At 41.5% G+C, this 121,896-nt stretch overlaps 3 protein-coding genes and 1 long non-coding RNA gene across 10 annotated transcripts in view; 2 read left to right on the plus strand and 2 right to left on the minus strand.

Annotated features, from left to right (window-relative positions):
• The window catches only part of LOC116371216 (uncharacterized), a 5,693-nt gene extending 4,816 nt beyond the window's left edge, over nt 1-877 (minus strand). Inside the window, exon 1 of the long non-coding RNA XR_004208903.1 lies at nt 726-877. This is a non-coding gene — a long non-coding RNA (uncharacterized LOC116371216). The remainder of the gene's footprint in view (nt 1-725) is intronic.
• A 44,163-nt stretch (nt 878-45,040) lies between these two features.
• On the plus strand, nt 45,041-74,323 carry LOC109879537 (beta-1 adrenergic receptor-like). 4 transcript variants are annotated; one of them, XM_020471752.2, is made up of 3 exons: nt 45,041-45,500; nt 45,599-46,947; nt 58,792-60,167. In XM_020471752.2, the coding sequence occupies exon 2, from the start codon at nt 45,599-45,601 to the stop codon at nt 46,943-46,945; it is 1,347 nt and encodes a 448-aa protein (XP_020327341.1). In that variant the 5' UTR covers nt 45,041-45,500; the 3' UTR covers nt 46,946-46,947; nt 58,792-60,167. The 4 variants fall into 4 exon arrangements, with proteins under 4 accessions (XP_020327341.1, XP_020327316.1, XP_020327326.1 ...); XM_020471727.2 differs by lacking the exon at nt 58,792-60,167 and adding an exon at nt 74,219-74,323 and having other exon boundaries at nt 45,041-46,947; XM_020471737.2 differs by lacking the exon at nt 58,792-60,167 and adding an exon at nt 62,050-62,601 and having other exon boundaries at nt 45,041-46,947.
• Nucleotides 74,324-74,645: 322 nt separating this feature from the next.
• LOC109872025 (prolactin-releasing peptide receptor) lies at nt 74,646-100,087 on the plus strand. Its single transcript, XM_020463106.2, has 3 exons — nt 74,646-74,749; nt 98,213-98,724; nt 99,209-100,087. The coding sequence occupies exons 2-3, from the start codon at nt 98,258-98,260 to the stop codon at nt 99,843-99,845; spliced, it is 1,104 nt and encodes a 367-aa protein (XP_020318695.1). The 5' UTR covers nt 74,646-74,749; nt 98,213-98,257; the 3' UTR covers nt 99,846-100,087.
• Nucleotides 100,088-104,846: 4,759 nt separating this feature from the next.
• LOC109879590 (rab11 family-interacting protein 1-like) lies at nt 104,847-121,117 on the minus strand. Of its 4 annotated transcripts, none has more exons than XM_031820130.1 (7): nt 120,624-121,085; nt 120,183-120,409; nt 113,266-113,705; nt 112,216-113,164; nt 107,612-110,566; nt 107,023-107,128; nt 105,204-106,934 (listed from the first exon to the last, which is right to left on the minus strand). In XM_031820130.1, the coding sequence occupies exons 2-7, from the start codon at nt 120,275-120,277 to the stop codon at nt 106,728-106,730; spliced, it is 4,752 nt and encodes a 1,583-aa protein (XP_031675990.1). In that variant the 5' UTR covers nt 120,278-120,409; nt 120,624-121,085; the 3' UTR covers nt 105,204-106,727. The 4 variants fall into 4 exon arrangements, with proteins under 4 accessions (XP_031675977.1, XP_020327363.1, XP_031675990.1 ...); XM_031820126.1 differs by having other exon boundaries at nt 120,183-120,512; XM_031820117.1 differs by having other exon boundaries at nt 104,847-106,934; nt 120,183-121,085.
• Between the last annotated feature and the right edge of the window lie 779 nt (nt 121,118-121,896).

A 121,896-nucleotide genomic window follows, 5' to 3' on the forward strand; every position in this document is an offset into this window, starting at 1 on the left:
CTGGGCCTGCAGCCTTGTGAATGTTAACCTGTTTAACCCAATGAGTCCCACCGCCACACTGGCGTGAATTAGGATTGTTGAACATGGCGTGTTTGAGCTACAGACTTCTTGGTTTTACCATTGGATTCATCTATTTAGTCTGTGTGATTAAGAGGGGCTGAGCTAGAGCAGTGTTTGTGAGACGAGGGCGGATCCCAAAGGGGCCCAGGGCCGGGGTTTTGTTTTACAAAATGTCTGTAGTGCTACAAACGATTCAAATCTATCTATGAAAAGCTGAGACTCTCACACACAGTAACATGTTTTTGCTTTGTTAGAAGGTAAGGGGGTTCTTCTACATACTGTAGAAGGCCATAGGAAATCCCAGGACATAGTGTCTACTGTAATAAGATCACATAGTAACTATCACAAACTCAACACAGTTGTTACTGACTAGTTAGATATTAATTTCCCACTGAGCAAACAATTTATACAGCATTCATATGAATTCATTTTTTTTATCAGTCTTTAAAAACATGTACATTTGTCAATATAACTCATAAATGCAATTGTTTATGTCAAATAGTTTTGTGTTCTACTTGTAGCCCTGGTTATCCTGAAAAGAAAATGGTAAAACACTTCATTGTGAGGCAAAATATAAGGGCTGGACATGCTGATCAATGAGTCCGGATTAGTGTCCTGCTCCTTGAAAGAAGCAGCTCTAGTCTTTAGATCAGTGCAGATGTTACCTGTAATCCATGGCTTTTGGTTGGGATATGTCCTTAAGGTCACTGTGGGGACCACTTCGTCGATGCACTTATTAATGAAGCCTGTGACTGATGTGATGAACTACTCAATGTTATCGGATGAATCCCGGTACATATTCCAGTCTGTGCTTGCGAAGCACTCTTGTAGCTTAGCATCCGCTTTATCGGACCACTTCCGTATTGAGCGCGTCAATTTTACTTCCTGTTTGAGTTTTTGCTTGTAAGCAGGAATCTGGAGGATCGAGTTATGGTCAGATTTGCCAAAGGGAGGGTGAGACAGAGCCTTGTATACATTTCTGTGCATGGAGTAAAGGTGATCTAGAGTTTTGTTGCCTCTAGTTGCACAGGTGACCTGCTTGGTAAAAATGAGGTAAAACGGATTTAAATTTCCCTATATTAAAATCACTGGCCACGAGAAGCACCACCTCTGGGTGTGCATTTTCTTGTTTGCTTATGGCTCTATACAGCTCGTTGAGTGGGGTCTAAGTACCAGCATCGGTTTGTGATGGTAAATAGATGGCTACGAAAAATATAGTTGAAAACTCTTGGTAAATAGTATGGTCTGCAGCTTATAATGAGATATTCTAACTCAGGTTCCTTAACATTAGAGATGGCTCACTGCCTGTTAACAAAGATACACACCCCTCCCCCTCTCAGATTAACCTGAGGCTGCAGTCCAATGATGACGATGCATGGAAAAACCAGCGAGGTGTATATTATCCATGTCCTTGTTCAGCCACGACTCCGAAAAACATAGGGTCCTTTTGATAGGATAGTCTCGACTGGAGCTTGTCCAGTTTGTTCTCTAGTGATTGTATGTTTGCCAACAAAACAGAGGCAGTGGCGGTCTAGATGCTCGCCGACGTAGTCTATTCATGTTGCTGCCTCACTTGCCTCTCTTTCGCCGCTGCTTCCTCTTTCGGATCCTGGGGATCAGGGCCTGATCCTGGGTAAGTATAACATACAGAGCTCCCGACTCGTTGAAATATACATTTTCACCCAAATCGACATCAGTGATTGCTGTCCTGATGTCCAGAAGCTGTTTTACGTCATAGGAAATTATGGCTGTGTTAAAAAACACACACACACACACACAAAATAGCAGAATTGGTCAGGAACCTGTAGTGGTGTGGGGGCTGTGCTTTGGCAAAGTGGGTGGGGTTATATCCTTCCTGTTTGGCCCTGTCCGGGGGTGTCCTCGGATGGGGCCACAGTGTCTCCTGACCCCTCCTGTCTCAGCCTCCAGTATTTATGCTGCAGTAGTTTATGTGTCGGGGGGCTGGGGTCAGTTTGTTATATCTGGAGTACTTCTCCTGTCCTATTCGGTGTCCTGTGTGAATCTAAGTGTGCGTTCTCTAATTCTCTCCTTCTCTCTTTCTTTCTCTCTCTCGGAGGACCTGAGCCCTAGGACCATGCCCCAGGACTACCTGACATGATGACTCCTTGCTGTCCCCAGTCCACCTGGCCATGCTGCTGCTCCAGTTTCAACTTCCACCTGACTGTGCTGCTGCTCCAGTTTCAACTCTTCTGCCTTATTATTATTCGACCATGCTGGTCATTTATGAACATTTGAACATCTTGGCCATGTTCTGTTATAATCTCCACCCGGCACAGCCAGAAGAGGACTGGCCACCCCACATAGCCTGGTTCCTCTCTAGGTTTCTTCCTAGGTTTTGGCCTTTCTAGGGAGTTTTTCCTAGCCACCGTGCTTCTACACCTGCATTGCTTGCTGTTTGGGGTTTTAGGCTGGGTTTCTGTACAGCACTTTGAGATATCAGCTGATGTACGAAGGGCTATATAAATACATTTGATTTGATTTCAGCTCTCCCCTGCAGCTATCCACTACATGGAGTGAATAGAGGAGGACATTATGTAACTGTCTGGTACAGAGACCAATACTCCCCATCTAACATACATCTAGGTCACAGTGTTTGCTTAAAGTGAACTGACAGCATTTTAGCAACATGACATCTTATTCAAATCTGTTCATATACACCCCAGGAAGAATATTACACCTTTAAAAAAATCAGACAAGAAAGCACTTAGAAATGGTCCTTTTCACATTTTCATAAATTCATAGAATGTTTGGGAATGATGTATAGTAAGGCATTTGTGAAAATTCTATAGCAATATAGTGGGAAAGCAGCCGTGCATTTGGACAATTAATAGACACTGCAGTAAATAAAACCAAAAAAAAACATCTGACTTGTCCAGGACTGGAGTCTATGCAGACAGGAATGCCATAGCCTATCAGAGTTACAGTGGGCCTATATGCAAATAAGACATTTGTCACACGGGCTTGCCATCATTCACTTTGAACTGGAATGTGTGTTTATAAGCAGTAGCAAAAGCACAACTTTAGATCATTAGAACCCTTTCAAAAGCCACAAAATACACCTGAATAGATTTCTGCAAATATGTAAATACAATTGGAGTCCTCTTGCATTTGGGAACTTTACAGTCCTATTGATCAAACAACCTTGAAAAGCTACTCTTGTTCTCCCTCAGTTGCCTATGCACATCAACAACAACAAGATCAACAACTAATGATAGCCAGAGCGAGATAAGCTACATCTAATGAGGGAAAATTAGATAAACCCTCTCAAGCTTTTTAAGCTATTTGGCAGTCAAAATTCCACTGAAACAAGGGGCAGGCTACAATAGTAGCCTGCTCATCCTTCTGCAGCTTGCCTGACAATGGATGCTTGTCACAACCTACGTTTTGACAACAGATTGGGAACTTACCTGCCTGCCCTGCCCATTTGATCGATGTTAAATACATTTGATTGACAACTAAGAGATATGCTAACTATGGATAACTGTCATCGCTAGCTAGCAAAGCGATTCACATTTCTTGGTAGTTAATCAAATGACACCTGCATCTCTAGCTGTAGTCACCAAAAAACGATATGAGGGTAAAAAGTTGGTCACTCATCCACTCCTCCAATGACATTACATCCTCCCAGCAGAGAGCTAATGTTAGGCTCTGTGTTCTTAGTTTGCTAAATAAAAAGCTAGCTACATAAATAGAAACGCTAGCCCAGGGGTGTCAAACCCAATCAGATCAATATTGAAAAAACACAAGAAATTCACAGTCCAGACATAGCCTATTTTGTTTTATAAAAAAAAGTGCAACTGCTACCCAAACTGGCAATGGTTGTATTAGAAAATATATGGCTCTTTATAATGTCCACACATACACACACACACACATATACAGTGCCTTGCGAAAGTATTCGGCCCCCTTGAACTTTGCGACCTTTTGCCACATTTCAGGCTTCAAACATAAAGATATAAAACTGTATTTTTTTGTGAAGAATCAACAACAAGTGGGACACAATCATGAAGTGGAACGACATTTATTGGATATTTCAAACTTTTTTAACAAATCAAAAACTGAAAAATTGGGCGTGCAAAATTATTCAGACCCCTTAAGTTAATACTTTGTAGCGCCACCTTTTGCTGCGATTACAGCTGTAAGTCGCTTGGGGTATGTCTCTATCAGTTTTGCACATCGAGAGACTGACATTTTTTCCCATTCCTCCTTGCAAAACAGCTCGAGCTCAGTGAGGTTGGATGGAGAGCATTTGTGAACAGCAGTTTTCAGTTCTTTCCACAGATTCTCGATTGGATTCAGGTCTGGACTTTGACTTGGCCATTCTAACACCTGGATATGTTTATTTTTGAACCATTCCATTGTAGATTTTGCTTTATGTTTTGGATCATTGTCTTGTTGGAAGACAAATCTCCGTCCCAGTCTCAGGTCTTTTGCAGACTCCATCAGGTTTTCTTCCAGAATGGTCCTGTATTTGGCTCCATCCATCTTCCCATCAATTTTAACCATCTTCCCTGTCCCTGCTGAAGAAAAGCAGGCCCAAACCATGATGCTGCCACCACCATGTTTGACAGTGGGGATGGTGTGTTCAGGGTGATGAGCTGTGTTGCTTTTACACCAAACATAACGTTTTGCATTGTTGCCAAAAAGTTCAATTTTGGTTTCATCTGACCAGAGCACCTTCTTCCACATGTTTGGTGTGTCTCCCAGGTGGCTTGTGGCAAACCTTAAACAACACTTTTTATGGATATCTTAAAGAAATGGCTTTCTTCTTGCCACTCTTCCATAAAGGCCAGATTTGTGCAATATACGACTGATTGTTGTCCTATGGACAGAGTCTCCCACCTCAGCTGTAGATCTCTGCAGTTCATCCAGAGTGATCATGGGCCTCTTGGCTGCATCTCTGATCAGTCTTCTCCTTGTATGAGCTGAAAGATTAGAGGGACGGCCAGGTCTTGGTAGATTTGCAGTGGTCTGATACTCCTTCCATTTCAATATTATCACTTGCACAGTGCTCCTTGGGATGTCTTTTTGTATACAAATCCGGCTTTCAACTTCTTCACAACAGTATCTCCGACCTGCCTGGTGTGTTCCTTGTTCTTCATGATGCTCTCTGCGCTTTTAACGGACCTCTGAGACTATCACACTGCAGGTGCATTTATACGGAGACTTGATTACACACAGGTGGATTGTATTTATCATCATTAGTCATTTAGGTCAACATTGGATCATTCAGAGATCCTCACTGAACTTCTGGAGAGAGTTTGCTGCACTGAAAGTAAAGGGTCTGAATAATTTTGCACGGCCAATTTTTCAGTTTTTGATATGTTAAAAAAGTTTGAAATATCCAATAAATGTCATTCCACTTCATGATTGTGTCCCACTTGTTGTTGATTCTTCACAAAAAAATACAGTTTTATATCTTTATGTTTGAAGCCTGAAATGTGGCAAAAGGTCGCAAAGTTCAAGGGGGCCGAATACTTTTGCAAGGCACTGTATATATATACAGTGGGGCAAAAAAGTTTTTAGTCAGCCACCAATTGTGCAAGTTCTCCCACTTAAAAATATAAGAGAGGACTGTAATTTTCATCATAGGTACACTTCAACTATGACAGACAAAATGAGAAAAAAAATCCAGAAAATCACAATGTAGGATTTTTAATGAATTTATTTGCATATTATGGTGGAAAATAAGTATTTGGTCACCTACAAACAAGCAAGATTTCTGGCTCTCACAGACGTGTAACTTCTTCTTTAAGAGGCTCCTCTGTCCTCCACTCATTACCTGTATTAATGGCACCTGTTTGAACTTGTTATCAGTATAAAAGACACCTGTCCACAACCTCAAACAGTCACACTCCAAACTCCACTATGGCCAAGACCAAAGAGCTGTCAAAGGACACCAGAAACAAAATTGTAGACCTGCACCAGGCTGGGAAGACTGAATCTGCAATAGGTAAGCAGCTTGGTTTGAAGAAATCAACTGTGGGAGCAATTATTAGGAAATGGAAGACATACAAGACCACTGATAATCTCCCTCGATTTGGGGCTCCACGCAAGATCTCACCCCGTGGGGTCAAAATGATCACAAGAACCACCTAGTGAATGACCTGCAGAGAGCTGGGACCAAAGTAACAAAGCCTACCATCAGTAACACACTACGCCACCAGGGACGTCTGGCACTGCAGGATTTGAGTCCCTGGCGGCGTAGTGTGTGTCCCCCTGCTTAAGCCAGTACATGTCCAGGCCCGTCTGAAGTTTGCTAGAGAGCATTTGGATGATCCAGAAGAAGATTGGGAGAATGTCATATGGTCAGATGAAACCAAAATATAACTTTTTGGTAAAAACTCAACTCGTCGTGTTTGGAGGACAAAGAATGCTGAGTTGCTTTCATAGAGTGTTAGATGTCGAGTATCTCCCCAGATTGCTTAGTGACCATTCTCCTCTGGTATTATCAATCTCCATTCCTACAAAGGTAAATGGAGCATATAGATGGAAACTAAATTCTACACTCCTAAAGCAACCTGAATTTTGTGCATTCATCAAAGAGCAGATCAATATTTTTACTTTGACAAACAAACCCTCTGCTCCTGACAGCTTCATTCTTTGGGACACATTGAAGGCCTATCTGAGGGGACAGATTATTTCCTATACTAAAGGGCTGAAGAAAAAACACGGTGCGGAACTGAGTGCCCTTGAATCTGAAATCTCAGAGCTAGAGAGAACCTACCAAAGAGTCCCGACTAAAGATCTATACAGGCTTTTGGTAAATAAAATGGATGGACTTACCTCTCACTCTACTGGGTAGAATCAATGTAATTAAAATGAATGTCCTGCCCAGATTTCTATATCTGTTTCAATCTCTCCCTATCCCTGTTCCCGCAGCATTTTTCTCCTCTCTCGACAAGCTGACCAGACGGTTTATCTGGCACGGCAAAACCCCTAGGGTTGGCCTGGATAAACTGACCCTTGATTACAGTCAAGGGGGCTTAAACCTCCCCAATTTTAGAATGTACTACTGGGCTGCACAGTCTAGGTTACTGGCTCAGAGGTTTGACAATGGTCCCTCTCCCTCATGGTTGAACATTGAAAAGCTTGAGGTAAATGATGACACTGGGGCAGATTTGTTTTACAAATGGGACAGAAAATCTATAAAAACCATCACAGACAACCCTTTAATCATATATTCTGTCCTGGCATGGTGCAAACTGCCTGAGCTGTTCGGACGAGGGAGATTCCTTTCCCCTAAAACCCCTTTATGGAACAATAGATTGATCCCTATGTTTTTCCAGAATAGTAACTTTAGACCATGGTCTGATAAGGGGATCACTCTTCTGGAACATTGTTATGAGGAGGGAGTTCTTATGTCTTTTGATCAGCTGAAACAGAAATACCACTTGCCTAACAGGGACTTCATTAGCTACCTACAACTACAAAACTTTATTAGGGTGACTCTCAAGGGACAATGGAACCTACCTAAGATGTCACCTATTGAACAACTCTGCCACGCAGACCAACCACTGTTCAAGACCATTTCCCGTGTATACGATGCTCTTATGTCAGGACTAACACTGCCTGGGCTAGATAAACCCCGACTTAGATGGGAAAAAGATCTGGGTATTGATCTTGATGAGGATCTATGGAGTGACCTATGCAGGGATGGTGTTACATCCACATTGAACTCCAGATACAGACTGATCCAGTTTAATTTCCTCCATCAGCTCTATATCACCCCATCTAGACTGCACAAGTTCAACCCAGATATCTCCTCCCCATGTTTTATATGTGGCTCAGATGAAGGAACATTCCTCCATTCCACTTGGCAGTGTTCAAAACTACACGGTTTCTGGCAGGGGGTATGCGATACCATATCCTCAATTCACGGGGTTGCATTCCCTTTAGACCCGGAGGTCTGTCTACTGGGTAACTTTACTAACACCAATCTTAGGCAAAGCCATACTATAAAGGTAAACAGAAATATTGCTAGCGATTGCCAAGAAATGTATTGCCTTGAAATGGAATTTGGATTCCTCCCTGCCCGTTGCAATGTGGCTATCGGAAGTTAATAGTTGTATCCCTTTGGAGAAAATCACTTACTGCTTGAGGAATAAGTTAAAGACATTTTACAGAATTTGGCAACCTTTTATTGACTATATGGAGAATCTCCCCCCACATCTCATTGATTGAATCTATATAGAATCCTCACATAATGTTTCACACGTAATGTATAATATGTAGCCTACGGCAGGTGATCCAATGTCTCGTTATTTTTTTATTATTTTATTATTGTATGTTTGTTTATATAATAATAATAATAATAATAATTTTTGTTACGCTCGTCTGTTACTGTCACTTTGTCCTATCGTTGTCTAATATCTTTTCACTTTTGTTTTGAATGTTCTTAATTGGAAAATGCAAAAATAAAATATTCAAAAAAAAGAATGCTGAGTTGCATCCAAAGAACACCATACCTACTGTGAAGCATGGGGGTGGAAACATCATGCTTTGGGGCTGTTTTTCTGCAAAGGGACCAGGACGACTGATCCGTGTAAAGGAGAGAATGAATGGGGCCATGTATCGTGAGAATCTGAGTGGAAACCTCCTTCCACCAGCAAGGGCATTGAAGATGAAACGTGGCTGGGTCTTTCAGCATGACAATGATCCCAAGCACACCGCCCGGGCAACGAAGGAGTGGCTTCGTAAGAAGCATTTCAAGGTCCTGGAGTGGCCTAGCCAGTCTCCAGATCTCAACCCCATAGAAAATCCTTGGAGGGAGTTGAAAGTCCGTGTTGCCCAGATACAGTTCCAAAACATCACTGCTCTAGAGGAGATCTGCATGGAGGAATGGGCCAAAATACCAGCAACAGTTTGTGAAAACCTTGTGAAGACTTACAGAAAACGTTTGACCTCTGTCATTGCCAACAAAGGGTATATAACAAAGTATTGAGAAGCTTTTGTTATTGACCAAATACTTATTTTCCACCATAATTTGCAAATAAATTCATTAAAAATCCTACAATGTGATATTCTGGATTTTTTTCGCATTTTGTCTGTCATAGTTGAAGTGTACCTATGATGAAAATTACAGGACTCTCATATTTTTAAGTGGGAAAACTTGCACAATTGGTGGCTGACTAAATACTTTTTTGCCCCACTGTAGATACTGTATATATATATATATATATATATATATATATATATATATATATATATATATATATATATATATAGGATGCTGTCTATAGCATTTTAACATGGGTCAGACTGATAAAGAGCTGTGTGTAACAACATGTTAACCTGCAAGCACGGAAGAATCTGGCCTGGCCAGTTAATGCTTGAGTTGAACCGAGGAGACAGAGAGAGTAAAATGGAGACAGAGGAGGGTGTCATAAGGTTGGGTTGTCTGGGGGTGGGGAGTTTTCAGGCATGGCAGAGGAGGAAGAGACAGCCAGGTTTATAGCCTACTGTGTGTTGAGACAGGAGGGGTGAGAGAGAGGGGAGCGAAAACATGAGATCTTGGCCTGTGATAGCATCTCTGCAGCCCGCTTCCCTTTGCTTTGGAACATTACTCACATTGCTAATGGTATATAAAGGCTGGCGGCGAGCTCAGACCTGTTCTTCTGACTTCTAAAATAGAACAGCTAGTCTCTGCGCCTGTGGTTGACCCAGCCCTTATAGAGGCTAGCAAAGCAGAGCAGACAGCATGCCAGCCCAAAAATACAAACAGGACATCTCAGTGCAGCACAGGGGAAAGGTCCTCATTATCTGGAAACAACAACAGCACTACAGAAACATGCCACTCCATTCATCAGTCATTACTACATACAGTACATAGAGGTCCACTGAACCAGAAAGAATAGAAAGTGACCATTTCTAAAAAGAAACCGTAATAAATAGAGAGTATTTCTTTCAGAATACAGAGTGACACAGAAGCAGTGAGCTGGTCCTCTATGCAGATCAAGTCCAAATTCCAGCCGGGAGAGAATGGGGTTGGAATCACAAGGTTGAATTGCCAGTAATCACATTTCAGGATGAGTTGATTTGATCGATTCCCTGACATTGTTCTGTCATTCAGACCTTCATATGCAGATTGAGCAAACAATATGTAATTTGTCCAGCTAAACAATTTTCCTTCCTATCCAATTGGGGTGACGCAAGTGATGACATTGGAGCCCGGCACAAATTGGTGCACTGGGATTTGGAACTGGCTTCATGGAACAATCTAGGATTTCCCAATGTTCATTAGGGGTAAGAACACCAATGGTTGCAAAGTAGTAATTCAATTATATGTCACTAAAACCTTTATCGCTTTGTCTAATCAAGGTCTTATCAGCAGCAGACTAATGGCAATGCAGACAGGTGGGCTTAATACAGGTCAGCTGGTAGCCTAGGGTATTGAATGAACCAGAGATGGAAATGTGAGTGCTCATAATATGCACCAAGGCTGTTAAGATAAGGGTCTTACCATTATGTCCTCTCATTACTAAGTGAGAAGAAACATTCGTACACAGCTCATTTTTGTAATGCTGTCGACCTACATTATCCTTACTCTTTGTCATACTAGCTGTGGCATAAAATCAGACAGAGAGAGTGTCAGAAATCTTTAGCAGACTGTTTTTTCTCAAGGCTCCATCCTCTGTGGGCTTGATGCCCAATCAGTCCTTCTGTCTGTACGCTGCAGCCATTTCCCATTGCTGCACCGGTTGTGTGATGATAGATTACACAGAGGGTCACCAGGAAGCTGGTCCCTTTAAATGCATATCGTAATGATGCCAAATAGCACAGAAAAATTGAATGGGTTCATTGGAGCCAAGGGGAAGTTGTTCATTGAGATACGAGAGCAATTGATTTTACTTTTGCCAGTCTGACAACTCCCGCTGTGTTCTTTACGCTTATCAGTCTGCAGTAGAAGTTTTACTGTAAAAAGGGTCTCCCGCTTTGACGCCACAAAAATAGAAGTGTTGTAAGAATTTGATAGTCTAAGTGATACAGTATGTTTATGATGTTGGCAATTTCCCATTCCTGTGATGTGGGCCCTGTTTTGCCTGATTTACAGTTATTGTTATTGTTTTTGTTGCATGCCATCAGAAAAAATGTTTTGGTTCCATGGTTGGCCGTTGAAAATAGACACAACAGGCTGCTCAATACATCCACTCGATTAGATCTATTCAGGCAATCTGAAAGAGCTGGAATGACTCACCAGAGTTACCTGAAACTTTAGATTGAGTTTGGTGCTTTCCCATGTCCATCTCACTCACCTTGTTCTGGCCTGTTTACGCGCTACCAGGGAAGAGTGGTAGGAAATTCAACATGTGGAATTTAACTGTGGGGTTTCTGCTTCTGGCCAGTTGAGATTGGACATTTGCACAGTTTCCTTTCACACTTGACATAGGGGCTTGAACAGCTCATTTAGGGTAATATATAATTCTGCATTCTGGTCAAGGCTTAAGCTCACCTTCTTGGCCTCAGCCAGACATAAGAGTGCAACCATGCACGTGGGTCTGTATGTGTGTGTACATGTGTGGGTATGCATAGGTGTGTGTGCTAAAAGCCACATCTGCAGAATTGGTTTTGTAGTGAGGACTTATGCAGTGTGATTTCATGTGTGTGGATGTGGACAAAGTGTGGGATACAAGCAGAGAAAGTGAAAAACAATATTTGTCCACTGGCCACTTTTCCATCTTCAGTTACAATTGGAAAACTTGAGATGTGCATGGAGATGAGGAGGAAGAGGGAGTGGGGGAGCGATGGGGAGGTATGTCTCGGGGTCTAATCTCCAGGTTTAGTATGCCATTGTGCGAGTTTCCAAGTCAATACCTCCCACCCAGGAACAGAGGCACTGCAGATTAAATTAAAATGATTCTATTATGCTGCACTTTTGTTGTAGACCACTTAGCCACAATGAGGTGATGAGACCAGTGCACCAACCATTACAGTGTACTGAAGGAGCCCAGCTAGCACATTTGGTTCCTTAGAAGTTGTGGGAATGTATGTTTTCGGTTTCCCATTAGTTCTGAGAACGTTTTACTTTGGTTCCCTGAAAGTTTTCCTGGGAGGTTTTATTAACAGAAATTCTAGGTTATTTGAAGTTAATTAAATAATGTTCTGAGAACTTTTAATAACACTGCTGGTAGCTTAGGTTAACTTTTTTTAAACTCCAACCACAGATAGGACACATGGAAATGAATTTGCTTAGTCATTAATCACATTAAACTATTTTTATGTGTGTGTGACACGTCATCAGTTAGATTTAAACCTATAATCTTCTGATCCTGTTCTCTATCCATCGAATTAGTCCAATGCGCCACCAGGATGGAGCTAGCATGCCATATATTTTTTTACTCGTAAAAAGATGTTCATTTTAGTCTTTTCAAACAAACCCAATTTCAAAGGAAACAAGCACTCATTAAGATGAGGTGTAGCCATTTACTCGGCGCGACCAACACACTTGAACACACTTAACTAGATAGAGGATAGAAAGCGTTTTGATACTGAGAACGGAATGTATATATTTTTAAATAACATTAATGTTTTCTTGTGTTTTTTATGGAAAGTTTTCTGAATGTTCTCAGACCAATTTGAGAACATGACTTTAAATAGAACTATTAAGAAACCTGTAGGAAACATTATGCTGAAGTACTGAAGTTCCCACTGAAGAACTTAGTTTCTTAACGTTCTCTGAACTATTTGAGAACATTCCCAATGTCAAACTAGTTGGAGAACGTTCCTAGAATATTACAGAAATGTTAATTAAATGTAACCATGTTTGAACTTTAATTTTCTTGGTATTTCATTACTTTATGTTTTTTTGTCATGTCCGTAAATGTCCTGAGAATGTTCCAAAGTCAAGCAACTGTCCTGCACCATTCCCAGAACTTTGTGGGAAGGTTGTATGCAAAAACAAAACATAGGACAACCACGATCTCACCAGGCTCTAAAAAACACAACGTTCTCAGAACGTTATGTGTTAGCTGGGAGGACTATATATTGTCTTGGGAGTTTGGCTGCAGGAGACTGGCATCATGATGGCTCAGGAGACAAACTGTTGTTGTTCAAATAAGTCAAAATCAGAACTAAAATACCTACCAGACAAACAGAAAAATAACTATGTGAAAAATTGAGGAGAGCTAATTGATCAAATATCAATATCACAACATCTAGCAATTGAATGTCAATCTTTTCATGTTTTAAGTTTGTATAGTTTTGTGGACTGTAATGTTAAAGTTGAACTGACAGGGTTTTAACTACTCTGCGGATATGAAACAGACAATATCAGTCAAAATATAAAATTCCCAGTTTATGCTTCAAAACCAACTTTATAAAGAGGTTTTAAAAATAGGTTATATTTTACTCAAAATTCCATGAATGGTAGTCCCAAAACTATTGCTATCAGGTTGTATGTAAATCACAGCTTGCCTGGAAAATTGTTTGCTGCCTCCACCCATTCTGGATGCATTGTTTCAGTTTCTATGACTCAATATTTTGAAAGCAACAGATGACTATAACTAAGGCTGGGAATGTCAATACAATCAAACTAGCAAGGGCAATGATCACAAGTCAGTCATAACGTGGCTAATAGGCTAGCCCACATGTGTCAAACACAAGGCCCGCGGGCTGAATAGGATACACAAGCGAGTATAAATGAGTCACCAGTTGAGTCAGCTACTTTATAATATTACAGCTTGATGCGTTCACATTGGTGAATTCAACTTCAATTGCGCTGCTTTCGTGTGTCCCGTTTACAGCACTCAGTGGAGGGAAAGTGTACTGACACAGTCCTAGCTAGGCTACTACAATGTTGCAGTCTGGCTTCAGTTTGTAAAGCTTGACAATGAATAACCAAAACAACTAAACCTGCAACAAAACACTGTGCAGAGGAGAAACATGTAGGCCTATTACAGCAGAGTGGGTACTCAACTACAATACATCTTGAGTGCACCATACAGCAATGCTGCATTCAACCGCAACGGTGATCCATGTAGTGCAAAAAAAAACATGTTTTAAGTTTGTTACAACAAACCTATAGCTACGTTTTTGTTATTTGGAGTTATTAAATAATTTTTGATTAGGGTCCCAGCATATTATGCACATCTGCAAGCATAGCAGCAAAGGCTGGACAAATATTATTTAGCTCTTTTTTTTGTTTTAATATGTTAAGAAGGTGAGTATGTTCAGGGACTTGCGTGTAGTGAAAGCATTCAGCAACAAAAGAAGGCAGATGTCTGGAACTCTTCCAGCCCTTCTCCTCTCCCGTTATCTCTAAGCCCTCCTTGGATCACCATGAGTACCACCAGAGGCATTGTTGCTGTGAGAGGAGAGGCCTGACAGTGTCTCAGACGGCCTGATAATCCGAGTGCACATAGTGTGGAGAGATAAGGCCCCCTCCGAGCCCCTTCCTAGCCACATGGCCTCAAGTTCTATTACAGCAGAAACATACAGCATCAGTAAAGGACATTTTGAACAACAACCCAAGTGTTACCTGTAGTAATAATATGCAAACATTTGTTGCATTCTTATGAAGACAGCCTGTAAAAGGGATTTCACTATAGTATATACAAAGGACACATATCAATCAAATGTATTTATAAAGCCCTTTTTTACATTGGCAGATGTCACAAAGTGGTTATACACTGTAAAAAATATTGTGCTCGTTCCACTTCAAAAAATTGAGGCAACTATTAGTTTTTGGGGTATTTCCAACATGATGTATTTTTACTTATACTTGACATGTAGTGTTTCACAAACACTAATATATTAAGTCCAGCTTAAAAACATTTCTATACATGGCTTTATATATTTCATCGCTTGACATTTTGATCCACTTTAGCAGGAATTGTTGAGCGCGGTGGTCATTTCACTAGCACGAACTGGAGATAAAGCTGCAAGCATTGTAGCTTGATGTATTTGTCTCTGTCAAGAGTGCGCACATGATCTTACTAATGGTGAAAATGGCTGGTCCCATTGAACGTCAACTTGCCTGACAGTTTTGCTATTTGTATTTATTATGGATCCCCATTAGCTGCTGGCGAGGCAGCAAAATTAAGGCAGTTATACATTTTAAAAACATTACAATACATTCATAATGGATTTCACAACATATTAAGTGCGTGCCCTCAGGCCACTACTCTACTGCCACTTAATCTATAACACAACATCCATGTGTATAGTGCGTATGTTATCGTGTGTTTGTATGCATGTGCCCATGTTTGTGTTGCTTCACAGTCCCCGCTGTTCCATAAGGTGTATTTTTATCTGATTTTTAAATCTAATTTTACTTGGTGTGGAAAAGAGTTCCATATGTAGTATTGTGCACTTCCCATAGTCTGTTCTGGACTTGGGGACTGTGAAGAGACCTCTGGTGGCATGTCTTGTGGGGTATGCGTGGGTGTCCCAGCTGTGTGCCGGTAGTTCAAACAGACAGCTCGGTGTATTCAACATGTCAATGTTGAAGTAGTCAATCTCTCCTCCACTTTGAGCCAGGAGAGATTGACATGCATATCATTAATGTTAGCTCTCTGTGTACATCCAAGGGCCAGCTGTGCTGCCCTGTTCTGACACACTGGCTTTACTCAGAGCCAGTGGCATGTTCTTTTATTTATTTATTTCACCTTTATTTAAGTTCTCATTTACAACTGCGACCTGACCAAAATAAAGCAAAGCAGTGCAACAAAAACAAGAACACACAGTTACACATGGGATAAACAAATGTACAGTCAATAACACAATAGAAATATCTGTATACAGTGTGTGCAAATGAAGTAAGGAGGAAAGGCAATGAATAGGCCATAGTGGCGAAGTAATTACAATTTAGCAATTAACACTGGAGTGTGCAGATGAGGATATTCAAGAAGAAATACTGGTGTGCAAAAGAGCTGAAATACAAAAACAAATATGGGAATGAGGTGGTAGTTGGTTGGATGGGCTATGTACAGATGGGCTGTGTACAGCTACAACGATCGGTAAACTGCTCTGACAGCTGATGATTAAAGTTAGTGAGGGAGATATAGGTCTCCAACTTCATTGATTTTTGCGATTTGTTCCAGTCATTGGCAGCAGAGAACTGGAAGGAAAGGCGGCCAAAGGAGGCGTTGGCTTTGGGGATGACCAGTGAAATATACCTGCTGGAGCGCGTGCTACGGGTGGGTGTTGCGATGGTGAACAGTGAGCTGAGATAAGGCAGAGCTTTACCTAGCAAAGACTTATAGATGACCTGGAGCCAGTGGGTTTGGCGACGAATATGTAGCGAGGACCAGCCAACGAGAGCATACAGGTCGCAGTGGTGGGTAGTATATGGGGCTTTGGTGACAAAACGGATGGCACTGTGATGGACTGCATCCAATTTGCTGATTAGAGTGTTGGAGGCTATTTTGTAAATGACATTGTCAAAGTCAAGGATCGGTAGGATAGTCAGTTTTACGAGGGTATGTTTGGCAGAATGAGTGAAGGAGGCTTTGTTGTGAAATAGGAAGCCGATTCTAGATTTAATTTGGGATTGGATATGTTTAATATGAGTCTGGAAGGAGAGTTTACAGTCTAGCAACACACCTAGGTATTTATAGTTGTCCACATATTCTAAGTCAGAACCGTCCAGAGTAGTGATGTTAGTCGGGCTGGCGGGTGCGGGCAGCGATCTGTTGAAGAGCATGCATTTCGTTTTACTAGCATTGAAGAGCAGTTGGAGGCCACGGAAGGAGTGTTGTATGGCACTGAAGCTCGTTTGGAGGTTTGTTAACACAGTGTCCAAAGACGGGCCAGATGTATACAGAATGGTGTTGTCTGCGTAGAGGTAGATCAAAGAATCTCCCACAGCAAGAGCAACATTGAGCGACATACATCATTGATATATACAGAAAAAATGGTCGGCCCGAGAATTGGTCGGACCCTGTGGCACCCCCATAGAGACTGCCAGATGTCCAGACAACAGGCCCTCCGATTTGACAAACTGAACTCTATCTGAGAAGTAGTTGGTGAACCAGGCGAGGCAGTCATCAGAGAAGCCAAGGCTGTTGAGTCTGCCCATAAGAATACGGTGATTGACAGAGTCGAAAGCCTTGGCCAGGTCGATAAAGATGGCTGCACAGTACTGTCTTTTGTCGATGGCAGTTATGATATTGTTTAGGACCTTGAGCATGGCTGAGGTGCACCCGTGACCAGCCGGATTGCATAGCGGAGAGGGTACAGTGGGATTCGTAATGGTCTGTGATTTGTTTGTTCACTTGGCTTTTGAAGACTTTAGAAAGGCAGGGCAGGATGAATATAGGTCTGTAACAGTCTGGGGGCATGTCTCCCCCTTTGAAGAGGGGGATGACCGCTGCCGCTTTCCATTCTTTGGGAATCTCAGACGATACGAAAGAGACGTTGAACAGACTAGTAATAGGGGTTGCAACAATGGCGGTGGATAATTTTAGGAAGAAATGGTCCAGATTGTCTATCCCAGCTGATTTGTAGAGATCCAGATTTTGCAGTTCAATCAGAACATCAGCTGTCTGGATTTGGGTGAAGGACAAGCGGGGGCTTGGGCCAGGGGGGCTTGGGCCAGTTACTGCGGGGGTGCAGAGCTGTTGGCCGGGGTTGGGGTAGCCAGATGGAAAGCATGGCCAGCCGTAGAGAAATGCTTCTTGAAATTCTCGATTATCGTGGATTTATTGGTGGTGACAGTGTCTCCTAGCCTCAAGTGCAGTGGGCAGCTGGGAGGTGGTGCTATTTTTCTCCATGCACTTTACAGAGTCCCAAAACTTTTTGGAATTAGTGCTGCAGGATGCAAATGTCTGTTTGAAAAAGTTAGCCTTTGCTTTCCTAACTGACTGTGTATACTGGTTCCTGACTTCCCTGAAAAGTTGCAAATGGCGGGGACTATTCGAAGCTAGTGTAGTACGCCACAGGATGTTTTTGTGCTGGCCAAGGGCAGTCAAGTCTAGAGTGAACCAAGGGCTATATCTGTTTTTAGTTCTACATTTTTTGAAAGGGGCATGCTTATTTAAGATGGTGAGGAAAGCACTTTTAAAGAACAACCAGACATCCTCTACTGATGGGATGAGGTCAATATCCTTCCAAGATACCCGGGCCAGGTCAATTAGAAAGGCCTGCTCGCAGAAGTGTTTTAGGGAGCATTTGACAGTGATGAGGGGTGGTCGTTTGACCGCGGAACCATAACGAACACAGGCAATGAGGCAGAGGGCAAGATGGTCAGGATGATATCTAAGAGTGTGCCCATGTTTACAGATTTGGGGTTGTACCTGGTCGGTTCCTTGATAATTTGTGTGAGATTGAGTTTATCTCGTTTAGATTGTAGGACAGCCAAGGTGTTAAGCATATGCCAGTTTAGGTCACCTAACAATACGAACTCTGAAGATAGATGGAGGGCGATCAAATCACATATAGTGTCCAGGGCACAGCTGGGAGCTGAGGGGGGTCTATAACAAGTGGCAACAGTGAGGGACTTATTTATGGAGAGATGGATTTTTTAAAGTAGAAGCTCAAACTGTTTGGGCATAGACCTGAATACTATGACAGAACTCTGCAGGCTATATTCGCCCCCTTTAGCAGATCTCGACGGAAAATGTTGTAATTGGGGATAGAAATTTCAGAATTTTTGGTAGCCTTTCTATGCCAGGATTCAGACATGGCTAGGACATCAGTGTTGGCTGAGTGTGCTAAAGCAGTGAATAAAGCAAACTTAGGGAGGTGGCTTCTGATGTTAACATGCATGAACCAAAGGCTTTTACGGTTTACGGTTCAATCTTGTAAATATTGAAAAAAGTAAGGGGCCTTAACAGCTGCCCTGGGGAATTCCTGATTCTACTCTGATTTTTTAAAAGATGCTACCATTAAAGAACACCCTCTGTTCAGTTAGAAAGTAAAGCCATGTAACATATGTTTTTCCAGCAAAAGCCGATGATCTATAATGCCACACTGAAGTCTAACAAAACAGTCCCCACAATCTTTTTATCATCAATTTCTCTCAGCCAGTCATTTGTGTAAGTGCTGTGCTTGTAAAACGTCTGGAAGTAAAACGTCTGGAAGCATGCTGGAAGTCTGTTGTCATTTAGTTTACTGTAAAATAGCATTGTATCTGGTCAAAAACAAATTTTCCCGGAAGTTTACTAAAGGGTTGGTAACAGGTTGATTGGTCAGCTATTTGAGCCAGTTAATGGGACTTTACTATTCTTAGGTAGGGGGATAACTTTTGCTTCCCTTCAGGCCTGAGTGCACACACTTTTTAGTTGGCTTAAATTGAAGATATGGCAAATAGGTGTGGCAATATCATCTGCTATTATCCTTAGTAATTTTCCATCCAAGTTGTCAGACCCCGGTGGCTTGTCATTGTTGGTAGACAATAATTCACCTCTTCACAGAATAAAAAATTACAATGCTTGTCTTTCCTAATTTGGTCAGATATACTTGGATGTGTAGTATCAAGTTTGCCAATGAAAAATATTTAAAGTAACAGTGTGTTTTGTGATGAATGGGCCATCTGTTTCAATTAATGATGGAACTGAGTTTGCCTTTTCGCCCAAAATTTAAGTTAAGGTGTTCCAAAATGTTTTCTATCTTTCTTCAGGTTATCTTTGTTTCATAGTGTAGTCTCTACTTTATATTCAGTTTATTGCAGTATGTTTGCTAATCGGTTGTACAGCCAGACCTTTTTGCCATTCCTTTTGCCTCATCCCTCTCAACCATAACATTTTTCAATTCCTCATCAATCCATGGGGACAGTCATTTTCTTAACCTCTCTGGGAAGGGGGTTCCGCTAGCGGAACGCCTGGCCTACAGCCAGTGAAATTGCAGGGCGCCAAATTCAAACAACAGAAATCTCATTATTAAAATTCCTCAAACATACAAGTATTATACACCATTTCAAAGATACATTTCTTGTTAATCCAACCACAGTGTCCGATTTAAAAAATGCTTTACACCGAAAGCACACCATGCGATTATGTTAGGACAGCACCTAGCCACAAAAACCATACAGACATTTTCCAGCCAAGGAGAGGTGTCACAAAAGTCAGAAATAGCGTTAAAATTAATCACTAACCTTTGATAATCTTCATCTGGTGGCACTCCCAGGACTCCATGTTACACAATAAATTTTTGTTTTGTTCGATAAAGTTAATCTTTATGTCCAAAAAAAGTACAAAAGTATATATTTTTTAAGTTCCATTAAAGTTCGTAGAAACATGTCAAACGATGTTTCTAATCAATCCTGAGGGTGTTTTTATCATAAATATTCAATAATGTTTCAACCGGACAATACTGTTTTCATTAGAAAGGAAAGGGAATGAATGTCGCGCTCATGGCCACGCGCGATAAACAACTCATGGCTTTCAGCTGAGCCACTTACTCTGAGTGCTCTTATTCTCTACCCTTTCACAATAAAAGCCTGAAACAACTTCTAAAGAATGTTGACATCTACTGGAAGCCTTAGGAAGTGCAATCTGACCCACAGACACTGGATATTCGATAGGCATTCACATGAAAACTACAAAACTCAGAATTCCCACTTCCTGGTTAAATTCTTCTCAGGTTTTCGCCTGCCATATGAGTTCTGTTATACTCACAGACACTATTTTAACAGTTTTGGAAACGTTCGTTTTCTATCCAAATCTAATAATTATATGCATATTCTAGCTTCTGGGCCTGAGTAACAGGCAGTTTACTCTGGGCACGCTTTTCATCCAAACTTCCCAATGCTGCTCCCTATCCCAAAGATGTTTTTAATGGATGCATGCTTATTAGTAACTAAGTTGTGTGTCAAGCACAGCATCTGGTTGCTCGTCATTACACACTATGGACCAACAAATATTCTTCACATCAACAACATAGGAATCACTACAAAACTTATTGTTTGACCTCTTCTACAAAGTATTGTTTCTTAAGCTACAGTTGAAGTCAGAAGTTTACATACACTTAGGTTGGAGTCATTAAAACTCATTTTTCAACCATTCCACTAATGTATTGTTAACAACCTATAGTTTTGGAAAGTTGGTTAGGCCAAATTACAGATTATTTCACTGTATCACAATTCTAATGGGTCAGATGTTTACATGCACTAAGTTGACTGTGCCTTTAAACAGCTTGGAAAATTCCAGAAAATTATGTAATGGCTTTAGAAGATTCTGATAGGCTAATTGACATCATTTGAGTCAATTGGAGGTGTACCTGTGGATGTATTTCAAGTCCTACCTTCAAACTCAGTGCCTCTTTGCTTGACATCATGGAAAAATCTAAAGAAATCAGCCAAGACCTCAGAAAAAATATTGTAGACCACCACAAGTCTGGTTCATCCTTGGTAGCAATTTCAAATGCCTGAAGATACCACATTCATCTGTACAAACAATAGTACGCAAGTATAAACACCATGGGACCACGCAGCCTTCATACCACTCAGGAAGCCTTCTGGAAGCCTTCATACTGTGTTCTGTCTCCTAGAGATGAACGTACTTTGATGTGGAAAGTACATATCAATCCCAGAATAACAACAAAGGACCTTGTGAAGATGCTGGAGGAAGCGGGTGCAAAAATATCTATATCCACTGTCAAACGAGTCCTATATTGACATAACCTGAAAGGCCGCTCAGCAAGGAAGCCACTGCTCCAAAACTGCCATAAAAAAAGACAGACTACGGTTTGCAAGTGCACATGGGGACAAACATCGTAGTTTTTGGAGAAATGTCCTGTGGTCTGATTAAACAAAAACAGAACTGTTTAGCCATAATGACCATCATTATGTTTGGAAGAAAAAGGGGGAGTCTTGCAAGCCGAAGAACACCATCCAAACCGTGAAGCACGGGGGTGGCAGCATCACGTTGTGGGGGTGCTTGCTACAGGAGGGACTGGTGCACTTCACAAAATAGATGGCATCTTGAGGGTGGAAAATTATGTGGATGGATTTTTTGTTGTTGCTTGGATGTATTTGGCTAAGGTGTATGTAAACTTCCGACTTGAACTGTACATATGTTAACGTGGGTTATTTTTAACAATATGCTGGGATGCTTGATTGTTTTTCTGGGAGGCTTAGCAGAGGTAGACATGCTAAGACATGGGTTATTTTTATTAGTGCAGGGTGAGCTGCATGCTGTGAACTTCCTACTAAGGCACACCACCTCAGTGCTAACTGTATTACTCTGGTTCATAGGCATATGATTACTGCATGCAATAGCTGTAGGATCAGCAGAGGCATTCAGGGAAGTAAGAGGGACATAAATTAGGTTACATATATTTTGGTTACTTATATTTTACTTATATTTCTTCCTACGCCCCCAGGATTTACTGAAGCATTATGACAACTCAGCGACACAATGGCAGGGATTATATGAGCTGGACTTGGGTTGTTGATAAGTAATTGTCTCAACGCAGCCTTATAAGGCTGCGAAAGGATCCAGGTACCCAAATTATTTTGGTGGATCCCATTCTTCTTATAATATGAGCTTTCCCACAGAGCAGCTGTTTCGTAGCCAGTTATGGAGGGGTAAAAGTCTGCTGAACTGTTCAATGCCACAATTTAGGGAGGGCAGAGGGACAGATATTATGGGCCGTTTGTTGGTGTCAAGTGGAGACCCAATCAGTTCTTTAAAATCCATCTTTAACTGCTCTGAGCTGCACTTCATGATGTCTTTTGACCCCACATGAACCATGACATTATCCGCCCCCGGTGACTGACTCACAGCCTCGGGAAGCAACCTGGTAATATCCTGAACTTTTGCCCCAGGAAAGCACAAGGTCTTTGCCACTGGTACAGATATATGCCTCACCATCGAACTTCCTATCACAATCGCCGTAATTATCCGACCTCTGCTGTGTCTCGAAGCTGATTACGGGGCCAGAAACACAGAACTCACCTGAGAAGAGGGCTGCTGAGAAGCCGGCTCCGTGCAGGCCAAAACAAAGGGTGCTCCCTCCATGGCCACTGACACCCCCACACAACTGTGTTGTTGTCTGTCTCTCGTTGAATGTGAAGAGCGAGACAGAAGCGCAGGGGGGCGGGTGATGTCAGTTGTCAGTGGCAGGTCACTGGCTGTTCCTTGCTTTGCACCGGCCCGGCTGCATGTTAGTATTCAGTGTAGCCTCTCAGAGCTGTATCGGGCGTGTCCCCAGTGTCATGAGCTGGGGGACTTTGTCAAATGGCGGAGTTGCTATCCATTCATCATGATCCATTACACCTCAAAGCATAACAAACTGTTTGATACTAATATAGAAATGTGCTTTTCGTTCTTCAACCATGCATTCAACATTGTGTAAAAGTATCAAAAACATTTTATTTTACCCACAATCCTCTGAAAACAGAGCCACATGGCAACTCTAAAATGTGCAGTTTTGTCACACAACACAATGCCACAGATGCATCAAGTTTTGAGGGAGCGTGCAATTGGCATGCTGACTGCAGGAATGTCCACCAGAGCTGTTGCCAGATGATTTTATGTTAACTTCTCTACCATAAGCCACTTCCAACTTCGTTTTAGAGAATTTGGCAGTACGGCCTCACAACCGCAGACCACGTGTAAGCACGCCAGCCCAGGACCTCTACATCCGGCTTCTTCATCTGCGTGATTGTCTCAGACCAGCCACCCGGACAGCTAATTAAACTTAGGAGTATTTGTCTGTAACAAAGCCCTTGTGTGGAAAAACCAACTCTGATTGGCTGGGCCTGGATCCCCAAGGGTGGGCCTATGCCCTCCCAAGCCACCCACGGCTGCGCTCCTGCCCAGTCATGTGAAAATCAATAGATTAGGGCCTAATGAATCTATTTCAATTGACTGATTTCCTTATATGAACTGTGAACTCAGTAAAATCATTGAAATTGTCGCATGTTACATTTATATTTTTTATGTCAGAATAATAATATTTTCAAGTATAATTTACTAACCAGCTGAATCTTTATTTTTTATTTTTTACAGTGTACAGAAACTCAGCCTAAAACCCAAACAGAAAGCAATGCTGAGCCCCTGGCCTGAGAGGATGGAAGTTCAGTATGTACATTAGCTAGATGTGGGGAAAAAGAGAGAGAGAGAGAGAGAGAGATCATGAACAGATCCTGCATTTTCCACATGTTTTTACAAAAAGATAGATTTAGAGTTAGATAAACTTGGATTTTTCCGCAAGGACATATACAGGATTCTACCCTCCACAACATAAGCTAGATGTGGGGAAAAAGAGAGAGAGAGAGAGAGATCATGAACAGATCCTGCATTTTCCACATGTTTTTACAAAAAGATAGATTTAGAGTTAGATAAACTTGGATTTTTCCGCAAGGACATATACAGGATTCTACCCTCCACAACATAAGCTAGATGTGGGGAAAAAGAGAGAGAGAGAGAGAGATCATGAACAGATCCTGCATTTTCCACATGTTTTTACAAAAAGATAGATTTAGAGTTAGATAAACTTGGATTTTTCCGCAAGGACATATACAGGATTCTACCCTCCACAACATAACCTTCACTCCAAATCAAAACTCCAAACCTACAACCTGATTTTGGACAAAGTCCTGAAGCAATGCGAATCCCTACATCTTTTTCAGATTACTACCAATCCCACAAGGTATGACTACAAACACCCAGAAAAGGCTACTCTCCTTGATGTTATCCTCATAAATATTCCTGATAGGTATCAGTCTGGTGTTTTCTGTAATGACCTTAGTGATCACTGTTTTACAGCCTGTGTTCATAATGGCTGCTCAGTGAAATGACCTGTCCTGTCTTGTCATAGACGCTTGCTAAAAAACTTGAATGAGCAAGCCTTCCTTCATGATCTGGCCTCTGTAAATTGGTATAGAATCAGCTTGATCCCCTCTGTCGAAAACGCTTGGACCTTCTTTTTTGATATTGTCAGAAGTATTACTAACAAATACGTGCCCATAAAGAAAATTTGAATTAAAAAGAGGTTCAGCCCCTGGTTCGACCGTAATCTGAGTTACTCCACCTCAAGAATTACATTTGGAAAATCACTCGGCACACGCATACTCAGGCTGACTGGTTCTCGTTCAGGCAAATGAGAAATAAGTGCACTCAGGATGTCCAGAAGGTCAAAGTTAGTTACTTTAAGGAGCAGTTCTCTCTAACCCCAAGAAGTTCTGGAAAGCGGTTAAAGACCTGGAGAATAAACCCTCCTTCTCACAGCTGCCCATGTCCCTTAATGTTGATGATATGGTTGTAACTGACAAGGAGCACATGACTGAGCTCTTTAATCACCACTTCATTAAGCCAGGATTCCTATTTGACTCAGTCATGCCTCCTTGCCCATCCAACATTTCCCCATCTCCCACCCCTTCTAATGCAACTAGACCCAATGCTTCTCCTTTTTCCCCCTGCCCCGCTACAAAGTTTCTCCCTGCAGGCGGTCACTGAGTCTGAGGTGCTAAAGGAGCTCCTTAAACTTCTGGGTCAGATGGTTTAGACCCTTTCTTCTTTAAGATTGCTGTCCCTATCGTCGCCAAGCATATCTCTGACCTGTTTAACCCGTCTCTCCTCTCTTGGGAGGTTCCCATTACTTGGAAAGCAGCCACAGTGCATCCTTTATTTAAAATGGGGAGATCAAGCAGATCCTAACTGTAATAGGCCAATTTCTATTTCCCTCTGTTTATCAAAAGTGTTGGAAAAACTTGACAATAATCAACTGACTGGCTTTCTTGATGTTTATGGCATTCTCTTTGGTATGCAGTCTGGTTTCCACTCAGGTTATGGATGTGTCACTGCAACCTTAAATTATGGCACTATTGCCCTTGATTCTAAGAAATGTTGTGCTGCTATTTTTATTTACTTGACTTGAGGTAGTGACCTCATACAAGTACTTGGGAGTATGGTTTGATGGCACACTGTCCTTCTCTCAGCTTCAGGCTAAGGTTAAATCTAGACTTGGTTTCCATTATCGTAATCGCTCCTCTTTCACCCCAGCTGCCAAACTAACCCTGATTCAGATGACCATCCTACCCATGCCAGATTATGGATATGTAATTTATAGATCTGCAGGTAAGGGTTCTCACATGCCACTAGATGTGCTTTACCATTCGGCCATCGGTTTCGCCAACAATGCTCCTTATAGGACACATCACTGCACTCTATACTCCTATGTAAAATCTCTGTATACCCGTCGCAAGACCAGCTGGTTGATACTTATAAAAACCCTCTTAGGCCTCACTCCTCTGTATCTTAGATACCTACTGCAGCCCTCATCCTCCACATACAACACCCGTTCTGCCAGTCACATTCTGTTAAGGTCCCCAAAGCACACACATCCCTGGTTCGCTCCAGATAGCGACTGGAATGAGCTGTAAAAAATCTCAAACTGGACAGTTTTATCTCCATCTCTTCATTCAAAGACTCAATCATGGACACTATTATTGACAGTTGTGGCTGCTTCGCGTGATGTATTGTTGTCACTACCTTCTTGCCCTTTGTGCTGTTGTCTGTGCCCAATAATGTTTGTACTATGTTTTGTGCTGCTGCCATGTTGTGTTGCTACAATCCTGTGTTGCTACCATGCTGTGTTGTTATCTGAGGTCTCTCCTTTCGTAGTGTTGTGGTCTCTCTCGCCATGATGTGTGTTTTGTCTTATATTTTTAATCCCAGCCCCTGTCCCCACGGGAGGCCTTTTGCCTCGCTAGCCTGGTAGATCCAGGATGACAAAAAAATACATGTGTTTACTGTATGACAGTGATGGACTGTTTCGTTAACATGAAATCGAGGAGGATGGCATTGGCGTTTCTCTACAATTAGGGGGAGTCAACATTTCTACTTGCACAAACGCACAAACGCACACATGCACACAGAAATCAGAACCATGGACAGCCACATCATATTTAGCTTAAGTTGATTGGACTAAATTGTTTTGTTATCTTTTAGTTGTCACTGTATTAGAATAAGCAGAGGTGATTTGATGATGTTGAAATGTTGCTGGAATAGTAAAGGCAGCTCCTGTTTTCTTTGTGACTTGAGGTAACTCTCCGTGGTTCTAAATCAATAGTTATTTAGTGGGGGACACTGTTCAACGACCGGGCCAACCAGGCAGGCTATAACCCCACCCACTTTGCCAAAACACAGCCTCCACACCACTAGATGGGTATATCAACAAACCACCAACTTACTACCGTATAGCCCACAAAGATGTTCTCGACCGCATGAGCCCGAGGGAGTGAAAAACCCGACAGGAAGATCACGTCAGTGACTCAACCCGCTCAAGTCGAGTATAGCTAAAAAAGCCTGGCACGACGTGACGCACTCCTCCTAGGGACGGCATGGAAGAGCACAAGTAAGCCAGTGACTCAGGGTCAGAGGCCACGCCAGAGCCTTATCCAGTATCTCCATATCTGATACACATAACTACTACGCAACCCACAAACTATATACATCTCACACAAACACATCCACACACTACCTACACCTAGTCTCACAGAAACGATGTGGTAAACACACACTATTGACTGTCTGAACTAGTTTTTGTGGGAAGCCGCCCTGTGAATTTCCTATCCCTGGAGTGGTATGAGCCTAAGGGGGCAGACAGAGACAGGGCATTCAGGAAGGCTCTGGCGTGGCGATGGAGAGGTAGATAGGACCGGGTGGGTGGAGGAGGCCGACTAAGGACAAGTATGCTCCACTGGCTGGACAGGGTTTACTGCCAGATTTGGGTTACAGGCGGTTAAGAATGGTGCCCAGATGAGGTACACAGTGGTTATACTACGCTAGTTACTTATCTATATCAATACACAGAGATCTGTGCTGTGGTTCATTAATTTTACCTGCTGTCAGGTTAACCTATGTAGAACTGTAATTCATATGACTATGTATGTGTAGAACAAGTGTGATTTATATGACTCTTACATAGAGTCCCTGTATCAACCACTTATGATCTCTCCTTTCATATGACATTGCATTAGCAGGGTTAGGGTTAGCCCTGGCATCCCATCTGAGTTGGTTATTTGTAGTTACTCTGCATTGGCCTCTTTAAATACAATGATTATAAATAACTTGCTGGGCCACATAATGGGGGAGGTGTGTTGCTCTGCAGGGTAAAGAAACTACAATTCCCCACCTTGGTGATCCCCATGACATGCACGCAGGGTAGGGGAGTAACTGATTACATGTAATCGCTTATATGTACTCTGATTACCAAAAAACTGTAATCAGTTACGTTACCAGCAAAATTGTAACCAGATTATAGATACTTTTGAAAGACTACATGATTACTTCTTGGATTACTTTTACATTTAGAAAGAAAAAATAAATACATTATGACATCTTTTTGTTTTCTCAATAACATTCAATTCAACGTTGAAAAAAGGTGCAGGTTCAAGTTTGTTCAACCTGAAAGAGTCTGACCACAAGTCAGAGACCACTATGATGACACACCAAATGTGTTTGATGGATCCTTTTTGTCTTCTTCTAATGACTCTTAAGGGAAAAGTAATCCAAAAGTAACTGAAAGTAATCTGATCTACACAATTACGGTGGTTGTTTACACAGTCGAAAAACAGTCCATTACACAGTAAATCACAATCTGGATCAAGTGGGCATAATTTGAATGCCAACATGACAAGACAAAATTATAAAATACGATCTTACTATGTTAAGATTTCACTAGGCAATTCAGAGAAAATAGATAATTTCGGTGAGCATAGAATGGAGTCTTGAGTGCATTTAGATGCGTGGTCAGCTGCAATGTTTTTTCACAATACAACAAAAATCGGCTAATTCTATTCAGGACAACCCAGGGTATAACGCCATGTCATTTTGGAACTGTACATCAAACAGTGATCATAAACGTTGACACTGTATATTACATGTGTTTTATGATATGGAAATGTGATGTACACATTTGGACTCACTGGTGTTTGGCTTGCATGTATGACATCAAAGCGGTATTTATTATAATCCTCAACGTCTCATCTTCCAAAATACATAGAGTCCTCGTCATTTACAGCATTTCCCTCACTCAGACAACAAAAAAATGCAAAAGTTTCCCAGTCAACCGGCGGGATGGGGGCAGCTTCTTGTCGTGCGTGGTATTCAAGTTCAGAACGGCTGTCAGTCAAAACCCATACAGCGCTGTGAAGAGGCGGCCCAGACATCATGTATTAACATGTTACTGTACAGCTACTGTGTTCCAATTTAAGCTCTTATCAGTGTCCAAATTTGGCATTTTCAACCCAAATATGGGTACAAGTATAAAGGGCTATGGTTTGCCTTATTGCCTGGGGCAAGTGAACTAGGCAGTCGGGCCTGCTCTGTGGTTGTCCAATTGGGCAGGGGATTAAAAAAAACTGAAAACAACCAAACTACAAAGAATTCCAGTGCTGTGTCAAATGACTGCTCGCACACGTTTGTCGGCGGCCCTGACACACAGACACACACACAACCCTGGAGAGTATGGTCAATAAGGACCGAGGCCAGTTAAAAGGATCTTTGTAGGCTTGAATAAAGGGACTTTGTTGCTGTTGTATAAACATCTAGGGGCTTCCCACATATTACTTCAGCTGAAAGTGAAGGGGGGGGGGGGGGGGGGGGGGGGGGTCATTGAAACAGGAAGGGGTGGGGGTGGATTTAAAGGTGTGGCCAGTCTTAATAGGAATCAGTGGATAATTGTGATTTCAGACTGTAATGTACTGTAGGCTTTGACTATATTGAGGACTGACATTGGACTGGAAAATACATTATGTCTAAGTCTCTCTCATTGCATTTTGTAGAGGAGCATGTCAACACATCATATTTCATTTTTAGAGAGCTAGAAATACATGAATCGGGTGTGGTTCCCTGCTTAAGTCACTAAAACATTGAACTGGTCTAGAACCGAACAGCATGATAGAGTAAGATACACACCTGATAATGAACAACTGCAGTTGAACACAATATGACGGCTATCTGGAGATCTGGAACACTGGAGGAGGAAGAATGAAGTGTTTACAAGACAATTCCTAGAACTTTCCACTTATCTGGACATCTTGAACATGTCTGTTTGAACCTGTCTAAGATTCTTAAACTGACACTCCACTGCTCTGGCATATCTGATCACTTTGTGACTAAATACCCTATGGATTGATCATCTCAGTTCAATGGATTTACAGATGTGTTCTAAGAGGAAAACCATTTCAACTGCTACAGTATAGGGAAGTAGCTATTTGTGAACTAGGGCAATGTAGTGATGTTTTGAGCAAACTGTCAGACCTTTGGGAATATGGACAAAATCCATTCCACCCTTCTCATACAAGAGCCAGAAAATCCTCAAGATCCCCCGAGTTTCCTTTCAGTGACCACTGTGTTAAACAATAAACCAAGTTGGATCTCATGTAGAAGAGAACACTGAGCTTTCTCTTCTGCAATACATTGGATTCTCAATACTGTAACCTCAACTGAACCCAACTAACCTCTTCATAGTCTTGATCACATCAACTGTCTGTTACACCAGTGAGTTGTGAAATACTGTTGAAAACAACACTGACATTGTAGAGCACTGTCCTCATACGTTAACTCCCACATACAACACTGCCAGCATTACTTTAATGCCATTATTGTTGCCTATTTTAGGCTATTCCCCGCTCAATTAAAAATGTTTTTCTTCAGCTCAGCCCCTCCTTACTTCATGTTGACATTAGAATTCTTCTCACGTGTACATTGCAGTCATCTTGTGTCATGGTAACTTCATTTTCCAAATTGACATTTTTACTTGCTTTATTAGGTTGTCATCTTCCCCTGATGCAAATGTATTGCTCCTGGATCTCCCCTTGACTCATATGCTTGCCATAATTCAGCTAGATCATGGATGTTAATAAGCAATTACAATGATGAACGTGTACTAAAGTCAGTGTGACTGCAGCAGGTCAGCAGGGTACTGACACTATCCCCACTGATCTATCCCAGAGGACACAATGATGAACTGAAGCACCTCTTTTTCTCTTGCTTCTCTGCTGCCATTTTGCCTGCGCCAGAACAAGCAAACCCTGGCCTCTTAGCCTGTCCTCTGTTCTATGACACATTCACGTGTTCAGCAGAAGTGCAGGGGGGACATGACTCTCTTAAGTGCTGGTGCTATATCCCACCTTTGAGCCAGCTTTTCTACTGCCTTCAACCAGGCACTAAAATAGATAAGAACAAAAAAAATATTTACTGTACAGGTGATTTACAATCAGGGGTGAAAGCAAGCCGGTATAGTCTGGTATGGACTACTGGCAAAATAAATAGTGGGGGTACGCCCTACCGGTAAAACATGAGCCGGGTGGTACATGCACAATTGGCCCAGCGTTGTCCGGGTTAGGGGAGGGTTTGGCCAGGGTAGGCCATCATTGTAAATAAGTATTTGTTCTTAACTGACTTGCCTAGTTAAATAAAGGTGAAATAAAAATGTCTCTAAATTGCAGTGTGGTTCGATGTGAACACTGCCATTTTTTTATGAATTGTTTTTGTGAAGCTTGCATTCCCTTGCCACTCCCTGTTCCACGCAACAAGCTTCCATTCCCCGTGTCACAAAGGGATTTATGGCTGATTTAAGAGGAAATTTCGTCAACACTGTTACTTTATTTGTCACTTACTACAGTTTTTAAAATATATACATATTTAACCTCTTGAGATGGGAAAACATGTTTATTGAGTTGAGCATGTGCTCTTTTTGACAGAATATGAATTACAGTTAAGTCGGAAGTTTACATACACTTAGGTTGGAGTTATTAAAACTCGTTTTTCAACCACTCCACAAATTTGTTGTAAACAAACTATAGTTTTGGCAAGTTGGTTAGGACATCTACTTTGTGCATGACACAAGTCATTTTTCCAACAATTGTTTTTTCCAACAAATTGTTTTCATACAACTATTTTTTTTTTAACTTTTGTTTCATTTTCTTTGAGATTGTTGTGGAGATTCTTACACAGGGCCACTCAAAGTCAATCTTAAATTAATCATTGTTTATTGTCAGCGCATTGGATATGTTCCAACAAACTTGATGCACCATAGTGAACGTCTGTCAGGAGCCCTCACGGGGCAGTCCCCTTAGTTCTCTTATAAACATCATGCAAAAAAAGAAATGTCCTCTCACTATCAACTGCGATAAACGCGAATCCGACCATCACCCCTGGTGAGACAAAACCGTGAGTCGTCAGAGAAGAGCAATTTTTGCCAGTCCTGTCTGGTCCAGCGATGGTGGGTTTGTGCCCATGGGCGACGTTGTTGCCGGTGATGTCTGGTGAGGACCTGCCTTACAACAGGCCTACAAGCCTTCAGGACAGCCTCTCTCAGCCTATTGCGGACAGTCTGAGCACTGATGGAGGGATTGTGCGTTCCTGGTGTATGTCGGGTAGTTGTTGTTGCCATCCTGTACCTGTCCCGCAGGTGTGATGTTCAGATGTACCGATCCTGTGCAGGTGTTGTTACATGTGGTCTGCCACTGCAAGAACATTCAGCTGTCCGTCCTGTCTCCCTATAGCACTGTCTTAAGCGTCTCACAGTACGGACATTACAATTTATTGCCCTGGTCACATCTGCAGTCCTCATGCCTCCTTGCAGCATGCGTAAGGCACGTTCACGCAGATGAGCAGGGACCCTGGGCATCTTTCTTTTGGTGTTTTTCAGAGTCAGTAGAAAAGCCTCTTTAGTGTCCTAAGTTTTCATAACTGTGACCTCAATTGCCTACCGTCTGTAAGCTGTTAGTGTCTAAACAACCGTTCCACAGGTGCATGTTCATTATTGTTTATGGTTCATTGAACAAGCATGGGAAACAGTGTTTAAACCCTTTACAATGAAGATCTGTGAAGTTATTTGGATTTTTATGAATCATCTTTGAAAGACAGGGACCTGAAAAAGGAACATTTCCTTTTTTGCTGAGTTTATATTGCAGACAAGTCATATTTGCATGATTTAGCTTATTTGAAATGAATGAATAATTCACGTTTGCTTCATTCATGTGACCAACCTATACTGGATCATGCATGTGACAGACCAGTACCTCACAAGGCTTCTTCTCTCTAAACTGAGACCTTGAAACGGAGATATCTTTCATTCTCAAAACAAGGGTCTGGGCGTACTGACAAATTGCAGATACTGATAGTGAGGGTTTGTTCAATCAGTCACTTGCATGAACACAGAAAACAGTTATTAGAAAAGCACTAACATAGAACGCCAGAATTGGTAAATAGAAAAGCTCCAACATAACATTTACCATCATAAGATTTCTTGTATAATGAAAAGCGTTTTATAAATGTAACATATTATTATTATTACTGGGAATAATGAAATCTACGTTCACCCGTGTTTACAATATAACATTTTAATAACCACAGTTAACGGTAGTATCTTTGCAGTTTTATCGACTATAGCCTTTGAAGCTGTCCTTGAGTTAGTTTTGGGGTAAATGCTTGTATTGGATGGGTGAAATTAAAACATGTAGCACATACATATCAATAAAATATATCACAGTGTATTACAGGTCAATGTTGCATTGTTTGCCAAATAATACTGCCCACATTGGGTGTTTTTCATGACATGTGGCAATGAGTTTTCTTTTGAAACTAGAGTAGAAGCATTCTCTTATTTCCTCCTGATGATGACTGTGTTTACTGGCTCTATGTCTAATATGCACTGCCCATGGGCCTCTTTTGGACTTGGAAGCTGTGGAAGCCTGTCATACCTTGTTACTCCCAACAAAAATATAAGCTCAGCTCCCCACGTATTATAGATCTAATTACAAGGTAAGGGAGTCAAACTGTGGAGGAGGGCTTTCTAGAGTTGATTACAACTTGATTGACAGCAACTTCCCAGCTCATTAGCAGGTGGTTAGCCCTCCTCCACATACATACTATGCAGAAACCTGCAGTCCATGCATGCACATAAATACATGCATGCACAGAAACACACATGCACAGTCCAACACAAGCATACACTGTGGTCAACTGATGTTTTTCTTATTTGATTCTTCTTTAAAATAACAGGAACACCCTACTTCAACATGTAATTGGATCACTCTTTTGTTACTGAGAATTTTCCTGCACAGCAGGAAATACAAACTTGTAACGCATTTGAGTTTATAATTTACACCTTGAAATTTTAGACTTGATTTGCTCTAACAAAACATTTATCGACCCCTACAAAATGTTCATGAATTATAATCCACGTAATAATTCCCATTTCCTGTTGCTGTAGGATGATTTTCCTACTGTAGCAAACTGTCTCAACTAAGGTCCTACACCTGTATGATCTAGAGAGAAACTAGGGCTCTCGGATGGCGCTGCAGTATAAGGCACTGCATCTCAGTGCTAGAGGCGTCACTACAGACCCTGCTTGATTCCAGGCTGTATCACAACCGGCTGTGATTGGGAGTCCCATAGGGCGGCTCACAATTGGCCCAGCGTCGTCCGGGTTAGGGTTTGGCCAGGGTAGGCCGCCATTGTAAATAAGAATTTGTTCTTAACTGACTTACCTAGTTAAATAAAGAATAAATAAACATGAAAACATATGTATGCATTTTGGTGGTTATCAGAACTCCATGGTCCAATGAACCCAACAATAACCATGCTGTTTAACCCCCTAGAGTCAAATCTAAGTTACGTAAGTAGTCAGCATTTATGAAACATTTTCTTCCCAGAATCGTCAGGTTAAACGTCAGGGACCATACGTCAGGGACCATACAGGGACCATACAGACATATGTCACAGAGAATTATTGTTGTATCTCTGTTGGTGGTGCAAAGACTGTGTTATTATGCTCTGATCATGGCAGATAAATGGTGAGGCCTCCGATGTGGTAGTCAGATCAGGGTGGGAGGGTCAGACTGTTTTGCAGTAGCAGTTTCCTCTTTCCCCCCTGTTGTCTTGATTAGCTTCTCATGCTAATGGAGAATTTCCTGTTAAAAAAAAAACTATCAAACAAACTTGTAAACTTCAGATAAACAGCAAAGTCACGACATTCGAGAATTGCGGAAGGATTGTCCTGGATAAATCAAGCCTGTCTTTGAACCAATGGGAATCCCTATAGTCAAGCAGAGGTGGGAATTCCAGTCCTCGAGGGCCTGGTTGGTGTCACAGTTTTGCCCCAGCCCCAGCTAATACACCTGACTCCAATAATCACCTAATCATGATCTTCAGTTTAGAATGTAATTTGATTAATCAGCTGTGTTTGCTAGGGATGGAGAAAAAGTGTGACACCAATCAGGTCCTCGAGGACTGGAGTTGCCCAACCCTGCTAGTGGGATTACATGAATCCCTACAGTGGGATTACTTTTTAATTTACTGTGAACTGATGGAATTTGATATAATAAATTGGACATATGAAGAATAACAAACTTTACCCCCTATTGGCCAATTTGTTCATACTGAATCCGTTATATGACGTGATTTCAATTTCATTTTTGTTTGATTGAGTTAAAGCCTAAAGCCCTCCCTGTAGACCTTTGGGGTGGTGTCTCCTTGAGAAATAAGCACAACTGGAAATGTCAGTTTCGTGTTTTAGGACACCTGCATTGCCTGATATACACCCCAGAATACCATAACTACATTTACATCAGATTTTACATGTCTGAAAATACCCCTTTTTATTTTCTTTGGCTTCTCCAGCTGTATGACGAAATATCCTTTTCAGTAAAAGACAACAACATGCTGACAAGCACATGTCTCGTTAATCTAGTTGCAACATAAGACTCACTCAAACTTGAGTCAAGCACATGGAAGCCTAGAAAATGTCATATTCATGAATTCATGGAAATCTCTTTTCTTCCCAGGTTTCTAATCTGCTTTACAATATTTTTTATCCATTGCCATAGGCCACTTTAGTAAGTCATCTAAGAACAGACACACACCAGTTGTGTGAGAGCACTAACTCATTTGATCATGGTAAAAGTTTCCATAGTAATGAAGAAAACATTCCCATGATGTGGGCAGGGTGTGTGATAAACAGGCTCTCTAACGCTCTGCGACAGTTCCCATGATTTACTGGCTGACACACTGTATTGAGCAGTTCCTGCAGAGCCTCTGAATTCTGTAAACTGGGTTTCCTTCCTATGAAATATGGAGTTGCTGCTCTTAAACCTCTCAAAGGATGCAGAGTGTGTTCATCATAAAGGGTACAGTATAAGTGAAATAATACTGATCAGATATGAATCTGTGTAGCGAGAGCACTTTGATTTCACCTTTATTTATAAAGTTAAGTCAATTTAGGGAACAAATTATTATTTACAATGATGACCTGTAAAGCATCTATAAACAGCACATCAATTAACAACAATTACACTATACATACAGTGCCTTCAGGAAGTATTCACAACCTTTACCACATCTTTTTGTGTTACAGTTTGCATTTTAAATTGATTACATTTATGACTACTTCATCTATCTACTCCACACCAGTGGAGACCCATCATTCAGGGCAATTTTTGCTGATTTGCATGTTATTTTGACATTAATACGAGTCACATATCAGTTTGCAAACAATGTAAAAATAAATCTACAAAGTTCTTTGTAGAATGGCCTATTATTTGCTTTCTTGAGTAAGGCAGCTCCAAAATGAAGGTTTTTCAGCCTAGCTCAGTGCTTTCTGTGGTGGTGGGGCAGCCAGCGAAAAATGTAGTGGTTGGTGATGTTCTCTAGTTGCGCCGTGATTGGCTCAGTGTTCTGTCACTCATGGGGACGCAACGTCACTGCCAAATCTAAGGGAAGAGCTCTAAAATTCAAGACCCTTGGGTGCTGCCATAGAGTTACATTAGAAGTGCCCATCCAAGAAGTCTCAAGGTCATTGGCCACAGATAAAATTACATCTAATCACATTACAGTGCCTTGCGAAAGTAAGGCACTGTAATGTATTCGAAAGTATTCAAATTTTTTCCCCATTCCTCCTTGCAAAACAGCTCGAGCTCAGTGAGGTTGGATGGAGAGCATTTGTGAACAGCAGTTTTCAGTTCTTTCCACAGATTCTCGATTGGATTCAGGTTGGACTTTGACTTAGCCATTCTAACACCTGGATATGTATATTTTTGAACCATTCCATTGTAGATTTTGCTTTATGTTTTGGATCATTGTCTTGTTGGAAGACAAATCTCCGTCCCAGTCTCAGGTCTTTTGCAGACTCCATCAGGTTTTCTTCCAGAATGGTCCTGTATTTGGCTCCATCCATCTTCCCATCAATTGTAACCATCTTCCCTGTCCCTGCTGAAGAAAAGCAGGCCCAAACCATGATGCTGCCACCACCATGTTTGACAGTGGGGATGGTGTGTTCAGGGTGATGAGCTGTGTTGCTTTTACGCCAAACATAACGTTTTGCATTGTTGCCAAAAAGTTCAATTTTGGTTTCATCTGACCAGAGCACCTTCTTCCACATGTTTGGTGTGTCTCCCAGGTGGCTTGTGGCAAACTTTAAACAACACTTTTTATGGATATCTTTAAGAAATGGCTTTCTTCTTGCCACTCTTCCATAAAGGCCAGATTTGTGCAATATACGACTGATTGTTGTCCTATGGACAGAGTCTCCCACCTCAGCTGTAGATCTCTGCAGTTCATCCAGAGTGATCATGGGCCTCTTGGCTGCATCTCTGATCAGTCTTCTCCTTGTATGAGCTGAAAGTTTAGAGGGACGGCCAGGTCTTGGTAGATTTGCAGTGATCTGATACTCCTTCCATTTCAATATTATCGCTTGCACAGTGCTCCTTGGGATGTTTAAAGCTTGGGAAATCTTTTTGTATCCAAATCCGGCTTTAAACTTCTTCACAACAGTATCTCGGACCTGCCTGGTGTGTTCCTTGTTCTTCATGATGCTCTCTGCGCTTTTAACGGACCTCTGAGACTATCACAGTGCAGGTGCATTTATACGGAGACTTGATTACACACAGGTGGATTGTATTTATCATCATTAGTCATTTAGGTCAACATTGGATCATTCAGAGATCCTCAATGAACTTCTGGAGAGAGTTTGCTGCACTGAAAGTAAAGGGGCTGAATAATTTTGCACGCCCAATTTTTCAGTTTTTGTGATGTTAAAAAAGTTTGAAATATCCAATAAATGTCGTTCCACTTCATGATTGTGTCCCACTTGTTGTTGATTCTTCACAAAAAAATACAGTTTTATATCTTTATGTTTGAAGCCTGAAATGTGGCAAAAGGTCGCAAAGTTCAAGGGGGCCGAATACTTTCGCAAGGCACTGTATATATACACTAGCTTTGATCAACATCATACTTTCTAAATCTTAGCAGCAGTCATCATCATGAATCAAGACAACAATCTACTGGCAAATCCTTGTCATAAGAAGAGAAATAATGAAGAGAAATTATAGATAAAACTTATAGTGCTCATTGGCCATAAACATTACACAACAAGTTGGAAATCGCAAATTCAACAATGAGTGGATTGGAACGAATCAGTGGCTAACTGCAAGCATCACAAAGCAATCACTAGCTTGCTATTCAGTGGAGTGGTTGTGTGGTCCCAATTCTTGGTTTAAGAGTCTCTTTTCCAAGCTTAATATGATAAACATTTGACATAGGCCATGCTGTCATTCCAGTATGATTTCTGCCGCGCTCAAAACAACTGTTAACTCCGAACTGGGAAATCTGACTTTAGTGAGTTCAAGACAACTGGGAACTTGGGAAAAAATATGCTTTGAACGATCATCCAACTCGCAATTCTAAGTTGGGAACTCGGGCCTCTTTCTAGAGATACGACGTGAAGATCACTGACGTCATCATGATTCAAACTTGTTTTTATCCGAGCTCTTGGTTGTCTTGAAAGCACCATAAATCCAGAGAATGTCAGACTTTGATGACCAAGTTTGATGACAAAATTTGCCCATGGAGGACTGTCGCGCCACCTTCCTGTTCAAGTGAGCACAGCACAGCTAGGTGAGTCCAAAAATGTCTTGTACGCTGCAGCTGCATAATGATGTAATATGCCAGGGATATATGTACAGTATACTGTAGCTGTGAAAGTAAAATTAAGTGTATGTTGTATAGTAAGCTGTTATTAGCCCATTTTCCTCACCCTAATAATTAGGTATATTTTCCCCTCTTAATTCCGCCAACTGTTCTGACTTGGTGGTGCACATTTAGCCTATAACTTGTTTTAGAGAAATGTCATCATCAAATATTGTAAGAGCTTTCACTCTCTGCTTATATGCTCCCTTTATTTGTCCTACAGTTCTGACTTGGTGTACAGAGAGAATACCTGAAGAATGGCCCATGTTCTGAATTCTGTTGCTGTACATTTCAAAAGTGCTTAACAAATAGTTATATTGACTACACCCGTCCTAGCTCGCTCACAGATTGCCTCTAATGCGCTTGTCGTCCCCTTATACCATATTTTGTACATCTCAATTATCAGCTATGTTTTTTTAAAGGCAGTAAATGAGGCTGAATTAACTGTTTCACTTCCAGACAAGGCTCCTCTGATAGCCAGGTGTAGCAGGGGTAAGGTGTTGGGACTGCTGTACGCCCTAACAGTTTGTGGACACCGTTTGTCACCGTTATAGTGCAAAAATGTATTGTTTAGTGTTGTGTAGTGTAGTGTCTTTGCTCGTATGCATTCCCAACATTTTTATTGTTTGTTTTCTCCACCACGATTTAGATTCTAAAATCGTCACTGCTCCACCCATACAATTATCTGTAAGGTCCCTCAGTCGAGCAGTGAATTTCAATTACAGATTCAACCTCAAAGACCAGCGAGGTTTTTCAATGCCCCATGAGGCCAATAGTGACTTTAAAACAGTTACAGAGTTTAATGGCTGTGATAGGAGAAAACTCCACAATACTAACCTAATTGACAGATTTAAAAGAAGGAAACCTGTACAGAATACAAATATTCCAAAACATGCAACCTGTTTGCAACAAGGCACTAAAGTAATGCAAAAATGTGGCAAAGCAGTTAACGTTTTGTCCTGAACAAAGTGTTATGTCTGGAGCAAATTCAATACAACACATTACTGAGTACCACTCTCCATATTTTCAAGCACAATGGACACTGCATCATGTTATGGGTATGCTTGCAATCGTTAAGGACAGAGGAGTATTTCAGGATAAAAAATAAATGGAATGGAGCTAAGCACAGGCAAAATCCTAGAGGAAAACCTGGTTCAGTCTGCTTTCCACTAGACACTGGGAGAAGAATTCACCTTTCAGCAGGACAATAACCTAAAACACAAGGACAAATCTACACTGGAGTTGCGTACCAAGAAGACAGTGAATGTTCCTTGGTGGCCGAGCTACAGTTTTACTTAAATCTACTTGAAAATCTATGCAAGACCTGAAAATGGTTGTCTAGCAATGATCAACAACCAATTTGACAGAGCTTGAAGAATTTTGAAAAGCTCTTAGAGAAAAGCTCTTAGCTCTTAGATACTTACCCAGAAAGACTCACAGCTGTAATTGCGCCAAATCTGCTTCTACAAATTATTGATTCAGGGGGGTGAATACTTAAGTAAATAAGATATTTCTGAATTAAATTTTCAATAAATTTGCCAACATTTCTAAAAACATGTTTTCCCTTTGTCAATATGGGGTGTTGTGTGTAGATGGATGAGGGCAAAAAGTATTTGATCCATTTTGAACTCAGGCTGTAACACAAAATGTGGAATAAGTCAAGGGATATGAATATTTTCTGAAGGCACTGTACAGTATATACACATAAATTATACCATACATGAAAGCAAACACGAAAAGCAAAACACGATCATATGATCCCATGTGGTTCAGTTGGTAGATCGTGGCACTTGCAACATCAGGGTTGTGGTTTTGATACCCACAGTGGACCAGTACAAATTCAAATGTATGCCCTAGCTACTGTACGTCACTCTGGACATGAATCAAACACATTATTCAGTAAAAAAGGCTTGAACAATATGTTACTAGTTGGTTGGAAAGGTTATGTTTATGTGAAGGCCTTAATTCAGTATAATGACTCTGGAATTACCCAATAAAAATAAGTCCACTGCAAAGAGGGGGGAGGTCAACACAATAAAACAGATACATTTAAGTAATTTATGTTCCGTTATTTATCTTTGGCTTAGGCTACATGCCACAAGTTGCCCAAGTGGCATTTGTTTGAAATGCATCACAGCCATGATAGGGGCATGCAGTCTTCAGAAATGTAAACAGCCTGTCCAGTGTGGAAGGGTGAGAAAGCTGTACCCATATCAGGCCCATTCCTCAATCAACACCTCAGACTGTGCCAGTCACCATGCCCCACTGGACTAGCACCAGCTCTGGATTCATCCATGGCATATTCTCACGCAAAGACAAACGAGTGGCTGTCAAGCTGTCATCTCGGTGTCACTGAGTCTCTCCCCTGATGCCTTTGAAACCGGCCTCTCTGCCAAAACCAAGGTTAAGCACTGTGTTCAGTGCTCTGTCTCCTCTTGCCTTTGCACCTCTGCCCTCCCGACTATCCTGCTTCCTCTCTGAGCCATACAGCACCACAGAGCCTTGGACAAAGAATTACATTAGAGGGAACAGGGGAAGAGGGAGGGACTCACTCCTGAGAGGGCACTGAGAGAGTTAGTGGTAATGCATCATGGTGACAGGGAGCAGTACATGCTTTAACTACAATTCAATTACCGGTAAGCATCTAAAACAGTGGTCACCAACCGGTCGATCGTGATCTCCAAGCCATTCCTAGTCGATCACCAAACATTTCTGTAAAAAACCCAATGATAAATTCTTGCATTCCAATTGTTGTTTTTTTGTTTTGAGCACCAGGAAGGCAAAGTGTTCCCATTTTTAACAATTTCCTGTGTCTGAAGCTAGAACGCTTACCCGGCGGGCCCAGTCTACCGGTGGCCAATCAAATGGCACAGATCACCGTGTCTGCACAGTTTTCTTGTGTCATAGACTGTAAACAGAAACTTTGAACACACTGCAAAATTCTTAATGTAAGATTTCAAAACTTTTAAAGTCATGACTAGAGAGAGACTCAACAAATACAGCAAAGAGTTGCTGTTTTTATGAGTAAGTTCATGATTAAATTGTTATTCAGCACTGTCAACTCTTTGTTCAACAGTTTTATAAACCATAAAATGAACATTCGCTACTTCCACTCACGCTACAACCAGCACTGCAGCTGCAATGAATGTATAGAAAAGTGTTTTGATAAATTTATGTTGTAATTATTTGCAGCTTGTGTCTTTGTTAATATAAAGGAATGTTTCACTTTCTCTGGTTATAGGAGTAACAACATGAATTGGTGCATGAGTAAGAAATAATGCAGTGAACCTTAAGTTAAGTTTTGCCAATCAGCTGGAAGACATCGTCCCCTTTTCTTATCGGAGGGCGGGAGAGAGGAGGGACGGTGAGTCGGGTGAGAGGCAGCCTCACCACTGTTCCCTTCCTCTCCTCAGACTGATCATCAGATGCAGGCATCAATCCAGTAAAAAAAATCCTATTATTATGCTCACTCAGCTGTGCCTCACAAATAATACAACAAGTGATCTATTACCAGTGCCAAAATGTTGTATTTTGACATGTCTCTCTCTCGTCAACCCTGTGTCACCTCTAGGAAGATTTTAATCCATTTAACCCCCTTCATTTCTCCCAAGTTTGACCTTCATTGTAAAATTAATTGTAAAATGTATTTATTTTGTTGCTCTGACAAAGTCATTCCTGAAGATTATTGTTTATTTCAAGAGATTCGTGATTCATTTACTTCTGACCCTCATTTTAAGGTCAACCCTGTTACGTGAACTGAATTTTCATTTTAATATGGTGAAATTATTCCTTTTAAAATATTTATTTCTAAATTAACATTGAACATTAACAGTCAAATCACAGTATAAAAGCATATGAGCTGGTTGTACTGTTTTTGGCCATTTTCTGGTGTTTTGTGGTGGAAAACTGAGCAGGTCGAGCCTAATACCTTAACCCTGTTGCCCAGAGACAGGCTAAAAATGTTTAAACAATAAAAACAATTTTGTGAAGCTTGAATTTAATTGCCACTCCTTGTTGCACACAAAAAGCTTCCATTCCCCCTGTCACAAGAGGATTTATGGCTGATTTAAACTTAAATAGTCAACCCTATTACGGTCAATCCTGTTACTTTATTTGACACTTAATAAACACTTACTATATAAACATGTTTTTTATGAAGTTGAACATGTGCTCTTCATGACAGAATGTTGAAATTAGGTCAAATCAAAAAGCCATTCTTCTCAAAAGGCACCAAATTGGTGGAATGACCCTAATGGAACATTCACTTTAGAGAGAGCATTTATTCCCCATAAACAAATGAGTACAGATGCAGACAGCCATACACTGTACAACTCTAATTCACCTTTTTTTTCTTAAACTATGGTTAATAAAGGCAAATCAATAAACATACAGTACTGTTATACTGGAATGGTATAAAGGATGTAATATCCCAAAAGAAGAGATGCCAGTCAATCTGATCTCTGGTTTGACACAGCTTCTATTTAAATGATCCCTGCAGCCAGTAAAGGAGTTACTGCATCAGCAACGGATCGATCCTACAGCCATGTCCTTGACCAAGGTACCTAAACTAAGCTGCTGCGTCAGTGAAGATCGTGATCTATGAAAGTCATAGGTAAATAGTTCATGTTTCTTATCATTATTAATGACCATTTTAGCAGAGGAGTCCTTCATGTTCTGTTTTGTATTCCTCTGAACGTTTGACTAATTCAAACATAAATCAAAATGTTTATCCAAGATAAATAACAGTCAGAAGCTGGTTTTCATTTCCTAGAAATAAGTTCCTAATTAGCAATGGATTTATGTAAACATTATTATGTTTTGGAGTACAAAAAGGCAAGGCACAGTACTGTTCTCACCCCCAATTGAATTAGAGAAACAGAAATGACATTATCATTGTGACAGATACACACTGAGTTAGTAAAAGGCATTTTGAAACATCTGTTAGTGAACTGTCCATAGAAGGAACTACGATGACAACACCCCATAGCACCCCCACGGCTATCTGAGGTGGATGGCATGCCAGGCATTCGCTTGATTGTTCTTCCTCAATGTACTAGCTGGCGTGAGTCATGTCAAGATAACAATCTATTATTTTTAGTGCTGGTGTACTAAGTCAGAAGGAGGGCACTGGTTTCCTTTTCAGCTGGGGGTGTCCTGACTTGCGGTCTACACTTGTTCAAGAAACGTTACCACAAATTGTGTTAGTGTGTCAACAAATAAATGAAGCACATGCCCAGTCAAGAAACCTATCAATTTTCCTCATGGATTAGAATTGATGGTATGAATCTTCCAGCGAATGAGGAAGGACTGAAAGTGTGACAAACAATATGTGAACTTTTGTACGTTTTTTGGGCAATTCCAATACCATCTGTAACAATATATAGAACAACTCAAAAAGGTCTGTGCAGCATGCAAGTGACAGTGATTCATCGGTTACATAATTGAAAGGCCACAGAATAAAAGGGAGCTGTCTATCTTAATGGGGCCAGCAACGAACGAGCCTGTCAAGTCGTGGGCACTATCAGGTGATGTCAGCAAAGTCATGGGTTAACCTACAGTAAAATCACGTAACCTCCGGCAATGCTCTATCAAGACTAAAAAGGAACACCAGTAGCTGCAGCACTTGATCACACTGAAGGAAACCTTACCCCATACAAGAATTGGTCTACTAACTAATAGTTACCTGCTAGGCTTTGAAAGTGAGTATCTTAGAGTGTTTTCCAGGCATGAATCACCTGTGATTGGTTTAATTCAAATTCTACACACTTGGCACAGGCGTCAATTCAACATCTATTTCACATTGGTTCAACGTTATTTCATTGAAATGACGTGGAAACAATGTTGATTCAACCGGTGTGTGCCCAGTGGTGATTGAGTATGTGGTAGTGACTGTACAGTATGAGCAGATTGCTCCCTGACTAGCAGTGTCTCAGTACACACAGGCAGGCACGCTTCACAGCTCCTCCCTCAGCTAGGGTGTGATTAAAGCCAGTGCACACACAGAGAGAGAGAGAGAGAAGGGTGGAGAGATAGGGAGGGAGAAACACTCAAAGAGGGAGGGGCAGCTACTTGGTGGACTTTTGTGGTTCTTGCAGCAGCGTCACAGCTACTTGCTCTCGACAGTGTGGCATCACTCTCATATTACACACAGCGAAAAGCGCTCCAGCCAAATAGTACAGTATGTATGATTGGATTTATTTCACAGGTATAAGGGTTGGCCTTCTTTTTGAAAAGTTTTTCTTTACTTCTTGAATTGGTTGTTTGTTTCACTATCCTCTCCATGGATGTATAAAACTAAGGCAAAATAAGCAAAAAGGATTGTAAAGTATTTTTTATTTTAATTTGTACATTTTGGATGCATTGCACTGGCAAGACAACAATGTCAGCGACATTAGAGGAACTTCTCACCAACCTTTTTTGTCTTTGGAGACAGACATCCATAAACCACTGGTAGTGTTTGGAGGATCTGGACACTGGCCAGTGATACATGAAAGCTGTTTTACGTTTGCTTTGAATGAATAGAAGCGAGAGGATGTGACATAGAGAGACCAAGTTCTTGTGAGTTTGACTTTAAAAATGCTAGTACCAAATGTATTTTTTTACCTGTAATACATGAAAAATATATTTTCACTTTGTGTATCTCTCTGCTTATGAAGATGGATTTCAACTTGAGTAGCACAGTGCTCTATGCGGTCAACAGCACTGTGACCCCCTTCCTCAACAATACAGGACCCTACCATCCTGCAGCGGGACCCTGGAGTTTATTACTGCTGGTGATCATCATCATGACCATCGTGGTGGGCAACCTGCTGGTCATCATCGCTATAGCACGGACATCCCAGTTACAGACTATAACTAACATCTTCATCATGTCCCTGGCCTGTGCTGACCTTATCATGGGGGTTCTGGTGGTCCCTCTGGGGGCCACCATAGTGCTGACAGGGAACTGGCAGCTGAGTGACACCTCTTGTGAGCTCTGGACCTCCGTAGACATGCTCTGTGTCACGGCTAGCATTGAGACTCTTTGCGTGATTGCAGTGGACCGCTATATTGCTATTACAAGGCCCCTCAGGCACAAGGTTCTGCTTAATAAGTGGCGCGCCCGGTTAATAGTGTGTGTGGTTTGGATTGTGTCTGCTCTGATATCCTTTGTGCCCATCATGAACCAGTATTGGCGAGCAGAGGATGACCCGGAGGCCTTGCTGTGCTATCAGGACCCTGCCTGCTGTGACTTTTTGATCAACCGGACCTTTGCCATTATATCCTCTGTAGTGTCATTCTACATCCCTTTGCTCATAATGATATTTGTCTATGCCAAAGTCTTCCTTATAGCCACACGACAGGTACAGCTCATAGACAAGATCCGTCTGCGCTTCCAGAGTGAGTGCCCAGTCCCCCAGACGCAACAGCTGAGCCACCACAGTAACAACATCCTGCCCTTGGGCTATGGAGGCTCCTGCAGCAGAAGCAGCACCAGCTCAGCTCGCAAGAGGAGCTCCAGGCGAAGGCCTTCACGGCTAACGGTTATCAAGGAGCACAAGGCCCTCAAGACCTTGGGCATTATCATGGGCACCTTCACCCTCTGCTGGCTGCCTTTCTTTGTGGCTAACATAATCAACGTGTTTGACAGGAATGTGCCCCCTGGAGAGATCTTCCGCCTGCTCAACTGGCTGGGCTACATCAATTCTGGCCTCAACCCCATCATCTACTGCAGGAGCCCTGAGTTCCGCACTGCTTTCAAGAACATACTGGGCTGCCCCTGGTTTTCCACCCCACGATTTAACATCTTCTACAAGGAGCTGCGGACACGATGCCCCTGCTTCCTGGGTTCGGCTGAGGCAGGGGCGGCCTCTTTTCAGAAGCCCCCTGCTGCTGCCACGCCTGAGGGTGATGAGAGCATGGCCAGCAGTCAGAGCAGCTATAAGAGTTTGGAACCTTCCCCAGGACCCCCACACTCCAACGGCATCACACAGTTCAGTGACTTCTCAGAACCAGAAAATTAATTGTAAGTTTCTTCTTGTTATGATTTCAAATTTTGCTCACTACATTTTGTCATTCCATGCAGTAAAATACTATAAACAATGCATTTAAAAAAAAAGAATTGCACAGATAACTGTGTCTTTCCACCAATTCAGTGGCTTTTGAGATACAGAGCCTTCAGAAAGTATTCACACCCTTTGACTTGTTCCAAATGTTCTTGTGTTACAGCCTGAATTTAAAATAGATTAAATGTAGTTTTTTTTATCACTATTACTACACACAATACCCCATAATGTCAAAGAGGAATGACATTTAGAAATGTTTACAAATTAATACAAATGAAAAGCTTAAATGTCAATAAGTATTAAACCCCTTGTTACGGCAAGCCTAAATAAGTTCAGGAGTAAACATTTGCTTAACAAGTAGCACATAATAAGTTGCATGAACTCACTCTGTGTGCAATAATAGTGTTTAACATGATTTTTGAATGACTACCTCATCTCTTTACCACACACATACTGTAAGGTCCCTTAATCGAACAGTGAATTTCAAACACATATTCAACCACAAAGACCAGGCACGTGTTCCAATGCCTCGCGAAGAAGGGCACTTACAGTATTGGTAGATGGATAAAAACTAAGAAAATAGGACATTGAATATCCCTTTGAGCCTGGTGAAGTTATTCATTACACTCTGAAGGAAACTGCTCAGGAACTTCACCATGAGGCCAACGGTGACTTTAAAACAGTTACAGAGTTTAATGGCTGTGACAGGAGAAAACTGAGGATGGATCAACAACACTGTAGTTAATCCACAATATTAACTTAATTGACTGAGTGAAAAGCAGGGGCGTAAAGTACTTAAGTAGAAATACTTAGTACAATTTAAGTAGTTTTGGGGGGGTTTTGTATTTTACTTTACTATTTATATTTTTGACAACTTTTACTTTTACTTCCCTACATTTCTAAAAAAAGATGTACTTTTTACTCCCTACATTTTCCTTGACACCCAAAAGTACTCGTTACATTTTAAATGATTAGCAGGACAGGAAAATGGTCCAATTCACACACTTATCAAAAGAATAAGTGGTCATCCCTACTGCCTCTGATCTGACGCACTCACCAAACACAAATGCATCGTTTGTTAATTATGTCTGAGTGATGGAGTGTGCCCCTGGCTATCCGTATATTTTAAAAACAATTAAATGGTGCCGTCTGCTTTGCTTAATATAAGGAATTTGAAAAGATGTACACATTTTACTGTTAATACTAAAATATACTTAGAACCAAATACTTTTAGACTTTTACTCAAATATTATTTTACTCGGTAACATTCACTTTTACTTGAGCAACTTTCTATTAAGGTATCTATACTTTTACTCAAGTATGACAATTGAGTACTTTTTCCACTATTGGTGAAAAGAAGGAAGCCTGTATAGAATACAAATATTCCAAAACATGCAACCTGTTTGCAATAAGGCACTAAAGTAACACTGCAAAAAAATGTGGCAAAGCAATTACTGTTTTGTCCTGAATACAAAGTGTTATGTTTGGTGCAAATCCAATTCAACACATTACTGAGCGCCAGTCTTCAAACAGCCCTCACACTAAATTCCAACCTCAGTGTGGAAATATAACAAATCTAGTTTTTGACTCTACTGGGACTTTAAAGGGAACTTTAGTGAATATAAAATTCAATATTGGTGCACAATGTCTGCTTAAAAGATCAAAGGGATGCAAAAGTCCCTCATTTTGTGGAACGACCCAACTCACATTTTCACGTTTCAGCATTTGCACGATTAGATTTGATAATGATAATCTTGAGAAGACACTATGGTCCATGTCTACATGTGCTTACGTCATGTAAGGTGCTCAGTGTGGTCAAAATGAAATGCTTGTGCACATTTTAGCTCTGATGAAAGTTGCCCACAGGACAGCTCAGGCACAGTTAAGACAGGCAGTATGTTTGGGAATCTGTGAATGTGTAATGTCTGTGGTAGTAGAAGAAAAATATTGCATCAGTGGTCTGACATGTGAGCATTAAATTGTTTTCTTAAACTTTAGGGCTCCTCTTATCTTTAGCGGTCTACAGCTGTGAAGAATGATCTGAGAAGTCACAACAGATCTTTTGTTAAGTAGGACACTCTGAACTTCAAATATCCCTATTTCTCTCTTAATACCATCAAATACTGTCAGAGGAACCTTTTTAATGTTTAGAAATCACAAAACTGTGAAAGACAAGCTTTTTGTTGTCATGCAAGGCGACTAATTCTCAACCCTCCCATATCAAAATGAGAAAAAAAAGTTGAGTGACATAATATTATTTCAGTTAAGTATTAAAGAGAAAACCACTTTAAAAGTGATTTAAAGATGACAGTTTTATGACAAAAAAAATGCAAGCATACTGTAAACCAACACAAGCTCTGAACTGAAAAGTTTTGCTTGTAAAATAAAGACAGACCAAATAGTATGGGCAATGAAATGAAATCAACCAAAGTACAGGAATATAAATTATGTAGATGCTATACATTTTCAGTTTAGTCCTAATTGTCTTTTCAATGTAGGCCTATTGATATCTGATATTTTCCTGTAATATTGTTGCAATACACTACCATAAGTTAAATAAGCATTTTACAAGTGTTTACAAGTTTTGTGTTTGTGTTTGTGTGTGTGTGTGTGTGTGTGTGTGTGTGTGTGTGTGTGTGTGTGTGTGTGTGTGTGTGTGTGTGTGTGTGTGTACTGTCAATCATTCAATACATCTCTATTTAAGAATGAAAATAAAAATGGAAGAATACAATCACATCAGGGGGGGTGTTGAACTGCTGCAATCCAGAGGGCATGTTTAGGATCGTATCTGTAGTTTTAGCGGTATACCTTTGGGAAACGGGAAATGTTTTTGGTAATCAAACAATCTCTTGAATCTTTCCCTCACATGTTTCATAGAGCTCACTGGGCATGCATGTTGAATATCAGGGAGAATCCATATTTGGATATGTTCTGAATAGATCAAGGTGCTGTGTCCGACTAAAATAGATTTGGTAGAACCATGTACAATAAATAAATACACTCAATGCTTACATATTCAAAGATAAGCTGATGTGGGAATATAACATTGGAACATAATGTGAAATGTAATATGCGTATTTCCATTATCTTGATCCATAAATATCAAAGTAGTTTGTTTAAACACGGTAGATTAACTAGTTGCTGGTACCATATTATGTTACCTGTAATCCATCTTTGAATCCAGCTCATGTCAACCTTACACAAATTACTATCAGATGTCCACGGTTTTTCTCGAAGAAACAAATATCAAATCCACATCAGTAATTTTGTGCTTCTGTAGTTGTATATGTAGCTGTATATGTAGTTGTATATGTAGCTGTACATGTAGCTGTATATGTAGTTGTATATGTAGTTGTATATGTAGCTGTATATGTAGTCGTATATGTAGCTGTATATGTAGTTGTATATGTAGCTGTACATGTAGCTGTATATGTAGTTGTATATGTAGTTGTATATGTAGCTGTATATGTAGCTGTATATGTAGTTGTATATGTAGCTGTATATGTAGCTGTATATGTAGCTGTATATGTAGCTGTATATGTAGTTGTATATGTAGTTGTATATGTAGTTGTATATGTAGCTGTATATGTAGTTGTATATGTAGTTGTATATGTAGCTGTATATGTAGCTGTATATGTAGCTGTATATGTAGTTGTATATGTAGTTGTATATGTAGCTGTATATGTAGCTGTATATGTAGCTGTATATGTAGTTGTATATGTAGCTGTATATGTAGTTGTATATGTAGCTGTATATGTAGTTGTATATGTAGTTGTATATGTAGTTGTATATGTAGTTGTATATGTAGCTGTATATGTAGCTGTATATGTAGCTGTATATGTAGCTGTATATGTAGCTGTATATGTAGCTGTATATGTAGCTGTATATGTAGTTGTATATGTAGTTGTATATGTAGTTGTATATGTAGCTGTATATGTAGCTGTATATGTAGCTGTATATGTAGTTGTATATGTAGCTGTATATGTAGTTGTATATGTAGCTGTATATGTAGTTGTATATGTAGCTGTATATGTAGTTGTATATGTAGTTGTATATGTAGTTGTATATGTAGCTGTATATGTAGCTGTATATGTAGCTGTATATGTAGCTGTATATGTAGCTGTATATGTAGCTGTATATGTAGCTGTATATGTAGTTGTATATGTAGCTGTATATGTAGCTGTATGTGTAGCTGTATATGTAGTTGTATATGTAGCTGTATATGTAGCTGTATATGTAACTGTATACTGTATGTATCTGTATATGTAGCTGTATGTGTAACTGTATACTGTATGTAACTGTATATGTAGCTGTATGTGTAACTGTATACTGTATGTATCTGTATATGTAGCTGTACATGTAGTTGTATATGTAGCTGTACATGTAGTTGTATATGTAGTTGTATATGTAGCTGTATATGTAGTTGTATATGTAGCTGTATATGTAGCTGTATATGTAGCTGTATATGTAGCTGTATATGTAGCTGTATATGTAGCTGTATATGTAGTTGTATATGTAGTTGTATATGTAGCTGTATATGTAGTTGTATATGTAGCTGTATATGTAGCTGTATATGTAGCTGTATATGTAGCTGTATATGTAGCTGTATATGTAGCTGTATATGTAGCTGTATATGTAGCTGTATATGTAGTTGTATATGTAGCTGTATATGTAGCTGTATGTGTAGCTGTATATGTAGTTGTATATGTAGCTGTATATGTAGCTGTATATGTAACTGTATACTGTATGTATCTGTATATGTAGCTGTATGTGTAACTGTATACTGTATGTAACTGTATATGTAGCTGTATGTGTAACTGTATACTGTATGTATCTGTATATGTAGCTGTATATGTAACTGTATACTGTATGTAACTGTATATGTAGCTGTATATGTAACTGTATACTGTATGTAACTGTATATGTAGCTGTATATGTAACTGTATACTGTATGTATCTGTATATGTAGCTGTATATGTAACTGTATATGTAGCCGTGTTTATCCAATGGCATTGAAGAGTATACCACCTCAGACATCGGCTTCATCAATAATTGCACCGACGACGTAGTCCCCACAGTGACCGTACATATCCCAACCAGAAGCCATGTATTTCAGCCAACATCCGCATCGAGCTAAAGGCCAGAGCTGCCTCTTTCAAGGAGAGGGACACTAATCCGGACACTTATAAGAAATCCCACTATGCCCTCAGACGAACCATCAAACAAGCTAAATCAATACAGGATTAACATTGAATCCTACTACACCGGCTCTGATACTCGTCGGATGTGGCAGGGCTCGAAAACTATTATGGACTACAAACGGAAACCCAGACGTGAGCTGCCTAGTGACACGAGCCTACCAGACGAGCTAAATGCCTTTTATGCTTGTTTCGAGGCAAGCAACACTGAAGCATGCACAAGAGCATCAGCTGTTCTGGATGACTGTGTGATAACGCTCTCAGTAGCCGATGTGAGCAAGACCTTTAAACAGGTCAACATTCACAAAGCCGCGGGGCCAGATGGATTACCAGGACGTGTACTGAAAGCATGCGCGGACCAACTGGCAAGTGTCTTCACTATCATTTTCAACCTCTCCCTGACCAAGTCTGTAATACCTACATGTTTCAAGCAGACCACCATAGTCCCTGTGCCCAAGTAAGCGAAGGTAACCTGCCTAAATGATTACCGCCCCGTAGCATGTCAGTAGCCATGAAGTGGGGCGGCAGGGTAGCCTAGTGGTTAGAGCGTTGGACTAGTAACCGGAAGGTTGCAAGTTCAAACCCCCGAGCTGACAAGGTACAAATCTGTCGTTCTGCCCCTGAACAGGCAGTTAACCCACTGTTCCTAGGCCGTCATTGTAAATAAGAATTTGTTCTTAACTGACTTGCCTAGTAAAATAAAGGTACATTTTTTTTTTCAAATAAGTGCTTTGAAAGGCTGGTCATGGCTCACATCAACAGCATCCTCCCGGATACCCTAGACCCACTCCAATTCGCATACCATAATAGGCGGTGTCAGAGGAAAGCCCATAAAATTGTCAGAGACTCCAGTCACCCAAGTCACAGACTGTTTACTCGCCTACCACATGGCAAGTGTAGGACCAAAAGGTCCCTTAACAGCTTCTACCCCCAAGCCATAAGACTGCTGAACAATTCATCAAATGGCCACCGGACTATTTACATTGACACTGCTGCTACTCGCTAATTATTATCTATGTCACTTCACCACTACCTACATGTACAAATGACCTCAACTAACCTGTACCCCCGCACACTGACTGTGTACCGGTACCACCTGTATATAGCCTTGTTATTTTGTGTTACTTTTGATTATTCTTTACTTTATTTGGTAAATATTTTCATCTTGAACTGCACTGTTGGTTAAGAGCTTGTAAGTAAGCATTTCATGATAAGGTCTACACTTGTATTCGGCACATGTGACAAATAAAGTTTGATTTGATTTGTATATGTAGCTGTACGCTACCATGCTCTTTAACACCAGATCTTACTGTGTTGTGGGACCTTAACTACCAGTTGATTATCAGTTTAGAACCTGAAGGTTAATACAGCCAAGAAAACATGAATATAACATCTTTGATGAAAAAGGACTGCATTATAAAAATACACAACAGTAAAGTATGTCCAAACCTTACCAAATTAAAGTGTGAATGTCTCATGCAGAGCAACATGAGCTGATCAATGTTTAGCCTGTATAGAGAAGTTTCCCAATAGTTTAGTGGTTTTTATGCCTCTGCTGGGGCCCCTCTGCAGCCTGTCCAACACCACCCGCAGCTGATAAAGCTTTATCACTGGGCCACAAGACTTCCACTCACTGGGAGACGCTATTTACAAGACAAATAGGTGAAGGGAGCACACGGTTTGGTTACAGTTGGACTGCTAAACATGTCTTACCAAACCAATCCAATTTGCAGAGTCACTCCATGCTGGGATCAGGTTTCCTTTTTAATGACTACCAATTCCCTCTAACAACTTCAACCATATGTCACAACCTGGCTCTTAGATGGTGACAAGCAAGGGAGTCCACACATTGGCAATTGAATAACAACAAATATTTACTAAATAACAAAGTATAAAACTACAAAGGAAAACTAACCTGTGAAGTGTGAAAGTAGGCATGTGAGGGATGTAATGGAGATGCATGGATGAAGGTAAAATGTGTGTAATCTTGAAGGGTGCACCTAATCCAAAAACATAATCAACCAGATCACAAAACAAAATGGTGCTTGTGGAGAGAGAGAGCCAAGACTGGGCACCAGGAACTTTTATCTCCTAGTTGATCCCAAACCCAGGTGCAACTTGTCACCTTAACGACCCAATCAGCTCCACCTGTCCCCAATCTGAAAATAAAAGCACAAACACAGAGAGAGTGAGAGGCAGGGAGAGTGAGAGGCAGGTATAACACATAGCAAGTGCGGGCACTCACGGCTGTCTGCATCAGTTGAAGGGTAGTGGGCTATGTTATCTTTACTGATCTCCAGCGGGGGTTTGGGGGCAGTTAGGACTCGTTATGAATGCACTTTCTTCTCACACAAGCACTATTGGATCTAAAGATTACTTCAAAAGCTACAGAGCTGACGATTGTCTACTAATATGTATAGGCTGGTGACATGAAATTACAAATTTATTTATCCAAACAGTTCATTTGTATCGTCACATTTGTTTCTAGATACATGTTATTTAGCAGATGCTTTTTTTATGCTGCCATCTCTGAGGTCTTTTACAGATAGAGCCAATCAATTGGGCAGGAACATGGGAGACATTTTAAGAGCATATAAAGTATTCCTTAAAAGTAGCAGAGCCTGTCCAGTTCAGCCTGAGAAAGAAGGCTATAGCTCAGTGTAATACTACTCACACCGGCACTGCAATGCTTTGAGATAGATTTGATAATGTCAGGAAGATCAATGTGTCTCAGACAAACTGGGCTGTGGCTTTGACAGTATATTGAATGTGGATGATAAAGCGTGTGCACCATATTACCTCGACAGGCAGGGCGGCTAGGCTAAGACACGGCATGAATCAGGGATCTGTGGTTAGGCTAGGACAGTGATTCCCAACCGGGGTACTAGAACCCCTGAGGGTATCTGTCCTATCCACAGGGGCCACAGGGGGTACTTGAGAAGACTCATGAGACCATAGGCCTACTGATAAAATGCACATGAGGGGTACTTCACTGTCTCATAATGGTTGAGAAGTCTTTGAAACGTCAGTGGGACAATACTAACAATTAATAACTATTCTTATTAAAGTGCATGACAAACAGCCCTAAATAGGGAATAGTCTGAGCTTTGTACAAATGACTGCTTATACATTGTTCTTGACAAAGTCGATGCCACATGGGCAATTCATTGTAATTATTTGTTCTCTCAAATGTGATACTGATAGTGCTGAGCACGGGGTAGAGAAAGATAATCACCCAACACAGAGCAACAGATAGCAGTGCAGCGTTGTGTAGGTTAGCTGTCATCAACAGATGTTTTATTTACGTGACAGACCTCTAGGCACGCAATCGGCTGCCCATATAAGTAGGCACAGTGGCTTACTTTGAGTTTCTGTCACGTATGCAACCATGTTGTCTGGGTGGATGTTTTCTACATTTTCCGTTAGGCTTACCCCATTTCATGAATTCCATTTACTGTATGAATAGGAAATGTAGTATATTAATAGAACATGTATGGAATAGGACATGTAGAATAGGAATAGGACATGTAGTATAGGAATAGGACATGTAAGATATACGAATAAGACATGTACGGAATAGGACATGTAGTGTATGAATAGTACATGTAGTATAGGAATATGACATGTAGTATAGGAATAGTACATGTAGTATAGGAATATGACATGTAATATAGGAATATGACATGTACAGAATAGGACATATAGTATAGGAATTGGACACGTAGTATAGGAATAGGACATGTAGTATAGGAATAGGACATGTACGGAATAGGACATGTAGTATAGGAATAGGACATGTACGGAATAGGACATGTAGTGTATGAATAGTACATGTAGTATATGAATAGGACATGTACGGAATAGGACATGTAGGATAGGAATAGGACATGTACGGAATAGGACATGTAGTGTATGAATAGTACATGTAGTATATGAATAGGACATGTACGGAATAGGACATGTAGTATAGGAATAGGACATGTACGGAATAGGACATGTAGTGTATGAATAGTACATGTAGTATATGAATAGGACACGTAGTATAGGAATTGGACACATAGTATAGGAATAGGACATGTAGTATAGGAATAGGACATGTAGTATAGGAATAGGACATGTACGGAATAGGACATGTAGTGTATGAATAGTACATGTAGTATATGAATAGGACATGTAGTATAGGAATAGGACACGTAGTATAGGAATAGGACATTTACGGAATAGGACATGCTCGGTATGGGTCAGGGGGAAGGTGATAAGACTGTAATGAGAAAGGAAAACACTTAGTGATAGAACACACATTCCTATGTGTCAATCTTATCTTTAAGCACGGCAGTGGGGTATTTGTTTTCAGATGATAATGATTCATCTTCTCCCAACATATTTTATTTATATTTGAGAAAAGGCTTAGGCCTGAAAAAAATAAAGATACGGCCTCTCGGGTGGTGCAGTGGTTAAGGGCCACCAGAGACTCTGGATTCACGCCAAGGCTCTGTCGTAACCGGCCGGAATGGGGAGGTCCGTGGGGCGACGCACGATTGGCACAGCATCGGAGGGATTGGCCGGTCTCATCGAGCACCAGCGACTCATGTGGCGGGCTGGGCGCAGTGCGCGCTAACCAAGGTTGCCAGGTGCACGGTGTTTCTGGCGGCTGGCTTCCGGGTTCGAAGCTCGCTGTGTTAAGAAGAAGTGCGGCTTGGTTGGGTTGTGTATCGGAGGATGCATGACTTTCAACCTTCGTCTCTCCCGAGCCCGTACGGGAGTTGTAGCGATGAGACAAGATAGTAGCTACTAAACAATTGGATACCACGACATTGGGGAGAAAAAGGGGGGTAAAATTTAAAAAATAAATAAATAATGTATTGTTGTATTGTTTGATTATACAAGGCCAACACAATCAATATTGCAAGTTTGATTTCTGGAGCACCATTTCATTGTTAACTTCAATTCAACCATTCAGCAAAGAGTGCATAGCTGTTTTGTTAACACTGGAGCCAAACTGAGATAGAATAGTTCAGTTCAGCCATGGGACAAAAGGAGCAAGACTGTATAATAGAAAGACGCCGTTATCACAAAAAATGTCATGTTTGATTATCATACTAATTAAGCATAAAAAATTCAGAGCCTCAATGTTAGAAGAGAGGTTGGTTTTATAATGGCTTTGCAATCATTAGCTAAGTGGCACTGACTTTTGTGTTTGCCCAGGCACTAAAAGGTTATGGCTTAAATTGCCATCTGACAGAGTCATACCAGGGCTTTAAAAAGGGAACCTATTGCAGCTTTCTGTGGAAATTCTTTGTGGGCTGTGTCTGGAACAGTAATGTCCATCTGATGGCTGATGGAGTAAACTCTCTTTCTATATGCTACCAAGCAACTGAGACTGAGGCATGATCCAAACACCACGTCCCTCAAAAAAACATGTAGTGTGTCAGGCATGGTTATCAAATCTCCCTCCCAAAATACAGCAGATGAAAGATTCCTAGAACTCACATCGCATGGATATCACATGAAATCCACAGAAATCCTAGGTTAAGAGGTTTCTGTGCAGCACCTATATTCAGTTCAGTAATTGCTTTTGTGAAATAGCACTCACGAGGCATCCCAACCAGCAATGAAGGCCAACATGTTGTGGCAGTGTGAACTCAACTCTCAAATGCTTATGTTCAAAGCAAATTGAATTGCTCAGACACATTACACTTTTCCCCCTCTGAACTTTCAGCTTCCATTTGTTTGGCATGGCAACTATATCAGGCAAGAAATAGCTTTTGGATAGAATCCACCAAGCGTAGAGGCGGTGGAAATATGTCCATCTGCAGGCCTGCCTAATATACTGAGTGACTCAGAGCACCTGCCAAAATTGGCTTATTGCTCCAAATGACTGAGTAAAACATTTATACACACTTTAGGTGCCACCAGAACTATTTTTAACAGACATTGGTGATGCCTGAGTCCTTTAATAGAACTGCATGCTGAGTGTGTAATGCCACACAGCTAAGTGTGAAATCTACATCCCTGCTCCTGTAGACTGGAATGCAGCGCTGTATTGATATGAATAAACAAATACATTGTACTCTGTTTTAGATCATTTGTCAGTTAAACAGCATTATCAACTGTAAAATGCCATTGTAAGTACAGTCAATGTTTAGAAAGGCTAGTCATAACAGTTCATATATTAATTGATTTGTCTCATGACAGGATCAATGCTGCATGAAATACACTACACATACATTCCAGTTATACTACAGGCATGCAGGATAGTCACAAAAAATAACCAGTGAAACAGGAAATTGATCTGCTGACAGATGAATGTGCTAAGGCTAAGCTTTTCCATTCTGTCTCAAATAAATCACATTGTACAATCTTTAACACAATGGTCACTTTTTTAGATTACAGCGAGTGACACGTATTGTATATCAAAAGTATGGTCAGGATTCCATACAAAGAACAATTGCCAAATGTTAATGTCGTTCTCAGAGAGGCCATTGCAAAAGAGCTCTTTATATGTGCAGACGACCATGACAGACCAAGCATGACCCTTTTTATATGTGAGCACTGACAATAACTGAGACCTGCACAATATCGATTAGGAGTCTTTTGTTGGATTAGGATGGGATCAAACCTCGGAGAACATAAAACGAGGAACAGGATAAGAGGAGCATGGTAATGTGAGTATCTGATCAAATCCTACATCTAAAGCATCAAGAAGAAAATGGTGGGAGTTGAGTAAGCAGTTCACTATGGGACAAATCCAAATGGTAAGCCAAAGTTTTACTTCACTGTCTACAGCTGAGTAATGTTTAAAGAAATTGGCAAGTAACTTAAATCAACTTTATCTCATCGATTGTTTCTTTCATACTTACTGTACCATTGATAGTAATGACCGGAGAGAAAGATCTACGCGTTCGAAGGTTCTTAATTTTAAGGAACCATATGTGCTCCAGGTGGTTCTTAAGAAACTGCAAACAACTTGATTGAAATATTTTAATGCCATCAATCATTGGAATCAACATATTTTTACAAAATAATCCCTTTGGCCCTAAACCTCCCAAGGGCCATACCTCACTTTCTGACCACAAAGTACACTTTACCCTGTTGACAGGTACTGTGAAAGAAAATACACTTTACTCAAATGATGGATGTCTCTGCATGAGACTTTGGGATGGAGCGAAAGCTCCAAACTGCACAGGCAATTCTTTCCCTCAGAAGTCCACGTGAAAGTACAATACTTGCTGTATAAGGGATGAGGGTACTTCTCTAGATTTCTCCAACAAAGCAATGGTGGGCATTGTTTATATTTTCCTGTGTAGACATGTACTGTACAGTTGATAGGATCCGAATCTCTGGCATTTTGAAAACATTATTAGTTGAGCAGGGAGTATGTTTGTGGGAAAGAGAAACCTTAGAGTACACACTACCATGAAGTGATTGATGGGAATAGGAAGGACATTAATCAATCAGGATAGACACATTCAAAAGCTCAAAATCAAATAAGCAGTAAAACAAACTGTTATTGTTCCCCAGTCTGAAGTGAACCCAAATCACATAATGTTGTAATGTGTGTTACACATTTCAACCTCCTTCCACCATGTTAGAGTCATCTCTCCCAATGTGCATTTGCCAAGTCAAACAAACACATCATCTCCTGATGAGACAGTTAGTTGGCCTTCTTGTCTAGATGCTTTAATAGTAAAGAACATGTGCTTGGGATTTCATGGGAAGATGGGATAAACAACAAGTCTGATATTGCAAAGCCAATTTAAATCACAAGTGACACAATCACATAAGACAATTGGATCGATTTCAGGGTTGGATCTCAATGTTATGATTTCCAATTCCATTATTTAAAATATATATATACATTTCCCAAAAAGTTATGTCATATCAATGTAAAAATGTTTTCATCTTCCCCAAGGCAGGAAAAACAAAACCAATTGTATTATTTTAGGGGGTCAGTGTAAATCAAATAAAACTTTGAAATGTAATTTATTTGTCATGTATTTTTGGAGGTATAGTCAATATTTCACCATTGCTTACAAGAACCAATTTCTGATGGTTCTGAATTGCTCTTTTTTATAACGATTACAGTAAATTGTGCTTAGTACAGTGAGGGAAAAAAGTATTTGATTCCATGCTGATTTTGTACGTTTGCCCACTGACAAAGAAATTATCAGTCTATAATGTTAATGGTAGGTTTATTTGAACAGTGAGAGACAGAATAACAACAACAAAATTCAGAAAAATGCATGTCAAAAATGTTATAAATTGATTTACATTTTAATGAGGGAAATACGTATTTGACCCCCTCTCAATCAGAAAGATTTCTGGCTCCCAGGTGTCTTTTATACAGGTAACGAGCTGAGATTAGGAGCACACTCTTAAAGGGAGTGTTACCTGTATAAAAGACACCTGTCCACAGAAGCAATCAATCAATCAGATTCCAAACTCTCCACCATGGCCAAGACCAAAGAGCTCTCCAAGGATGTCAGGGACAAGATTGTAGCCCTACACAAGGCTGGAATGGGCTACAAGACCATCGCCAAGCAGCTTGGTGAGAAGGTGACAACAGTTGGTGCGATTATTCGCAAATGGAAGAAACACAAAATAACTGTCAATCTCCCTCGGCCTGGGGCTCCATGCAAGATCTCACCTCGTGGAGTTGCAATGATCATGGGAACGGTGAGGAATCAGCCCAGAACTACACGGGAGGATCTTGTCAATGATATCAAGGCAGCAGGGACCATGGTCACCAAGAAAACAATTGGTAACACACTATACCGTGAAGGACTGAAATCCTGGAGCGCCCACAAGGTCCCGCTGCTCAAGAAAGCACATATACATGCCCGTCTGAAGTTTGCCAATGAACATCTGAATGATTCAGAGGACAACTGGGTGAAAGTGTTGTGGTCAGATGAGACCAAAATGGAACTCTTTGGCATCAACTCAACTCGCCGTGTTTGGAGGAGGAGGAATGCTGCCTATGACCCCAAGAACACCATCCCCACCATCAAACATGGAGGTGGAAACATTATGCTTTGGGGGCGTTTTTCTGCTAAGGGGACAGGACATCTTCACCGCATCACAGGGACGATGGACGGGCCATGTACTGTTAAATCTTGGGTGAGAACCTCCTTCTCTCAACCAGGGCATTGAAAATGGGTCGTGGATGGGTATTCCAGCATGACAATGACCCAAAACACACGGCCAAGGCAACAAATGAGTGGCTCAAGAAGAAGCACATTAAGTTCCTGGAGTGGCCTAGCCAGTCTCCAGACCTTAATCCCGTAGAAAATCTGTGGAGGGAGCTGAAGGTTTGAGTTGCCAAACGTCAGCCTCGAAACCTTAATGACTTGGAGAAGATCTGCAAAGTGGGACAAAATCCCTCCTGAGATGTATGCAAACCTGTTGGCCAACTACAAGAAACGTCTGACCTCTGTGATTGCCAACAAGGGTTTTGCCACCAAGTACTAAGTCATGTTTTGCAGAGGGGTCAAATACTTATTTCCCTCATTAAAATGCAAATCAATTTATAACATTTTTGACATGTGTTTTTCTGGATTTTTGTTGTTGTTATTCTGTCTCTCACTGTTCAAATAAACCTACCATTCAAATTATAGACTGATCATTTCTTTGTCAGCTGGCAAATGTACAAAATCAGCAGGGGATCAAATACTTTTTTCCCTCACTGTATATTTTGGCTAATAGGGCATCAACATTCCTCTAAATAAATTCTCATTAACCAAAATGACATTCTTAGTTCACAGTGAATTATAGGCTTTAACAAAGTCTGGAATATGACAGTGTCTCAGAATATGAAAATGACAGGAATATGAGCCCAAAAATTCTAATTTATCCTTATTCACTCAGTTTCACATTACAGGATGGGTGAAAGATTTGGAAACAAATCTCAAGAAATTAAATACATCAAAAGGCCAACCCCAGCAGTGACTTTCACAACTGACTGAGCAGAGATTGGAATGGCTAAGATGAGACTGCACAAAGAACAACCTAACAATGCAGATGCACTGGCCCTGGTGAATATGGGCAAGGAAGATTTACAAAACCCTGAGGAGGAGAACTGGACTGGGCAGTTTGGGTTGGCTGGCCTGGATGTTTGGGAGCGGCACCAGTTTAAAGGTCCAGATCACAAGACTTGAAGACTAACTGTGTCAACACAGCACCCTGAGGAAGACGGTTCACTGCAACCCAGCATTAAACCATCATCATGGACTGAGTTATCCTGGCCTTGTCTGCCACCAACACGCTCACAGCATACTGTGTACAATAGGATGGACTCTTTCTTTACAACCAGGAATGATTGCAGATGTGTAATAGTAATACACCGTAGATATTCATGCACAATGTGTGTGACCTCTGGTGTAAAGTGGGCAGTCAGAATAAATGGTGTACATTATCTAATGCAAAGTTATTTATTTATTATATCCTCACTATCTGCACATGCAAAACTTGTCAACTTAACACAGGAATATCATGTTAAATGTCTTTACTCTCCAGTAATGTCCATAGTGTAGCAACACATTTTCTATTCAGTGTTCATGTCATTAACCTCTTCACTGCCAAATCAACTTAATTAACTGCACTTGAAATATAAGTGTTCTTATCAAGTGATTTGCCTAAATAACACTGGTAATAACCAGACCATTAACATACAGTACCAGTCAAGATTTTGGACACACCTACTCATTTAAAAGTTTTTCTTTAATTTTACTATTGTCTATGTTCTAGAATAATAGTGAAGATATCATAACTATGAAATAACACATATGGAATCATGTAGTAACCATAAAAGTGTTAAACAAATCTAAATAAATTCATAGTAGCCACCCTTTGCATTGATGACAGCTTTACACACTCTTGGCATTCTCTCTACCAGCTTCACCTGGAATGCTTTTTTTCCAACAGTCTTGACGGAGTTCCCACATATGCTGAGCGCTTGTTGGCTGCTTTTCATTCACTCTGCGGTCCAACTCATCCCAAACCATCTCAATTGGCTTGAGGTCAGGTGATTGTGGAGGCCAGGTCATTTGATGCAGCCCTCCATCACTCTCCTTCTTGGCCAAATAGCTCTTACATAGCCTGGAGATGTGTTGGGTCATTGTTCTGTTGAAAAATAAATGATAGTCCCTCTAACTGCAAGCCAGATGGGATGGTGTATCGCTGCAGAATGCTGTGGTAGCCATGCTGGTTAAGTGTGCCATGAATTCTAAATAAATCCCTGACAGCGTCACCAGCAAAGCACCCCCACACCATCACGCCTCCTCCTCCATGCTTCACGGTGGGAACCACACATGCGGAGATCATCCGTTCACCTACTCTGCATCTCAGAAAGACACGGCGGTTGGAACCAAATTTGGACCCAGACCAAATGATAGATTTCAACCGGTCTAATGTCCATTGCTCGTGTTTCTTGGCCCAAGCAAGTCTCGTCTTTTTATTGGTGTCCTTTAGTAGTGGTTTCTTTGCAGCAATTCAACCATGAAGGCCTGATTCACACAGTCTCCTCTGAACAGTTGATGTTGAGATGTGTCTGTTACTTGAACTCTGTGAAGTATTTATTTGGGCTGTAATTTCCGAGGCTGCAGCAGAGGTAACTCTGGGTCTTCATTTCCTGTGGCGGTCCTCATGAGAGCCAGTTTCATCATAGCACTTGATGGTTTTTGCGACTGCACTTGAAGAAACGTTCAAAGTCCTTGAAATGTTCCGCATTGACTGACCTTCATGTCTTAAAGTAATGATGGAATGTAATTTCCATTTGCTTATTTGAGCTGTTCTTGCCATATTATGGACTTGGTCTTTTACCAAATAGGGCTATCTTCTGAATACCACCCCTATCTCATCACAACACAACTGATTGGCTCAAACGCATTGAGGAAAGAAATTCCACAAATGTACTTTTAACAGGGCACACCTGTTATTTGAAATGCATTCCAGGTGACTACCTCATGAAGCTGGTTGAGAGAATGCCAACAGTGTGCAAAAGCTGTCATCAAGGGTGGCTGAAGAATCTCAAATATATTTTGATTTGTTTAACCTTTTTTTGATTACTACATGATTCCATATGTGTTATTTTATAGTTTTGACATTATTCTACAATGTAGAAAATAGTACAAATAAAGAAAATCCATTGAATGAGTAGGCGTGTCCAAACTTTTGACTGGTACTGTCCCTATTTTATAAAAAGTGATATGTAACTCAAGATATTGTTTGCAATAAACAGTCATGAATATAAGTCCAGGAGTACCAATGTCAACCTATGAAAAGCTAAGACCATTTGGAGCATCAGCTACACAAAATGTACCATCATCAGGTGTACTGACATACAGACAAATACATCCTCAAGTGTACATCGTACACACAGCATGAAAAATCTGCATCTCTGCCCTAAGTCACTGACGACAGACATTGCTTTGACCCATAAGATCCCTTGCATCTCATGCAGCTCATAACTTATTTATTGTGTGATGACGAAGCAGTGAATGAGATTGATGTGATTCCAAAAAAGAACCTTGAATATTGTCATGAACTAAGTCATTATGAATTCTGACAATGTGTACCTCTACAAACATTTCAAACATATGACTGTACAACTGAAATAAATGACAAGGTTTCCATGATCCTTCTCACTTTTGTCATTGTGTGAGAGAGGGACAGACTGAGAGACAGAGAAAAAGAGTGAGTGAGACAGACAGTGACAGAGATTTAGAGACATAACAGAGCGAGAGAGAGAATCAAATTGAGAGAGACAGAGAGAGAGACAGACAGACGGACGGACGGAGGGAGGGAGGGCAGACAGAGAAGATGGGCTGAGAGAGGGTCAAAGAAATAGTGAGTGAGAGACTGAGAGACAGAATCTTGACTATGAAGAGAGATACATTTAGATGTAGAGTCTCTCTCTCGCTCTAGGAGAATAAACCCTGGACCCTCTCTCACTATAGGAGAATAAACCCTGGACTCTCTCTCACTATAGGGAAATAAACCCTGGACTCTCTCTCACTATAGGGGAATAAACCCTGGACCGCATAATGCTCACAGTAACTGCGTGGGGTTGGAAACAGTCATGTTACAAAAACATCCTTATCTCCTCAACCTCAACTCCTTGGGATGGAAACAATTATCCGGCTGGAGTTCAACTCGATTCCTATCAGGTAATTCCTGTTACAATTGGGTTTTTTAAAAGTGGCAGGCCGGTAAAGTATTCATTAATCACAACACAACCTACTGTGGTTTATAACACTACTACTATACAGGCCATAGTATATCAAACAAAGGTGGCCAAAGCCAAGCAAGGCGCTGTGGTGTAGACGACAGATTAACCCAATGATATAGCCAGGATTGAGCCATTTGTTGTTTTTCAAAGTTAGGGTGTCTAGTCAATATGATTAGAAACACCAATGAACAAGTGCAAACAAAATACAGTTTGGTATGTTCTGCAAGGACAATTATGATGCTATGGTCACATAACCATTGGTGAAATCAATTATCACTTACCAGATAGTCATTCTGTACAGAAAGGGATACCTATCTGATAAACCTAAAGGACAGGCAGCTTCTCTGCAACTATTAGCTTGCATAACACACAAACAATAATGTATTCACACAGTGGAATGCAGTCAAACAGTAGGTCAGGGGGAGTATTCAAGAGGCCATCTCATAATTACAACAGTGATGCGTACTAGATGACCAACAAATTATGTTCTCTAATCAAAAATGGGTACAAATATGCAATGGGATCTTCTGACTCTTGGCATCAGAAGATCGTTAAGAGATTGTTAATTGTTAAGAGAGAACAAACATGAGTTTCATCATTCACATTGCCCATCAATATCAAAAGTGTGCACATTTGTTATATTCAGTGAATAAGGGCTCTAACAAGAATCAGGGGCTCAAGTAAGTATACCTTCTGCAAATGGAGAGCAACTATTAACCTAAACATGCAGTGCCACCTAGTGTAACAGCTGAGTCTGAACAATCTGCCTTAAATGTTGTAAGTGACCACCGATAGAAGCTTTTTACTTGCTTTGTGGTGATGGGCACAATGTTCACACTTGTGCAGTGAGAAATGTGTGTGAAAAAAAAGGAATGGAATATTTTTAATAGATTTTCGCTATAGTCCTTGCAAATACTTTTTAGTAATTATAACACAGAAATGGATTGGCCCTCTTTGCTTATCTAGTCATTTTAAGGTTGGGTAGCCTATGCTGAATGCAACACTCTCTGGCCAAGGGCATGGTTAATGGAGGGGTTACAATGTATAAATTAAACGTTTGCCTGAACATTCTCATAAAAGGTCTGCGGTGAAGCCACGGGAGCAAACGAGTTTGGTACAGGGACATATAACATTTTCAAATTTGATTGGATTCAGCATTTTAATTTTGAAATATTATACTAAATTTAACTACAGAGATGCTTTTTTCTTTCTGAGTGCTAATCGGGGACATTTCCGGGCACAGCTCTAACTGGGGACAGGCAACCAAAATCAGGGACTGTCCCTGTAAATCAAGGGGAAAATTGGAACAAATGGTCACGGTTCCGGTCTGCTTATGGGGTGGCTCTCCCATAGGCACCAATGCATTAGCAGAGTCTGGACGGCTTAGTTCAATGGCTGTATATGAACCAAACAATGGAGTGAGTGAGATGTTTCGCTTCCTCTTCCGTCTCAGGTTAAAAAAAACATTTTTTAAGCCGTGAGACAATTGAGATACGGATTGTGTCTGTGTTCCATTCAGAGGGTGAATGGGCAAGACAACATATTTAAGTGCCTTTGAATGCGGTGTGGTAGTAGGTGCCAGGAGCACCGGTTTGAGTGTGTCAAGAACTGCAACGCTGCTGGGTTTTTCATACTCATCAGTTTCCCATGTGTATCAAGAATGGTCCACCACCCAAAGGACATCCAGACATCTTGACATAACTGTGGGAAGCATTCGAGTCAACATAGGCCAGCATCCCTGTGGAACACTTTCGACACCTTGTAGAGTCCATGCCCTGACGAATTGAGGTTGGTCTGAGAGCAAAAGCAGGTGCAAATCAGTATCAGGAATGTTTTCCTAATATTACACTCAGTGTATACAGGGCATTCAGACAGTATTCAGAACCCTTGACGTTTCCCACATTTTGTTACATTACAGCCTTATTCTAAAATGTATGAAATTGTTTTTTCCCCTCATCAATCTACACACAATACCCCATAATGACAAAGCAAAAACAGGTTTTTGCAAATGTATTAAAAATATAAAACGTATATATCACATTTACATATGTATTCAGATCCTATACTCAGTACTTTGTTGAAGCACCTTTGACAACGATTACAGCCTCGAGTCTTCTTGGGTATGACTCTAAAACACATTTGGGGAGAACGGGCTCGTTCTGATGACTGGAGCAGAATAGGTGGAATGGTATCTAAAACATTTTTAAAAACGGTTTTCAGGTGTACTCCGATCAAGTTGTAGAAACAGCTCAATGACGATCAATGGAAACAGGATGCACATGAGCTCAAATTCGAGTCTCATAGCAAAGGGTTTGAATACTTATGTAAATAAGTTATTTCTGTTTTCTATTTTTCATGTTTTCCAAAATGTTAAACCTGTTTTTGCTTTGTCATTATGGGGTATTGTGTGTAGACTGTAGAAATAATGTAATACATTTTAGAATAAGGATGTAACAAGATGTGGAAAAAGTCAAGGGGTCTGAATACTTTCCGAATGCACAGTATCTCTCTATAATGTGTGGGAATACTTTGGAAGATTCCCAAATTAAAATCATTTGGGCTGATTTGCTGGTGTTTTTACAATATTTTATGTCCCACAAGAATATATATACAGTATATCACAAAAGTGAGTACAACCCTCACATTTTTGTAAATATTTGAGTATATCTTTTCATGTGACAACACTGAAGAAATGACACTTTGATACAATGTAAAGTAGTGAGTGTACAGCTTGTATAACAGTGTAAATTTGCTGTCCCCTCAAAATAACTCAACACACAGCCATTAATGTCCAAACCGCTGGCAACAAAAGTGAGTACACCCCTAAGTGAACGTTGTCAAATAAGCGTTAAAAACATGTGGATAAAAACTGGAACATGGAAGATCCTGGATAAAAACGTGTTTTTAAAGCTTATTTTATAGCGAGGGACATATTCAACCCAACATATCGTAAGTATTGTTCCTAGAGATAAGTGTTAGGGGTCATTCCACCAATTCTGTGCCTTTTGAGAAAAATAGTTTTCACCTAATTTTAATTTCACCTAATTTTAACATTCTGTCATAAGGACCACATGTTCATCTCATGAGGTTAAACTCTTGAGATGGCAATCAGCAGTTGAAACATGAACAAAGGACTCCCTGCCACTGTTTTGCTAAAAAGCTTAGGGATGGGGATGGAGAAATGTAACCACTTGTTTTGATGCTATTCAGCGTTTGTTTATATTTACTTTGTTTACAAACATTGGAGTAAACAAGCTTATATATTGGGTTCTGATGGGGTTTGACAGTTCATGCAGCGTTTATAATTTATATTCTTCAACAATCTATGGGTGGTACATATACAGTATATCGTTAATTTAGTCCAACAATGGATGTAGCGCTTGCAGATTGCCCCTTTAAATCAATAAAAATACTATTGTAAGTGCCCTTTACGTGCCAAATAAAGTAACAGGGTTGACAATTTCATGTTAAATCAGCCATAAATCTACTTGTGACAGGGGGAATGCAAGCTTGTTGTGTGCAACAGGGCATCGAAATGGAATGCAAGCTTCACAAAAAAAAAAGAAATGTAAAAAAATGATTCTAGCCTGTCTATGGGTAACAGGGTTGATGTTTTATGCTGGGTCCACTCAGTAGAACCAGCTCACCTGCTTGTACCATATGATTTCACTATTAGATTTCAATGTTTCTTTTGAAAAAAATATTTACAAGGAATACTTTCCCCATATTTAAACGAGAGCTCAGATCACATAACAAGGATGAAATTACTTTGTCAAAGCAACCAAATACCCAGGGCTGTACAATGATGGTGAAAAGTCACAGAGGGTGCACGGAGGGACACTTAAGCAAGTCGTTATTCATATTTACATAACGGGTGGGTTTAATCTTGAATGCTGATTGGTTAAAAGCACATTCCAGCTGGTGTCTATTCCACAAGTTACCACCGGCTAAATCTACTCTGTTCCATCTGACTGTGCAATCCACTGTCTCATCCGCCCATCCAGGCAAATTATGAACTTGATCTCCACTATAAAAAGCATCTAGACATTATCTCACATTTCTTTTAAACTAACATTTAGTTTTCAACAGCGGAAATGTGTATATCCTTCCAGTCTGTCTCTCCAACATTTGCAACATTGTTTCAATATTTAAATGAAATCTCCAGCTGTCCCGTAGTAATGAACGTGTCGGGAATCGGGACGAGACAGACAGATAGGCAGGCAGCGTTTCTCAGCCAGTCGAAATCATGAATCAGCTGGCATCATTTCTATGGATATATACAAAGGCATGTCAATTGAGAAAAAGTCAAATGAATGAAGTGCAGCTAGTTTGAGGTCTTTCCAGCTTCAGTGTTTGAAGTGATTGTGTTAGCTGTGTTGTTGGCTAGCTCCTCTGAACACCAGTGTCCTGACGAGAGAGCACATTTTCTATGCCAGGCGAAATCGCGCCTTATTAGCATGGATGTATCCAAATAAATGTCTCTAGAAAACAGCTTAAACAAATGTAATTGCAGCTACTGTTGTTATTGTTTTTTACATTTGGCGTGACTGTAAGTTAGCCATAGTTGGCTAGCTAGCAAGCAAGGAATAAGAATTTTGCCAGCCAGTATGGCAGTGGAATATTTAGAACGAACGGTTGGGTCACGTCGATAGATACAGAACAAAAAAACTGAACGACTGGATCGTGTCCCTGGCAACCAAACCAATAGAACGAATGACAAGCCAGCTTAGGTGGCAACCTTAGATTTGTGTTGGGACTATATCTTGTGGAAGGATGAAATAGTATGAATAAATTCATCGAAATAAAGTTTTTAATTAAAATATGTCCATCATTATTTGATTATGTTGGTAACCCGTTGTATTAAAGTGATAATGCCCTTGAAGCTGGTGTTTGGAGGATATATTGGCACAATACCTGTGCACAATACCTGTGCACAATACCTGTGCACAATACCTGTGCACAATACCTGTGCACAATACCTGTGCACAATACCTGTCACAATACCTGTGCACAATACCTGTCACAATACCTGTGCACAATACCTGTGCCAATATATCCTCCAAACACCAGCTTCAAGGGCATTATCACTTTTTTAAAAATCTGATTGATTGAATTCTCCCTGTGGTCTATTTTAAAGGGCACTTCATTTAATATAACAAGCTTTTAAAATACAATATTGGCAATTTCTATTTAATGCAAAAGGCACTCTTTTCATGACACTTTTTTGGTGAAACCAAATAGTTTAGGTTAGGTTGATCAAGGACACCACGCTACTGTTCTTAAAAGTCCAAATTGTTAATATAAATATTATTGATATAAATGCCTAGTTGCGGATGAAGCTACCTAAAGTGGGATCCCTCTCCATTGAGTCACAACAGGTAGTTGGGATACATACATATTATGAATAGTCTTTAACAAATATGTCATTTAGTAGGCCTATTTATTATATAGCCTTAAAGTAAAAATTACACACTTGTATTACAGTAAAGTAAATGCCACGTTTACCTGTTCTGGCACACTTCCTGGAAAATTGCAGCTCTGTGTGGATGCATCCCACTAAGCATGGACCGACGCCGACATCTTTTGGACGTATTTTTTAGGGCCAGTCTTGATTGCAAATCAATCATATGCGTCTATGCTTGGTTCAGAATCTGGTCTTATTTGGGGACTGAGCTCATTCGAATAATACCCAGCATGCTTTACAAGTGTTTGTTTAACATTTACATTTTGGTCATTCAGCAGACACTTTTATCCAGAGTGACACACAGTCAGTGCTAAGATAGATAAACAACATAGCACAGCCATGGCATAAAAAAATATTTCTGCAACCGTTAATGAGGATGTTTATTTAACCTTTATTTAACTAGGCAAGTCAGTTAAGAACAAATTCTTATTTACAATGATGGCCTACCAAAAGGCAAAAGGCCTCGTCTTTGGACACTGTGCTATCTAACCTCCAAACAAGCTTCAATGCCATACAACACTCCTTCCGTGGCCTCCAACTGCTCTTAAACGCTAGTAAAACCAAATGCATGCTTTTCAACCGGTCGCTGCCTGCACCTGCATGCCCGACTAGCATCACCACCCTGGATGGTTCCGACCTAGAATATGTGGACGTCTATAAGTACCTAGGTGTCTGGCTAGATTGCAAACTCTCCTTCCAGACTCATATCAAACATCTCCAATCGAAAATCAAATCAAGAGTCGGCTTTCTATTCCGCAACAAAGCCTCCTTCACTCAAGCCGCCAAGCTTACCCTAGTAAAACTGACTATCCTACCGATCCTCGACTTCGGCGATGTCATCTACAAAATGGCTTCCAACACTCTACTCAGCAAACTGGATGCAGTCTATCACAGTGCCATCCGTTTTGTCACTAAAGCACCTTATACCACCCACCACTGCGACTTGTATGCTCTAGTCGGCTGGCCCTCGCTACATATTCGTCGCCAGACCCACTGGCTCCAGGTCATCTACAAGTCTATGCTAGGTAAAGCTCCGCCTTATCTCAGCTCACTGGTCACGATGGCAACACCCATCCGTAGCACGCGCTCCAGCAGGTGTATCTCACTGATCATCCCTAAAGCCAACACCTCATTTGGCCGCCTTTCGTTCCAGTACTCTGCTGCCTGTGACTGGAACGAATTGCAAAAATCGCTGAAGTTGGAGACTTTTATCTCCCTCACCAACTTCAAACATCAGCTATCTGAGCAGCTAACCGATCGCTGCAGCTGTACATAGTCTATTGGTAAATAGCCCACCCTTTTCACCTACCTCATCCCCATACTGTTTTTATTTATTTACTTTTCTGCTCTTCTGCACACCAATATCTCTACCTGTACATGACCATCTGATCATTTATCACTCCAGTGTTAATCTGCAAAATTGTAATTATTTGCCTACCTCCTCATGCCTTTTGCACACATTGTATATAGACCCCCCCTTTGTTTTCTACTGTGTTATTGACTTGTTAATTGTTTACTCCATGTGTAACTCTTTGTTGTATGCTCACACTGCTATGCTTTATCTTGGCCAGGTCGCAGTTGCAAATGAGAACTTGTTCTCAACTAGCCTACCTGGTTAAATAAAGGTGAAATAAAAATAAAAATAAAAAATAAAAAAGGGACAGGAGCTGGGATTAAAAATATATATTTTTGTAAAAAATATAAATATTGGACAAAACACACATCATGACAAGAGAGACAACACAACACTATATAAAGAGAGACCAAAGACAACAACATAGCAAGGCAGCAACACATGACAACACAGCTTGGTAGCAACACAACATGACAACAACATGGAAGCAACACAACATGGTACAAACATTTTTGGGCACGGACAACAGCACAAAGGGCAAGAAGGTAGAGACAACAATGCATCACGCAGGGCAGGCACAAATGTCAGTAATAGTGTCCATGAGTCTTTGAATGAAGAGATTGAGATAAACTGTCCAGTTTGAGTGTTTGTTGCAGCTTGTTCCAGTCACTAGCTGCAGCAAACTGAAAATACAAGCAACCTATGGATGTGTGTGCCTTGGGGACCTTTAACAGAATGTGACTGGCAGAACGGTGTTGTACTGTATGTGGAGGGGATGAGGGCTTCTTAGATATCATGTTTGACTACTTTGAAATTCATGCTGTTTTAAAGATTGTAAAATAGAATATGTATTTACAGCTCCAATCTTCAGTTGGCTCCCCTTTCCTATATTAAATGGATTTACAAATTATTAGTATTATATAATGCTTACTTGTCAATGTCTGTAAATTGTGTCTTTTCAACTTTAATTCAGAACCTGAAAAGGAACCTGATTTCATCCGGTAAATATACATTTTCAACATCCGGAAAATACTTATTTTAAATGTCAGGAAAATACATATGTTCACCTTTCATTCAGAACATTTAATGAATGTCTGGAAAATACAAATCTAAAATTCATATTTTCAATGTAATTTTGCTTACTGGGTGTAGCTTCTGTGCAGAGGTCATGATGACTTGAAATCATTGCCTGAAGTAGAAAGAAGCAAGTCTGAAGAAAGCATTCATCACAGACGTTGCCAAGATACAGAGTAACTAAATTGTATGTTGTGCAGCTAAGCAACAACCATAAACTAAGGCTTGGGAGCATGCTGTGTGCTGAGTCAAAAAAAAGCAAACCTGTAATACTGATTGTGGCGTGGTAGACTACCACTGGAAATGTTCAAGTGCAGGGAATTACTTTTCTCTCCATATTCGTTGACACTCGTACTGCTGCACCGAATCCTGACGTTAAGAAAAATACTTATCTCAGCAAGGTGTATTTAGTGGGAAGCGATGAGTCAGCTTGAGCTGCGTGACACCAGTCACAAACAGCCACCTGGACACACAGATAGGCCTATCACAAGCTCAACGGCAGCATACTCTGCAATTTGGCCACCCCTTCCCTAGCCACACACTACTTTTTATATAACCAATCAACATGAGCTTGTAAGTGGCATCGGATAATGAATGATGACTGTGACTGAAATGATTGTACCGACCTCCCCTGTGCTCATAATACTGTAAGTGTTGTGTGTGCAGACTGGGCTGTACTGGGGGCTGTTCATCTGGGGGCTGAGCTCTTGAAGCACTGGTACAATGTGAGCAGTGTCTGGTGTGTGCCAGTCTATCTTTCCTCCCCCTGTGATGGTAAGTAGGGGCTTAGCAAACTATTATCACAAAAGAAACATGCGCATAATAAAAAGCACAATCAAAAGGGTAGAGGAATAGTATTGGTATTGCTGACAGTATTGGTGCTGAAACTGTATAGTGATCCTGTTCCTTTTTGCAGACTCCTTGGCTGGTATCTGTGAGGCAGCAGGGATCCAGGATGTCCGTTGGTACCTGTATTGGGATATGGAGCAGAGGGGTGTGGGTGTGCAGAAAATGATGGCGGATCTGGAGATGGCTCCAGAGCAGAGTGTCATTGTTCTGTCTGCTTCTTCTCACTGCCCTACTGGTTCAGATCTCTCCCAGAAGCACTGGAGACTTAGTCCTCACAGAGTTTATGGTGGGTACTGCTCCATAACCCAAATTTATTTACAGTCTTTAGTAATGATGGCCGTTATCAATGTTTTTTTAAATTTTCTTTGGAGGTTGTCGTTCTTGTAGTCCTGTTCAGTCTCCTCGTGCTCTCTCTCTCTTCTTCTCTCTGAATCTTTCTCTCTTCTACACTCCCAGAGGAGTAGGTTTTTCGCTGTCTTCCTTCTGCCTGCACAGGGCCCATGCCACGGGGTCTTTGAATAAGACTCCTGGCCAGTGTGTCAGTGTGCCTCTCTGGGGATGGAGCTTCTGTCCTTCTCCTACAGCTTTGGGCTTTACGGTGAGTCACGTCAATGGTTCACTTGCCTCTCAGTGTATCTTTCATCGAATGTGACGATTGCAAGATCCCAGGACATACAGTAGACTGACAGTTAATCTCTGTAGGGAAATGCATTGTCTTATATAGTAGGCATCCTCAATTTGTCCTTACTGCAGTCGAGAGGGTTGGGCACCTCTTATGTGCCCTAAAGCAGAGCTCCAAACTGCTAGCCATTCAGTTCTAGGCCTAATCATTCATGATAAGCTAAATGGACCTCTGTGCAAATCCCTGTCCTAGGCAGTAGGGAGTGAAGAGCATGGTGGAGAGAGGCATGCTGGTCAGAGAGAGGTTGAGAGAGAAGCTCAGGCTTCTGGGATGTCCTGGCAGCTGGGATCACCTGATCCAGCATGGTGGACTGTACTACTGTACTTGGCTGAATGGTGAGCAAACCATTCAAGCTCAAAATTTGTCATCTTTTGACCAATTCAAACAGAACAATGTAGCTACTCCATTTAGGCATTGCAACTTCCGGTCTACATTGATCGTGGAATTTGTCAAAAGTCTAAGAGCATTTGAAAACATCAAGACAGGTTGCTTTTATTTCTTTGCTTTTAAAGAACCAGCATTCTCTACCTAGCCTTTGCTGTCAGCACTTTTCTCACACAATTTCCATGTCTAGTTTGTCCACTTTATTCTCAAATATATTCATTATACCATTATCAATGATGCTGTACAGTTTTCTTGAACTGAATTTAACCCCTTTTAGCCGAGCTGAGTTGGAGCAGTCATGCTTTGTAAAAGCGTCTGATAAACGACATAATATACAGTATTATGTCCATGTCCACAATACTCAATATACTAATTGCCAGTTCTTTTGTACTAATACACTACCTGGTACCAGTAAATGATGTAAAATAAAAATAAGTGCTATGTTCCATGTTGAAAATGTATTTTCTTTGATCTTCGATTATGACCTCTTCCCCTTATGACCTCTCCTTTAGTCCAACAAGTGGAATTAATGGAAAATAGGAGACATATCTACCTGCTTCCCAATGGCTATCTGAATGTGAGTGCTATCAACAGCCATAACCTAGACTACGTAGCTGAGTCCATCCGACTTGCATTGACCTCTGTCTTCTGAAGTCCGAGGCCTCATTACATTATAGTGACAACCTCTATAAAACTCTTATTCAGCTTGACTAAATCCTGTGAAGGAAGCATCTTTATGTCACATAGAGTACCAAACGAATGAGGGCTGAACGCATAAGGAAAATGGCTTTTAGTTATCATTTGAAACTAAGTGTAATGTCAAGCTTTCAAATAGAGATAGGGAATATGAATTATTATCTGCATAGCTGGAGAAATACAGTGGGCATGTAGTTGTGGTATGATGGTCCAGTAAGGAGCACTCTTTCCTCTGGTCCCAACCTGGTCTCAGAGCATTTTGTATTATTCTGTATGTAAATCTGAGACACCCCATTTAGTATGATATGTTACATTTCGTATGAAATGTATTAATTTGTTGATGTCCATCACCCATTTCATATGATATGTTATGAATTACAGTTCTTATTATATCTTACGAATTTGTAAAACGTATGATACTGTACGTGACCGACCGGCTATATTCGGTCTTATGTAGCAAAAAGTTTTTTATATTATATAAAAGTAGAGACTCAGAGCTAGAAAACGGTATATCATACTCGACTGTTGTGGAACAATAGAAAAGTAATTATCCTTTGACAGTTGATAAAATGATTACCTCACTTTAGAGAAAATGGCCCTGGGAATGTTTTGGTACACCTACTGGAGAGCTCTTCTTTGTCAACAACCGTTCCGCATCATTCACACCCTCTAAAGCCTTATCCCCACCCATCACATGTACTAAACAACCAAAGATTTAAAGACTAAAGGCTGGTTTATACAACGTGTGTATTAATATATTTAATCTGGAGTGCCAGAGTGTGCTCAGAGTGCGCTCTGGGCATTAGTAAACTCAGAGCATTGTCAGATTGTCCGTTGGAAAATTCAGAGCATTTCGCTCTCAGAGCGTTCACTGGACGCTCTGGCCGAGGAGTAGGGTTGATTCGAGCGTTCTGACCTAACAACAGCAGTCAAACATCCAAGCTAACTGGCTAACGTTGGCTAGCTTGCTAGCTACTTCCAGACACAAATGAGAGACACATCACTCTGATCATTTTACTCGCCTTAGCAGAGCTGGTTAGGCTGTTTTTACATTATCCAGAGCGTTGGTGACTGCTACTGTGTTTCTGGCAACAATTTAGTTACATTTTTTTGCCAACGTTTCAGACACCGTCCATATTCATCGGGTGTTCATAAATCCGTCAGTTATTCTGTGCTCTGGCACACTCAGACTAGAGTGCTCTGAAATCGGAGTATTTACTAGCCAAGCCTATCGGCAGTTGTCGCAATGACATCATGAACATTCTATTGAAATGGTTACTTGCATAGTGGACTCTTTTGTTTAGACATGTAGCAAGCTAGTTAAACAATGAACCACAACCCCAACTCATAACGTTACTACTCTGCATGAATCTGCAGGTAGCTAACCAATCAGGTATAATTAGGCTATAACTAGCAATGCAAATGGCTCTGACATACGAATAATATAACTACATAGATTATACACGTAATGTTAGCTAGTGAACCAGCCGGCTGACATTAGCTAGCTAGCTAACAGTACACTTTAACTTGAAATGAAAACAGCTTTCTGACTAAATTAGAAAGGTCTAATATGAAAAATAAAATACTACATGGATGGACACTTCGCCCTCTCTGTCACGGATGCCGTGGTTGCCCTTAGTTTGAAGATGTAATCCGGAGACAGGTATTTTATACAACAGACTTCAGTGTGTTCTTTTTTTGACTCCATCTGCATAATTTGCAAACTAACGCAATAATTGTCTCCATCTCCTTAGCTATCGTACACCATACACCTGGTGACCGTGTCAGTGTGCATGCACCTGGCCCACCACAGGAGTCACTACAACGCGATGGGACAAGGACATCCCGGCCGCCAAACCCTCCCCTAACTCGGACGAAGCTCGGCCAATTGCGCGTCACCTAATGGGTCTCGAACCAGCATCTGTAGCAATGCAGTTTGCACTGCAGTCTTAGACCGCTGCGCCACTCGGGAGGATCCAGCCACAATGTTTTTAATGCTTAAGTATCAAACTACTAAAAGTATCAAAATACTCAAATACTGCACGGGACTCTCAAAGAATTTCATTTAAATGTTAATTGTATTTTATATAGAAAAATATATAATGAAATGTTAATTAAATAAATCAGCCCGTGTAATCATCTGCCAGAGAGTAGCCCGAGCCTAAACCTAAGTTAGTCATCATTAGTCATTTAGGTCAACATTGGATCATTCAGAGATCCTCACTGAACTTCTGGAGAGAGTTTGCTGCACTGAAAGTAAAGGGGCTGAATAATTTTGCACACCCAATTTTTCAGTTTTTGATTTGTTAAAAAAGTTTGAAATATCCAATAAATGTCGTTCCACTTCATGATTGTGTCCCACTTGTTGTTGATTCTTCACAAAAAAATACAGTTTTATATCTTTATGTTTGAAGCCTGAAATGTGGCAAAAGGTCGCAAAGTTCAAGGGGGCCGAATACTTTCGCAAGGCACTGTATGTTCTCACAAAAGTAGGCTCTCTAGAGCTCATTCTGTTTGATCATGTCCTCTCACCGAGGCCTAATGTCTATGCTTTACTGTTGCTTAATAATGAACCTGACATGTCTGTGCTTTCATCCGTTTTTGTCTAAATTCAGTTTGACAATGTGAGCAGGAAGGACACTGTGTCACTTCCAAAAAATCCAACCAAGACGGCACACACCTACGCCTCACATAACACATAGTTTCAGCCCAGTGTAGATAAGTCCAGCCCCCACTCCTATACCCTGCCAATTTTCCCAGGCAACTTTTTGTGGCTTTTGTTTATTTATGTGGAATGGTAGCATAAACTGGGTACAAATTTATATTAGCTAAAGACCCCACAGTATGTTCATAATGCATACATTACACCTCTAAAAACATTTGGGGTGGCAGGTAGCCTAGTGGTTAGGTTGCTGGATCAAATATTGGTAAAGGTAAAAATCTGTTGTTCTGCTCCTGAACAAGGCAGTTAACCCACTGTTCCCCAGTAGGCTGTCATTTTAAATAATAATTTGTTCTTAACTGACTTGCCTAGTTAAATATGTTTTTGATTTCATAAATGTGACATAGCCACATCATTATGAATGTATGAATAAGAGAATAATCACAGATGTCAGAGCTTAACCCATAATACATAGACAGCTGATGTCATAATAGACAGCTGACAGATAGACAGCTGATGTCATAATCATACACAATCCCTAACATCACAGAGAAGACAGTCTAACTGAATGGTATTGTGCTTGGTCATGTAATTTGTATACCTGCAAACATCAGTCTGTGCCTCTAGACACACAATCTATCATATGTTAAATCAAAAGGAAAAAACAACCAGAGGAAAACAATAGGAGCTGATAAGCTCCAGGCAAGCACCCATCAATCTTTTACTGAAACACGCAAAGATGCTCTCCAGCCATGGCAGCCTCTCTGCTGCCATTAATATCACCCACGTATATAAAACCAAGATATATGTCCACAACAAAAGACTCTGTGTACATAGCAGATCACAGCTCCCAGTTACAAGAAAACAAGGTTTATTGAGTAAATGACCTCCACAGGAACATCGTCATACCTGTCGGTGCTTCCTGACACTGACAACACTCATGTACAGGCAGATCTATTTAAGGGGCGGTGCAGTTAAAAACATGCTTATCCAGTTTTTTAAATCATATTTCCAAACTATGTGGGAGAAATATCATTCTAAATTGTAAAAATTATGATAATGCCCTTTTTGAAAAGTAAATGCTGGAATTTCAGCCTGTTCAGGTGGGACTTTTGGTCCATATCATGACATCGCAATATGATCTGATTATAAAAGACTGTTCATCTGAGTAAGGGGGTGGGCTCTAGACCATCCTATCAACCAATTAGGGCTGTATATGTAATTATCTTCAAATTTGTTTCCTAGCGCCCACACAATCAGACAGCATTTCAAGGGCAACAGGAGGCTCAGGGAAATAAATTATATAAAATGTATTTTGGAGTTATTTTCATTTAATAAATATACACAGGGATTTATTAGACATAAATTGATGATGTAAACATTTTATAATTGGGGCTTTAAAAGAGCCTTATATATTTCATTTACATTGAGTCTACCAAACATTAAGAACACTTTACATGACATAGCTTTCACCTGGTCAGTCTATGATCCCTTATTGATGTCACTTGTTAAATCACTTGTTAAATCCACTTCAATCAGTGTAGATGAAGGGGAGGAGACAGGTTAAAGAAGGATTTTTAAGCCTTGTAACAATTGAGACATGGATTGTGTATGTGTGTATGTGAATTGGAAAATATGTTTGTGCCTTTGAACGGGGTATGATAGTAGGTGCCAGACAGAGTTTGAGTGTGTCAAGAACTGCACCTCTGCTGGGTTTTTCACACTCAACAGTTTCCCATGTGTATCAAGAATGGTCCACCACCCAAAGGACTGAAAAGCCAACTTGACACAACTGTGGGAAGCATTGGAGTCAACACGGGCCAGCATCCCTGCAAGGTGTGTTTGACACCTTGCAGAGTTCATGCCCTGACAAAATGAGGCCTTTCTGAGGGCAAAAGGGGGTGCAACTCAATATTAAGAAGGTGTTCCTAATGTTTAAACACTCAGTGTATGTTACCCATTAGTGGGAGGATAAACCCACTAGTACACGACCAGAGAGTGCATGTACTACAATGTAATTACTAGGCATTACACAGGATTTAGCTAGCTAACCCTTTGACGTATACGAGCACATGGTTGTGATCATTCTACAGTGGTCCCTGCAGCATACGCTCAAACTGGTTTGATTAGAACACTTCATTAGAACGTCTAGTTAAAATAGACACATCGAATCAAATCAAAAATCAAATCAAATTTTATTTGTCACATACACATGGTTAGCAGATGTTAATGTGAGTGTAGCAAAATGCTTGTGCTTCTAGTTCCAACAATGCAGTAATAACCAACGAGTAATCTAACCTAACAATTCCACAACTCCTACCTTATACACACAAGTGTAAAGGGATAAAGAATATGTACATAAAGATATATGAATGAGTGATGGTACAGAACGGCATAGGCAAGATGCAGTAGATGGTATAGAGTACAGTATATACGTATGAGATGAGTAATGTAGGGTATATAAACGTAAAGTGGCATAGTTTAAAGTGGCTAGTGATACATGTATTACATAAAGATGGCAAGATGCAGTAGATGATATAGAGTACAGTATATACATATACATATGAGATGAGTAATGTAGGGTATGTAAACATTATATTAAGTGGCATTGTTTAAAGTGGCTAGTGATACATTTTTACATCAATTTCCATTATTAAAGTGGCTGGAGTTGAGTCAGTATGTTGGCAGCAGCCACTCAATGTTAGTGGTGGCTGTTTAACAGTCTGATGGCCTTGAGATAGAAGCTGTTTTTCAGTCTCTCGGTCCCTGCTTTGATGCACCTGTACTGACCTCGCCTTCTGGATGATAGCGGGGTGAACAGGCAGTGGCTCGGGTGGTTGTTGTCCTTGATGATCTTAATGGCCCTCCAGTGACATCGGGTGGTGTAGGTGTCCTGGAGGGCAGGTAGTTTGCCCCCGGTGATGCGTTGTGCAGACCTCACTACCCTCTGGAGAGCCTTACGGTTGTGGGCGGAGCAGTTGCCGTACCAGGCGGTGATACAGCCTGACAGGATGCTCTCGATTGCGCATCTGTAGAAGTTTGTGAGTGCTTTTGGTGACAAGCCGAATTTCTTCAGCCTCCTGAGGTTGAAGAGGCGCTGCTGCGCCTTCTTCATGATGCTGTCTGTGTGGGTGGACCAATTCAGTTTGTCTGTGATGTGTACTTAAAACTTACTACCTTCTCCACTACTGTCCCGTCGATGTGGATCGGGGGGTGCTCCCTCTGCTGTTTCCTGAAGTCCACAATCATCTCCTTAGTTTTGTTGACGTTGAGTGTGAGGTTATTTTCCTGACACCACACTCCGAGGGCCCTCACCTCCTCCCTGTAGGCCGTCTCGTCATTGTTGGTAATCAAGCCTACCACTGTAGTGTCGTCCGCAAACTTGATGATTGAGTTGGAGGCGTGCATGGCCACGCAGCGTGGGTGAACAGGGAGTACAGGAGAGGGCTCAGAACGCACCCTTGTTGTGCCCAGTGTTGAGGATCAGCGGGGTGGAGATGTTGTTACCTACCCTCACCACCTGGGGGCGGCCCGTCAGGAAGTCCAGTACCCAGTTGCACAGGGCGGGATCGAGACCCAGGGTCTCGAGCTTGATGACGAGTTTGGAGGGTACTATGGTGTTAAATGCTGAGCTGTAGTCGATGAACAGCATTCTCACATAGGTATTCCTCTTGTCCAGATGGGTTAGGGCAGTGTGCAGTGTGGTTGCGATTGTGTCGTCTGTGGACCTATTGGGGCGGTAAGCAAATTGGAGTGGGTCTATGGTGTCAGGTAGGGTGGAGGTGATATGGTCCTTGACTAGTCTCTCAAAGCAATTCATGATGACGGAAGTGAGTGCTACGGGGCGGTAGTCGTTTAGCTCAGTTACCTTAGCTTTCTTGGGAACAGGAACAATGGTGGCCCTCTTGAAGCATGTGGGAACAGCAGACTGGGATAAGGATTGATTGAATATGTCCGTAAACACACCAGCCAGCTGGTCTGCGCATGCTCTGAGGACGCGGCTGGGGATGCCGTCTGTGCCTGCAGCCTTGCGAGGGTTAACACGTTTAAATGTTTTACTCATGTCGGCTGCAGTGAAGGAGAGCCCGCAGGTTTTGGTAGCGGGCCGTGTCAGTGGCACTGTATTATCCTCAAAGCGAGCAAAAAAGTTATTTAGTCTGTCTGGGAGCAAGACATCCTGGTCCGCGACGGGGCTGGTTTTCTTTATGTAATCCGTGATTGACTGTAGACCCTGCCACATACCTCTTGTGTCTGAGACGTTGAATTGCGACTCTGCTTTGTCTCTATACTGAGACTCTATACTCTATACTCTATATTGCGGAGGGAATAGCTACACTGTTTGTATTCGGTCATGTTTCCGGTCACCAGTGGTTTGTGCTTTCAGTTTCGCGGGAATGCTGCCATCAATACACAGTTTCTGCTTTGGGAATGTTTTAATCGTTGCTGTGGGTATAGCATCGCCGATGCACTTTCTAATGAACTCGCTCAACGAATCAGCGTATTAGTCAATGTTGTTTTTGGACGCAATGCGGAACATCTCCCAATCCACGTGATCGAAGCAGTCTTGAAGCGTGGAATCAGATTGGTCGGACCATCGTTGAACAGACCTGAGCGCGGGAGCTTCTTGTTTTAGTTTCAGTCTGTAGGCTGGAAGCAACAAAATGGAGTCGTGGTCAGCTTTTCCGAAAGGAGGGCGGGGGAGGGCCTTATTGCGGAAGTTAGAATAACAATGATCCAGGGTTTTACCAGCCCTGGTAGCACAATTGATATGCTGATAGAATTTAGGGAGTCTTGTTTTCAGACTAGTCTTGTTAAAATCCCCAGCTATAATGATTTTTTTTTTTTTTACCTTTATTTTACTAGGCAAGTCAGTTAAGAACAAATTCTTATTTTCAATGACGGCCTAGGAACAGTGGGTTAACTGCCTGTTCAAGGGCAGAACAACAGATTTTGTACCTTGTCAGCTCGGGGATTTGAACTTGCAACCTTTCGGTTACTAGTCCAATGCGCTAACCACTAGGCTACACTGCCGCAGCCTCAGGATATGTGGTTTCCAGTTTGCATAGAGTCAAATAAAGTTTGTTCAGGGCCATCAATGTGTCTGCTTGGGGGGGGATATATACAGCTGTGATTATAATCAAAGAGAATTCCCTTGGTAGATAATGCGGTCGACATTTGATTGTGAGGAATTCTAAGTCAGGTGAACAGAAGGACTTGAGTTCCTGTATGTTGTTATGATCACACCACGTCTTGTTAATCATAAGGCATACCCCCCCGCCCCTCTTCTTACCAGAAAGATGCTAGGTTCTGTCGGCGCGATGCGTGAAGAAACCAGCTGGCTGCACCGACTCCGTTAGCATCTCTCGAGTGAGGCCTGTTTCCGTGAAGCAAAGAACGTTACAGTCTCTGATGTTTCTCTGCAATGCTACCCTTGCTCAGATTTCATCAACCTTGTTGTCAAGAGACTGGACATTGGCGAGTTGTATGCTAGGGAGTGGTGCGCGATGTGCCCGTCTCCGGAGCTTGACCAGAAGACCGCTTCGTTTGCCTCTTTTACGATGTCGTTGTTTTGGGTCGCCAGCTGGGATCCGATCCATTGTCCTGGGTGGAAGGCAAAACACAGGATCTGCTTCGGGAGAGTTGACGTTGCTCTTATATTCAGTAGTTCCTCCCGACTGTATGTAATGAAACCTAAGATTACCTGGGGTACCAATTTTAGAAATAACGCGTAAAAAAACTATATACTGCATAGTTTCCTAGGAACACGAAGCGAGGCGGTCATCTCTGTCGGCGCCGGAAGTGCTTAACAGACTACAATATCAGCATAATTTAAAGAACATACTTATTTACAGTGACGTCCTACCAGAAGTAAAAAGGCCTCTTGCAGGGGGCTAGGATTAAACATTTAAATAAAAAAAATTAATAAAAATATAGGACAAAACATACATCACGACAATAGAGACACCACAACACTACGTAAAGAGAGACATAAGACAACAACGTAGCATGGCAACAACACATGAAAACACAGCATGGTAGCAACATGACAACAACATGGTAGCAATACACCATGGCAACAGCACAACATGTTAGCAGCACAACACAGTAGCAGCACAAAACATGGTACAAACATTATTGGGCACAGACAACAGTACAAGGGGCAATAAATCAGGCGAAGCAGCCACAACTGTCAGTAAGAGGGTCCATGATTTAGGTTTTGAATTTATTTATTTTTTATTTCACCTTTATTTAACCAGGTAGGCTAGTTGAGAACAAGTTCTCATTTGCAACTGTGACCTGGCCAAGATAAAGCATAGCAGTGTGAGCAGACAACAAAGAGTTACACATGGAGTAAACAATTAACAAGTCAATAACACAGTAGAAAACAAAAGGGGAGTCTATATACAATGTGTGCAAAAGGCATGAGGTAGGCAAATAATTACAATTTTGCAGATTAACACTGGAGTGATTAATGATCAGATGGTCATGTACAGGTAGAGATATTGGTGTGCAAAAGAGCAGAAAAGTAAATAAATAAAAACAGTATGGGGATGAGGTAGGTGAAAAAGGGTGGGCTATTTACCAATAGACTATGTACAGCTGCAGCGATCGGTTAGCCGCACAGATAGCTGATGTTTGAAGTTGGTGAGGGAGATAAAAGTCTCCAACTTCAGCGATTTTTGCAATTCGTTCCAGTCACAGGCAGCAGAGTACTGGAACGAAAGGCGGCCAAATGAGGTGTTGGCTTTAGGGATGATCAGTGAGATACACCTGCTGGAGCGCGTGCTACGGATGGGTGTTGCCATCGTGACCAGTGAGCTGAGATAAGGCGGAGCTTTACCTAGCATGGACTTGTAGATGACCTGGAGCCAGTGGGTCTGGCGACGAATATGTAGCGAGGGCCAGCCGACTAGAGCATACAAGTCGCAGTGGTGGGTGGTATAAGGTGCTTTAGTGACAAAACGGATGGCACTGTGATAGACTGCATCCAGTTTGCTGAGTAGAGTGTTGGAAGCCATTTTTGTAGATGACATCGCCGAAGTCGAGGATCGGTAGGATAGTCAGTTTTACTAGGGTAAGCTTGGCAGCGTGAGTGAAGGAGGCTTTGTTGCGGAATAGAAAGCCGACTCTTGATTTGATTTTCGATTGGAGATGTTTGATATGAGTCTGGAAGGAGAGTTTGCAGTCTAGCCAGACACCTAGGTACTTATAGACGTCCACATATTCTAGGTCGGAACCATCCAGGGTGGTGATGCTAGTCGGGCATGCGGGTGCAGGCAGCGACCGGTTGAAAAGCATGCATTTGGTTTTACTAGCGTTTAAGAGCAGTTGGAGGCCACGGAAGGAGTGTTGTATGGCATTGAAGCTTGTTTGGAGGTTAGATAGCACAGTGTCCAAAGACGGGCCGAAAGTATATAGAATGGTGTCGTCTGCGTAGAGGTGGATCAGGGAGTCGCCCGCAGCAAGAGCAACATCATTGATATACACAGAGAAAAGAGTCGGCCCGAGAATTGAACCCTGTGGCACCCCCATAGAGACTGCCAGAGGACGGGACAGCATGCCCTCCGATTTGACACACTGAACTCTGTCTGAAAAGTAATTGGTGAACCAGGCAAGGCAGTCATCCGAAAAACCGAGGCTACTGAGTCTGCCGATAAGAATATGGTGATTGACAGAGTCGAAAGCCTTGGCAAGGTCGATGAAGACGGCTGCCTTTTATCGATGGCGGTTATGATATCGTTTAGTACCTTGAGTGTGGCTGAGGTGCACCCATGACCGGCTCGGAAACCAGATTGCACAGCGGAGAAGGTACGGTGGGATTCGAGATGGTCAGTGACCTGTTTGTTGACTTGGCTTTCGAAGACCTTAGATAGGCAGGGCAGGATGGATATAGGTCTGTAACAGTTTGTAACAGAATGTAGAGATGGAGATAAAACGGTCCAGTCTGAGTGTTTTTTGCAGCTTGTTCCAATCGCTAGCTGCAGCAAATTGAAAAGAGGAGTAACCCAGTGATGTGTGTGCTTTGGGGACCTTTAACATAATGTGACATGTAGAGAATGAGGGCTGCAGTATGTATAGGGGAGAGTGAGGCCAAAGAGGGTTTTATAAATACGCATCAACCAGTGGGTCTTGCGACGGGTATACAGAGATGACCAGTTTACAGAGGAGTATAGAGTGCAGTGATGTGTCCTATAAGGAGCATTGGTGGCAAATCTCATGGCCGAATGGTAAAGAACATCTAGCCGCCCAAGAGCACCCTTACCTGCCAATCTACAAACTACGTAGCCGTAATCTAGCATTGGTAAGAGGGTCATCTAAATCAGGGTAAGTTTAGCAGCTGTGGTGAAAGAGGAGTGATTATGATAGAGGAAACCAAGTCTAGATTTAACCTTAGCCTGCAGCTTTACTTTGTGCAGAGAGAAAGACAGTGTGCCATATAGCCATATTCCCAAGTACTTGTATGATGTGACTACCTCAAGCTCTAAACCCTCAGAGGTAGTAATCACAGCGGTGGGGAGAGGGGAACTCTTCTTAACAAACCACATTACCTTTGTTTTTGGAGGACTTCAGAACAAGGTTAAGGGCAGAGAAAGTTTGTTGGACACAAAGAAAGCTTTGTTGTAGAGCATTTAACACAAAATCCAGGGAGTGGCCAGCTGAGTATAAGATTGTATCATCTGCATATACAGTGCCTTGCGAAAGTATTCGGCCCCCTTGAACTTTGCGACCTTTTGCCACATTTCAGGCTTCAAACATAAAGATATAAAACTGTATTTTTTTGTGAAGAATCAACAACAAGTGGGACACAATCATGAAGTGGAATGACATTTATTGGATATTTCAAACTTTTTTAACAAATCAAAAACTGAAAAATTGGGCGTGCAAAATTATTCAGCCCCCTTAAGTTAATACTTTGTAGCGCCACCGTTTGCTGCGATTACAGCTGTAAGTCTCTTGGGGTATGTCTCTATCAGTTTTGCACATCGAGAGACTGAAATTCGAGCTCAGTGAGGTTGGAGGGAGAGCATTTGGGAACAGCAGTTTTCAGTTCTTTCCACAGATTCTCGATTGGATTCAGGTCTGGACTTTGACTTGGCCATTCTAACACCTGGATATGTTTATTTTTGAACCATTCCATTGTAGATTTTGCTTTATGTTTTGGATCATTGTCTTGTTGGAAGACAAATCTCCGTCCCAGTCTCAGGTCTTTTGCAGACTCCATCAGGTTTTCTTCCAGAATGGTCCTCTATTTGGCTCCATCCATCTTCCCATCAATTTTAACCATCTTCCCTGTCCCTGCTGAAGAAAAGCAGGCCCAAACCATGATGCTGCCACCACCATGTTTGACAGTGGGGATGGTGTGTTCAGGGTGATGGGCTGTGTTGCTTTTACACCAAACATAACGTTTTGCATTGTTGCCAAAAAGTTCAATTTTGGTTTCATCTGACCAGAGCACCTTCTTCCACATGTTTGGTGTGTCTCCCAGGTGGCTTGTGGCAAACTTTAAATGACACTTTTTATGGATATCTTTAAGAAATGGCTTTCTTTCTTGCCACTCTTCCATAAAGGCCAGATTTGTGCAATATACGACTGATTGTTGTCCTATGGACAGAGTCTCCCACCTCAGCTGTAGATCTCTGCAGTTCATCCAGAGTGATCATTGGCCTCTTGGCTGCATCTCAGATCAGTCTTCTCCTTGTATGAGCTGAAAGTTTAGAGGGACGGCCAGGTCTTGGTAGATTTGCAGTGGTCTGATACTCCTTCCATTTCAATATTATCGCTTGCACAGTGCTCCTTGGGATGTTTAAAGCTTGGGAAATCTTTTTGTATCCAAATCAGGCTTTAAACTTCTTCACAACAGTATCTCGGACCTGCCTGGTGTGTTCCTTGTTCTTCATGATGCTCTCTGCGCTTTTAACGGACCTCTGAGACTATCACAGTGCAGGTGCATTTATACGGAGACTTGATTACACACAGGTGGATTGTATTCATCATCGTTAGTCATTTAGGTCAACATTGGATCATTTTTGCATCAATTTTGCACGCCCAATCTTTCAGTTTTTGATTTGTTAAAAAAAAGTTTGAAATATCCAATAAATGTCGTTCCACTTCATGATTGTGTCCCACTTGTTGTTGATTCCTCACAAAAAAATACAGTTTTATACCTTTATGTTTGAAGCCTGAAATGTGGCAAAAGGTCGCAAAGTTCAAGGGGGCCGAATACTTTCGCAAGGCACTGTAAATGGATGAGCTACTGCTTGAACTATGCTTAATTTTGCTTGAGCTATGCTCAATGTAAATTGAGAAGAGTGTGTGGCCTAGGATCAAGCCTTGGGGTACTCCCTTGGTGAGAGGCAATGGCTGACAGCAGATGTTCTGACTTTATACACCGCACTCTTTGAGAGAGGTAGTTAGCAAACCAGGCCAAAGACCCCTTAGATACACCTTCGCCGGCCCACAAGAATGGAATGGTCTACCGTATCAAAAGCTTTGGCCAAGTCATTAAAAATAGCAGCACAACATTGCTTAGAATCAAGGGCATAGGTTAAAATAATTTTGGACCATGTCCATAACCTGAGTAGAAACCAGATTGCATACCAGAGAGAATACTATAGACATCAAGGTAGCCAGTCAGTTGATTATTGACAAGTTTTTCCAACACTTTTGATAAACAGGGCAAAAGAGAAATTGGCCTATAACAGTTAGGATCAGCTTGATATCCCCCTTTCAATACAGGATGCACTTTGGCTGCCTTCCAAACAATGGGAACCTCCCCAAAGAGGAGGTTAAAAAGGTCAGAGGTAGACTTGGCGATTGTAGGGGCAGCAACCATAAAGAGGAAGGGGTCTAAACCATCTGAATCAGATGTTTTTTGGGGGTCAAGTTTGAGGTGCCCCTTTAGCACATCAGACTCAGTTGCCGCCTGCAGGGAGAAACTTTGTAGCGGGGCAGGGGGGAAAAAAGGGAGGAGCATCGGGGATAGTCGCATTAGAAGGGGTGGGAGATGAAGAATTGTTGAATGGGAAAGGAGGCATGGCAGAGCCAAATAGGAATCCTGACTTGATATGGTGATTAAAGAGCTCAGTCATGTGCTCCTTGTCAGTAACAACCACATCATCAACATTAAGGGACATGGGCAGCTGTGAGGAGAAGGCTTTATTCTCCAGGGGCCTCATTTATAAAAATGTTCTTAGATTTATACTTGAATTTAGTCGTAAGATAATTTCCGACAGTGTGCTTAAGTTTGATTCCAAAAAAATGCTGAGCATAAAAAAATCTTGCTAACGCAGGTTCTAAGAAGCCCATTTGTGACTTACACACCTGTGATCTATATATCTCAAATTAACTGCACCTGAACGTGCCTTTACAATCAGCAATTTCCCCTTATAGAATGCTAGCACAAATGAGGGTTTAGTCAGGAAAAGCCATGGACCAAAAGAGAAAAGTACACTTTTTGGAAGACGAGATCACAGCGATGGTAGAGGAGATTGAAGACAGGCAACACGTTTATTCGGTGGACTAAATAGTGGGTTGACCAGCAAAGCCAAACAGGTAGCTTGGGAGTGTGTCACTGCTGCATTGAACAAGGTGGGGCAGCAAGACAGAACTGTGGCTGATGTGAAAAATAAATGGTATGACCTTAAACTGCCTAGGGAAAAAAAGAATAGTCGTATATAACCGCCGCATTAAGGCAACAGGAGGGGGGCCTGGAACGCCGGAGCTCTCCCAAATGGACCAGCGCATCGGGGCAATCATTGTGGAAAGCGCAATTTAAATGTTTTGGTTTATCCCAACTTTTACATCGTTTAGCAGTAACATCGGAAACTGTGAAGTCGGGCAACGAAACCCCCACGACTACATCACTGGATCACAGTAAGTAATTAAGAGAATGTGAAACTTGGTTGTCAGTCATTGTAATATACAATATACAATGCACAGATTTATTTTATTATTTTATTCACATGGAAATGGGTGGAGTTGCGTTGCAGCCCGTGTGCCGGGTGAGGGTGCCCCCTCCACCAAGGGAGGTTTGCAGCCCATGTGCCGGGTGAGGGTGCCCCCTCCACCAAGGGAGGTTTGCAGCCCGTGTGCCGATGGGGGGGCCCCCTCCACCAAGGGAGGTTTGCAGCCCATGTGCCAGGTGAGGGTGCCCCCTCCACCAAGGGAGGTTTGCAGCCCGTGTGCCGGGTGAGGGTGCCCCCTCCACCAAGGGAGGTTTGCAGCCCGTGTGCCGGGTGAGGGTGCCCCCTCCACCAAGGGAGGTTTGCAGCCCGTGTGCCGGGTGAGTGTGCCCCCTCCACCAAGGGAGGTTTGCAGCCCGTGTGCCGGGTGAGGGTGCCCCCTCCACCAAGGGAGGTTTGCAGCCCGTGTGCCGGGTGAGGGTGCCCCCTCCACCAAGGGAGGTTTGCAGCCCGTGTGCCCTCCACCCTTCCACCCAGGGATAAAGTGCGTGAGGCTCCCAAATCAGCAGGTGCCAGGAGTGAGGGGGAATGTTTGTCCACAGGTGTCGAGGGTCCGTCTGTGTCCGTGTGCCGGGATGAATTCCCCAGCGTCGCAGACCCACAGGTGCCAGGAGTGAGGGGGAATGTTTTGCCACCGGTGTCGAGGGTCCATCCATGTCTGCGTCCACGTCTACAGTTCGCGTGTTGACTCCCTCAGTCCTGCAAACCCAGAACAAGTTGAACACATTGGTTGGGCAGATTGTGACTGAACTCGGAAGAATATAGCCCAAGCTTTTGAATAATTTACATAATGCAATTGTTGAACGTTTTCCACAACATGAATCAAAAAAACTCTTTGTATATTGTCTGGCATTCTGTTTCTTACCACCAATCTCTGTATGAGCTGCCGCCTCCTCACTGCATCAGGCGGGGCAGGTGCTCAATTGGGTGGTAGGTTAGAAGGCTCTTGGGGGTCCATTCTAATGTCATGCCTCAGGGCTATGTTGTGGAGCACACCACATGCCAGTATTATGCCTCTCACCTTTGATTGGGGAGGAAAACCATTCGTTCTTAAAACCGGCCAACATAGCATAAACATAACATAAAATGCTAAATATAAAATGTTGATATCTGTTGCTTTAAGTTGACCCATTTTAAAACTAAATTAAAGTTTCACATTTTTATTAAATGGAGTTACATTTTCTGGCTTGTAGAGGAGTTTTCCACCTGATGCATCAAGGCAAAGCCACCTGCCCTTCAGCAGTCCGATGGTGCGCACCACAACCAACCTTGTTCTGCCATGTGGCAAGTTGTAGCGCATTTCCTCTGCTGTTCGGGGATCGGCAAAGGGGGTGAGAAGCCACGTTTTCAGTGGATAGACCTGTCACCTAATAGGGTAAAACCGTTGTTACATTATTTTGCACGGTTAATAGGCTATTATACACTGAAAAGAAAAGAACTCACTGAGAAGCCACCCGCCTCCACTCTCACCAGCTTCTAGATGCAGGCCTACTCTGCTGTGGCGCAGAATTAATTAGTCATGCGTAGACCCTGGCCACTTAGAGCATACATTGAGAAGTTGCATACAGGCATTGCAGATGATCTGAACATTCAATTAATGGAAATTCTTCCTGTTAACATATTCATGCTCATCTGTAGATGGTGCACGTAAGGCAATATGCGTGCAGTCAACTGCACCTATGACCCTTGGGAAATTAAATGAGCGCACAAACTCGGCTTTGAGGAGAGCCTGTTCATCGGCTGTAAATGGGAAACTAATGTATCTCCTGGACAAGATGTGTAGCATCGCCTCGATCACTTGTGGCAGGATGCGGTTGAATGATGGCTGTGATATAGAACATTTCATCCTGTTGTTAATTCAAAACACATTGCCTCTGGCAATTAATTGATAATTGATAATTATAATTAATAATTTAATTGATAATTCCTAACAAATTGTTTATAAAGCTAATGCACAGTTCACCACAGGCTTGGACGCATATACGCCCCAAACTGCAATACCCCTACAAAACCAGCAGGAAAATCACTTACGTCAAGTCTAGACTTTGCGTAGAGACAAGATCATTTCCACATCAAAGTGAGGTTTTATAAATAACTACTTATACATGGTTTTCTGCATAAGTTATACTTAATTCAGATCAAAATTTATCGTAAATCCGTTTTATAAATGAGGCCCCAGGGTTGAACCGTATTCAAGAACTTATTGGGGTTAGACCAAGAGAGAGAACTGCTCCTTAAAGTAACTAACTTTGACCTTCTGGATAGCCTGAGTGCACTTATTTCTCATTTGCCTGAACGAGAGCCAGTCAGCCTGAGTATGTGTGTGCCGAGCAATTTGCCAAATGTAATTCTTGAGGTGGAGTCACTCTGCCAGATCACGGTCGAACCAGGGGCTGAACCTCTTTTTAATTCAAATTTTCTTTATGGACACGTATTTGTTAGTAATACTTCTGACAATATCAAAAAAGAAGGTCCAAGCATTTTCGACAGAGGGGATTCTATACCAATTTACAGAGGCCAGATCATGAAGGAAGGCTTGCTCATTAAAGTTTTTTAGCAAGTGTCTATGACAAGTCAGGACAGGTCATTTCACTGAGCAGCCATTATGAACACAGGCTATAAAAAGTGATCACTAAGGTCATTACAGAAAACACCAGACTGATACCTATCAGGATTATTTGTAAGGATAACATCCAGGACATGACTTTAATGAATCAAATACCAGTTCCCATTTGAAAATAACATCTATTTCTAATCATTAGGTTTGCTTGGTGAAGCTGTAACAAAATAATTAATTATATGGAGAGTGAAACAACTGAACCCAGTACAAGTACATTACTTTACTATCCATCCCTTCCAATCTGTAAAATTGTAAGAGAGCAGACAAAACAGGACCAACAAAATCATTTTTGCTGTTGTAGTTGAGCTTACAGCTCCCAACAATCACAGTGAGTCATGAATATGCAATTGCAGCTGTCAAAACTGCCACCGGCTACATTGTGCATACTGTAGCATTGCTTAGAAACCTGCATATTGCCTACAGACTGCCTTCACACCACTCAAATTTAACACCACACTGTCACTATGGCTCACTTCCCAGGTGGCTGACACAGCCAGGAGCAGTGTTTTGTACGAGTAGGTGAGGGAGGTTAACAACTATTGATCTCACTACTATGTGTTCTATGATGAACAGCCACATGCTTTAATGAATGCAACTGTCAGAGCGAATGAAACACCTGGTCGCCCCTGGCCTGGCACGTAGCCCTGGTCTTCTTAAATCACAGTCAATGATTTAGAATGAATAGGCATTCAATGAATAGCCAATTATTTAGAATCGATAGTCATTCCCTCCAACATGGACAGCCATTGATTAAAACCTAGAGATACTGGAAGAGGAAGGCTTTTCTCTACATTCATTGGCCATAAAAACAGGGATCATGTAATCAACCCATGTCACGTCCTGACCTTAGTTCCTTGTTTTTGTTTCTATTTTAGGTTGGTCAGGGCGTGAGTTGGGGTGGGCATTCTATGTGTTGTTCTAGTTTTGGTTTTCTATGTGTTTGGCCTGGTATGGTTCTCAATCAGAGGCAGCTGTCAATCGTTGTCTCTGATTGAGAACCATACTTAGGCAGCCTGTTTTTCCCACTTGAGTTGTGGGTGACTGTTTTCTGTGTCTGTGTTTCCTCCATACAGAACTGTTTCGTTTTTTCGTTTCTGTCTTTCACGTTGTTATTTTGTATTTTTGTGTTCAGTGACTTTTCATTAAAAAACGACGAACACTTACCATGCTGCACATTGGTCCTATCTGTCATACTCCTCGTCAGAGGAAGACGAATTTCGTTACAACCCAGTCTAATTGACAAATAAATAAGGATGCTTGAGGAGATCCATTTGAATAGTTACTGTTGCGTATCCACTACGTGATACCGCTATAAATTCAATTTTAAACCCTGTGCTTAACCCCCCCGTTCTGCCGTTCCAATATCCACTTCCAAAAATAAAACAATGTAATCTACGGTGATGTAGACATGTATAGATTGATATGAGTAACTATATGAATCCATCATGATGCGCTTTTTGATAAAACCATCACAAATAGCCAACTGTTACATTCAAATAGGCTACTGTATAGGATGCGACAGACCCTCTGTCCAGTACCTGTTGCATACAAGCAGGTGGTCATCAGAGGCAGCTGTGCACACTGCAGGCAGCCCACTGAGGATTTGGTGCACAATTTCACAAATTACTCTACTGTAATGAAGGCTATGCTGTAAAACAGCTGAGAGCGTTCAAGGGTTATTTATTTCACTCTGCTCCTCTCTCTGGAGTGGGAAACATGGGGACCGTTGATGCGCTCAGTTTGGTGATTCTCCAATGTGGATAAGTTGACAGTCACAGTCTGATTCACTGTCAGTCTCCGCTGATATTGGAGGAGTTGAAACGTGGACACCTGCTCTTCTTGCCGAATAGGTAAGGTTTAAAATGTGAATTTTCATGTTTTCTAGGCTTAATAGGCTATAGGAAATCATCAATCATTTTACAATCGTTTTTCTGAAAAGATTAGATTAGTAACGTCACTTTTCCTATAGCCTCTGTCATTTGCATTCTACAATCATTTCAATCAGAGCCAGTTTTGTGCCACAAACTTAGAATACATTTTATTTTCTGGGAATATATATATTTCTAGGATTCATTTGGGTAGAACATTTTACAATGTTTTCCAAATAAGGGAATATTTTGTCAGAATCTGTATAACCTAAGTTTTAGTATGCTATATGTTTACTAAATAAGATGTATTTGGATGTGGTTATAAGGTAAAATGACAAATGCTTTATAGTAGAACTTATATGGTCTTTAATAACCAGAGATTCTACCTAGACAGGGTGTCTAACAGGCTGACATCCATCAGCACTACCAAGATAAAGACCTGTATTAGCTGCCATTCAAATGCATTCTCAGAAAGAGGTGAACAACACGTGAAATGTTTGCGTGCCTGGGGGCATCCCCTGGCATTATTAGACAAAAATGTTCCAAGCTAATGTGTTGCAGCACTTTGCAGAGAGTGAAACCCATGCGCACAATGTGCCTCTATTATACTGAGTCCTGTGTTTTTCATCTATTGAGATCATATTGAATCAGATATTCCCTTTGTTAAAATGTTCTGTCCTTGGTTGAGTATGAGGCCAGTGGAACAGATATTGACTGACAGGGATATAGATTGTTTAGTGTTCCAGCCCTGTCTGTCTCCCAGTAGGAGAGTGGGTGAATGTTTAGACAACCTGTCCCACTGGGCAAAAACTGGTTGAATCAATGTTGTTTCCATGTAATGTCAAACAAAAAATGTGGCAAACTGAACAAAAAAAAGGCATTTCACATTTTTTTCACCCAACTTTTAAACTAAATCTAATGACACAGTGACATTGTTGTTGATTTCATGTTGAATTCACCTTAGTTGAGAACTCAACCAAATGTAAATCAAAACTAGATGTTGAAACTGACATCTGTGCCCAGTGGGGTGGGTTCTCTGACTAAACATTCACAGCTCTGTTCCACCTATTTTCCTGACCAGCGGGAGTCATGAGTACATTTTATTTAGTTGGTGCACAGCCATCGCTTTGCAATCTGAAGAGGACCTCAAAAGTCCATTACCCTATGTTGCTGCATAATGTGGCTGAATTCAAAATAGAGAAAGACACATACTACCCACTGGGCACAGATGTAAATTCAACGTCTATTCCACAATGGTTCAACGTCATTTCATTGAAAAGATGTGGAAACAACATTGATTCAACCAGTGTGTGCCCAGTAAGTGTAAGTGCTAAAATTGGATCCATCTGTCCATCAACTGCACTGTGTGCTTCCTGTTTAAGCATGACTAATCCATGTCTCAAAAGCGTTTGAGAGACAGTCAAGATTGTAGATGTGATTGGGTAAAACCATTTTGGCTCTGATGGTTTGCCCTCCCTACCCGGCACAGTGTCTCTCATGAACATGGTTCAACTTCTCAACTCATACCATCTGTGTACCTGTTCTCAACATGAGTTTCTGTTGAACCACTGCTAACACAGTAAGATGCTGAATGTATGCAGTCATCTATAGACTATATAGAGTCATACCCTATTGATCCTGTGACTCCTTTAGCAAAAAATGCTGAAATGAGGTCACAACAACAAATCAACAAGCAAAGTATGATTACACATTTAGAGGCTTGTTGAACTAAAGAGCATATTTGTGTCATTCATGTGTCACTGTGAGTGCTGCTCATTTGCAGCACAATTCATAGTATAAAGTGAATAGATTTCTGAATGATTTACTATAATTTCACTGATTAAAGACATTGCCCCAGCTAGCACAACATGCTCTGAGAACCATGTTTCTTAGAGCTTGGTGAGAGCGTGGTTGTCCTATGGATATTTTGCATATAACCTTCCCACAACTTTCTGGGAATGATGCAGGACAGTTACTTGGCTTTGGAGCATTCTCAGTAGATTTAAGGAACTTGACAAAGAAATTGTATTCTCTTGGTATTTCATTACTTTAACAGGACTTTTCCTGAAAGCTCAAACATGGTTACATTTCATTTCACTTTTGGTAATGTTCTAGGAATGTTCTCCAACTGGTTTCACATTAGGAACGTTCTCAAATAGTTCAGGGAACGCTAAGAAACAATGTTCTTCTGTGGATTTCACTACTTCACCGTTTTCTACAGGTTTCCCCATGGTTCTATTTAAAGTCATGTTCTCAAACTGTTCCAAGAACGTTAAGAAAACTTTCCATAAAAACCACAAGAGAACGTTAGTAACGATCAGAGAATGTTCTAAGAATGTTATTTAAAAACATGTACATTCCGTACTCAGCAGCAACATCTCTTTCTACCCTCTATCTTGTTAAGTGTGTTCAGGTGCGTTGGCCTCGCCCACTAATTGGCCACACCTGATCTTAATGAGTGCTTGTTTCCTTTGAAATGGGATCTGTTTGAATAGATGAAATTAGCACAGTGGACAAATTCCATGGACAGAACATAATATTATAGGTTTGAATCTCACTGATGCCATGGCACAATAAAAAATAAATGTGTTTGCATGATTAATGCCTAAGGAAATAAATGTGTCCTATCTGTGCTTGGAGTAAAAAAAATTGTTAACCCAAAATACGGTGTTAGTAAAAGCCTTGAAACATTCAATGAACGTATTAAAGACATTTTCACTTCTGTTCTCAGAACATTAAAAAATACATCCAGTTTTACAGGTCATGAAACATGGTTTCGTTCCCACAACCAATGTGGATCCAAAAATATATGTTCCCAGATCTTCCAAGGAACCAAATGTGCTAGCTGGTTGATGTGCTGTGTAAATATATTTTATGCATGTTTTATTCACTCTAGGCGCCAAGATAATTATTAGATTCCAACCCAACTGTTCATACCAACGGTTATTCAGTGGATGCTAGTATCATCCAGAACAATCAGTCCAATCAAGGGATACAGGTAGCACAGACCTCTCAGAGATATGTTCACCGTCACCACAGTGCTATAATAGAAACAGGCTTTTAGGTTGTTATTTAGTTTGGATATGAAGAATTTCAATAGACTTGACACAACATCAGAATCCATTGAGCCCAACAAAAACAAGTGGACTGATAAGCTAAGTCTTCCTTTTTCTATCTTCTCTCTAGGCACCTCTGGCCCTTTCTACAGTGTGACGTGCTTGACCGACTAAGATGGAGGGCAGTGGCAGTGGGTGGGCTGTAGATCTGGCCTCTCCTGGGCCGTGTGTGGCTGGCATGGAGGGGAACACCAGCAGTCAGGTTTTTGAGGTGGCGCTGCAGAACTCCTCCTCGTCCAAACGCAGCCCTCAGTTTGTGGGGGTGGAGCTGCCGCAGTCCTTCAAGCTGCTCATCATCCCCTGCTATGCCCTGGTGGTGCTGATCGGGGTATTCGGCAACTACCTGTTGCTCTACGTCATCTGCCGCACCCGCAAGATGCACAATGTCACCAACTTCTTCATAGGGAACCTGGCCTTCTCCGACATGCTGATGTGTGCCACATGTGTCCCCTTCACCTTGGCCTATGCCTTCAACCCCCGCGGCTGGGTGTTTGGGAGGTTCATGTGCTACCTGGTTTACCTCATCCAGCCAGTAACGGTCTATGTGTCTGTTTTTACTCTCACTGCTATTGGTGTTGACAGGTAAGCCTTGGTCGAGGTGGCTTTAACTATCATTCATCTAAGTCAGACTAGACAAAACATTTTGATTTTGGGTAGAATGAACACATTGCTATTACATTTCTATGTAATTATTATTATTATGTAATTTAATTTCCGCCACAGGTTTGATCATTTATCCTCTATTGACATTTCCTCCATGGTGTTTCAGTATTTACGGCTGTAACAGAATGATGATTAGGTATACATTCAAGGTCTGTAACATAAAATACTCTTAACAGCTCTATTCAGCACCATAATATGAGTTGAAGATTATTTAATTTCCACTTCACGTCAATAACAATAAATCCAATAATCTACAGCAACAGTACAAGCATGTGATATCAGCACGACACAGTGCAATAGTGCAATTACTGTCAGATCAAAAGCAAAAAACATACCAAATCACACTTTTTTTCATGCTTGTAAATGAGCTGTTAAGTAGATCTCTTTTCCTGCCTGTTCCTAGGTACTATGCCACAGTGCACCCTCTGAAGAAGCGGATCTCAGTGCTGGCGTGTACCTACCTCCTATCTGGGATCTGGCTGCTCTCCTGTGGGCTTGTGGCCCCGGCTGTAGCCCACACTTACCATGTGGAGTTCAAGAATGAGGGCTTCACCATCTGTGAGGAGTTCTGGATGGGTAAAGAGAAAGAGAGGTTGGCCTACGCCTACAGCACACTCTTCATGACCTACGTCCTGCCTCTCTCTGCCCTCTGCATCTCTTACCTCTGTATCTCTGTCAAGCTGCGTAATTGTGTGGCGCCTGGCCACCGCACCAAGAGCCAGGCCGAGGCACAGCGAACCCGCAAGCGTAAGACCTTCCGTCTGGTCACCTTGGTGGTGGCGGCCTTCGGCGTGTGTTGGATGCCCATCAGTGTATTCAACGTGCTGCGGGACATTGACATTGACCTGATTGACAAGCGCTTCTTCCTGCTCATCCAACTGCTGTGCCACCTGTGTGCTATGAGCTCCTCCTGCTGTAACCCTTTCCTGTACGCCTGGCTACATGACCGCTTTCGCGCCGAGCTGCGCAAGATGTTCACCTGCCACCGCCGCATCGGCATCCCTGCCAACAACTGTGCCACAAACAGCGTGGTGCTGTGAACCACTTCATCCCACGCTGCCACCTTTCACTGGATGTGTTCAGAGAATGTCCTGAGGTATTTGGTCCTGGAACTAGCTGGACAATTTTCTGTCAGGTTTTGCATAAGATAAGAATGTCAAATGAATACATTAATTTACAATTAAGCTTAAAAAATATTTTGTGAATAATAGATTGTTGTGCATATTATGTACATCTCTACATGAAGTGGTTTTTCATTGCAATAAACTGTGCCGCAAAAATGCGTACTGCATTAAAAGCTTTCAGACATGTTGAAATATCAGAAGTTGGTTGAGCAAGATATGGACATCTTCTGTATGTACAGTGGGGCAAAAAAGTATTTAGTCAGCCACCAATTGTGCAAGTTCTCCCACTTAAAAAGATGAGAGGCCTGTAATTTTCATCATAGGTACACTTCAACTATGACAGACAAAATGAGAAAAAAATCCAGAAAATCACATTAAAAATCCTACAATGAATTTATTTGCAAATTATGGTGGAAAATGAGTATTTGGTCAATAACAAAAGTTTATCTCAATACTTTATGTACCCTTTGTTGGCAATGACAGAGGTCAAACATTTTCTGTAAGTCTTCACACGGTTTTCACACACTGTTGCTGGTATTTTGTCCCATTCCTCCATGCAGATCTCCTCTAGAACAGTGATGTTTTGGGACTGTTGCTGGGCAACACGGACTTTCAACTCCCTCCCAAGATTCTCTATGGGGTTGAGATCTGGAGACTGGCTAGGCCACTCCAGGACCTTGAAATGCTTCTTACGAAGCCACTCCTTCGTTGCCCGGGCGGTGTGTTTGGGATCATTGTCATGCTGAAAGACCCAGCCACGTTTCATCTTCAATGCCCTAGCTGATGGAAGGAGGTTTTCACTCAAAATCTCACGATACATGGCCCCATTCTTTCCTTTACACGGATCAGTCGTCTTGGTCCCTTTGCAGAAAAACAGCCCCAAAGCATGATGTTTCCACCCCCATGCTTCACAGTAGGTATGGTGTTCTTTGGATGCAACTCAGCATTCTTTGTCCTCCAAACACGACGAGTTGAGTTTTTACCGAAAAGTTATATTTTGGTTTAATCTGACATTCTCCCAATCTTGTTCTGGATCATCCAAATGCTCTCTAGCAAACTTCAGACGGGCCTGGACATGTACTGGCTTAAGCAGGGGGACACGTCTGGCACTGCAAGATTTGAGTCCCTGGCGGCGTAGTGTGTTACTGATGGTAGGCTTTGTTACTTTGGTCCCAGCTCTCTGCAGGTCATTTACTAGGTCCCCCCGTGTGGTTCTGGGATTTTTGCTCACCGTTCTTGTGATCATTTTGACCCCACGGGGTGAGATCTTGCGTGGAGCCCCAGATTGAGGGAGATTATCAGTGGTCTTGTATGTCTTCCATTTCCTAATAATTGCTCCCACAGTTGATTTCTTCAAACCAAGCTGCTTATCTATTGCAGATTCAGTCTTCCCAGCCTGGTGCAGGTCTACAATTTTGTTTCTGGTGTCCTTTGACAGCTCTTTGGTCTTGGCCATAGTGGAGTTTGGAGTGTGACTGTTTGAGGTTGTGGACAGGTGTCTTTTATACTGATAACAAGTTCAAACAGGTGCCATTAATACAGGTAATGAGTGGAGGACAGAGGAGCCTCTTAAAGAAGTTGTTACAGGTCTGTGAGAGCCAGAAATCTTGCTTGTTTGTAGGTGACCAAATAGTTATTTTCCACCATCATTTGCAAATAAATTCATTGTAGGATTTTTAATGTGATTTTATGGATTTTTTTTGTTCTCATTTTGTCTGTCATAGTTGAAGTGTACCTATGATGAAAATTACAGGCCTCTCATCTTTTTAAGTGGGAGGACTTGCACAATTGGTGGCTGACTAAATACTTTTTTGCCCCACTGTATATGCTGTTTTAAATAAGAATGTTCTTTATTGTTCAGGTTATTCCCATGATACAAACACAGTGATGGTTTAATAATATATGTCCTTTGTTTGGTGTTTACTTGAATTCTACAACCTCAAGGCTGTGACTGACAGGCGATGCTCTTACGGTCCTGGCTTGGTGACAAAGATGATAGCTTTCATCTCTCAACCACTAACACAAAATGAAACACATTATTTGGTCATTTTGAGAAAGATTGTAATTTAATCCATTTAACCTGGTTTCCATTTTTGATCAATCGCATGGTTAAAACACTCCTCAGTATAGTAGTTTTCATTTCTGGGTTAATGTGACCGCATTGACGTTGCATCATGCATGTTACATCTTTGTAAATGTAATTTGAAATATGGATTCTTTATTTCCCATATTGATGTGATTTTTGTATTTAAATATATAAAGAAACGAATAGGTTAGGATTCATCACCCAAATCAAGTTATTAAAATGCCGATGATTGTCTGGTAAAGTAAGTCTGAAGTTGGTATGAAAGGGCAGTCAAACATAATTTATATATTATGACAGTAATTACATTTTTTGGTTCATCAAACTGTTTCAATAATAAATGGGCGTTTGAGTTGACTCCTGAAGAACATTTGAAGAGGGGAATAATTCTTGCCATGATCACATACACATTCAAGACTCCTGTTTTTCTCTCAGGTTGGTTATGGCATTTTCAATGGTGTACACTGTATATGCAAAAGTAAGTGGATAACCCTACAAATGAGTGGATTCAGCTATTTTGGCCACACCTGTTGCTGTAAGGTATATAAAATCGAGCACACAGCCATGCAATCCCCATAGACAAACATTGGCAGTAGAATGGCCAGTAATGAAGAGCTCAGTGACTTTCAACAACCTTTCCAACAACTCAGTTTGTAAAATGTCTGCCCTGTTAGAGCTGCCCCGGTCAACTGTAAGTGATGTTATTGTGAAGTGGAAACGTCTAGGAGCAACAACAGCTTAGCTGCGAAGTGGTAGGCCACACAAGCTCACAGAATGAGACCGCCGAGTGCTGAAGTGCATAAAAATCATCTGTCCTAGGTTGCAAAACTCACTACCGAGTTCCAAACTGCAGCTGGAAGCAACGTCAGCACAAAAAACTGTTCGTCAGGAGCTTCATGAAATGTGCTTCCATGGCCGAGCAGCAGCACACAGCCTAAGATCACCATGAGCAATGCCAAGCGTCAGTTGGAGTGGTGCAAAGCTCGCCTCTATTGTCCTCTGGAGCAGTGGAAACACATTCTCTGGAGTGATGAATCACGCTTTACCATCTGGCAATCTGATAGACAAATCTGGGTTAGGCAGATGCCAGAAGAGCGCTACCTGCCCCAATGCATAGCGCCAACTGTAAAGTTTGGTGGAGGAGGAATAATGGTCTGTGGCTGTTGTTCATGGTTCGGGCTAGGCTCCTCAGTTCCAGTGAAGGGAAATCTTAACGCTACAGCATACAATGACATTCTAGACAATTATGTGCTTCCAACTTTGTGGCAACAGTTCGGTGAAGGCCTTTCCTGTTTCAGCATGACAATGTCCCCATGCACAAAGGGAAGTCCATACAGAAATGGTTAGTCGAGATTGGTGTGGAAGAACTTGACTGGCCTGCACAGAGCCCTGACCTCAACTCCATCGAACACTTTTGGGATGAATTGGAACGCCGACTGCGAGCCAGGCCTAACCCTCGAACATCAGTGCCCAACCTCACTAATGCAATTGTGGCTGAATGAAAGCAAGTCCACACTGCAATGTTCTAACATCTAGTGAAAAGCCTTCCCAGAAGAGTGGAGGCTGTTACAGCATCAAAGGAGGGACCAACTCCATATTAAGGCCCTTGATTTTGGAATGAAATGTTTAATGAGGTGTCCACATACTTTTGAAGGTAAATGTTTTGTCAGTATCTGCAGTCTGGTTTGTACAATTTCAACATTTAATGAGAAAGCTTGCACTGCATGTATTTGTTTGGACCATTGCTCCCGAGATGGTGAGGGACTCTCTATTCACAGGTTTGTGGTTATTTATTGTGAATTTTTGTCTGTGGGTCAGAGACCTCATTACCATGATTTCTCACCTATTCGGTTATTTTAATTTTTTTACGTGTCTGAAAGTACACTACAATATCAATATACTCGAGAGCAAGGAAACATCCCGCGTGCACCACATCTTTCTATGGGCACAAGCGCTGTTCATGACAAACGATTCACACCCCCCTTGTTGGCGGATGAAACATTTTGCAGGTTTAAAGCTTATTTCCTGTATTTCTACACATTTTGTCATGGGGTGCAGAGAAAATGTTGCCGTTTTAAAGCAAATGTAATTTCAATTCTATACATTTTGCCATGTATAATGTGTCTTCATGTGATATGAGTGACTCAAACATGAAATCTATTGGTTAAGAAACCTAGTAAAAATGTTTTACCTGACATGGGCTAGTTCTAAATAGCACTAAGGTATGCAATGACTGACATGACAAAAACAGATGCACTACCCAATTTCAAAATTCGATGATTACAACTTTCAATAGTAAGTTGAAAGCCGGACTGAGTTCCTTAAATTAGATATTTGAACCCTGGGGCGGCAAGGTAGCCTAGTGGTTAGAGCGTTGGACTAGTAACCGGAAGGTTGCAAGCTCAAATCCCCCAGCTGACAAGGTACAAATCTGTCGTTCTGCCCCTGAACAGGCAATTAACCCACTGTTCCTAGGCAGTCATTGAAAATAAGAATTTGTTCTTAACTGACTTGCCTAGTTAAAATACATTTATTTAACACGCACCCCATCCTCCCCACAGTTTGAGAACCACTGCTCTAAAGGTCAGGCAAGACAATGTTATCACAGGTTAAGTTACCTAATTCTTCAGAATGTGTATTCAACATTTCATATTTTTACTAATAACCTGTGAGAAATGTAAAGGTAGTGATGCATTTATTGAACAGAAACATATATTCCTTGCACATACACAAGTCATTTCTCAGTTAATTAAAAAATGTCTAGGTCAGTGGAGCATAAGACCTACAGCTATTAGAAGTCTTCAAACTGTCTTAATAATATACATGACAAAACATTAAGATTTATTATACTTTATTTCAATTGGAACGATCAAAGTGTATACAATACTCTGAATTTAAAAGCAGTAATCACAAAAAGCTCTTAAGGAATCCAGACTTACAGTAATCACAAAAAGTAAATTCTTAGGTGTAAAACCCTTGAAGGCACAATCATAGACATGTGAATATTTCACAAGATTTCTTATTGCTATGACATTACACGAAGGCATAGTTGCAGAAGATGCATTGAGTAGATTACATTGACTTACACAAGTTGTAAGGCCATTGTCAGTGTCAAAACCTACCGCTTAATAAGCACTTAAGTGCCAAAGGCATTACATTTAACATGGACAAGGTTCATTTTGAAACATTCATAATGCTTAAAAATGGAAATTTCAACTTCATATTCCTCATCTCCAGCAGCTCCCCAACATCATGTGAAAATGGCACGTTTCTATGTTTTGTAGTAAAGCTGGAGGAAGATGGTTTCCAATGACATCATCATTGTGCACCAATTATTTGGCATTGCCTACTAATTGTTTGATGTAATTGGAAACACTTAACTCTCATTTTTACTACAAAACATAGAAACACGATTTTCACATACTGTTTGTTGATGTTGGGGTTGTGCTGGAAATGAATATGAAGTTGTACATTTTTTCAATTTCCATATAAAATGTAATTATATTGGAAGCTCTTACTCAAAGTTAAACTCTTAGTTACTCTTGCATAAATATTTGACATGGTGTGTGCACTTATATTTGCATAAATATTTTACAATAGAAAGAAAAGAATGCACAGTGGGTACATCAGTGATTCAACAGCAGTAGATACAAATAAATACATTTAAAAAAGTGAATATCAGGTCTCTCCTTGCTCATGATCAGTTCTTTCCACCTTGAGGGATTCGAACCAGTGACCTTTCAGTTACTGGCCAAACGCTCTTAACCACTAGGCCACACTTATCCATGACTTCAAAATGTAACAAGGGGTAGGATAAACAACTAAAGTAATAAGGTAACTATTGCAAGAAACTGAAGTAAGGAATGTTGACTGATGAGGGTTTCCAATCAAACCACGAGAATCCGATCACAGGTTCAATAATGCGTCAACGAGCTAACTACACTAAGACCATTGTTTATCCGACATGTTCCTACCACACAACATGGACTTTCTGATTAAGGTTGATGTACTTGTACCTAGCCCTACAATAATTATCCATTTTATTTGGTATTAGATTAACTCCTGTGAATATACCAAGTAGTATAGCAGGAGCAAAGGCAAGTCATGATAATGTAAAGAAAAGAAAAACAAACATAACCCTAGAAAACAATGAAAGACGGCTTTGGGATGAGCAGATATCAAAGTATAACTAGCTAATTAAAGTCCACTGAATTGTAGGCACCATGGAGTCACTGTGCAAAGGCCTGGACAGATCCATGTCACTGATTAAATGTACATCAACATACCGAGGGCATCCAGTTCTATTCTGCCTGAAGAGGAGACCGATTTAAAAAGTTGATTAAAAAAGTACCAACCCAATGACAAGAAATGTGCGCATACGGTAAATTAGTATAAAAGGGAATTCCAGTAGCGTAGTGTTACAACAGCAAAATCTGGTCAAATAATAGTAGCCTGGAATGATTCATTAATTAGTTCTAGAAAAAAAGCATTCCAGCATGCATCCTGGTTTCTGAAAGAAACCTGGAAATTGAATCTCAGCCTGACTCCTCATGGAGACAAAAGTGCATATGAGCAAAGGAAACAAGACCTTCATAGAGATTTCTTGATCCAACACAGTGACAGCAATATAAAACCACACAAACTAAATGGAATATTGGAGTAGAAGCCTAAATCTTTCCCTCCATCCTACAGTTCCCTGGCCCACTCCTCACACCTTACAGGGCATGCTTGGGAGAGTTGAGGCCTTGCAGGATGCTGGGCTTCTCCTCGATGACACGCACCAGCAGGTTGTCTATGTACTCCTCCAACTCAACGATCTTGAAGTCCTTCTTGGAGAGCTCCGTCTGCTGCTTCACCACCAGGGTAATCAGCTCCTCCTGGGTCAGCTGGGTGTATGGCCCACTCTCCACCTTACCTGGTGCCTGAGGATGATGGAGCAAACAGAGTCACAGATATTAGCGTTCTATCACTGCTTTCAAAAAGGTAAATAGACATATGAACATGTAGTACCTTCATATTTCCCAGTGAGCTGTCATAGGTCTTCATCTCTCTCACCACTGGGGTGTTGATGAGAGCATGGCTCTCCATGGAGCTCATGGGCTTCACTGGGTGAGGCCTGGAAAGACAAGATTAAAGAAAACACTAAGAGGGTGGAGCATAACAATTGTTCACGGAAGTCAAGAGATTAGTTGGAAATGGAATGAACAGAGGTCTATTTCAGTTAGACTCCAGTTACAGAAACCAGGGAAAATGACAAACAAAAACTGTCCCAATGTCCCATCATGAATCAGAATAGGTGCACTGACAACCAAGACTTTTCCCAAGATAAAATATAAAATAAGAGAACTCAATAGCATATCCCATGCTCACACCAAAACCAAAAATATGAACACAATTCCCTTTGATCCAACGTCCAAATGTTGGACATTTGACACTTAAAATCTCTCCAAATACACAATTGTTAGACTAGACTTGAGGCGTATTGCCCATTACACAGACATAGGTTGATTGAACAGAAGAAAATCCCCCATGCCGTGAAATGCATACAATCATTGAAGGGCTAAGGGCTGGTTATGACCTCAGAGGGGTTCAGGCTCACCTGAGTGGTGTTAAGTCTGTCCGATCTCCATTGCTACTCAGAACAGTGAGTGGCTGCACCTCAGAGGTTGAGACCCAGGCCCGTAGCAGGGTCTTACCCTCAGCCCCTGCCTGGGGTTTGGGCTCACCTACTGACTGGGGAGGCTCAGGAGAAGTCAGGTCAGAAGACATGCGGGAGAAGGTAAAAGGGTCTGTCCATTTCTCTTTCCTGGCTTGGGGTTCTACCTTTTCTCTACTATAGAGATTTCTCTGTCTAGTATTTTTGGGTTGCGGCTCAAGTTTGACAGATCGTGTAGTGGCTAACCTGATTGTCTCGTTTTCTCTGGGTGAAGGGTCTTGTTTAACCAGCTCACCCTTTCCCATGGCTCCTTTATTGCTCAAATTAGCCGGAGGCTGAGGTGCTGCTCGTTTATTTTTCCTTTGAGAAAATAACCTTTGAAAAGCAGGACTGGGCCTTCCTGTTTTTTCTTCCTCTGGATGTTTTTCTGAGTCACTGTCATTACAACTGGAGAACAGATCGGTTGGGTTGTTTGGCACAAAAAGCTTAACCAAATCGTCAGTTGTCAGTCTCTGTTCAAGCTTGTCGTCTTTCTGTGGTCCTACAGAGAACAAGTCATCGCCACTGTGGCTCTGCTCTAGTTGGGCCCATGGGTCTTTAGGCAGGATCTCAGCAATGGGGAAAGGGTCATCAAACGTCTCTTTCATAATGAGTTCCAGTTGTTTTTTGTGAATGTTGCTTTCTACAGAGTCAGTAGCTTTAGCCATCGTTGGACTACTTTCCATGATGTCCGGGGTTGAGACTGCCCTCATCTCAGATCTGTTCTCCTGCTGTACAGTGGTATGCTCTGCTGATGTTAGCTCAGGATCTGCTTGCTCTTTGCTGACTAAACTTTGTCTGGGTTTGGCTGAGGGGATCTCTTTGGGAGCGTTTGGCAGTCCTTTAAGTTCTACAGATGAACCTGACACCAAAACTTGTGGTGTAGGTCTATTAGGCTTTTCTAGTCGGAGAACAGATTTGCCATCATTGGCTGACGAAACAGATGTGTTAAACACCTTCCTTGCATCTTCCCGAGGTTTCACTGAGGGTACATCTCTGCTCTGAGCCATAGGATTTGTAGAGACTAAGACTTTGGAGACGAAGGTGTTGTGTCTTTCAACAGATGGATTATTCTGTGCAGTGCTCTGGCTTTGCTTTTTGTTTGAGTCGGCCTCTAGTCTACGGGGTTTGGGAGGGGGGATGAGCGCTGGTGAACTGTTGGGCCCCACTCTCCTCCAAGATGAAGATTGAACTTCCTGAACTTGTGTCCGTTGCTGGTTTAGGCGTTCTGCTGCCCTCTCCTGCAAGTAGGAATATTTGTCAGTAAGTGGAGGTGCTGGGGAGTCGAAGTCTGCGCGTTCCCTTTTCCTTTGTGAAAATCCCCTTTGAAAAGTAGGACTGGGCTCTTCTGGTTTTTCCTCTGGATGCTTTGAGTCACTGTCATTACAGCTGGAGGACGGATCTGTTGAATTGTTTGGCGTAAAATGTTTATCCAAGTCATCAGTTTTCATTCCCAGTTCAAGCTTGTCCTCTTTCTGTGGTCCTCCAGAGAACAGGTCATCTCCACTGTGGCTCTGCTCTGGTTGAGCCCATGGGTATTTAGGCAGGACCTCCGCAATGGGAAAAGGGTCAGGTTCAGAAAATGTCTCTTTCATAAAGCGTTCCAGTTGTTTTTTGTTATTGTCGCTTTCTACAGAGTCAGGTGAGGGTTGCTTTTCACTGTTAGCAGTTACCTCGGTGTTCTTTGCCATGACTGGACTACTCACTCTCATGTCTATGGAGGCTGCACTCATTTCTGATCTGTTCTCCTGCTGTACATTGGTAGTAGACTCTGCTGCTTTTGGCTCAGGATCCACTTGTCTCACTGGCTCTTTGCTGGTTAACCTTTGTCTGGGTTTGGTTGCGGGGATCTCTTTGAGAGCGTTTGGCAGTCCTTTACGTTCATCTGTACAACTTGACACCAACACTTCTGTTAATGTAAGTCTAGTAGGCTTTTCTATTGGGAGAACAGAATGGCCTTCACTGGCTAAAGCAACTGATGTTTTAGGCACCTTCCTTGCATCCTCCCAAGGTTTCACTGAGGGTACGTTGCTGCTTTGAGCCATAGGAATGGTAGAGCCCAAGACTTTGGAGACGAAGGCATTGTGTCTTTCAACAGATGGATTAGCCTGTGCAGTGTTCTGGCCTTGCTTTTTGTTTGAGTCCATCACTAGTCTAGGGGGGGCTGCAGCTCCAGGTTTGGGAGGGGGGATGAGCGCTGGCGAACTGTTGGGCCCCACTCTCCTCCAAGATGAAGATTGAACTTCCTGAACTTGTGTCTGTTGCTGGTTAAGGCGTTCTGATGCCCTCTCCTTCAAGTACAAATATTTGTCATTGTGTGGAGGTGCTGGGGAGTCGAGGCCTGGGCCATCAACGCTCATCTCTTCTCCAATGAGCTGAGATGTGTATTCCTGCTGTCTCTGATTCACTTCTGCAATGATATGGTCCCATTGAGTCTGTCCTTGTACTCCATGCCTCTTCTGTGGGAACAGGCGATCATAGTCAGGAAGAGGTAGAGGAGGTCTTTTGGCCTCAACCTCCTTAATTGACACAAGAGAGCCACAATTAGCAGACACACTTCTGGAGCCTGCATTGGGATTTCCATGCAGTTCCATTGGGCTGGGGGGCAGAGGAGCTTGCCGCTTCCTCTCAGATCCGATAGGGGAAGATCCTATGGCAGTCAGGTTCTCAGTGCTGCTGCAGGGGGACTCAGAGGTGCTCCGTGTCTTAGGTGGAGCCAGGGAGGAGTGAAGGTTGGAGAACATATCAGGAGACTCAGAAGGGACGCTAGAGAGAGGGGATTCGGCGCAGGACAGGGAGGGAGATTGTTGCCTATGGGAGTCTGAGTTGGGGGTTTCAGGCTGCTTCAGAGACTCCAATCTGCCAAGGAGTGAAAACAATGCTTGGAGGTCAGTGTCTGACCGTCACAATATACCAGAGTTATGAGCATGCCCAGCACAGCTGAAATAGTCAACACACCTCTCATGAGTTAGCCTAATCTTTGTGTGGTGTTTCATTCCATCAAGATCTTATCTTCACATGTGATGATGCACCCCAAATGCTTCCAAGAAAAGAATGTCAGAAAAATGTGTGCTCTTTCCAGGCTGTCTGTTCTTCATTTGGAGCCCTAATGATGATAATTGTGTATACCCAGAGGCTTTTCTGTCTGATATTTCAAATGATCGTTTTCATTTGTTTCAAAATTAAAGAACAATCAAGTTATGACAAAAATATCCTATCCTGTCTGATACAGCGAAAATGAACAGGGACCCGCTCAAACATTCTGGCATTCTTTTCTTGAAAGGAGAAGGTTACGTCATCACACCTGGTAAGGTCTTGATGGAATTCAACATAATTTGGAAATATTGGAATGCCCACAATTGCCTTTCTTTTAAAAACACTTAAAAAAGGTAGTTATGAAAAACATAGTACATTTACTTTAGGATGGACCATTTCATAATTATTGTAAAAAGCTCAAAAACATAGGCTAGTAAACAAATCCAGATTTAGAATGTCTGAATTTCAAATAAGAGTAGGCTATAGTGAAACTAAGTATTTTCTTCTTTAAAGGAATTGGGCTATATTGAGTGGACAACTCACCATTAGGAAAGAATGGTTCAAATAAATCCAGAAAACAGAAATAGATGAGTGGAAAAACAAAGCCTTGTTTTCCCCAGCAGACATTTTCAGTGTAGTTAGTCACCCTGTGCGAGCGCACGTCATCACTTCCAACCTGTTCTGCACCATACCATTCCGTTTCAGACACACACACACACACAGGTTCCACACTACAGACCAATCAGCACACTGGCCAAACAGGTCCATCACGCACCAAATGGAATTCCTTAAGGCTTTTAAGAGCCTTAAGACAATCAAGAGGAACAAAGAGATTAAACTAATTGCAGCCAGCATAGATTGGAGACATGGCCTGGTGTACAGATTAGTTCATCCTGATCCAAACCACCATTTGATCACTAAAGTCACCAGACAACCAATTGCAACTGAGAATAACTACTAACTTCAGTTGTATATCATATCAAGCGAGGAAAACAGCACCACAGCTGTTCAATACAGTAATTTCCATGAAAAAAAAATATTTTAAGAGAGTTATAAGAATGCAGTAGTTCAGTAGTGACAGTTTGGAAAATGGGTGATAAAGGCTACCAAGGCAGTCATTGTGATCATTTGCATGTGCTGGCTCTGAGGTCAAAAATTCCACCACTAAATATCATGAAAACTACAGAGACAGAAAAAGGTTATTGGTTAGAGTTACCAGATCAGTAGTGAAATACATTGTGTATATAGTAGCTCCACTTACCATTGTGTTCCGTCAGAACATCAGGTAGGCCTACATTACATTAGTAGGCTGACATCAAAACTCACAGCAGATAGAAGGCCAAATCCTAACTTGAGATCTGCACTATTAAAATCATGCATTGGTGGGAGATTTGCGCAATGTTTGGACATACTTATTCAGATCTCAAGTTAGAAAAGAGCTGTAAGTGCATGAGAATGAGACTGACACCTACCTGGGCTTGACTGCAGACACCTTGGCAGTGCGGTTGGAGTTGAAGACTGCAGCGCTCGGGGTGTTGGTGCCGCAAACACCCTTCTGGTGGTCCACTGGGCTCTCCTCAAATGGGATTGGAAGGTCTGGACTGAGCAGAATATCCTTGAATGGGTTAGCAGCATGGCGAGGGGCAGGAACAGGGACCTCCAAATCTCTGGTGCTGTGACTGGGAGATGAGTTGGGCCTCACGTCATTGGCGACACTCTGCTGCAGCTCTTCCTTCTTCTCCTCCTTCTTCCTGATCATACCAAACAGAGAGGACAGCCTCTCAGTCACAGAGGCCTCCTCCTGTTGTTTCTGCTCCTCTGCCTTCTTGGCCTCCTCCTGCTGCCTCTGCTCCTCCCCCAGCCTCTGAAGCTCACCCGCCTTCAGCCGCCTTCTTTCTTCCGCTAGCCGCTTCCGGTCCTCTTCCTCTTCCTCCTGCTTCTTCCTCCTTGCCTCATCCTCCTGGAACCTTCTCTCCTGCTCCTCCTGTTTCTTGCGTTCCTCCTCCTGCAGTACCTTGAGCTGCACTCTTTGTTTCTCCTCATTATGTCTCTTCTCCTCAGCCTGCCTCTTCTCTCCCTCTTCCTGAAGGCGCCTTTGCTCCAGCAGAGCCCTATCCCTATCTGCAGACTCCTTTCTGTAGGTGTTGACAGGGGCGACCTTGAGGGAGTCTAAGGCGGCATCAGATGGTTGCCTGTGGCTTCGTACATCCTCCACTGAGCCCTGACCAGAGCTGTTAAGGCTGAGGGTGGACCCAGACATGGGTTCTACCTCCTCTGCATACACATGATTGCCGTTGATGCACGTGCTGTTCGGGTCTTCTTTCTGCTTGGATCTGCCCAGAAGAGAAAAAGGTCCTGTAGACACTTTGCTGTCATTGCTGCCTGTGCGCTTGTGGCCCAGGAACTTGAACTTCTTTTTAACTGTAGATAGAAAGAGGTTACTGCATATGCCAATTATCATTACTCAAATATGAAAAGGTCAGCAGATAGTCAAAATGTTTAACTGAATAGAAGGAGCTCACCATCAGGAGAATCCACATTGAGGCCAGAAGAGCGACTGCCACCGAGGGACGCGTTCTTCTCAGGAAGAGTGCCCAGCGTGGACATGGACTGGGAGACATTGCGCTGCAGGTTGGATTTAGGGGCAAAGAGGGACTTGAGCTTGGATTTTTTCTTGGCCCCAGGGGACTCTGGGCACACTGAGTGGGAGTCAGCCTCTCCCTCGCTGTCAGTGACTACCTGGCTGAAAGAGGGCACTATTGCAGAGGCCGAGTCAGAGAAGCTGTCCTTTTTTTTCCCACGCACTTTGTCCTTCAGCTTTCCGATGCGGGAGCGTGGTTTGTCTTGCATGGAAAGGTCAAACATGCTGGCTGTTAAGTTGTTTCTCATGAACTGGATGTCCATCATCACTTCCCCTCTGACCTTGTCCTCCTTTCCATTCTTATCCAGCAGTTTGTACCAACTGAAAATGAGAGACAGTCAGAGAAAGAACAAGATTAGATCCTCCTGTTCAATTAATTAAAACTACTGAAAGGTCAAATATGACCGGAATTGTTTATTACGCAACCAATGACATTTGAATTAGCCTAGCCCCTAGGTAAAACCTTTTCAACATCACCACGATTTGCCAGGAAATCAGATGTACAGAAATTGTGGTCAAACATGACTTGATAAAAATTGCAGAACTATAAAAAGGACAGACCTATGACATTTCTAACAGTTTGAGGTCAGGACCTAGAATAGATCCAGCTCCTCTAGTGTTGACGTAAATCGGCTGTAAACGAATTGCAGTTCAACTAAGTGTCCTTTGCTTTGTGTATACGTGTCTCTTAAGTGAAGACCAGACACATACATGCCATTGACTGGCATGCACCCTGTTCCAGCAACCACTGGGCCAAACAGATAAAGCAGACAATTACTCCTTTGTTCTGCCTCTGCCCTCATCTCCTCCCTTTTGAGCACATTGTTTATGCCTACTCAGAACAAGGGAAAGGCAGAAGTGTTTGAGAGCCTTTTCCATAACCATGACAAAACAAGCTAATAGTATGCCCTGTCACACTGAGTCTCTGTGATTGCAGAGACTGCACTGAACAAAAGCACTGCTAGATTTGTTGGTAAATTAGTAGACAGGTAACGCAAAGTATAGCTTCACAGACTGTCGCCCAGGTGAGTTCTCACCTTTCCAAGACCAGAGAAACACATCCAATCCATCCTGGAGCAAGTTTAGTGCAAGACTCTTGCAATAGGCTTTTATTTGTTTTGCATATTCAGTGACTTGCAGTATGCCACTAGTCTTTTTGCATATTTAATTAAGTTATCATATAAATGGAAGTAAACATTTTTTGGACTGGCTTATAAAAAAGGCAGCCAATAGAGGCTAAAACTCCCTGGTTAAATCCAGTGTCATCACTGAACCTCCAGGTTAAGGTCAGCAGAGACCAGGAAAGCATTCACAGGGTCAGAGTTGTGATAGATAAGTTGGGGCTCTAGGGAGCAGTACACATTCTTCCCTGATGACATCATCCATCCATCAGCAGGAAAAGGTTCAAGGAAAACAAAAGACAGCAGCTGGTCCCATTTTACTCATGGTAGATCATTAGCCTACCTACATTTAGGATGCATTCAGCTGAAGTTCTCTGTACTCTGCTGGGCATTGATCAAATCAATTGTCACAAGCGCCGAATACAACAGTTTTAGACCTTAGCGTGAAATGCTTACTTACAAACCTTTAACTCGATTTCTTGAACTGCATTGTTGGTTAAGAAAATATTTACTAAATAAACTAAAGTAAAAAGAAAATCTAAATCAAAAAGAGAACACATTTATTTAACCAAGAAAATCCCATTGAAACCCAAAGTCTCTTTTTCAAGGGCGACCTGGCCAAGGCAGCAGCAACAATCGATGCAATAGATAAAACATACATGATCCAGCCTCAAAATAAAAGCATTTACACTCTGTAAGACTCCCATCAATATTTTAAATTAATTCTGTGGCACTAACATATCTAGATGAAGCATGGATCATAGATTATTCCATGCATCTGGTGCACAAGAAGAGAATGCAGTCTTGCCTAATACTGTGAATGTATAACTAGGCTATATACAGAGGGTACCGAGTCAATGTGCAGGGGGTACAGGTTAGTTGGTAATTTGTAGTGACCATGCACAGCTAAACAAAGAGTAGCTGTTTTAAAAAAAAAATCAGATACTCTATGTGGTTCATGTAAAAGATCAGTGCAACATTACCCTGTTACTGGTGTACTAAAACAAACATGACCAGACATGATCCTGCAGGAAGTCAGGAAACATGCATGGGAGAAAACCTAGCCCACCTTCCATAAAGCTCAGCAGAGCACTACAGGACTCCTAAACTGTAGGCTAATGAAAGCTGTGCTAAAACTTCTCCAAGCATTACTAATCTTCTTCCCAAAATGGGCCATGCCAAGTAAAACAGCAACTACCAACTTCGGTTTATGTAGTACTAGTTGGACTGAACACATCAGTGAAGGGATGTTATGAGTTAAAGGAACAACGAGTTGACAAGGTACATACGATAGCATTTACAGAGAAATAGAAAACCCTAGCCCTTATAGAGGAGTGGTGGTCTGTCCTGTTGGACCGGTTCTCTGAGAAAGTGGTAGAGGCACAGACTTCTGAAGTATAATGATTAACATGTCACATCCATCTAATGATTAGGGTTGGGCAGTATCCAGATTGATACAGTCATACTGTCCTTCTCTCATTCTGTGATTTACGGTGTTACCGGGTTAGTACACAAGGGGGCGCCAAAATAACTCAAAAGTGCCCATTGGGAATCTTTTATTTTTAAATTGTACCTTTATTTAACCAGGCAAGTCAGTTAAGAACACATTCTTATTTTCAATGACAGCCTGGGAACAGTGGGTTAACTGCCTGTTCAGGGGCAGAACGACAGATTTGTACCTTGTCAGCTCGGGGGTTTGAACTCGCAACCTTCCGGTTACTAGTCCAACGCTCTAACCACTAGGCTACGCTGCCACCCGGCAGAATAGTAATAAAATTAGCACAAGTAAATCGCGCATTTCCAATAAGGCTGGTAGCTAAATATGCTAACAAATGCAAACAAAAATTGCAAAGACATGCAATCCAGCTCATCAAGTTATACACATTCAGTACCAGTCAAATGTTAGAACACATGCTTCGTCTTTATTTTTACTATTTTCTACATTGTAGAATAATAGTGAAGACATCAAAACTACGAACTAACACATATGGAATCATGTAAACAAAAAGTGTTTAAATTAAAATAGATTTTATATTTGAGATTCTTCAAAGTAGCCACTCTTTGCATTGATGACAGTTTGAAAACTCTTGGCATTCTCTCAACCAGCTTCACCTGGAATGCTTTTCCAACAGTCTTGAAGGAGTTCCCACATATGCTGAGCACTTGTTAGCTGCTGTTCCTTCACTCTGCGGTCCAACTGATCCCAAACCATCTCAATTGGGTTGAGGTCGGGTGATTGTGGAGGCCAGGTCATCTGATACAGCACTCTATCACTCTCCTTCTTGGTCAAATAGCCCTTACACAGCCTGGAGGTGTGATTGATCATTGTCCTGTTGAAAAACAAATGATAGTCCCACTAGGCCCAAACCAGATGGGATGGCGTATTGCTGCAGAATGCTGTGAAGCATTTATTTGGGCTGCAATTTCTGAGGCTGGTAACTAATGAACTTATCCTCTGCAGCAGAGGTAACTCTGGGTCGTCCTTTCCTGTGGCGGTCCTTATGAGAGCCAGTTTCATCATAGCGCTTGATGGTTTTTACGACTGCACTTGAAGAAGCTTTCAAAGTTCTTGACATTTTCCAGATTTACTTTAAAACATGGTCAGTCATTATGTACTGTCGTTTATCTTTGCTTATTGGAGCGGTTCTTGCCATAATATGAACTTGGTCTTTAACCAAATAGGGCTATTTTCTGTATACCACCCCTACCTTGTCACAACTGATTGGCTCAAACCACAATAAGGAAAGACATTCTATAAATTAACTTTGAACAAACCTGTTAATTGAAATGCATTCCAGGTGACTTCCTCATGAAGCTGGTTGAGAGAATGACAAGTGTGTGCAAAGCTGCCATCAAGGCACTTACATGATTCCATGTTATTTCATAGTTCAGTCTTCACTATTATTCTACAATGTAGAAAACAGTAAAAAATAAAAACCCTTGAATGAGTAGGTATGTCCAAACTTTTGACTGGTACTGTACATGCACACGAGCTACCGAATATCATTGTTGGAGAGTTACAAGCGAATGTGAACGAGAGACATTGTGCAAATGAACAAAGTTGATAGATGCTTGTCTGAAGAAATAACAGTATTGGCTCTGGAGCAGCATGTTTATACCCTGTGTGGAGTCTGGAGTCACTAGGGCAATGGGCCTGCCTGCTCTGAGTAGAGGGGGGAGGAACAAACAGGCCAATGGAGAGTCACCTTAACTAATCCACTTAGATTAGTAACAAGTTAAACTTAAGGGTTGCATTAAATGCTGAATTCTGCATCCCCCCAAAAATGCATAAGAAATATATATCTTATACCTACAAATACTTCAGTGTCATGTCTGCTCATCAGACTAATATTCTCAGGTGAGAATTCACAGGCATTCTATCAGCAGACAGCGCTCTGACTGATTTGTAACTACTTTTCTCGGTGTAGCCGCATACTTCTCTCTGGTAAAATGTGAGAAAAACTAAGCAAGACATTAGAAAGAATGTAGCCAGCTTCATTTCCTATGATAAACATTAGAAATATGATGGCCATGCGTAGTTTTTGCCAAAAGACCTTTCTGTTTCTTTGTAAACTCATTTACTTGAGAGGTTGCCAGCCAAATGGCATTGCTCTTTGTTGTCATCTGATTAAAATGAAACCATTTTCTGCCAAATGTATTTTCTGTGAAGGAAAACTTGACTTTCAATATAAAAAGCGACCCCCGTCTACACAGCTGGATTCACCTGGTCTCGCTTTCTCCTGATGTGCCATTTACAAACATGTGACTGGCTCAAATGTTCTAGGGAACTGTGGTAAGCTTCAAAATGTAAAATAATGTGACAGGTCAAATGAAGACGTATTCCTAACATATTGCACAAGTTAACTGCAGGTATTTACTTAAAAAGTAACTACAAATATGAAAATGTATTGAAAAACTGCAAAGAAAGTGTCAATGGTATTGACAGTTTTGAAAAACATCCCGTGGCTATTTCCAAATACCTCAGTATACTTCCCAAGACTACTAATGACTAACATGACAGACTAAACAGTATGGATTTGTTTATTGACAGAAGATCGGTTGTGGGCCTTTGAGAGAAATATAGAAGAGAAAAAGGGGAAAAAAAACAAGTAAACTTCTTGAGTCATGCACATAATTACATAGGCCCATTTCATGATGAATTTGGTGTGGATAAATAGCCTGATTATACTTTAGACATCTCATGAACACAAAACAGGCCTACAGCTAGCCAATTTCCAATGTGGATAAGGACACACCAAACATAGGCCAATACCGTTGTCAGTAGTGCCTCCACATTTTTGTATATCCAAGTTGGAACTTGCTCTTTCAACTAATAGGCCTAAGAACAGTGATGGCGCATGTTCAGAGCCATACCCAGAACATGATCAGTAACATGGTGTGTTATTTGGTGTCAGATCATTTAACTTTGTCTCATGCTGAGAAAATATTCTACTACATTGTGAGAGAGGACAAAGAGCTCCGAATGCAGGAGATCCTAGTGACTTACTTCAACGTCAAAACCTGACCCATCAGCATTTATTTATTTAATTTTTTAACCTTTAACTAGGCAAGTCAGTTAAGAACAAATTCTTATTTTCATTGACGGCCTAGGAACAGTGGGTTAACTGCCTGTTCAGGGGCAGAACGACAGATTTGTACCTTGTCAGCTCGGGGATTTGAACTTGCAACCTTCCGGTTACTAGTCCAACGCTCTACCCTGACGCCCCAGTATTACACTAAAGTAGGTCAGTAATAGAACACCATGCACTGATAGGGGAAACAAACAGCAACATCCAATACCCTTTTTGTGTTGAGAGAAGGAGCAAGAAAAGGCAAGTGAGAAGAAAAGTAAAGACTAGTAGAGAGAACTTTGTCATCAAAAGCTATACAAACCGATTTAGTAAAATCTAGATAAGGCTCCAGATATGTGTATAATAAGCAAGTGAATTAGGTAATGGAAGTACTGTACACATGCTGCCCGTGTGGCAGCCTAAACAGAGAACATTTTACACAGGAGGATACAACCATATGACTAGTAGTCACTCACTGCCCTCAACAGCAATTGACAAATAGCCTACAATTCAAAAGCCAGCAGTCTTAAATATTAAAATCAGTGTCCTTCGGTCTAGAAAACAGTGGCTGTTAAATTAACACTATTACATAAGGCAAGGGTGTGTACATTTTTCTTGAATTATTCATGGTTTACCGTGTTTTGTTATGAAGCTCGTTACACCCATGATGATGGGCCTAGCCCATCATTGTTGTGAATGTCATCCATGGATCCCAGCTCAACAACATGTCAGTGTGATGGTGTGATTAACCCTCTGCTTTAAATAACCTTGTAGGTACATGGGGAATGTCAGGAATGTAGACACTGGTCAATATTCCTCTTAAATTAGATATGGCCCGACCATAAGCATTACCTGATCCAGCGGTGAATGCCAGAGATACAGTAGGCTTCACAGTTAACACTAATGAGCTGGAATTTCCCAACTACTTCCACTCTTTTCAGAGGGAATTCCTCAAACAGCTAGGTTAATAATTAGGCTGGGTTCAGATATCAACTCAAGTAGGCTATTCACTGTCTTGACTCAACATAATCAGATTGCTTTCCCACCAGCTCCATGACTTCACACACTCAGATCTTTTTGCTTCAATCAATATGAGAGTTACTTACTCGGTCTTTTTGCGGGCGCTGTTATCGTGTAGATCAAGTAGGTTGATCACAGCTCGTCCCAGGAGCTTGTCCAGTCCCACCAGAGCTCTGTGCATTACTATGATGTATAGTGTGCAGCGTTCAGCATTGCCATGGTGGAACAGTGGCAGGTCAAACGTTGCCTCTTCCTTCCATACCGGTGCGACACATTTTTCGGCAACCGAGGTAGAAAACTTGTCTTTGGCCACCTGCATGATGGCATAGGCATCGTTGGTTCCATTCTTTCCTTTGATCCTCAAATTCCTGGCTTGGAACACGGTCACCTGCACGCTTGTGGGATACCACTGCTGACTTTGGTCAGCCAAAGACATTTTCAAAGCTTTAAGCTATTACAAAAATACTAGTTTTGCAGGTTTTAAGATATCACAACGACTTTGTTCTCACTTCAAGAGACTGACTCACCAAACGGTAGCTCGTCGTCCTCTATAATGTGGACTGTAGCTGATTATGTCGTAACACTTGACACGCCTCCCCAGTTCACTGTACAACACCGTCCACGTACGTAGGCCACACCGTGACTATGCCAAGGATAGTCTGAATAATGTAGCCGACCTTATATAGCTATCAGGGTCAATTAATGCAACGCATGTGTTTGTCCTTACTAACCTAACGTTACTGGGTATCTAGCTACTATAACTAGTTAAAGATTAAATGTCGCCAAGAACTTGCTAACGTACACCCCAAAATAAACTCAGACGTTTCGATAGGACCATCGTATAATATTTTATTCTACAATCGAATTATACTCTGCTATGTCATAGAAAGGTAAAATACTAATACAACGGCTATCCACTGACTGCAATACTTGCTTTTCACAGCATCTCTCTTCTTGTTTTGACTTGTTTCATTGTTGAACAATAAACTTCCTCATCAACCATTGTTACCGCCCATACTCTCCCACAACCTATCTGATTGGTAAGGATTTGCGTCAATAAATGAAAGACCTACCGTGATTGGACAGTTGTGCTGGTGCCATTGTAACGTGAATTACGCAGTCTTTTAATCGACACTAGGCACAGGTCTAGGATCAGTTTACAATCCCTGAATCCCCAGGACGATGATGACCTTCCTACACCCTCAGGCTTACTGAATTTCTGTCGTTTGCTATGTTTCTTGGTACACTAAACGGAACAAATTGTCATAAAAAAAAAAAATTGTGACAAAGGTTTCAGCTTTGTTGAACAGACAGGGTAAAGAAGTCACAAATTATACCAGAACGATATTAACGGAGGCCTCAGAGACAGCTGATACTCAGACAGTCTGCAGACAGCAATAACTGAGTTTGTCTCAGACTTCTTCATTCCATTCATCTCATGCTCATATCAGAGAAGCAAAGTTGCACCATCAGTATGAGAACAATGACAAGATACGAAGTTGTATTTATTTTTTATTTTGCATCAGTTTTTTCTATAAGGCACAGTCTGAATTTCTTGAACAATATATTATTGAATTAAAAACAGTTATTTGTCACAATCATTTCATTCTGATGTCACTGTGACAAATTCAAATATAAATATACATACAACATTTTGAAATCTCCCTTTTTCAATTTGAGATGAAAGTGGACACAAAACTTGGGACTAGGGACCTATCACCAATGTGATGAATGTTAGTAAATGGATGAAATGTAAATCTGGGTAACCATGAGTGAAAAGATGACACATTTTATCATTGT

This window comes from Oncorhynchus kisutch, linkage group LG3 (genome assembly GCF_002021735.2).
Source record: "Oncorhynchus kisutch isolate 150728-3 linkage group LG3, Okis_V2, whole genome shotgun sequence".
Classification (NCBI taxonomy): Eukaryota; Metazoa; Chordata; class Actinopteri; order Salmoniformes; family Salmonidae; genus Oncorhynchus; species Oncorhynchus kisutch.

Bases quoted from the DNA above. Each gene is read 5' to 3' on its own strand.
- LOC109872025 (XM_020463106.2), top strand. From the start codon at position 98,258: ATGGAGGGCAGTGGCAGTGGGTGGGCTGTAGATCTGGCCTCTCCTGGG. The intron at 98,725-99,208 runs GTAAGCCTTGGT...GCCTGTTCCTAG, and splicing joins ACTGCTATTGGTGTTGACAG to GTACTATGCCACAGTGCACC.
- LOC109879537 (XM_020471727.2), top strand. From the start codon at position 45,593: ATGAAGATGGATTTCAACTTGAGTAGCACAGTGCTCTATGCGGTCAAC.
- LOC109879590 (XM_031820117.1), bottom strand. From the start codon at position 120,532: ATGTCTTTGGCTGACCAAAGTCAGCAGTGGTATCCCACAAGCGTGCAG. The intron at 113,165-113,265 runs GTGAGCTCCTTC...TTCTATCTACAG, and splicing joins CAATGTGGATTCTCCTGATG to TTAAAAAGAAGTTCAAGTTC. The intron at 107,129-107,611 runs GTGAGCCTGAAC...TTGTCTTTCCAG, and splicing joins ACAGACTTAACACCACTCAG to GCCTCACCCAGTGAAGCCCA.